This window comes from Carassius carassius, chromosome 18 (genome assembly GCF_963082965.1).
Source record: "Carassius carassius chromosome 18, fCarCar2.1, whole genome shotgun sequence".
In the NCBI taxonomy this organism is placed as follows: domain Eukaryota; kingdom Metazoa; phylum Chordata; class Actinopteri; order Cypriniformes; family Cyprinidae; genus Carassius; species Carassius carassius.
In genome coordinates, this window is record NC_081772.1 from 24,760,840 (window position 1) to 24,882,587 (window position 121,748).

The window sequence follows — 121,748 nt, forward strand, 5'->3', positions numbered from 1 at the left end:
TAGTTCAAATATATTGTTTTATATTTAACCTTAATTTCTTATTTGATTACATTATTCACAATGCTTCATGGGATGAGCAGTTCATGCCCTCAGAAAACGTTTGTAACCATATTTCAAAGATGTTTTCTTCAAATCCTAGTTTGTAATGATTCATATCATAGCTGGTTGGTTTAGTTTAAGGCATTGATTTCTTTATTGGAGAACTTTATGAAATCTTTATGGAGAAATGAATGGGAAGAATACTTGAAGGAAAAAGCAGTGTGGCCACTGTTGCGCTCTGTAGAGCTGCTTTGAGAGAGACTGCTTTTGAAAAACTCTGGAAGCTTATTTCTGCAACGGAATACAAATAAATATTAGGTAATTGTGACTTTTTATCATAGAACTTGTGACTTTTTTCACAATTGCGAGTTTATATCTCACGATTCTGACTTTATTAGAATTGCGAGATTACAATCTCACAATTCTGACTTTATTAGAATTGCGAGATTACAATCTAACAATTCTGACTTTATTAGAATTGCGAGATTACAATCTCACAATTCTGACTTTATTAGAATTGCGAGATTACAATCTAACAATTCTGACTTTATTAGAATTGCGAGATTACAATCTAACAATTCTGACTTTATTAGAATTGCGAGATTACAATCTCACAATTCTGACTTTATTAGAATTGCGAGATTACAATCTAACAATTCTGACTTTATTAGAATTGCGAGATTACAATCTAACAATTCTGACTTTATTAGAATTGCGAGATTACAATCTCACAATTCTGACTTTATTAGAATTGCAAGTTTATATCTCACAATCATGACTTTTCTTAGAATTGCATGTTTACATCTCACAATTATGACTCTTTTTCTAGAATTGTGAATCGTAAACTTGCAGTTGCGAGTTGCTTAATTAATCTCACAATTAAGATTTTTCTTTCCTCAAAATTCTGAGTTTACATCTTGCATTTGTTTTTTTCCTCTCATTTTAAACACCTAACCTGACCAAATGCACATGCTGAGAAAAAAAGTAAGAATTGTAAGATCCAATTTAAAATATAAACTCGCAATTAAAAAAAAAGGAGAAAAAAAAGACCAATTTGTGAGATATAATCTCGCAGTTGCAGTTCAGAATTGTGAGAAAAAAAATGCAGTTAACATTTTTGTAATTTTATTCAGTGGTGGAAATAAGCTTCCATAAAAAAATAGCTTGGTTGAGTAATAATAGAGCTCGAAGACTAGCTTTGGTCCTCGCTTTGTATTCCGGAAATTGTTTGGGGTGGATGCCTCCATTACATTTTAGAAACGTCCAGCAGAGGCTGTTATAAGTGTGTAAAGTACCGAATGGCTTGTGGTCCAGTTCAGCAGGACGGCATTAGAAACAGCTCACACTGAACTCAGCTTCACCAAACCCCGCACAGAGTCTTCATGGAGCGAGTCCTGGCTGGCAGGGTTGAAGAGCTGCGCCGGGTGAACGTGGTGACCCAGGTGGGTAGCACAGGGCAGGGCTGCGGGCGGAGAGGGCGTCTCCTCCGGACTGATGAAATGTTGATGGTGTAGGTGATGGTGACAGTGGATCTCAGAGTCTCGCAGGGCCATCAGCTCTCCTCCGCAGCTGAGGCCAGGGATAGAAGAGGGCAGCGAGGCCTGAGAGGGGCCCAGAGTGGAGCACGGCCCACCCAGAGAGGTCTTGGCCTGAAGGGGCGCACCTCCGCCCAGAATGATGGGCTGACTGTGGAGCAGCGGGTTGGTGGCAGCCTGCAAAACGAATTTGGTGCTCTGAATGCACTGGTCTTGAGCACACTGGGAGGAAGGATGAAGGACAGAGAGAAAAGGGAAAGCCGAGAGGAAGTCAGACCAAACAAAGAATAAAATGTTACAGAAAAACACGTCACAGGGCTCCAAACTGCTGATGACTGATGACCAGCATATGTTGTGTTTTAGATGCTGGTGTGGTTTTGTTCATGGTGACGTCTTGAGTTATTTAAATAAGCAAAAATATCATACTGTTTGAATGGACATCTATATACAAATGGCAGCTAGATTTGTAAATTTTGTAACAAATTTGTCATTTATTTGTTGTTTTGGAGCCCTGGGTCAGATAAGACCAGTCTCTGGTGGTTATAAGGACAAAACGATTATTATTAGAAGATTAAAAAGTTTAGAGAGTGTAAGGAAAGACAGAGAAAGAAGTTAGAAGTGAATCATATCTGGGTGAATACCACCAAACCTGTGAAGAACGTGTTGAGGACATATTTCACTTCAAAAGAAAAAGAAAAAGCCTATTTTTGGACCATTAAGATGAAGGGAAAAATATATATTGTAATTTATGAACAACACACCTATGCTGAGAAAATGTTTTATTAATATAAAATTACTAATTTATAGAATTATATAAATTCATTAATTCTCATGAAACTATGAAACACACACACACACACACAGGTCCATAACACAGACTTTATTTTTATTCTTGATATTCTTCATGTATGTATTTGTTCATTTTTTTAAGGCGAAATGTGACCTGGGCTCTTTTGTGTTAGATTCACCCATCTAATCTGATTCATAGAAATATTACTTTAAGAACTGTCACAAAGATTTACGCTACAAAAATTCATTTTAAAACCTAATTGAAAGCATACATAATGCATTAATCTCTTAAAAGCATCTGGATCCCTTAAGGGATTGAATAATTGGCATCAGAACCAGCGGCTGATGTGTTTGGCTTTAGCTGATGAAACTGAATCCAGACTCATGAGAGCTGATGGGTTCACACAGTCCACATCGTCTCCCAATCAGTCGATGTATGTCTGACGGATGAGAGAATTACACCACTGATCACGTCTGTGCCAACAACACAGCTCATCTACAGCAATTAGTGCATTTTGTCATCATGTCATGACAATTTGAGTGAAAATGTTTGCGCTGAAAATGTTAGAAATTAGAAAAAGTGTTCGAAAACCATTAGAAATTCTAATTCAAACCATTCAAAATGGGGGGGGCAGTAATTATAATTTTTTTTTAACAATTAATATTTTTATTCAGCAAGGATGCATTAAATTGATCAAAAGCAAAAAATTATATAATGCAAATAAATGCTGATCATTTGAACTTTCTGTGTGCCAAAGAATCCTGGGTTCACAGTTTACACAAAAAATAAATAAACAAAGAAATATAAACATCAAATAATATAAACACTATATAAACAAAATAAAAATAAATAAAATAAATAAATAACCAGCACAACTGTTTTCAACATTAAAAAGAAGAAATAATCTTACGCAATGATTCTTAAGCATTAAATCAGCATAACAGAATCATTTCTGAAGGATAATTTGAAACTGGAATAGGTTTCTGGAGTAATGGCTGCTGAAAATTCAGTTTTAAATTAGATTTGAAAATATATTAAAATAGAAAATTATTTTAAATCACAATATTACAGCTTTAATGTATTTTTGATCAAATAAATGCAGCCTTGGGGTATGGAAGCCTGTTTCCGTCACTAAATAATAAATTAAAGTAATTGTGATTTTTTCATCTCACAAATTCTGACTTTTTTTCCCTCTGAATTGTGTAATATACACGCGCAGTTGCGAGTTATAAAGTCAGAATCGAAAGATATAAAAGTCACAATTCTTAATTTTTTTCTTGTTTTTTTTATCTTTATAACTCGCAATTGTGAGAAAAAAGTCAGAATTGTGAGATAAAAAGTCGCAATTACCTTATATTATTTTTTATTAAGTGGCGGAAATGGGCTTCCATATTGGGAAGAATAAGAGACTTTCAAAAACAAACAAACAAACAAAAATCGGCTTTAAAAAGAAGACTTTAAAATAAGGTTCATTAGTTAACATAAGTTAACTACATTAGTTAACATCAACTAAGAATGAACAATACTTTATTAATTTATTAATCTTAGTTAATGTTAATTTCAACATTTACTAATGCATTATTAAAATCAAAAGTTGTTACTATGCATTGTGAATTAACATGAGCTAACTGTTAATAAGCTAACTAATGGAACCTTACTGCAAAAAATCTTACCAACCCCCAAACATTTGAATGATAGTGTACTTTTTTAATTAGTTGAAAAAGGAATATGTACTGTTTGTCAACAACCGCACTCAGTCTAGGAATTTTGTGCAAAACTTTGAACTCCAGATTTTCACTGTGGTCTCAGATTTCTGGACTCCACTATATATTTCAAATCACTGTTCACAGCTTTGCTGGAACCTCGAAGTGGTTTGAACATAAATGGCATAACAGACTGGACACACATACACACAGAGGTCAGAGGTCGGCGTCTTACCATGTGACTCTGGACTTGATTGGAGGGGCAGGCACCGGTGCCGTTTGTCTGGGCCACAGGCTGCGGGGTGTCTGGTTGGACAAAACCTCTTCTGTCAATCAAGCTGCAAAGAGAAAGGAAGTGGATAATAGATTCTGACTGTGAATCAGGGAACGTGGGTGAGGGAGGAGGAGAGAAGAGGATCTGAGCATGTGTGTGTGTGCACGCGCAAGCAGTCCTCCTCCAACTCAACATGCCCACACAAAGAGCAGATGGCAGCCAGTGATGCTGTGCCCACTTCTGCTTTGTGTTCCAGGCTCCATGAGAAACTCATTAATGGGGTGCAGAACTCTTGTGTGGGTGTGTAAGCAGGTTTTGACGTCAGCCATCCTCCTCATGCACCATCTGAAGCAATTCAGGAACATTCCCCGGTTATCTAAGATAATCCCGGAGTGAGAATGCTAATTGGTTTTTGCCTCGTATATTGAAATGAATGAGTGAGAAACTTGCTGAGGTCACCAATCTTTTCACAAGATCAGCATGGATTCCTTGTCCGATAACGTGCCTGGATAATGATTTTCTGAGAATGCTGATCAATATCTTATTTGAAATGGACTGCAATTACGTTCTCTGACAGAGATATGAATGTAAAGGACAAAGCTTTGTTAAAGGAATTTTTGCGGTAGCTTAAGAATACTTTTCTTGATGCATATAATAACTTACTAGAACTAATAATAGCAGAAGTGATTTGCTTAATTTAAGTAATAAAGTTTAACATATTATATATTTCTGCTAGAGACATGAAAGGCACAGTTCACCAAAAAAAAAAACAACAACAAAAAGAATCTTTCATTATTTACTCACCCTCATGTCGATCCCAATTTTTTGTTTGTTTGTTTTTATGACACCTAAGAGATTTCTCTCCATTGAAAATCATTGTTCCCACTTAAAACATACATTTCTGTCTGATTAGCCAATGATTACTTTCATGCCACAGTCGATTACTAATATTTGGACAATATTAAAATTATAAAAATATTATTACATTTTAAATTCAAATTAATTTATACATCACAACATTTGCTAAAGGTGTGACCATTTATTAACTTAATATATTGAATATAAAATGTGACATATTACCCATCCTAAGCCAAATTACTTTTGCGGTGTTATTTATTTCCAAGATTGTAATTGGGCATCACAGATGTGGAAACATGCTACATAATTAGTTAACCGAAATATAACACTCTTTAAAAAAAAAGTGTCTTTTTTTAAGGTAGTAAGCAATATACAGTATATAGTGTGCAGTATGCTGTATTCCAGACATTGAACATAAAGACAAAACTAGCAGGAGTTTCTGCATTCACCTGGGTGGTAGCGGTCCACACAGTGCAGCGCAGCAGTTGGTGATGAAGTTTCCGTAGCTGTAAGGGTTGTAGTTGCCTTTGCCTCGTTTGGATGACCATGAACCTTTGATCTGAAACAGTGATGTGACCGTTAAGAACTACAGTAGCTGAGAGGGACAAGCTGCCAACATCAGATGCTCAGAGACGACAGGCTGCCTTAAGAAACCCAGCGATGAACCAGGGTGAAGATGGAGAAGAGTTTTAGCTTGATCATATTTTGCTTCCTGCTTGCGTTATGATGAGAGATACCTCCAAACACATTGATCTTTTGAAGTGCTCATTAATTGTGTTCCTGTAACGCTTGCCAGACTTTCTAAGTGTCTCTTTTGATCTTGGTTCACAAATGTTAAAATGTAGGAAAAGGGTCCAAATTGAACCTGCAGTCGGATGATGGTCTTTCTTTTCTTAATGGGCGTGAACATATATTTTTGTTCCTTCGAAAATGGAATTACAAATCTGTTTATTTCTTGCATATTTATGATAAACAGCAAAAATTATTTTAGATGCTGAACTGATATCCCATCTCCGTCATTCTAAAAACATCTTTCTAAAAACTGTTTCACAGACATTTAAAAGTTTACGGGGTCGGTAAGATGATCGATTTATTTATTGTGATGTATTTTTCTTTTCTCACACAAACTACTTTATTGGTCAAAAGTGGCTAAATTGTATTTCAAATAAATGCCGTTCTTGTGAATTAATAATACTTAAAAACAAATTATCCTGACAATTTCCAATAGAACGACCATTTTAAACTGAGAACCATAAGAAATGCTTCACATTCTGAAGCATCATAGTAATGGCTGCTCATAATTTAAATTTGCCATCAAAGGAATATTTTATATATATATATATATATATTGCACCCCCAAACTTTTGAACGATAGTGTGTAAGATGTAGTTCAGGAGAAAAAATAATTAACACTTTAGTTTAGGGACCAATTGTCACTGTTACTAGCATATTTGCTGTTTACTAGTAATTACAAAGCACATATTAATGCCTTATTCTAGATCACTTAATCCTACCCCATATACCTAAACTTAACAACTACCTTACTAACTATTAATGAGCAACAAATTAGAAGTTTATTGAAGCCAAATGCATAGTTAATAATGAGAATTGGTCCTTTAAATAAAGTTAGATCTAAAACCATCCATTCTACACAACTGCACACCTAAATAGAGAAACATGTTCTTCTCATGTTCTCTGAAAGCATGTGATGTGAACTGCTTGCATCACTTACACTGCGTCTAAGGTTATCTGACTTGCAGATTGAAGGGTGTTAATCATGATGTCCTAATGATTAATGTAACATACAGTCCTGGGTGTGTTATTATAAAACACTGACTATTATCACAGCAGCATCCTGATTAGTTCATGAATATTGAGATAAAGCATTAAAAGTGAAAGAGGGGTACTCACATCTTCATTGGTGGTCTGATTGGAGCTGATCAGGTAGGTATGGAAGCCTGACAGTCCCACAATGGACCAGATGGAGAAAAAGCACACCACCACTTCCAGAACAGTACAACCGTCAAGGCAAATAGAAATCTATACATGTATTACTTCATCCACTTATTATAAAAGCTGACTGGATCAAGCACACTAGAAATACTGGGTCTGTACAGCGTCATTCCACCGCTGCAATACAGACACCTGAATCGCATCTTTAAAATGCTGAAAGTATACTTGACTACACCGCACTTCTGGATATGTGCCCGGCGGAGCTCTTTTCTTTGTCATTTGATGAATCACTGCTGCCATGTTCAATAGAAAATGCACACAAAACATTTTATAGACAAAATTCCATTAAGTACCTGTTTTCTACAAGCAAAAATAAACCGTACTGATTTTTTTCAATAAGGTGCATCTATGAAGAGCTTAATTTACACCGCCGTTCAAAAGTTTGCGGTCAATACGATTAACGTTTTTGAAAGAAGTCTCTTATGCTCACAGTACGGTAAATAATAATACAGTAAAAAACTGTACATTTATATATTTTAAAGAAGTATCTTATGCTCAACAATGCTGGATTTATTTGATCAGTTATATTGTGAATTACTACAAATTAAAACATTGTTTAAATGTTATTTCTATGATGGCAAAACTGAATTTTCAGCATCATTACTCCAGTCTTCAAAAATCATTTCAATGGTCATTTGGTGCTTAAGAAACATTTCTTTAATGAAGGAGCAGTGAATAAATTAAACTGTCATTTATTAAATCCAGCACACAGGGTAAATCCACACTTAGAAGGGAAGTAAGACACACGTACACAGCTGGTAGACCCGACAAAGGAGGAACGCACAGACTGGAACTAAATACATGTATTAACAAGGCAATTGGGAGGAAGACAGGTGAACAGAATGACAAAGAAGACAGGAAAAGGAACAACCAAATAAGGGCACATGAGGGAGGGATCACAGGGAGCACATGGGGAGCAAAATACAACAAAGACGGTCCAATCCTGACAGTGTCGCTTAATTTTTGTGGCAACTGTGATCAGATGGTTGTTGTTGTTTTTTTTTCAGGATTTTTGATGAATAGAAAGTTCAAAAGGACCTGCATTAATTTAAAACATAAATATTTTGTAGCATATAATATATATATTACTGTGACTTTTGATCAATTTCATTTTAGTTTTAACAACAAGAAAAACAACTTATTGACCACAAACTTTTGAACTGTATTGCTTTATATGACACAACGCACTTGTTTTTAAAAATAAATAAATATTGAATTGAATTGATTAGCAAAAGATATATTCTTCAAGAATAAAATGTAATGTTTATGCTTAAAACAAGAAAGAAAAAAAAAACATTATATAAATATATTTATATCTGAATTATATTGAATATGTTAATGTTATGTAATACTGCCTCACAACTAAAGTAGGCTTGTTTAAAGGGTATTAAGATATATTCTAAATTACTAAAAACAATTAGCAGTTTGTACCCTGCAAAGCTGGTTTTTGCTGGCACTAGCATGCATTGACTTGCTTGCTTATGTGATTAAGTCTATCATGAAGCAATAAATGATGCATGACAAGCTAATAATTGACCGTGAGAAGGATGCAGGTCTCACTAATGAACAAGACAACGAGACGTCCCTTTGCTAATACAAATCACTCTTCGGCATATCAGTGCAGTCAGACAGAAGATCTTTTCTCACTTATTTCATTCTCAAGCCAAACTCAGAAATGCAAAGGATTGACACAGACTGTATTTAACAACATATTTCTTTCAATTGAAAAGAGAGGGGTACAGACGCATAGCAATGAAGATGTACAGAAAGTAAGTGTGGGCTGCTTCTCTGCATTTGTTTTCCCGAGGTGTGAAAACCAGAAATAGACTCCTATTGCACCGCCTCTTCCCACACACACTTTAGTGAAAGGATATCTAGCAGGGCTGTCTTTGAGAGCACTAAGAAAGCCAGTCCTGTTGGATCCTGCAGGAAAAGAACTGGTTATGTAACAAAGGAAAGCGGACACAGGGACATTAAACACAGGCAGCATATTGAGCAAAGAATCACTGGAATAAGAAATTAACCAGCTACTGTCTTACAGATCCTAGAGTTCCTAGAAAATCCTAGAGTTTTAGGGAATACCAAGATGCCACATTAGCAGCTATCATTAATTAAGAAAACGTATGAGCATACCTTGTCTCCTTTTTTAAAAAAAAAAGTGTATTATTATGGAAATAATATACTGTATAAAATAATATTCTTGAGTGAACTGAATTGCATGTTATTTAAAATTAAGTTCTATAATTAAAATATACTTTTCATATCATATATGCAAATAGATGAAGTACTTTTTTTTTTTTTTACTCAAATTGGACTTTACATCTTTATTTGTAATTTCTCATTTGCCCATGTCTTACACTTAAAGGGTTAGTTCACCCAAAAATGAAAATTGTGTCATTAACGACTTTATCCAGCATTGTCTTCTCTTCCGGGTCTGTTGTGAGTGCGTTCACGGCGTGCTGACGTGTTTTCTGGTGCAGCCAATAACAAAGAAAACACGTCACTGAACGCGCTCACAACAGACCCGGAAGAGAAGACAATGCTGAATAAAGTCGTAGTTTTTGCTATTTTTGGACCAAAATGTATTTTCGCTGCTTTAACAAATTCTAACTGACCCTCTGATGTCACATGAACTACTTTGATGATGTTTTTCTTACCTTTCTGGACATGGACAGTAGACCGTACACACAGCTGAAATGGAGGGACTGAGAGCTCTCGGACTAAATCTAAAATATCTTAAACTGTGTTCCGAAGATAAACGGAGGTCTCACGGGTTTGAAACAACATGAGGGTGAGTCATTAATGACAGAATTTGTATTTTTGGGTGAACTATCCCTTTAAAGTATACCGTTAAATGTACTTACAAGCATTTATGGCAAATTAAATAAACTTGTATGTTTAAATGTGTTTGTAATTACACATTTGTGATGATACAGTTGCAGTTTAGTGTATTTAAAATGTTATGGTTTATTTAAAATCTTAAATTAATATTTAATATTAAATTATATTAATATTAAATACTAAAATTATAGTTTTAAATGTGCTTTAGTATGTTAGTCAACAATCAAAATAAGTTAAATATAATTAAAAAAATGTCACTGTCATGAAAATGTACTTCAGGTACACTTAAGTGTAATTTTATTTTATTAATAATATAATTATCCACAAGTAGTTTTTTATATATATATATATATATATATATATATATATATATATACACTTTTTGATTTGATGTACTCTACAATAAATGCAACTAGACACAAAATTATTATTATTTTTTTTTTTTTTTACAAGGGATGTTATTTGCTTGTGATGGTGTAGGTTTAATTCTTGAATGTGTTATTTTGCTTTAAAATGTGCAAATAACAACCCTTAACATAAACTGTCACACAAAACGCACATTAAATCTGTACATCATATCAGGATGCTTACAATGCATTCGCCGAGCATTCGCATTGCCCTTGTGAGTAATTCTGCTTCTATCAACTGAAGATGCACTACTAATGCATTTCAAATATGAAAAAACAAATGAACACGCAGAGAATTTAATAGTACGGAAATAAAAGGCCACTTAAGTGTACGAGTACACTTTAATTACTGTTTCTTAACACACCTAAATACACTTTGTAATGATGTCTTAAATTCTTTAAATATAAAATCCTATTATTTATATAAATATACTTAATTTGATGTGTTGACTAACATACTAAGCGCGTGTAAAGCACTTGATTATAAATTTAACTGTTATTCAGATTATATAGTCAATGTACTAAACAGTAACTATTATTATTATAAGAAATATGTAATTACAAATCTATTTTAATACATGACATACACATCTGAACAGAAATTACATTAAAGTTTATTTTAGTTTACATGGTTGTTAGTACATTCGGCAGTGCACTTGAACCATACTTCAAAAACAATATAATTATGAAATTACATATGATAAAAGATGATTTACTTAATGTACTCTGGATAATACACATTATACATGACAATACTATGTTTGTTTTTTTCACTGAACTAAGTTGGAGTACCACGCTATATGGACATGAATTAATTAATATTTATAAGCACATGGCAATTTTTCAGTATGCACCGTGATATTACAATGTGACACCATCACTGTCCCATGATGCACCAATCCCTAAGCGACTGTCCTGACACTCTCAATACATTCACCTTCTGGACTGCTTCAAAAGTCAGCCACTGCGTTTAATGCTAATGGATTCCAGAGGGCATCTGAGGAGAGATTTGTGGGTAAATAAAGCCGCACTGAGTGTGCGCTGCCCAATAAACATCTTACAGGAGCCATTTGTCACTACAGCGACCCCAGAGTGCCCCTGGCCTCAGGGCCTGATTGATCAGTTCAGTGCAGTACAGCGCTGAGCTCAGGCTTACAGCCTCTCTATCCCTTTGCCCAGGGAGGAAACTGCTTTGTCAGCGGCCTCATGGTTTCCTCCTGCCAGTCAACAGCCCAGAGGAGGAGCTGATCGATGAGGGATCTAACCCATACATTACAGTGATGGAGGCATTTCGGAGCAAATACTCACCAGAAAGTTTCATAAGAGAAACGATTTGAGGTAAGAAACAGTGTTGGGGAAAGTTACTTGCGTTACTTAGTTATATTTATATAGTTTATACATATATATAAACATTTCTATTTTGGGCAAAAGTAAAAGCCCTTCACACCAAAAGTGAAATGAACAAGCCTCGGGCTGATGGAAATGTAAATTCATGTCTGTACAGTAGAGACAGGCAGCTCATATTTTAGATTGCATGAAGAATAGAACATGTACACTCTTCAGCAATAAGTTATGTTTATCTAAAATAATTTTTGTTGGTTAGTATGGTTCAACTGGCTCCTCAAAGGTCAACAGTAAAGACATTGGTTAATAAAACAGGATTAAAGACTTAAAGTGTTATTTAACATTCAATTATTGCAGCTTTGCGTCATATTTTGAGTTGCATTTTACAGTTTTTATTCATTTTTAGGAATACTATATCTTAACAACTACCTTACTAACTATTAATAAGCAGCAAATTAGGAATTTGAGTGAAAAGTCAAAAATTAATAGTGAGAAGGTGTTCCCTATTCTAAAGTGTTACCAAATCTTCTACATGCGACTATAATGCATGAAGATATTAAGATATTATGAACACTAAAATAATGATTTAGCTGCTTTGAAACAAAGTGTATGAAAAGACCTATACAAATAAATTTGACTTGACTTCAGGAATTGCATCGGAAAGGAACTGTACAACTCTATTTCCATTCCAATCCTGAAAATCCCAAACTAGCAATCCCTGGTTTAGGAAAAAGCGGTTTTGAGTTGTTTTGCCGAACACCATTAAATAAGACAAGGTGCGATAAGATCTGTCATGTGTTTTGGGACTGAAGGGAGAAGTTATGTAAGAAAGTAGGCGGTCAGCGCTCTTACTCAGTATTACGTGCGTGATGACGAAGGCGAAGATGAAGATGGTGAGGAGGGAGAGTGAGAGGATGAACAGGTAGAAGAAGCGATAGTTCCTCCTCCCCACGCAGTTGCCCACCCACGGACAGTGATGATCAAATCTCTCTGAGGACACACGCACAGCCAGGAAAATCATGTGTTAGCTCTTCTTTGCATGATGCTGGCTATTATATAAAGATATTTGCAGACAGATACAGTATACACAGATGCTTACCCACGCAGTTGTCACAAAGGCTGCAGTGTGAGGCCCGCGGCGGTCTGAAGATCTTGCAGGTGAAACAGTATTTTAGCTTGACTGTTTGACCATTAATGACCACCTCTCTGGTTCGGGGTGGTGGTCTGTAGCCTGGGCCGCTCGGGCCGTTGGCTGTATCTGTGAAACCAGAACAGACCGATTGCAGAAAATAAAAAGAGGAAATCTCTTCCACTTGGATGTCAGTACGATGTTGTTTACTAAAAAAATACTTCAGTTTGTAAAAACAAAAATGACATTTATAATAAAGCAATTATAATGGAAGAATATTGGGCTTCCATTAAATAAAATGTATGCATGTAGCAGAAGCTTTTATCCAAAGCGACTTACATTGCATTCAGGCTAACAATTTTCTCCTAACATGTGTTCCCTGGGATTCGAACCCTCAACCTTGCGCTTGCTAACTCAATGCTCTACCACTTGAGCTACAGGAACACTGATAATCACCATTAATATTGAGAGAGGAGTTAATGTAATAGGGTAAATGTAAATATGTGTACTGCTTACGAGAGCCTGTGTACATCATGTTCTGTGGCTGTACTTTCAAAGCACCAAGTATTTTAAAGTTTATCCATTGGTCATTTTGTCTTGACCTATAGACATTCATTATAGACGCATAACTGTATATTACTGTTTTTATTAAATGAAGGACAGATCACATTTATTATCTGTGGCAATCAGCAGTATGTCACTGATACTGAACCGGGAAAAATTATAAAAACAAATAATATTATGAATTATTTTTTTTTTTTTACATATTACACAAATCAGCCTCCATAATTGGTAATCAATTAATTAACGTGAAACTTTTTCAAGCGGTGCTGTTGTTGGCTGGCACAGTAACAGAAATAAGCTGTAAAGTTCTTGTTTTTTTTTTGCACCAGCAAATCTGTAAATGAAACTATGGTGCCATGTGCTTTTTAAAACCATTTCCCAATTTGACTAGAAACACCAGTTGAGCATCACTCCAGCTGGAGAGACTTCTTCGATCAGGCAGAAAGACTAATATTATGGTGCTTTTATCATCATTCTGGAGCTTGTCAGACATTCTTCAAAACTTCCCTTTTGTGTTCCGCAGAAAAAAGTCACATGGGTTTTAAACTATTGCTTTAATGAGCTCACATCTTATGTGACCCTCACCATGCTATGCATTTTCTGAGCAGCACACAGCACCGCCGGGCCTCACAGCAGTGTTTACTTGTTACTGTATTATTCATATGAACAGAAGGGACACATAACTCCAAATCCCAAACTGACAAACCTGAGCTAAAGTGCACTTCCATGGCTCATTTCAATTTCTCACCACTGGAGTCCACTAAATTCTGTTTTAATGACAGACCAGCAACTCATTACAGCAGTGACCCTATTCAATTATAACCAGCAAATCCATATGCAAGCGAATTAAATCAACCTGCGCTCTGTGGAAAATGTCCACTAATTTGTTGTGTTATGGCATAAAATGGCTTGGCGTGCAGTGATTTCATCGTTAAATTCTCTATGAAGTAAGAAATTGCTGTTAAATCTTCCAGTGCGGTCATACTGTCCCTTTAATAATACCCGAACCATCCTATGAACATCCAATATCTCGTGACTGATTAAACTATCAGACTGAATAACATGAACAAATACTCTGAGAGACCGTGAATCTTTGCTAGGGATGAATATTTCAGCAGATTTTATATTACTCTGGTCTGACAGCAAACCTGAGAGAGATCGTGCATTATTCATATCAAATGAGAAGAGAGACCAAATGTTCTCCGTCTCCTTTTACTCGGAGAGTTCTCTGTGGTGACCTGCACAGACCTGCAGCTGGAGCCGGAAAACTCAGCTCAATGTGAAAAGAACAGAACGTGGAAAGACAGACAGGAAGTGCGATCATCTTGGCATTTCCTCCCACCTATCTGCCTCTCGATGTCGGCCGCTTCCTCTGGTGTGGCTCTGGGCAGGACGCCCGGGTCGCTGAAGCTCGCCCGGAGCAGCATTCCCATCACAAAGATGAACAGCACTCCTCCGATGGCCGGAATGGCAGGGGTCAGGTTTGATGCCAGGAACGGGCAGCTGGAAAAGAGGGAGTGGAAAAACTGGCTGTGAAGGTCATGTGGTGCTGCTAGTAAAAACCACCAGCAGGAAATACATGAGATATGAGGGAACCACGACAAACATGATGCCCATGACCATGCAAAACCATGTTTATTAATGCTCCCGTCTTTGGGCTTTAGTAAAAAGCATTTACAGTCAATCTGGTATGCAATAAGATTATAACTGTGTTATTACAATGTAATAAATACGTAAAGTTGTGATACACTTATGCAGTTTATTAAAACAGCTGAGACTCATATTTGCTAAAATGTAATCTTGTCTTACAGAATATTTTCTGAAAATTCACAAAGAAAATTGAAGCATAAATTATGAATTTATAAGGCTGTTAGTGCAAACACCGTTATAAGCCGATACTGATCATCTAAAAATGGTCAAATATGGGCTGATTCATTATATTGGGCCATATATATATATATATATATATATATATATATATCAGTTTAGCACTAATTAAAACCTTATTCTATTAAGCAAATGCATGCTTCAGCTAGAAATGTTTCCTCTGTACAATTATTTTAATAGTTGTGTGAGATGTTGTGGACAAGAACATCTGCTGGCTAAGTAATTGCAAAAATAAGTAGCGAGTAACAGGGTCAGAAATTGGGTGAGGCAAAATGAATAATGAATAAAAATACCCCCCTTATTCAAGATAATGTCATTCATTAACCATGTGTAAAAAGGTTATGGTTAGTTACTTGTAATGCATAATTTACTGTTACTTCTATAGTAAGTACATGTAACGTGTAACAACAACCCATCTGTTATATAATAAACAACAGACAATACATTAGGGCTGCACAATTAATCAAATTTCTAATCGTGATTACAATTACGGATGCCACAATTACATAATCATTCAAAGGCGCAATTACAAACAACAAAAAAAAAACATTAAAATAATAATAAAAAAGCTCCATTTACATTATTCTGAATACTTAAGATGTGTGTGCATGTGTGTGTGTTTTATTTCTACAAGTTACATAGTTATATAGCTGTTCAAAACATTATTCCATGTAACAATTGTAATAATGGTAATTAATAATTGAAATTACAATTTCAAGGGAATAATCAACAATTGTGATTTTTGTCAATCATGCAGCTCATTGACATTTATGCATTTAGCAGACACTTTTATCCAAAGTCTCAAGTCAGCTTGGTATCAAACAGAGGAGTGATCAAATAAGAGAGCGTGTGAATCAACAATGAATGAGCTATATATGATAATAAACTAAATCTAATGGTCTGTGGTACAAATGTGAGCAAATGGTCTGTGGTACAAGGCCCAAAATCTGCCTGCCATAATATCTAATGGCATTCAGACTCCAAGACATAAACATTTAAAAATGGGCTGCACTGCAATCTGATGGCTGCTAAATTGGCGAAGCACTGAACTGAATTAGCCAGAATGGTCAGATGCTATCGTCTACAACATGTTAAAATAGCAATCCCCTGAGGGACCTTATAAGAATGCTATATTGTGCTTACCACTGCTTCTAAGGTCACTGTCAGCATAACAGCTCATAAGACTCCTTGTGAAGTGGTCTCCAAGGAACAGTTTTGAGGTTGTTATGGCGGACTGAGAGGTTACAGGGTCACTACACAAGGACAAATGTCTAAAGACTACAGAAACAGAGCTGCTGAATGTGGAGCTGTCAAGAAACTCAAAACTGATTTATCTAGTCAGTATAGAAAAGAATCATGTTATAGGTTGAACTGAGTAAATACAGTTGGATAAAACTAAATCTGTGTCCATCTCCAGGCTGCAAAATGTGATTATTTGAAAGAGGGTGATTCTTTTCTACACCCATTGTTGGTCATTCTATTGTTTGCCCTCTCTCTCTCTCTCTATGTTTGTATTTTCATTTGCCTGTTTATAAAAATGTCTCTTTAAAGGAATATTCATGTTCAATATGGACAAAGGACAGTATTTGTGACATTGATTACAACTTCAATTACTATTTACAATGGAACAAACCATTTCACCGCATGGGATAAAGAAAAAAAAAAGACATTATTTCAGAAGTTAAACCATAAGACTGAAATATTATGCAGATATTGTTCAAAAGTTTGGAGGTTTTTTTATGTTTCTGAATAGAAGTATTTTATGCTTATTTATTTGCTAAAAATATAGTCAAAAGAGTAATACTGTGACATATTATTGTAATATAAAATAACCATTTTATATTTGAAAATGTTATGTATTCCTGTGATCAGAGCTACATTTCCAGCATCATTACTACAGTCCTTAATTTCACAGGATCCTTCAGAAATCATTCTGATACTGATTTGAGGTCCAAGATTATTATCAATTGTATTAAGGTTAAAAGCTGCTTCATATTTTGTGGAACCCATGACACTTTTTTTAAGGATTCTTGGATGAATAGAAAGCTAAAAGAACAGCATTTATTTGAATGATAAAATGTTCTAACATTATAAATGTCTTATAAACTGTCACTTTTGATTAATTGAATGCATCCTTGCTGAATAGAAGTATTAATATCCTTTCAAAAAAATATTTTTAACTGTAGTGCATGCTTGGTTTTATAGTAGGCTACTAGATAAAATTGCTTTCTAGTTATATATAACATTTTCAAATTAATGACCATGCTAAGCTGGTCAACATGATAATTTTATGATGCATTTTATCATGCAAGGATGCCAGAAAGAGACATGATGCAAGTATCTGCAAACTCCACATTCTGCTTTTATTCCTGCCTATGATCCACAAGCTGAATGCATTCAGAAGGGTGTTTTGCATTCAATCTAACCATTACTGTTTGCGTCAAATGATGTATGAGAAAACATTTTGTGCTGAACTACGCAACAAACCAACTGCCTTTCACCAGCACAGCTAATGTGTTTCTGTCTGTGGTTTCAGCCATTTGTGTTTAATGGATCACAAGACCTCTGTAATGACTTTATAATCACTTCCAACAGCGTGACAAGACTAACTCTATAGCCAAGAACATACAACTGTGGGCCGGGTCCTCGTGCTGTTTCCAGGAGACACAGGCTGTTCCAAAAGCACACAAAGATCGGGAAAGGGAAACCGTCGCCATGGAAACAGTCTATGTTTTGGAAGTTGTGGTGTGGAATGTAAGGGGGTCGGTGATGGGGGATGGGACGCTGGGAAACATCCTCGGGATCACACGGAGAGTTTCTTTAACAACCACCAGCGGCTTACAGCCAAACATGCTTCAAGTAATCCAGAGCATTTCAGCGGTGTACCACCTGATATGTGTTTTTAACTGTGACCCCCAAAAAAAGCTCTCTTGTCTGGAGATCTTCGGAAATGTCAGGAATCCAAATGATATACGTCAGCAGCTTCAGACACTGGGTTATTTAAACTTCACCTGACCTACAAACACAAGGGGTTCCTTACAGCTGCAGTGAGTTACGTGGACTGAAGTAATTCAATTTCAGCAGATTTAGCACTTGTAAATGTCCTTCAGTGTTAGTGAGAGGGTCTAAATCACTGCGTTGGCACTTCAGCATCAAAGACCACATTCAGCTGCTGCTTAAATAAAGGTATAAATACAGCACAGAACGTGACAAGACATGATCAAGAGTAATGGGGAACATACAAGACGAGGGACCAACACAGACCTGTCAAAGCTAGTCTCCGAGATCAAATTTGCATGTACTTTTATGAATGTAAAAGAGACTTGGCTTAACGAAAATGTTTCTACTGCATTAATTCAGGTGCCTGGTTTTAATGTTTTTAGAAAGGATCGAGAAGGTTCCAAGGGTGGTGGAGTAATGATATATATAAAGGATAGTATTCAGTGTAACGATATCAAGTGGGTGAATTGTGAGGAATTGGAATGTATTGGTTTGAACATTGTCTTATCTCCACAAATGTCGTTTACTCTCATTGTAATCTATCGTTCCCCCCTCTTCTAATTGCAGTTTCTATGAAAATTTTGATACTTTACTGAAAGAATGTAATTTCAACAAGGAGGTAATAATTATGGGTGATTTTAACATTAATTGGGAAGATAAATCTACCAGGAAAAATCTTAAGCAGATTACTGACAGTTCTGATCTTAAACAATTAATTAGTGGACCTACACGAATAACTAATTCTTCTAAAAGTCAAATGATCTGATATTTACTAATAGACCTGAGCGAATTCTGAAATCTTTTAATATGTTAACTGGTCTGTCTGACCATAATATGATTCTGGTAACTAGGAAATTAACTAAGAAGAGGTTTAGCCCATTTGTTAAAAAATGTGAATTCTTTGGGATACCAAAGTATAAACAAGAAAATTTTAAAGGTGCTATTCAGCAGATAGAATGGGGTAATCTATTATTGGGTATTGATTGTGAGGAAGATAGTGAGATTTTTACAAAAAGATTAGGAAATATTATTACTGATTATACCTGTAAATTTAATCATAGAAAGAAAAAGAATATGGTCCCGTGGATAAATGTAGATATTCTGAATGTGATGAAAGACAGGGATCATGCTTTGAAAACCTCACTTAAAACTAAATTGAGTAGTGATAGATATCGATTTACTATGTTGAGGAACTCTGTGGTAAAGAAATTTAAAAAAGCTAAAGCCGATTTCTTTCTCACTATGATAGAAAAAGCAAGAGGCAATCCTAGAATTATTTGGAATCAGTTAAAAAAAAATAACAGGCCAACAAAATAAAGATAAGAAAATTTTAGAACTTAAAGTACAAGGAAAATTAGTAAATAATACAGCTGAAATGGTAGAGATTTTTAATTATCATTTTGTTGATTCCGTGGAAACTATTACTCGTTGTTTTCCGCCTGCGTATACTAATGTCTGTCCAGTTACAACAGTGGAGCCTGTTTTTACAATAAGGTCTGTTAGTGACTCTGATGTTATGAGAACAATTAGATCTCTTAAGTCATCTAGAGCAAAAGATAAATATGGTATGGATGCTATTATGCTCAAAGAATCTAGTTGGACTCTAATTAAACCTATCAGTAAAGTTATTAATCTTTCAATTTCACAGGGAAAATTCCCAAGTGTTTGGAAGTCAGCAATTGTTGTTCCAATATTCAAAAGTGGAGACCCCCTTTCTATTGATAATTATAGGCCAATTAGTATATTACCCACCGTTTCTAAAATTATGGAGAAACTAGTTGCAGAACAGATTAGCAGTTATTTGAGTAGTAGTTCATTTTCAATGCAGTTCGGTTTTAGAGCAAAATATTCCACGGAAACCGCAAATTGTTTTTTTATTGAAAATATTAAAACTCTATTAGACAAAGGTGGTGTAGTTGGAGCAGTGTTCCTTGATTTAAAGAAAGCCTTTGACACCGTTAATCATAGAATCCTTATGTCTAAGTTAGCTTGTTTTAATTTCTCATCACATACACTTAATTGGATAGAGTCATATCTATCAGATAGATCTCAATGTGTTAGACTACACAATCACCTATCTAATGATTTAGGTATATCAACTGGTGTTCCGCAAGGATCTATCTTGGGTCCAATGCTTTTTGCTATGTATATAAATGATTTTCATCTTTCATGTCCTGGCACTAATATACAAATGTATGCAGACGATACAGTGATTTATATACATGGTAATAGTCTGACACAAGTTGCAAATGAACTTACGAATTCTATGGTTAATGTGTCGGCATGGCTAAAAGAGAATTGCTTGCAACTAAATGTGTCCAAAACAGTGTGTATGTTTTTCTCTAAGTCTAACAGTATTATTAAAGAGCCGGATGTTTATGTGTCAGGGGTGAGGCTGCAGGTAGTGCCACAATATAAATATCTGGGAATACTGATTGATTCTAAACTTACATTTAAAGCTCACGTAAAAAAGGTTTGCAAGCAGGTTAAGTTTAATCTCTATAATTTTAAAATTACTAGAGATAACATGTCATTAGAAGCAGCTAAGATGTTTATGTACTCTATGGTTCTCTCTCACATGACTTTCTGTTTAACCACTTGGTCTCAGGCGAGTTCAGTGACTTTAAAACCATTGGAGTCCTTATACAAACGTAAACTCAAGGTCCTTGATAAGAAATCGGTATATTCTCATCATTGTCCAATACTGGAAAAATATAATTTATTGAGTTGGGAAAACACGATTAAGTATGCAAATGTATGCTTGATGTATAAAATTATTTATGGTTTATCTTCTCCCCCTCTTGGTCAGCTAGTTCGTATTAGAACAACTGATTATCGCTCTACAAGAGGTGCATTAAGACAAGACTGTATCATACCACTTAGACGAAGTAAATTTAGTCAATCTGCTTTTTCTGTTAAAGCTGCAAAAGAATGGAACACTATTCCAACAACTATAAGAGATCTAGACACTTATGCTTTATTTAGGGCTCAATTGAAGAATTGGTTAATCAGTACTCAGATCTGTCATCACTAGAATCTTATATCTGCGTATTAGATATAATATTGCTTAAAATATTATTACATCCTCTTATTGTTTGTATTTTGTTGCATTGTTTTTAATTGATCTTAAATTGTTTAAATAGATTTTTTATTGTATTGTGTAATTATTAAAATTTCTATTATGTATTCTTAATCATATTTTGTTTAGGTTGACTTGTAACATCTTGTCCAGGGACTACGGATGAAAAATAGCCCTTGGCTAATTCTGGTACATTTACAGGAATGTTTTTATTAATGTACAATGTCCCTGTCAAACTAAATAAATAAATAAATAAATAAATAAAATTGTAGGACTACACATTTTTGGACCTTTTCATTAGTAATCAGAACAATCACTTCAAACTCAACTGTAGTTCACGGTGATGCTATCAATTTGTAATATTGGTATTGAATGATTCCTGTATTCACATATCATGGCATTAACCAATTACTCTGAGGTCCTTTAAAGAATGGGTATTTTCTTATGGAACACTCTTAAGTTTTTTTTTTTATTATTATTAGTCTGAAGAACTCTTTGTCCAATGGAATCCATGCTTCAAGGCCAATGTTTAAGGTTCCTTACGGAACCACTGACGCCAATGAACTGTTTCTTTTTTCGAGTGTACATAAAAAACAAACCTAACCAACGTTCTGGTATGTCTGGGGTACAGAGGAGATATTTAGTTCTCCAATAGGTCAATGTAGGCTACTTACTCAAAGGCAAAGAAGAGGCCACTGGTCACCAAAATGAGAACCACTGTGAGATAGAAAACCCCGGTCTGCTTTGCCATCATGATCCGTCCGTTGCAGTAAAACTTATTTCGTCCAGGAAAAACCTGCCATTTCCTTTTGATCTTCTTCTTTTTGGTGTGTGGCGTGTCCATGGGTGAGGAGTTGTGTGTGCAGATCTGATTGTACTGGCACTCTCGGATGGGCTCCTCGACCCCGAGATGCATGTTGCCTGTCATCTACCAGCCAGCAAGAAAACAACTTTAAAGCAACCCAAGGGAATCAGAATTCAAATGTCCTCAAGGAACAAACGAGACGTTGCTGGATCTTGGAGAAACATCTCTGATCTGATGGAGGAAGCATTACACAACCCAGTCAAAGAAAAGCGTGGAACTGTAGCCAAGGAGTCATTTTCTTATCTCCATGTTTTATTGAAATCTTCAAATTACATTAAAAATGCTAATAGTTGCATACGAAACGAGGGGAAAGGAATGAGATCCGCTGTTTGGCTTACATGTTTGTTTGGATAACTCCTTGATTGCGGATGTATCCTCTACAAACCAGGACGCGCTCCAGGACGCAGACGCATGTGGACATCATGCCCACAATCTCGCTTTGTCTGCTGGGCGTCTGAAAGCATGGAACTCCGTTAACGCGGTTCAGAAGCGCTGTGTTGAAACCAAACCCACTCCAAACATGTGGATTATAACGTTAAAAACGTCCTTCCGACGTCCCCTTAAACCCGTTCACTAGAGGGTCTTTACAGCACGATCGGCGGCTTTAAATGTAGCTCTGACGCCGCACGCAGAGTATTACAAGAGCGAACAGAGAGAGAGGAGGTGTCTGATCATCTATATCGATGAAGATGATGATGATGAAGGAGAGGATCGCTGTGTGCAGGATGTGGATGGAGTAGATCACCGAGTGAACTGCATGAGCTCACAGCACACGATGACGTCTCAAACCACAGCGAGCTCTCTATGTAGACAGCAATGCTGGGTGTGCTCAAAACAGAACAAACTGAGCTGCCTGCACAGCTCTCTTAAAACCTAGTCATCATTTCGGTTATGTGCCTCAAAACCACGTGAGCATCTCAAAAGACACATTCTTTTCGGAGGCATGCATTTTTCAAAACTGAGTGAACCGCTTTGTTTGTTTGTCTCAAGACAGAGTGAACAAGTCGACTAAATAGACAGCAATAAGCACTTTTTTGTGCTTATGTTATAGCATCAATAAAAACACATGCTAACTATCTAGAAAAATACTTAACATATACAAATAACAGTAAAATCTAACAACATGAACATTCAAAACTCTCAGTCTGTGATGATGATATCCTGAATGCTGTCTAGATAGGGTTCACTCCGCTTTAACACACAGCCGGACTGATCGACGGAATCTCAGTCCTCCTCTTACTTACCGACACATGCCTAGTTCCATATCATTTCGCATTATTATGAGTTTAAAGAGGTTTTATCATGACGAAAAACATAGTACATATAGAAACTGAACTGTACCATCCGCACAACTTGTTACTCTAACATTATTTGAATTTAATGGGGATTTTATTCTTGTAATCGAGTCTCAATTATAGAGACAAGTTGGTGTCCATCCAATCCACTATTTCTTTCTGTGATATGAAAGGTTCCGCCTGCCGGTGTTTCCAGCGGGCGTCTGTGTGAGTCGGACCCGCTCAAGATGTCAGTGGAGCAGACGAGCGCGAGCGACACCGAGGACAAATCTCACCTGATTAAAGGTTTGATGTATTTCGATAGAATATGCGGTAGGACTTTAGGGAAGTCGTGGCCTAATGGTTAGAGAGTCGGACTCCCAATCGAAAGGTTGTGAGTTCGAGTCCCGGGCCGGCAGGAATTGTGGGTGGGGGGAGTGCATGTACAGTTCTCTCTCCACCTTCAATACCACGACTTAGGTGCCCTTGAGCAAGGCATCGAACCCCCAACTGCTCCCCGGGCGCCGCAGCATAAATGGCTGCCCACTGCTCCGGGTGTGTGCTCACAGTGTGTGTGTGTGTGTGTGTGTCCACTGCTCTGTGTGTGTGCATTTCGGATGGGTTAAATGCAGAGCACAAATTCTGAGTATGGGTCACCGTACTTGGCTGAATGTCACTTCACTTTCACTTTTTCACTAATGGCTATGAATCTGCACGACTTTTATGAATTATTCGTCGACATCACTCCTTAGGTTAACTGACCTTATTAATCGCACTTTAAATCAGAAACATGGATCTAAATGTTAAACGTCATATGGCGTATGACATTCACAATAAAGTCCACATTCGCTTCATTCTACAAAAGTGCATTATCAGCATTTATTTCATAAATAAGTTATTAAAATGGTATATTATGGCAAAGTCTAACCCATGAGTTAAATTCTAGGTAACAATGTCAGTGTTTTTTTTCTTCTCAACTGTTTAGTTAATTTGTTGATGTTATTAGTATCAAATACATTTACCACCCAATTTAACAGATGTCTTGTTTTTTCCCCATTCATTTTTCTATTGGGATAGTGATACAATGAATTACGGTATATAAATCCCAATGCTTCATGGGAAGTGCCCTTTTTTTTTAAAAAGGGGTCATATGATGCGATTTAAAATTTTCCTTTCTCTTTGGAGTGTTACAAGCTCTTGGTGCATCTGTAAAGTTGCAAAGACTAACGTCTCAAATCCAAAGATATAAGACTCTGCCACACCCCCCTAAAATGGCTCGTTCAAACACACCCCCACATCTCTACATCACTATGTGGAAATATTTGTGTAATGCTGCCCAAATGTTCACACAACCTCAGTAAGTCAGTAGTCAGCTGTGTTATCCGTCCGTGGCTTGTGTACTGAAACACATACGAGCTTCATCACTGTGTCTGTCACACCACTCTGTCCCTCTTTCGGCTTGAACTGATGGTAAAACTAAGGACATTGTTAACTGTCTCTACATTTATTTTGAAAGATGAATCTTGCGATTATGGAAAGGGGAGTTACATTTCCGACGAGTGCTTGCAGTGTTCGGCCAATCACAATGCACTGGGTCAGCTGGCCAATCAGAGCAGGCTGCACTTGTCAGAAGGAGGGAGATTTGTAGAAAAAGACACATTTGAGAGAGGCGGGGCATAGAGGACCTACAATAATGTACAGTATTTGAAAAATAATGTGTTTTTTTTTTTAACATTAAAGCATGTCAACATATTCTATTATTATTTTTAAAAAGCATCATATGACGCCTTTAAATCGAGTTTCCCCCAAAATCAGTATTGTATCTATGTTTTCTCCCTATTTTTTCCAAACCGTTACAAACGCAGTCTCCTTTTTTTTTTTTTTTTATACGCGATATATCTGCTCAACCAACCAGTAACAACCAATCACAGCGTACCATTCCCCGTATTCTAGACTGTAATGGCTGCACTTTGAATACACCCAGCATCCTAGTTTTCCTCGTCTACTTTGTACTTTATGATCAACAAATAAGAGCTGCATGATAAATCGCATGTGATTGTCATGTGCATCTCATCAGTAAAGCCAGTTCTGATTAATAGTACCAGTAAATCTACATCACCTGCTTTCATGTGGAAATGATTCAGATGCATTTAATACAGAACCGCGTACATTAGATGAATCTCATTCCATTATGAATGCGATATTGCGTAGCTTGTCGGTGTTTTTATTAATGCCATTTATGTTTTTGTTAATACAGCACATGGCACTATTCAACTAAATGAATGTAAAATGGCAGAGATTAATGCACTTTTGGAAGTTGAATGTAAGCGAAATGTCATTTTAGATTTTCTAATGTGATGTTGTTCATGTTCTTGTTCATGATTAAATTTTCTTTTATTGCTGCAATTAATTTATAGCATTAACAAGATGACCTGTTGAATTCATTTTGGGAGCGGTGACTGATGAATGTATTTTTAATCCATTACCTGGATATAAGATTAGTATTGACCAAGTTCAGAGGCCATTGTGTGTGGATGTTTATGTATTTTTGGAACAAACTCTTCAGTTGTAGTACATAATTCCTTCTGTTGTTAATCCAGTGGCTCTAAACATTTGTCAGTGATATATTAATGTCCAGACGTTCCTTTAAAATGTTCACCTCGGTGTGTTGTTTATGGTCCTTTTATTCAGGTGGTGTTTTCCTCACTTCTGTGGCCACAGCGGGTATGATCGCAGGGTTCGGTTCCACCCTTGCCATGGCTAAGAAGAAGAGTCCCGACTGGTTTAATAAGGTATCAAGATTTTCTACAGTCCAGTACTAACTCCACTCTCGAAATCAGGGGATTTCCTTTGGGTTTTCCACATAAAAAAGCAAAGAAATCATACCAGAAATAGAATTTCTGTTGTAAAATAGTTTTTTTTAATATTATTATTATTATTTTTTTGTTGTTTGTTTGTTTCAAGAATAATTTGATAGTGTTCCAAAAAAAAGTGTAAATTAAAAAATGGGTAACACTTTACAATAAGGTTCCTTTAGTTAATGTCGTTAATTTTTAACTACCATGATGAACAATGAACTACAGTTATAACAGTATTTATTAATATTTGTTAATGAAACTAGTCGCTCATGTTAATTCACAGTGCTTTAACTAATGTTATATAGCTTAACTTTTGATTTTAATAATGCATTACTAAATGTTGAAATTAACTAAGATTAATAAATGCTGTATTGTTCATGCTTAGGCCATGTTTTCTAATGTCGTAAACTAATGAACCTTATTATAAAGTGTCTTAATTAATAACAATAAAGAAAATTATGTTATCATGTTGTTATTTTTATCAACAGAAAATATTACACTTAACAGTATTCTAAAAAAAGTGACCCTGTCACAGTTAAGTGGAGTAAAAAAATCCTATTATTATTATTGTTATCAGCTAGAATGTTCAAGTCAACGGTTAAATATATCTTGACTGTGACTCGCAATTAATTAGAATAAAAATTCTTCTTATTATTAACAGTAATGGTCAACTCGACATTGTTCTTAAAGTATCAATTAAAAGTGAAACTGTCATTATTAAGTGGCATTCAATGAAACATTTTAATTATTATTATCTGCTATAAAAAGAATCTTATTTCAGAATGTGAGCAAAATATGAGCTGTTTATCTGGTCTCAGTTCATATTGCAATAGCAATATTTGTCAGAAAATATATATTGAAAATGTGGCATTGTAGTCCTCCTCTTACAGAAATAAATCTCTTTCTTGATCTTGGAAGCTGTTTTCTGTTCTGGTATTGATTTAATCAGTAGAGCATGGCTGGCTCATGTCTGCTAACTTCACAGAATTAGACACCTAAATGCTGACATCGAACTTATTTTGAACATAAACTCAGAGATGAACAGTGGCCTCTTTTGTTCTGATATTTTTAGGCCACATCAGTAAACACGCATCTTGCCAAAAATGCTTTTTAAGTGGCTAAATCCAATTTGAGGTCAGTGACGCGGCGGATCATATGTCTTGCTCAGTTCCTTTAATGACAAATCACTTGACTAGACTTGTTATGTCCTCTCAGGGCAGAATCGCTTCGGCACAGTATCAACTTGTCCCAAAGTGACTGTGAAATGCACATGTATGATACCTCAAAATGTGTGGCTTGTTGAAGATTACTTTATAGTTTTCTTTCCCTAAGTGATTAGACTTGCAGATTTTGCCAGGCAGACAGAAAGCTCCCATAAGCTTACACTGATGGAGGGACTCGAGTCATATATATCATACAAATTTAAAGGCACAGTTAACCCAAAAATGAAAATTGTCATCATTTACTCACTCATGTTGTTCCAAACCTGTATTAGTTGCTTTCTTATGTTGAACATAAAAGAAGATATGGTGGCCATTGACTTCTATAGTAAGAAAATAAATACTATGAAAGTCAATGGGAACCACCAACTGTTTGATTACCAGCAGTCTTCAGAAGATCTTCTTTTATGTTCAACATAAGAAAGCAACTAAGCAAAGGTTTGGAAGAACATGAGGTTGAGTAAATGATGATATTTTTCATTTTTGGGTGAACTATCCCTTTAAGAGTGGACAGAGTAGCATCATATTATTGGGGCGGCAGTTTTGCATAGGCAAGTAGTACTCAAAATTATTATTTTATTTTCAGAAAATGTAAAAAAAGAAAAAAGAGGCAAATTCACTATATAGGCCTCCTATATAATCTCAATACAAAATGTATAAATAATTTATTTAAATGATTATATCAGTATCTTTGGCGGTCAAGTTTTCATTATTACTGTTTCTAGAGCATGTTCCTCGATGGCTGCTACAGTGTAAGCTTTAATAACAGCAAATCTAATACGTAGAGCACTAAAAACACTAAATCAGATTAAACCAGTTAATGTCATTAGCGGTGGCTGCATCTGTTTGAGACTTGTACACAAACTACTTAGTGGCTACAGTCAACATGAAATCGAAACGGTCCCCATTTACTTTCTTATTAAACTATGTTTCTGATCTTATTTTGTGTAATTCATAAATACATTACTTTAAAAAACTTTCAGTAGTTTGATTCTCTTTAAATTAGTTTGTGTCTGGTATTTATAAGTAATAGTTTATAATGTTTTTTTTGTTCTGTTCTGAATAGTTGCATTTAAATGATTTGTTGTAGAGCTTAAATTTTGTATTTGTAAAAACCTGTATTTTACATCATTTCTGAAGAATTAAATGCATACCTGTATATGATACTTGTACACCAACGCAACTGTATTTTTTCCTCTATGAGCAATGATTGAATGAATATTTTGGAGGAAGAATATTATGATTTTAATTGCGTTTGAGGCTTTTTACTCTTGAAATCTGTGAAAAAATGGGGTTCAATGAGGCTCAGTCCTTTAATTCAAGACTAAATCAAAATGGACCCCATTTACTTTTTAACACTTTTGAATGCTGCTTTGGTTTTGTGAAAATGTAATCGGTGTGTTACTGCAAAGAAAGAAAAACGAAATGTTTGCGGAATCTTTTTCCAAAACAAAGCCGTGTTCTTCCTTTATAATGACTTCCTGTTCGGATGTTGTTATGAATCAATTAATTCTCAATTTCCTTGATCTAATTAAAGCCTGATAGATCAAATCAAGGTCCTTCCTCATGTTCCTCACTCGACCCAAAGTAGTATTTAGTATTATACATTTGTAGCTTATATAAGTCTAAGCATACTGAACCAAATTTTTTAGCACAATATTTGCAGTAAATGACCGTTTCTTTCTCTTGATGTGCTCAGGGTGTGATAGGAACTGCTGCGGTGCCAGAAAGCGGTGCGTCATTAGCGTTGCGAGCGTTGGGATGGGGTTCCCTGTACGCCTGGTGTGGAGTTGGTCTCCTGAGCTTCACCATTTGGAAGGCTCTAGGCGTCCACAGCGTGCGTACCTGCTTAAAGTGATGCTTTTAGATGCCATGTGCCCACTTTCACCTACTTCTACAATTCTTTGATATAAATCATTTCTCTATTGCAGCTGAAGGAATTTCGTCAGAAAATGCAGTCCATTTTCCCCTCCGTGCCCAAAAATGAAGAGGATTCCGCTCCATTTGATTGGAATTCCATCTTTAAGTCAAAATGAGAAACTATTATCAAGAATGCACAGCCTAAACTGACTGCTTGGAAGTATTATTAATCGGATGGTCAGCCTGGTCAGGTGTGAGGCAACCAGTCGGTTCAATCAGCCAATTTTAGATCCAGTATCAAGTTTGAGTTCACAGCACTGGAAAATGCCTCGATGAAGGCCTGGACAATTCAATGTGGTTCTTTGTCTCAATTTCTTGTGCCACACTGGATTTTTCACAGCCCGAGCCACAAGACTTGGACTCTTGAACTTGCAGTCACAAGTGTGGAAGTTTTATGTTTGTATGTACTGTACTATTTTCGCATTTTTGTGGGGGCCTAGCAAATAATATAACTGCCCTTTGGCTGGTGGTGTTTATACATTAAATATCAAACTAAAGCAGCCACTGTGTCACAAAAGTAGCATCATGTGATGACAAGGTCTAATAAAAGCATCTTGTAATGCTCTGCGCAAGTTGTTTTTAAGCCGTCTCTGAAAAGCAGTTAAAAAAAAAGATAAGCTACAGAACGACACTCAGAGTGAGTGTGACAGGACAAAACATACCCATCAACTTTAACTGCCAGGGAACTCAGTTTTTTGCTTTTTAAATATTACAGTATTGAGGATATACATGGTTAGGTTTTTTTTCTGGGCACTTTGACGTGAAAAAATTAACAACACTGAAAAACAACGTTCACAGTGCTCAACCAAATTTCATGTACATTTACTTTTAACATGTGGAACATGTATAAAGACTTTATACTGAATAAACAATGGTCATCAAATCATATAGAGCAAAAAGAGCTTACATAAAGAGTACATATTTTGTCATTTTGGGGTAACTTTCACATTGAATTACATTTATTCCATCAGACGTCTTTCAGTTAGCCTGTAATTTCCAAAATCTAAGGCCATTAGAGGGAGCCACTGCTATCTCTGTCACACATATAGGAAGGTCTTTGGGGGGCATTCACACAGGACAAATTATTGCACTAAAAACAGCTGGACGCAACGGAAAAGGTGCATTTATGCGTTCCCGTTTACAGTTGCTAATATACATGCTCGATCCACTGAAGATGCTTTTTTAGCACCCAAATTCATCTGAATGGTCCATTGTTGTAAAACCGACAATTTTTCTGCTGTGCAGCATTTCAAAATATGCATTTCAACTTCAATGGCGTCTTGAAAGACACCAAGAACAAGCAAGGTGCATCACAAACCACCAAAGATGTCTGTTGGGCATGTGCACATATGACCAACAGTTAAATAAAAATAGAAAAGATCAAATGCAAGAACCCGTCCTGTGTGAACAGCCCATTACATGTTTCAAGACTCTCCTCACCTGAAAACAATGACTTTATAATAATTTGCAAAATGTCAATAGCATGTAGCATAAACTACTCACTTTGTATAATACCACATCTCTTGGAGGGGGGGGGGGGGGGGGGAGTGAAAAGGGGCCCATTTAATGTACAGTTCCTATATACAAATCGACCCATGGATATAGAATAGAGAAGAGGGGTAACCGAAGCACTTTTGAGTTCGCCGTCAGAGAGAGGGACCCTCTGTGGCTGCACTAATATGGAAGCAAGTCAGTTTAGAACCAACACTCGCTTGACCCTCAGATACTGGTGTGGTGAAACAGTGCAATACTGGTGGTCAGATCAGAACATTGCCTGTGGTCATTCACATTTCATCATCTCCCCTCTGAGCAAGCTAAATCTATTGCACAATGCTTTTTTTCAGAGCTGTATACATGTAAAATCTTTTTTTTCCTTTTTTTTTTGGTTTTTGTTCTTTTATCGCAACACATTGCAAGAGAAATTCTATCTACAACATGTCTCACAATTTAAATAAATCTGCATTCCCCGAATAAACAGAGTCCCACAGGAAAACAAATGCATCAAAACAATTAAGAACATTCTGAGAGCAAAATACTCTAAAAACTAACGGTATCAGATGCCAACTTTGGTTAAAACAAATGAAAGAAAATACACATGAAACAAGACGAAACAAATAAAAAAAAAAGAATAGAAAACAAAAACAAAGACCAAGTATTAAATATCTGTATTAAAATCATTTAAAAATCCAAAATGAAAACTGGGAAATGGGACAGAGGATCTATATATATTCTCTATATATTCATTTGTATGTAAAAACGATTTTTGTTTGTGTTCTGTTCCTTAAATAAAAATATAACACCGACAGTTCTGTGTGATCTCTGTGGCTCAGCTCAGCCGTACTGTATGTTCCCATGATAGCACTCTAGGCTCCCGCTCTTTTGTTGCTGTCACGAGCGGCCGAGCTTAAACAGTACCTCACAAAGGACGGCCGCCACACCAGAGTTCAGCACGGAGGACAGCGAGATATCAAGAAGCCTGCTCTCATAGAGCACAAACTCAGGCCTGTTCTCCTCCACTTGGGCCATGGCCAGCAGGGCTTTGGCGGCCCGGCACATCATGTTGATGCTAGGCGGCTCAGGATGGGTGGAGTGTCCCATGTGCAAGAGACTATGAGGGCTCTGCTGATACTGTGCCATGGCAACACTGTCCTCTAGGAAATTTATCAAGGCTCCCACACTGCCCTTCTGCAGGGCAATGGCTCGGGCAGCTGTTGGATCACCCTGTGCAAGATTGGAGAGAACGGCTACGGCCATCTCGCGGCACACCTGACTCTTTCGTTCACCAACATGCCTCACTAATGTGGAAAAGAGGAAATCCTGTCTGCTAAAAGGAGGCGTGGCCAGCAGAAGGTCAACATTAGAGTCTTGGATACTCAGTTTACACAGACACTCCAGCACCAGCCTCTGTGGTGTGAGCGAGGAGAAGCCATTTGCCGTGCAAAAGGGGTCCTGGGCCTCAGCCGAAGGGCACACCATCCAGTGGAGAAGCCCATCCAGAATTGGAAGGCAGATACTTTCCGGATAGATAGACAGGTCTAGCTGTCCTGAAATGTTGGCAAGTGTGACCAAGGTGTTCTCACGCAAGGCACCAAGGCAGTCCCACCACCATTCGTCCTTGCTGCAAGCCAGTCCTCGCTCTTCCTCTCGCTGGTAGGTAGGTGGCATCCTTTTTCTTTTAGGATGCTCATGGTGCAGAAGCACAAGTTTCCCAAGAATGAGCACCAAGCCTGGGTGCCGAGCCAATTCGCTGTCATTGCCCGGGACAAAAGAGAGTCCACGAATGATATTGGACACACAGATGCAGCGCTTGGCCAACTCATCCTGCCAGCCCTCGGCAATCGAAAGGGGTGCTTCATCCCGGCATCGGGGCTCATCTTCCAGCAAAGTAATGCTGCTCTGTTTCTCTCTGTTGCGGAAGGAGAATGTCTGAGTTTCACCCTCTGATAGGGACCCTTGACGAGAACTTAGCATGTCATCCAAAGTTGCTGGCAAGTTTACCTCTGAGGGCCCTGGAATTTCTCTTTTCAGTTCCTCTTCCCTCCCATTCTCCTCTTCAACTGCTTCTTTTCCAGGAGCCTGTACACCTTCCTGATTCTCTGAAGGCTTCTGTTCTTCTTCCCTATGTCTCTCGAAATGGGTCTGGATGTGGATAGTAGAGTCCCCTCCGCCTGCTTTCCAATGCAGAAGCCCGCTGGTGAACTCCCCCGCCAGGCCTAGCAGTTCTGATCGATCCTCCACACAATCAGCCACAGCCTCTCTCTCCTCAACTTTCACTGGGAGTCTGTCATACTTACTGGCTTGCTTGGGTCTAGGCTCCACTGGAGTACATGGTTCTTTACCAGTGTTTTTTTCGTCTGCCTTACCTTCTGCAGAGTCTTCCATTTTCTCCATATTAAGTACCGCTTGTAAGCTGCTGGGCTGAGGTTTCTCAGGCTCCACATCTAATCTCTCCACCTGTTCTGTATTGGATTGGCTTTTTAGGTCTTGATTGCAAGGTTTCTCTTTTTCTGTGGGTTCCGAACATGGACCAAGAAGAGTTTTCTGACCCTCTGTTCCGACTTCATATTCCTCAAGGATCCCGAAGATCTCTATTAAGCACCTTCTGAAATATTCAACAATGAGCTCCAAGAAACCGGGCATCTAGACAAGGAAAAGACACAAAACCCAATACATTCATTATCAAAGTATATACACCAATCATTTCTCAGAAACTGCTATAAAAATACGACCACAAAATTTCAAAAGCACGTAAGACATTTGCAATCATTTCCTGCCCTCTGAACCCAAGCTTTACAACCCATTTGTGCCTGGTACACACTTACCTGAGATAGGCCAAAGGAAGACACTGTGTTGTCATCATATAGCAAGATGTTTATTGTGTCTAGCGCCCATGTGCTCTCAGCAAGCAAACCAGACTTCAGGGACATCATTACACGCCAAGCCTCTGGTGTGCCTTAAGATTCAAGAGCACGGTTAAAACCTTGTCATAACCATATCATTTAGAAGTTGTTTATCACTGGAAGAGAGCTTCTTACCGATTTCTTTGGATGTTAACCTTCGGCGGGGTTTAAGCTGAGGCTGTGTTCCCTCCACGGAGTCTAATGGGTAAGTGACCTCCCGATGGATTGCTGGGAAGCCTTGCCCAGGAAGACCACCACTTTGAGAGCTTGGGCCACCTGGCTTTTGCATCTGCTTCATAGAGGCCATCATATGAGCCTTATTGGGTGACATAGCACCACCCACAGACCGAGGGAACGGTGCAGGGCTTGGGACTCGAGAGATATGGTTTGGCATGGCTGGAGGAGATTGATAGGAAGAAGGTGGTTGCCGGCTTGCCATGGGGGGCATGGAGCTGGAGGACGAAGAGTGTGGTGGGGGGTAGGGGGATTGACGCTGACCAGGCCACTGACTGTCCTGACTGGCCCTGACTTCTGGATCATCTCCACGGCTCATGGAGGGGTAGGGGGGCCCATGGCCCTGCCGGCCGGGATAATGGTAACTCATGTCATGTCTGGTGTGCCACATGTTCCCCTGAGGCCCACTGCTGGAGTTGGAGGTTGGGGGTGGTCTACCACTCATCATGCTGTGCTGAGGAGGTCCCTGCCCAACTGGCTGCATGCGATCACGTCCATATGGATAGGAGAAGGGGCTTTGCATGGGCCTACGCTCTGGGTAACCATATTGGCTATACATGTCAGGCTGCTGGCCACCGTACTGCATACCATAGGCTTCACTCTCATGGCGCTTAGCAGGAGGGCCGTACATCCCTTCCCCAGGCCGCTTATAACCCTGCAAAAGTAAATAACGTTAAAATAGTGCAGTAATCACAAATATTTACCAAAATGAAATGGTGGAATGTCATCGCAAACACAAAGAGAGATGAAATTTGATCACATTTGATGTCTGACCTGCTGTTGGGCATACATCCCATGTGCACCATATGGCATACTGTGAGGGTACTGCTGCCCATAGCCGTCATGTCCATGTCTACAGCAAAACAGAAAATATTATACTATAGCTCTACACACTAAATACATTCTCATAGTCAACAGCAGTCATATCTTACCTCTGATGAGAGGCGTATCTACTGCCTGAGAACATGCTGGGATCACTGTTGGAAAGCACCATGTTGTTCTGATTTCCAGGGGGGCCAATTCCCCCCTCTGGACCCATGACATGCTCTTGCCTGTGAAAATATACATAAAATAATGGTTGACATGCTGATTTTCATTTCTGCACTGCTTTTATCCAGTGAATAAACTGACTTTAAGATATTCTGGCTTACCTCCTCTCAAAACCAGGGTTGTAGGAGTACTGGGGTCGTGGGCCCATACCCATGCCTGAGGGCGGTCCACGTGGATACATCTCCTGAATGCCGCTGCTTGGCATCTGCCCTGGCATAAAGGGCTCAGAGCAACCTGAAAACAAATTAACACTTTAAACTGCAAGAAAAATTAAAAAATTGTGAAAACCATGAAAAAGTATTCACAACCCACAACATATTTGCAGTGTCAGAATATTCTTTGAAGATGACATTAAAATGTAGGTCATAACTTTTATCCACTGGGTATTTTTTAGATTGTGAAAAGAGGTTCAAAATGGACCCTTTATCCCAGTTTGTAAAAAATGGTAAAAGAAAAAGGACTGAAATGAATCATAATTAATTATCATAACATGTATTAGTATTTTTAAGATTAAAAAGTAAACTAGGCCATTATTTCATGCTGGTTTTAACCTGCAAAACAGTAGATGGCAGCAGTGTCCAATAAAATAATGAAATACATCTCTTAAAAAAGGAAGACACATGGAGGCAGCAGTGAGCAGACAGATGAAATGTGAAACCAGCCCCATAAGCGGTAATTGTAATAGCAACACACCTTTCCTAGCAGCTCCATAGGGATCCTTACTGGTGTCAAACTGCATTCTAGTGCTGGCATCTCCACTGCCTCCTGCATGCATGGGGCCTCGCTTTTGAAAGGCTGGGTCACTGCTTTCAGAGAACGGATCTTGAACACTAACACCACTGTTTCTAAAGACATGGTATAAAACAAGGACAACGAATCAATACATAGACACACATACATGAATAATAGACATTCAAATATAATGCACCAATTTAGCTCACCTGCCAGTTGGCTGAGGGGTCACTTGTCCGTGGGGTGTGGTAGCTGGTGTTGGCGGCTTTAGGTCTCCTGGCATCTCTGTCATAGTGCTGCTGCCTGTAGATTGAGGAGTCTGCGGCCCTTGAAGAGAGCCTGAGTTTGCTGTTGGACAGAGCAGAAACAAAGTACATTATATGAAGGAATTATTACATGCATAAAAATGCGAGTGAAAAAAGAAAAAAAAATAGCATTTCGATGCTTTCTTAAATTTGCAATGCAATAAATTCATATAATTTCTTTTTTCATTTAATTTATTGAATAATGAAATTGAAATATTTCTTAACTGCTTAGCAATTCCTGAATCAAAACTGATTCCTGTCACAAGTGAAACAATGAACTGCATATTGCCACAATTGAAATAATATTAAAGCCTCATTAAAACATATAAAACGGCTTGTGTAATATTTTAAAATACCCCCTTTTTTAAAAAAGAAATAATATTCTGATTCCACTTAAATGGTATTTTATAAATCTACGAGCAGATGACAATGTCCTAATCACTTCTTCCAAGCTCAAGGGAAAGAAACCAAAATCATACAATCCCCAGATTGCATTTCCATAATCCAATAACTAGTTATTAATTTCCATAGAAATGCAATGGCATAAAAGGACACCATCCTAATAACGTCTGAAATTTCTACGGCTCAGTTGATGCAGAGTAATAAAACCAATTTGCATTTTCCTCCGCAGCTCAGAGCAGTAAAAGGTACTTCAAAAGATTTCAGCGTGGAGAACAAAAAGAATCGGGGCAGAATTAAAAAACGAGGGAATGAAAGAGTGTCTGCTTTACATGGCCTTGATCTGCTTCCAGCCACACAATTGTCTTTCAGCACTGAAAGTAAACAAGACGCGGTGCTGTGCTGTAACACATACAGTCTGTGTGACCGCCAATGACCTTACGCATATTCTGAGAGTCGGAGAGGGCGGTAGAGAGAGAGGGAGAGAAGGGGGGGGGGGGAGTGCTGGCTCACTGGTCTGCATTGAGCGAGGGGTCAGGCTGAGGTCACGTTTGTTTTTATCCCACACTTCTCCCCCATTAATCTTCTCGGAGGGAATTCCTCCCCTGCTGTTTGACAGCTCTCTCTCCCTTTTCCTGTGACATCATCAGTCATTACCCTTAGGAAGAGGGGGGACGGGAATCCTTAAGCCAGCAACTTGACAGCTCTCTTTCTCACCCCTTCCCCCGTCCGTCTCGGCTTGACTCAATCACCCGTCAGATATTTATAGCTCAGAATTCATTCTAAGGCAGGCCAGAGCCACATGCGAGTGATGCGATTAAATAAAAGAATTGCATGAAAATGTTATACTCCAGAACATCACTATTACATTTCATAGAAATTTTGCCCAGGCAGATTTTGCCACCTTGCTGCTGTGTGGTTGCTGTGGTGTTTGTTTGATTATAATAAGCTTGCATGCCATAGTGATGTTCATTAATATATTTTTGGTGCTCTGTGTTTATTTTATTAAACTTTGCCAGATATATAGAAAGATTTTTATTAAAGCAATTAACCAACTAAAACTGTGCTTTTAAGGGGCTTTTAGCTCTGCTCCGTGTCCTGTCTAAAAACACCAATTAGCTACTTTAAAATCACTGTAAACCATGAATCCTTGGGCTTTATTAGCCCATGAAGCCTAGTTAACAGTGATTTAATGGATATACTCCTCCTTTTCGAAGTCTAAAGGCCTGTTCACACCAAGAACGAAAAACTATAAAGATAACTATGTTAGCGTCCACCACCAGCGTATCGTCATACTACATACAACATGCACGCTCGTCTGCCGCTTGAAATTCTCGAGCTCGTAAAGTGATTCCAACAATAATTTATCTGTGCCTTTGTCGTTACAGATGTGCTGTGGACTCTTTTTTCTTTAATATTGAGAACGATTTTTAGAACTATATCTTTGTTGTTCTCTTTATTGTTAGCATCCTTGGTGTGAACAGGCCTTAACAGTTATTTATTTTCGCTCCATAGCAATACTGTAAAGTTGTTCACCAGGTGAAGGTGGCTGGATCTTGGCCTGCTGCGGCTGCTTCTTGCTCTCTGCCACAGTGAACACATCAGGTGGGGGCTCCTCTCCGCGCTCCACCTTGCACTCATAGGCGAACAGGTATTGGATGTACTGCTTCTTGAGGGAACTGGCAGAGCTGCTGGATGTCCCCACATTCAGGTGGGTGGACAGCTCTCTCCATTTCTTGTTCTTATTTACCTGTTCGAGGAGAGATTTTCAATCAAAACCATTCAAGATGCAATCAACTCATAAGCAGTTCCGCCATCTAACCCTGTGATTCATGTGCCACCAGCAGTTTGACATAACTAGGCGCTATTTGCATCTTAAAATAAATTCACCCATAATTGTTTTTTGCTTAAACATAGCTCTTTCCTATGTAAATGAGGCTCATTATAGAATGCGCAGGATTCACAAACATCATCAATGTTAGCCAGACATAATAAGCATTGCGCTATTACCGCCCACACAATGCTGGTGGTAAACGAAAGGGTGCTAAAACAATGCAGAGAGCACGTGCAAAAAAAACGAAACAAAACCCCATCAGCAGGTGCAATGCATTCTCGGTGAATCCCCCCGCTCTGGTTCTTTGATGTCTGTGATTGATGGTTGAGGCAGATATGAGGACGGATATGAGAGGTTTCGCCGTTCTTTAACATGCATTTCAAAGCTCTGCTCCTTCAAAACCCCAGCACGATCCCATAGCAGTACTCTCACAGAACCCAAAAGAGCCTTTCCGGACTTCACCCACCATAGCCAAGCCTCCGATTTCTCGAACACAGAGGTAGAGGCGGCACAGATCCAGCGGCTTCTTGCCCACTGAAGGCAGGTTTAGGACAGGCGTGCCCCTCTCCTCCATGAAGGCGATGTAGCGATCCACCCATGCCCTCCTCTCCGGCTCACAGCCCAAGTCATACAGCCGTGTGATCTTCTCGTTTGTCATGTTCCCCGAGCTGTGTTTCTAGAGCGGATGAGTACAGAAGAGAGTAAAAAGCTTTTATCTTTTAAATAAAAAAATACTAGCTGCACTGTACTTGAAATTCTTACGATGAGCAGTTTTAAAATAGCTTCCCTGACACTGGATATTGCTGAAAAGAAACTGGGGACAGGAGAACAAATCTTCTGGTGGCCACTTGAGAGTCACAGTGAGAAAGTCTCATTACATCCTATCTGAGGTCTAAACAGCTCACACCATCAAACAGGAGACTTAAATAACCACAGAAGAAGAAATAAAGAGAAGATGGCAAAGGTGCGAGAGGCACTTACAGGGCTGCTGGGGTTCTTTGGCCAGGCGGGGCTGCTAATGCTATCGCTGTCGTCCCCCTGATAAGAGGACAGACTAGCTGGGCTGGGGGACAGAGGGGACGGGGTGGGAGGCTGGGACACACACTGAGAGCCGTAGTTGTCCTGTGATGGAGAAAACATAGGGAAACCCACATACACCTTTAATGGAGGGACAGATTTCAGATCACTTTTACTCCTTGTCCACCGAAATGATGAGCCAGAGAGTTTTCCCAGACCAGAAACTTTTTCATACACACACAATAAATTCAGAAGAAATAGGAAAAATATGAAGCTTGCTGGACAGGACGTAAAGATCAATGTTTGAAGGCACTTCTGTTTGTTCTGATGTTTTCTACATGCTTTATTACAAATCTGCTCTGCTCCAGAATGATGCCATGAGGTAAAAAAAAAAGTATAGAGATTATTGTGAACCAGGATGAGAACAGAGGGAATTCTTTAAGAATTATTTAAGGTGACAGAACTACTTCCCTCTAATCAGTAAGGGGACAAAACAAAACATCACGATGAATTACAGATGAAATAAAAAACCCTAAAAAAATGACATCCAGAAGCGAGAATGGATAGATGAGTTCAGAGAGAACGCTCTGCTGGTGCGCCATATTTCAACCAATCAAATGAAAGCTGAACTTAATGACACAATGAAGTTCTGATGAAAGTAAGGGCAATGGCTTGGAAAGAACGAGTTATACAGAAGAAAATTGTGAAATAAGGTCTTCCAGAGCTTACAAGAGTTCTCACTGGGACACATGAGAGAATTATATTCCTCTGTTTACTGAATAACACATTGAAATGGAACACTATTCGAGTACTTTCAGCACTCAATTTGGGGAGTATAAATAACAAAATGAGCAAACAGAAGAACTACAAGCAGTAGGGTGTAAATCTTTCCTCTCACAACAATTTGATTAAGATTCTTCACAAAATGATCATGAAATCTGAAATTGGGTCACAATCTGATTCTATGTCAATTTAGAAAAAAAAAGTCAATGGTTTTCATTTTCTGCTAGTTCTCCATCAAACATGTATGTGCTTGCAAATTGGAGATCTAAGTTTGGTGGATTTTTGGTAATCTGCATTATTATAGTTATTAGAGTATAACCAGACTACATTTACATTTAATCACACCACTCCTTGTTAGGGCACAATGTCCGACCAAAATAGATATTTTTTCACCTTTAATGAGTTGTTGTTATTAACTTATAAAGTGTGATTCAACTTTATAAGTAATTGATAAAACAAAGGTCAGTGGTAACATGTAGTCTGCAACAGAGAAGGTTTAGGAGAGTTCTCTGTTAGCATCTTCTGAACATGTTCAGTGAGTCAAAGGGAGAAGGCTCTGTTCATACCTTTGGTTTAGGAGGCTCTGTGGTGGGTGTGCTGCCCTCCTCCTTGTGCTCAGCTCTCAGTTTGGGATCGGTGGGCATCATGCTGTCGCCTGAGCCTGTCATGGGCCCTACAGGAGATTCAGACACTGAGACTGCATCTATTCTGTAACAGCACGTCTTAACTTGGTGCAATGCTAATTCCCAGCTTCAAATAATGTCTAAAAATAAAGTATTTTGTGAAACAGAATTACTGATGTACACTACAGCTCAACTTTTAGAGTATGTTTTTTTTTTAAAGAAATTAATACTTAGCAAGTTACTCAGCATGAATGCATAAAACTGACAAAAAGTGTCAAAGACATTTATAATGCTTTATCATATTTATATTTCAAAGAAACGTTGTTCTTTTACATTTTTCTAACCACCAAAGAATCCTGAAAAAAAATATGTTTTTTGACAGCCAATGCCGATATCTTGGAAAGCAGGGAGGCCGATAGCTGATATGATTTTTTTTATTATTATTATTATTATTAATATTTAAGAAATTTGAAATCATTTGAAAATGGACTAAAAAATAAATGTATAAAATAAACATACTTTAGATGACGGTTTTTTCACAAATAAATAAATATTTAATAAAAATATAATAAAAAGGAAGTAAACACTAGTCAACAGCTGGATTCGACTACGTTTGCAAGGTTTGTGAAATTAAATGTCTATTAGTCATTCAAAGATTTGTTTAAATTATATAAATGTGTATTTGCTTAATGCTGACGGCAAATGAGAAAGTATTATAATGTTTGCCTTTCTATTACTAATAGGCCTAATATAAAAGCAATCGTTATAATACTTTCTGTATACATTCATTCCTTTGTTTAACCGTTCTATCTGATTATTAGACATATTTCCATCCGTATTAGAAAGAACTGTTAACGACGAACAAGAGAGAGTGTTTGAGCATTGTGTGCGCTCAAGCGTTGCTGCTTTTAGTGCCGTCAAAATAAAAGTCCCGCCTCGAACACATCAGCTAAGCAGAAAAACATATCGGCCAATGCCGATATTTAAAAAAAAATGCAGAATGTCGGCCTTGGCGATATATATCGGTCGACCCCTAAAATATATTAAAATAGTTATTTGAAATTGTGATAATTTTTGACAATATCAATGTTCTTACTATATTTTTAATCAAATAAATGTCTTATGCTTAGTGAGAATCAAGAAACAAGAACATCAAAAAATTCTTACTGACACCAATCTATTGAGCTGTAAAATGATTACACATCTTCAAATTCTTCATTCATGAATGAATTCATGAATATGCTAAACACACACCTGTGTGCATTGTGTTGTAGGACGGTCCTTGAGGGGTCATTCTGGCTGCACTGTTGCTCGGTGGAGAGTTGAAGGGGCCTCCAGGACCCATCCCGAGCATGTGGGACCCACCCTGATACCCGCCTGGCCTATGGACAACAGTACACAAACATCAGGACACAAACAAAGCTGAAGAGGCTGCTTAATATGTGAAGAGTACATTGGTAAGTTGTTAGTACACTTATTCTCTTCTTTATTTTCTTCCAGCTGGCAAGCAACAAATATGCAAGGATAGCAGATAGGGGTTAAGACATTCACGATTAATACACAAAGGAAAAATAAGTAATTCCTGTGTGGTCTATATGCCATGTTTCACTTATATAAGACGTTTAGTGTTAAATAAGAAACAATCCATGTCTTCACGTATGACATTTTCTCTGACGGTTATCTGCGGATCACACATGAACTCTAACTAGCTAAAAACTAATGTTTTTGCACACACTGTCAAACACGAGAGCTGCTGTTTCAAAATCAGTTTGATTATATCTTAAAGGACAAGCACACACAAAAATCAGTCCATGTTGCTCCAAACTCATATGCTAATATATTTTTCATGGAAGATGCAAGCTAATTTTTTAAACATCTTCAAACAGCTCTTTTCTGCTATCTATGTCTTATGACGTTTTCATGCGATTCCTTCATGTGAAAACAGACTAAAATTTGAGTCATTATTCAATGAAAATATACAGCTCTCAAATCCTTTTCTCCATTTCTCTACATACGTGAGAGCCAATGCTGTTTTGGCAGATATGACGTCAAACCTATGACATTGTAAATGTGCCAATTTTAGATTTTAGATCAACAGAGGCCAGCTGTTCAGTTTATATGCATGGTTAAAAATGCTTTGACATGGAAATTAGTGCACAAGTCATATGGTACTTTATGGTGTTTTTTGTCCATTTTGGAATGGGACAGGGTTTTTTTAAATGGAAAAGTGCTGTGTAAAAATTCTTCAAAAATTCCCCTTTTGTTATCCATAGAAGAAGAAAAAAAACAGGATACAGGTTTAGAAAGCCATGAATTGTGAATTTCTATTTTATGATTAACTATTGCTTTAAACTTGCAGTTTTCCTCTTTCACTTTCACTCAGTTCTCCAACCTACTGACCGTTCTCTCCAGAGGATGCTTCCCCTATCTGTGTAAAAACTAGGATTGATTTTCTTAAATGCTCAGAGTACAACACAGCCATGGTGGAGGAGAAAGGAGAGGTGAATGCAGAGCGCTTGGCTTGTGTCGTTTCTAGCGGATGCGAGCAGGCTCAAGCAGACTAAAGCCATCCAGCCAGGGGTGAACCATCTTGAACCTACCCATACAGCTCAGCGTGAGGCTGCCCCAGGCCTTGCCCAGAACTGTAGTGAGGGTGATGGGGGTGAGGGATAGGGAAGGAGGCTGGCCGTCCCCGAGGCCCAGACAGGCCAGGGTATACAGGGGACCTGCCAAAGGGAGGCCTGGTGCAGGGGGAAGAGCATTAGAGTCTCCTTGGTGCCTGTTCACTTTCAACAGAAATGACAACTCAAAGGTGTACTAAGTAATTCCATTTTTGGCCCTGTCCAAAACGCCGCCTTTAGCAGTATTTGGGGACTTATTGCCAAAATAGACTGTCAATTAGTAGTCAACAACTGAGGCATAGGCAAAATGACGTACTGAATATGCATAAAAGTTACAAAGGGGGACCATTCTGAATCATGATGCTTCAGGAAGGTATGGTGAACATGACAACTTAATAATAATAATGTGTAACAAAAAATTTCCAAACCTGTAAGTGATTCTTTCTTGTATGAATCACCATTAACCTCCATAGTCTATTTTTTCATCCTATGGAAATCAGTGGGGACCAATAACTGTTTGGTTTCCCACATTCTTCAAAATATCTTCTTTTATGTTCAACAGAAGAAAGAAACTCATACGGGTTTGGAACAACTTCAAATAATTACATTATTTCCATTTTGGGGTGAACTAGTGATACAAAATCAGTCCATACAGTCCATTGCTGTTCTCTCTCCACTCTTGCCTCACATGAGAACATGTTCCCCTCATTGAAACTCCAGGAAAACAAAAAAAGAGGAATCAATACTACCAACCTCCAATGAAAAGGAGGGGAATGCCATTAAAAATAAATAATAATGAATACAAACGCAAAACTGACATATTAAGTTTGATTACGCTTGTATTTAATGTGTCATGGTTATGGTTTTTAATATCTATTGCTTGCTTGTTTTTATTAAAACATTTGTTTTTGAATAAATAATGAATCATTTCTGTTTGCTTATCCGTTCATCAGTTTAACCAAGCTACAGTGTTTTTGTCAAAAAATAAACTACAGGATCTAAGCAACAGCTGGCATTATTTTAATTCAATTAACTGTGACCGTGAGCTTACATAATTGGTTATTAAAAAAAAAAGCTCCTGATATAAACTAAAACAGAACCTGAATCGGTATTAAGTGACAAGAAATCAGTATTGGCCGTAACAATCTAAATGGGGAACCCCAAATTATATTGATTGTATTTGTCCAGGTTTAAAAAACTTTATTTGGTGCAACTTAAAAATAGTTTTTTTTTTTCATTACTGACCAGATTTCCCCAAATGGAATTTATTGACTCTTAAGTTTAATTTTTTAGGATAGTTCACACAAAAAAATAAACCTGTATGATTGTTTCTTCTGTGGAACATAAAATAAGATATATTGAGAACTGTCTCAGTGATTGTGATTTCAATGGTAGTCAATGGTAACCAAAACACCTTCATTTGTGTTTCAAAGGAGAAAGAAAACCATATTAATATGGAACAACTTGAGGGCAATTATATAATGACAAAATGTAAATTTTTGGTTAATCTATCCCTTTAACTATTTACGCAACCTAGACCAAATATGACATCTTGTTCTAGTTTAGCAGGAGGGCTCTGATTTACCTGGGCTGTCCAGAGGGGACTGGGTTCTGCTGGGCAGATGTAGGGCCACTCTCGTGGGGCTTGCGACTGATGTTGGCAGGAGGTGGACCCATTCCTGGGCCAGCAGACTGAGGCATGTTGGGAGATGTTGGAGCCACACTGCTGGAGCCTGCTGTGTACTGCCGGCCACCAACTGCATGCCCTGGTCCTCGAGCCGTGGTCATAGAGCCACAGGGTTGCCCTGGACCCTGCCCGTGCATTGGACTGCTGGCATTCATGCCAAGACTGTTGCCCATGCCTGGGCCAGGGCCACTGTAGTTGGCACCTGGTGCTCCGCCATAGTTAGGAGGGCGTGGGTAGTTACCTAAAAATAAAGAAGACTAATGTAAAAGCCCTAATACAGTGCAACTCAAGAAACATTTCGCTGTCCACACGAAAACGCAAGGGCGGCATTTTCAGATTTATCCACTCTGGGACCCAGTTTAAAAAAATATCTGTTTCACTCTCCCAAAACACCAGATCTGTGTGGACGAAACATCTATATGATGCAAAATTTATGCACATACAGCTAAACGCCTCTCCGTGTGGATGGGGCCTTAGAGTTTGAGTCCCTTAATGAATGACCATGATTGTATTGGATTGTATTTTTTGATGCACTGGATGGTGCAAAATGAGAACATGGTTGGCAGTCACAATTTTACTGTCAAAATTGCTTAAATATGCTTGAAATGCTTGAATGCTTGAAAATGATCAGTGAGCCATATGGAGTTTTATGTTGACACTCTTGGGAGGTTCATAAAGCAAGTCACAATGTAAAGGCTACACATAAAATTATCTAATTTTGTATTCCACAGAAGAACATAATACACGTTTGAAACAACATGAGGTTGCATAAATAGTGAGTGTTCATTTTAGGAAAAAAATAAATAGGGTCCATTTCGATCTAATGTTGACTTTTGAAGGCAAGTCTAAATTCTGCATACAGTACATCATTATATTCTTTCACCGTTCCTTCTCAGGCAGTCAAATGATCAGATCTTTGTTGGTGAGCACTGGAAGGCAGTGAAGTCTGGACACATTTCAGCCAAATTGACATTCTTCAAAACTAGTGGGACCAAAGCCCCAGCAAGCCATTAGAGAGTTCACTGTTAATGAAGTATGTCTCCTCATGACATGTTTCAAGAGCAACAGTCTGAGGACGTTCAGCCTGACACCCACTGGACGCCAAGTTTCTGTTGTCAATTTTCTCAGGGGACGAGACATCATGTTCACCACGTGAAGTTCAGTCTAATATGCTGATGTGCATAATGGGCATAAATTTAATCGTACCCAGATTGCTGCTTGGCAAGAAGACTTTGCCAAGCAGCATTTCAGTCACAATTAGAACTGGGATTTCCACTCCTCAAGCTGTCGAAACGTTGAACTCTCTGGCTCATTCGGGTTTTCAAGAGTTCCCCGTGGAAATCAGAGAGTCTTGGCATGTTTTCCTCTTTCCCAGTGTAAAAAAAGGACTAAAAATGTATTTCCAAAATCACATGAAGCAGGTTGGAGGATGCTGGCTTTTTGCCCCCATTCTGTAGTTAACACTGAATCGAGACCCTTAACAAGCTCCTTCACGGTGGGGAGGACAGGCACTCCAGCCTGCAAGGATGTAGACATGGACCTGGAGCAATGCCAATTACACAGAAATGCCATACTGCTGTCAGACACTGTGGTGACTTTTCCTCCAGCCCTGTTAATCCCGACATTCCCTCAGGTGAAAAATAGGGAAAGGTGCCATGAATGTGAAGGATGCAGCCGGCTGCCCTTCTGACAGTGCTGTGAGCGAGGCATAGAGGGGTTGGGACATGGGAACACAATCTGATGCCTGCTGTGAATTATAAAGATGTGTATCTCACCTTGTTTCAGTGACCCCCATGTTTCTGTAATTCAGCTATACAAAATGTCAAAGCTTGTTCTGACACAACAGGACTCAAAGGTTTCCCACTTTCCCTGCCTTCAACTCAATTCATATCAACATCTAGCCTAATCTTCGAGTCTGTTTAAAGGGAATATATCATGGAAAAGGGAATTTTCCTTGCTCGTTTGAAACTCTGCAGATCAAATACACGTTAAATGCATCTTAAACCTTAAATTCGTATGCTAAAATAAATGGATTTGTAGTAACTTTGCAAATTTCATAAAAAAGATCAAACTGAAATATCACACTGACAAAAGTATTCAGATCATTTGCTAAGTAAATGTAGGTTATGTACATACTATATCTCTGGATTATCGTTGAGATGTTTTTGCACATTTTGATTTCACCTGAAGCAATGTTCAATATATACAAATCTCTATAGGCTTGGACACACCAACCCGACTTCAAAGAACTAGTGATGACAAAAGCCGGCTCACGTAAACTGCGCCTGCGTTCTGAGCATTAACTTCCTATATTAGCAGCTATATATTTCAAAAGAAGAAAACGAAACAAAGATATATGAAATATACGCAGATATACGAAACGTAAACAAAGCAGCGTTTATTTACCATTTTGAATATCAGTTATGCTGATAACTTTCTTAATTTTAAGCAGCTCACGTTGTTATGAAAATATTTGTGCATTTGAATACTCATGTAAGAAATCGTAACATTAGAACAGCCTTCTGTCTGTGCCGGCTTGAGTTGGCTTGAATTCTCGTGCTCTGACTCCCATAATTCTTAAATGGAAGAATTTTGGAACTCTTCTTAGAGCTTGTTATCCAACCAAAGGGGAGAAGGGTCTTGGTGACCAAGCTCCAGAGATCCTGTGTGGACCGGATGACCACAGATGGGTCGAGGGTTCACCCTCTAACAGGACACTGACACTAACCACACAGACGAAACAAGAAGGATTAGGAACGACTGTGTGAATGCCCTTGAGTGGCCCAGCAAGAGCAAGACTTTAACCAAATCGAACATCTCTCAAGCAACCTGAAAAAGGCCGTACATTGATAGTCTCCATCCAAACTGAAAGAGCTTGAGAGGATCTTTAGTGAAGAATGACAAAAAAAAACCATACCCAGGTGGGCAAAGCTTGTCGCCTCATAACCAAAAAGACTTGAGGTTGTAAACGCTTCAAAAAGTACTTCAAATAAGAACTGTGTATGCAATGTGATATTCTCAGTTTTTTCTTTGTAATAATTTTGCAAAGTTATCACAAAAAGGCATTTCTTTGTCATCATTTGGGGTTTGGAGTTGTAGATTGATGTGGAAAAAAATGTAAAATAAATACTTTCTGAATGCACTGCATAACGGTCAATGTTTATGCCAGCTGATTTTTCAGCAGAATTTCAGTCATAATCCTCATTTACATAGTTGATGGAGAATCAGATCTCAGCAGGGGAGCCTTATCAGCTGCATTGACTCAACTCCCTGCTGAGTTAATGGCCTTGCTGACTTGAAATCAACTTCAGTCTCGTTCAAAATTAACGTTCATCTGGTGGTACGATCATTTAACCGTGGCAGTGACCAATGAGCTTCTGAAGAAGCAACAAGCCATTGTCCTGCTTAAAACTTAAAAACTCTTATACCTCTGCCATATGTGACAGACCTCCAGTAGAAAAAAACATCAAAAACAGTCGGCAGTTGAGACAACTCTCCTTCTGATCAAAATAGTTGTTTTGGGTTAGCTAGTGAGACATTTTCACATTGTCTACATGTCAACGTATACTCAACTGTGGATGAGCGTGGACAAACGAGTTCAACACATGTGCAGTAGTGGATTCTTTCTGACTCAACATTGATGTCACACCGCACCCGTGGACACACCTGATGACGGAAATTACATCATGCAGACAGTGTGGACCGTTGTGGAACACAAAATAGTCTATGCACAAACTTGACATATTTCACATACTTTTGAAAATCCAGCGTTTATTTGATCATGATAAGCACTTATCATCACAGTTGTAAACACAACGGATTTTTTCTTCCATGTGGGGGTTTGGCATCACGGCATCTTTGTTTCCAGGCGGAATGTTAAAGACGCGTCACCCTGAAATCCTGTATAATTCAACCAATCCGATGACGACTTCAAAACTCCTGAAGTGTTTCCAATTTTGTGTGCCATACGCATCAGAAGTTCAGCCAACGGTCTGTGGGTGTGACGTCTTAAGCTGAGACTAACTTTGGGCTTAATGTGCAGTCCCAGTGCTGAAACTCTACTTGCATCCAGCACCACTCTACTGACGAATGCAGTGTGAACCCTGTTACCTGCTACCAAAATGAATCCATGTAAAGCAAGATGTATGAGACAAGTGCATGAGTCAGTGAGAGTGGAAAATTGTCACAAAAAAAAAAAAACTTAATTATGATGCTACATTTTATGTTGTTCCAAACTATGAATTGACTGTGGCATCTATTCATGGATCCTATCAATCTGTGTAAAGAATGTAGCTCAGTCAGTGTCAGTCATTTGAATGCAAGTACAGGACAACAGGGACTATCAATCAGGCAGAGTGGAGGCCATGACATTATAAAGGCACGCTTTGCAGCTATTCATTTATTACACCAGCACGCCATAACATTCATGATGAATTGCTGCTGAGCCCTGTTAATGGGGTCTCTTTCACAGATGCACACAGCTGAAACAACAACAGTCAGACACTAAGTATTAATGCACCAAAAAATATCAACTCTGTAAAAATGTACTTTACTTACGTGAAATGGTTTTTGCATGTTTAATCAGTCGCAACACACCATGCATGAATGTTAAAGTGATGACAAAAATGAGTTGAGAGGTATAGCACAAGGCAAATATTTTGTCTGTTTCTCACCAAACGCTATCGTATGAATTCAGAAGACTTGCAATATAGTGTAAACAAATCCCTGAATTGACGTATGGACCACTACTTTAATGATGCTTTTTGTGCTTTTTATGAGCATGACAGCCCCTTGTCACTAAAGAGCAGAAAGTGTAACATTCTTATAAGGTCTTTTTGTGTTTCACAGCAGAAAAGGCCCATTCACACCAAGAACAAGAACTAAATATACCAATATAATTATCATTAAACTACAACAATAATATAGGCATCCACACCAACAGACTATAACTTTCTGTTTATTATAAGTGTGCGTGTAGTTCAGTTGTCTGTCGCTTTAAATGCTCAAGCTTTTTAAAGTTGGGTGGATTCTCATTGGCTGTTTTGAATCATTCTTCAGTTGGAACCGATTACAACAATATGGTTCCTCTGTGTTGTTATAGTTGTGTCAACATCTCATAGAATTAGAATGATTTTAAAAACTTTATTGCTATCGTTATAGTTATCATCCGCAGTGTGAATGGGCCTTAAGTCAGAATGGTTTGGAACAACTCAAGAGTGAGTGAGGGGTCTATAGTTCTGCAGTGTTTTGTTATAACTATTTGGAGCGAGCATAAAAAAAGAAAATCCTTCCATGTTACCTGAAGGACCATACTGGCCACTCTGGGGCCCATAAGAAGGGCCAAGCTGATAGGAGCCCACACTATGGTGCATAGGGCCAGTGGGACAGGAGTGTGGAGACATAGAAGGTCCTGGCTGCTGGCCTCCAAACTGGGGACCAGGTACATTGCGCTGCATGTTAGGTGCAAATCCTAAGAAGTAAAACAGTAAAAAGACATTAACAATAACAAAAGGTAATGGTTAAAATAACTGGTTAAATCATCTGTCACTTCATAACATGTTTTGTCACAAAACTTGTTTGACCACTGAAATTTCTCAGCTGATGTTAATTTATTTAATTTAGTCAGAAAAGGAAAAATGTGGGAAAAAGAAATGGAGGATCAAATATCAAACATTAAAAATCAGAAAACATTTTATTTTTATTAAAAACAAACTAAGAGATATCTTTTGAAATTTTTCTTACAAGTCATCACACTGGCTACATAACAACCACAAAAAAAATCTTTAAAGGGGTATTCATAACCCATTTTATTTCTGTTATTTGTTATATTTCCAAGTGAAACAGAATAATGAGCAAGTAAAACTGTTGAAAGAGAACTGGGTTATTACAAGTGGGCTTTCTGTACAAAACTGAAGCCAGACCTGAATATAAGTTTGCAATGGATTGTTAAGGACAACTGCCCACCTGAAACTCTGCCAGCACTTTTTGGACCAGGAGGCTAAAATCTTTATTTGTTATCATTGCTGTAATCTAACATTTAATGCACACATTCAGTGGGTTTCAGAGGCGAAACCAACCTACAATTACATTTTGATAGAGGATTAGGTACAGTGCTAAATTGTGCACAATATGTAAATAAGGTCAGCTTTACTGTCATGTTGACCTTCTGGAGTAGGTAAAGCTAATTGTGATCACACTTGCACTGGGAAAAAGAACTGACAACTGCAAAATGTTTAAAAAGTTTTTGTTTACTCATAGAAAACGGTTTTGCAGCATTACACTGTTAAGTGGATCATCCATGGAGGAAGAAAGAATCCATAACTTACATTGATACACATCATATAATTGAGTTAATTCATCTGAACCGATTCATCTGCTAGAAAACGAACTCAAGCTGATGCACATTACATGGGACAGATGAAAAATACAGCTGTCAGGTGTTCACTAAAACTCTCCTTTTCCTGATGGCTGTAAACAGAGGAAGGAGATCAGCTCACCTCTGTCCTGAGACATGGGCGACTGACTGTGAGTGGAATGGGTGCCGACGTCTGTAACGTTCCCTGGGGTCTGAGGGGCCATCTGTGTACCTGTGTGGGGGGAAAAAAACCAACGTGTGCACAAACCCACATTATTTCCCTAATCAGTATTTTTGTTTACCAGTAAAATATCTAAATATTGAAAAGTACAATTTTATGAAGATGCTAAAAGATGTTTTCAGATTGTTTCAAAAAATAAAATAAAATGTGTAAGATTTACTGCATGTCAAAAATTTTCTTAACATCTTTATCTTGTTTTAAGGACGTTTAGATATTTTACTGGGAAGCAAGACAAAAATACTGATAAGGAAAAATATGTTTCCAATGCACATGCACAAAACTACAAACATAGTTAATGGTCTAATATGAGAGCTACTTTTCATGATAAATATCAGATAGTCTAGAGGCCGGAATATCTAACCACACGTCCCATGGGAGATGTTTAAGGCTCATCGTTTCTCTCCCAAGAGCAACTTTGTGTGCTCGTATGTACAGACCGTGTATATTTGTAAAAGCGCTGTTATTCATTCTCTAGTGATGGCACACAGATCACATGTCACTGCATGCAGCTAATGGCCCTCGGTGCTCCCAGTAGGGATGAGGAAGTTTTGTGTGCAGCAGGGTAAACGCTCTCCTGTGGACCTTGTTAGTGACATTCCGAAACGGAAAGGAAAAAACAGCAGTTTCAGCTCCACCAAGCCCTCTGCAGCCCGCCTATCAAAGAAGCCCGGCTAACAATGAAGCACACAGCAGGACAGTAATTGTGTCAAAGTGACTCCAAACTGCTAACAGACTTTCAAAACTATTTTAATGATGGAGTGACTTTTTTAAAGTCTGCTTGAATCCTGCCGCTGACCCACTGCTGTCTGAAGCTCAAACACCTCGGCCTCCGACTGCTCCACGGTGGCACGGTTAAATGACACACATGTGAAGGCTGTAGCTAATGGGTACATCAAAGTTAGCATAACAATAATATTTTTTTCCCAAAATATCCACAACAGAGGGCTAAGAATATGTGCCTAGTTGGCGAGAAATTCAGTCTGTATCTAAAGCGATTCCAGCAGCTAATTTTCAGCAGATTTAACCGAAGAAATGTCAGCAAACCCAAACATGCACAATGGGCATTGGCAGAAAATGCAGAAATAAAAATAAAATAAAAACTATTGATTAATAAATGTAAAATTATTTGGTCATACAAATGAAAAAAAAAATGCTGTTGCTTCTATGTGGACAAGTGGAAATTTGGAGTTCTAAAATTAATTTTCATTCATTTGAATAAAAATACATTTTTAATATTACTGAAAATTCAGTTTTCTATTTCAGAATAATCAGTAACACTTCAGTAACCAATTCTCACTATTATCTAGTTGCTTATTAGGATGCATATTTCTAGCATATTGGCTATTTATTTGTGTGTATATATATATATATATATATTATATTATATCATATTAATGCCTTATTCTGCATGACCATATTTTAGATCCTTTAATCCACCCCATACCTAAACAACTACCTTACTAATTATTAATAATAAAAAAAATTAGTCTGTTTAGAGAGAATTCTTAGTTTAGTTAATAGTGAATATGTGTTCCCTATTCCAAAGTGTTAACGAAAAATCTTATACAATTCTAACATTATTGCACAAATAATATTTCAAATGATTAAAATAAATTAAAACAGAGCATGAAACAGCAGATACACATTTTATTTCCCCCTGAAATATTTATGAAAAAAGAAATCAAAAAAATGATATCTCACACAGAATCTTTTACCTGGCCCACTGGCAGGTGATATGGGCCCAGAACGTGATTGGCTGGAGCCCACAGGTGATCCGACCGGCGAGGGCGAGGGCCCGCTGCGCATGCTGGGGACTCGGGGCGAGGCGTGGGGTGAGAAGGGTGACTGAGCAGGGTTACTCTGCTCGCCCTGGCTACTGGTGGAACCCGAAGCACTGACGGCCGAACTTAGACCCGCCTCTGTTCCTGTGGGGAGGTCATCTATAGAGCCAGATAGATCCTGATGTTCACAAAACACAAGAAACGGGAGTTGATGATTGTACCATTATCATATCAAGATTCCAAAAGAACCAAAAACCACAGCAGGCTTTATGTAAGAATGTATTTTGGAAGTACTGTAGGTGAAATAAAGTGAATCGTGTTAATGGACTTGATGCAATGTGTAATTTGGGAGAAAGCAAACAAATGTCAAAATGACAACAGTTTTGAAGCAGCAAGCCTGTCAGTCTGAACATAGTGCACTAATACTAAATTGTATCCTTTCTAAAATTAGAACCATTGTGAATCTAAATCCTTTAAATAAACCTCTTAGAGGGCCTGTCTAAGTTTTTTACCCCGCAGTTGATCTTGGATGCAGCCAAAAACACAGTTATGCCAACGGCTCTGAGTTCATGTCTGCAAATAATCGTAATCAACCGTGCAACTGAAATTAGTTTCCGATTGCTGAGGTGATAACAACTCCTGGACTGGATTGCAGCAAAAGGATCTAGAGTGGTAGAGTGGTTGTTTGACAAGCTTTCGATGAGCTGCCGGGTGTCGAATCTCAATGATCGCTTACTGTCTTTCCCCATGGTCTCAAATACAACATTGAGAATACAAGCCATCAGAAGTTCCCCTAAATTTTCTGGAACTAATAATAAGCACCATGCCAAATAAGGAGGAAATAAAACAGATTTCCTTTGCCGTGTAGTACATCAAGCCAAGTGGTGCTGCAAAACTATGAAAAAAACTTTCCAATGAGGCCTTACATTCCACAACACATGAGCCAGTGGTTCCAGCTCGAGCGCAATGAATGATTGTGATGGAAACTCCGATGGTCTTCAGAAGAGATAAATTTCACATTGCAGGCTTAATGGTGATGACCTAGTTGAGGATGAAGAGGAACATATGCTCAGCTTTATGCAGTACCACATATCGGTCTCGATGACGGAGTGTCGTGAAGACTGTTGGTCAACTACTTCCAGCGGTAACTTTCTCCACTGGAAAGTCTCGGCTTTTCCAGTTGCGCTAGACAGCTTGTTAATGTTATCATGGATTCTTTTTCCAGATGACTCAAAAAAGGGGATGGTCACAATTCACATTTCATAAGAAGTTCATGGTATGGGGACAGAGAGAGCCAACATCTTCAATCGCTCTTAATTTCAATACTTTTTAAAAGATAGTTCACCTAAATATCAAAACTTCTCGTCCACCACCAGGAGATGTTCATCGTGACCAGGGGCTGTTGAGCTCCAACAACAGATCATCAGTAGTACGTACTAGAGGGCTGAATTGGGTTTGGGCTCCCACGGGACCCGCGGGACCCGCGGGACTGAACGTAAATCTTGCGGGAGCGGGAGGTTTTACCTTTGCTGCGGGTGGAAGTGGGCGGTCAGAGATCATTTCGTTGGAGATCCCCGCGGAACGATGGTGTGTAATATAAATGGAGTCAACACAAGAAATTGAGAAGAAAATTAAAGCTGCTGTTTACTAGACAAAAGCAAAGCAAGGCAAGTCAGACATCTGGAAACAATTCTCATTTGTCACTGAAAAAAATGGGAAACAGATTTCCTGTCCTCTCAAAATTCGCATGTTTTATTTTGAGCATCCCCGCATCTAATGGCCGGTCAGAGAAGGCAATTAGTGTGTATGGGCGGATCTTGGAAGAAAGACGCACAAGTCTGGTACGGCAGTCAGTCAGCAGTATACTTTTCCTTCATAGTAATATAGAGTAAGCAAAGCAATAAGGCCCAGTGACCATGTTCATCTGTTTGTTGAGTAGTCTATGTCTACTCAACAAATGTCTAGTCTATGATATATATATATATATATATATATATATATATATATATATATATATATATATATATATATATATAATTTATTTTCTTTTTTGCCATAGCCTTTTAACAAGCTATTGTGAATGTGAAATCTGTGAGATTTTTTTTAAAGCATTCTATTTTGTTTTATTTATTTCATTTTGTATTTATTTTGTTAAAATTCTCTATCTACCGTATTTTAAAAGTTTTCTGTGTTTATTTATTTAAAGGTACAGGTTGTAGGACCTGCCACTAGAGGATGCACTACCAAAACAATAACAATAGCGTGGTTTGATGACACGAAGGAGGAGCGTGGAATGATGGGATTTGTTGTCTTCTAACACAATAATTGGGCATACATAGCAAACGCGAGTTCAACGATTTGCGCAAATAGATTACATACAAAATCAATGCAAAGACGCAATCAGACTATGGATCAGATGTGTCCTCGCATGGGTCTAGGAGACGCGATGCCCCACGTTTGGCGTGTATGCCCCATAATACTAATCTTGTTGATCGTTATAATAGCATACGTTTTCTGTAAAGATACGAATCAAAACAACTCACCTGTCGAATAAAACACAAGCGAGATCGGAAAAATGTGCAAGAAGAAGTAAATAAGGAACTGCTTGAAGCAAGCTAACGTTTGCTGGACGCTAGACACTACTTCCGCATTGGTCCACGACACTGTTATCATGTGGTTTCTACGTCAGTAAAGGCGGTAACAAAGGGTAACTAACGTCACTGACAGGCGACTGCACTGCCCCCTGTCACTGTTTAGAATGTGAATTTTCTCATGATTTACAAGTAGCTGAAAACATTACAGATATTGTTAGTAATCAGCTGGACAAAATATATAACACTATTATATCTAGTCTAGTGTTTTTTTGATATTTTACTGCAAATATCTTACAAATTGTACCTTTAATGGTAGAGTTATTTCTTAGTCAATCATTTGGTGTAGGTGCGGATGTGGAACACACAGGTTGCCGGAGCGGGGCGGGCCTGGTCATACATTCAGCGGGAGCGGGCGGGTGCAGGTTTAAGAAAACATTCCCGCGCAGGGCTCTAGTACGTACAACTTAACTATATTCCAAATCATCTTAAGTAGAGATGCACCGGTTGACTGGCCATTAATCAGAACTGGACAGTTTTTTTCGCCAAACACACAACTGGCATCTGGCTGGTTTTTAGATTTATTTTGGCAAATCTATATTCAGGAAGCAGCTCACTGTTGCTGGACATACTGAATATAAAATGTAAATACTGAACTGGGGGTAGGGGGTTAAGTGAATGAATCACTGAATGGAACTGTCTGTCTTCAGATTTCGGATTTCAGATTTCAAATTTTCAATGGCATTTTCTTTTCTTCTTATCTGTTGGCACTGATAGCCTTGTGGGCAGCACATTGACATGTAGCGCCATTGTGCTTCAGTTATCTTGACTTTGACTCCCAGCCCGTGGACCTTCCCTGATTGTGTTTGCTTCCTGTCAACTTACTATCCTATCAAAATATAAAGGCCAAAAGTATATATATATTTTTTTTATACTTATCGCCATATAAAGCCTATTAAAGAAGTAGGAAGTAAGAAACACTGTATCGCTGCTGTTCTATAAGCGCCATCTACTGTCTTTCAGCCCGTCTGTTGTTTTTATTTTGTGCAGGGGTTTTATGTGTCATTTCACAAAGCTAAAGTCAGACCATTCTGTTTTTGCTTTAAATCTTGAAATTATGCAATCTAATTCAAATAAAAAACAACTGCTCATGCTATATGTACGTAGCATCTTTGTTTGGATTGAGATTGAAATGAAGTGAATGCCTCTAATTTTAGATAGTTACCAGTAGCAGGTCCTGACTGTAAATTTAGGTGAGGCAGATTGTGGGTTGTAGTGCTAGTTTATAATAAACTCAAGAAAGCTTAGAGTCTTTATAGTCTAACACATGCGCACACACTTTTGGCAGAGATCTAATGTCCTTGCGTTATTCAGTCTGTGGGCGGCACACTAATGTTGACTGACAGGCACAAAGTACACACACACGCACACACACACACAGAATGCTATAGAATTATTGCCTTAATATTGTCTCCGAATGTTGATTAAGAATGTTACAAGTTGTGGAATTTAAGAGAGGAAACGAATATCATGTCTCATCTTAAAACAAAAATAAAACAAACACAACAGAACTACGTTAAGGCTTTTTATGTAAGCACATTTAAACTACAGGATTAAGACTTTGATTCATTTAAAACACTACTCCACATTGGAAAAACAGAATAAAAATGTCAGCTACTTACTGACCTGATGTAGACACATATAGCTGATGCTGACTGATATCTTCTTTGTCTGTAACGTGAACATAAGCGGTCTCAAAACTGTCCTAATGGCTCTCAATTATAGCGTGCTGCAGTTCCGATTTTCACCACAGGTTTACATTGTAAAATTTGTGGGGCGCTGTTGAGTTCGGGAGGACACCGGCACGACTGCCACACTAGTATCATTTTACGTGCATGTCGAAGCTTGCGATTAATTTTAATACATCCTATGCACTTTATGACTTAAAATTGTCAAAGAAATCTGAAAAAAATATTTGTTGCAGAATGCTGAACACATTTACAGTTGACTATTAATTTTTGTTTACATGAAGGTCTATGTTTTGGGTGTATATTTTGCCCTTACAGTTGAGCCGTGCCTGATGGCTACATATATTTTTTGTTTAAGGCCAGTTTGCCTGTTACAGAGCAAATAAACAACAAACTAATTTGCTTAAAGAAAAAAAAAATCTGCTTACTGGCATTGGAATCAGCCAATTTGCTTACAAAATCCGGAATAGGCAATGAAAAATCACTAATCTCAATCAATATGGACCAAAATAGTAGTTGTCTTTTACACCACTCTCAAATCTGAATATGAACATCATGACTGGTTATAAACCACTAAAGAAGACACTGACATCACTGATGTTAAACCTGGTGTGGTTTTGATGTGATATATTTGATTGTAAGTTGCCGTCAATGAGATTTGTTTTTTGAAAAATGACTTGAACTCCTGTCTTTCCCTCTAACAAATGCTAACAAATGCTAACAAATGGCTTCAGAAGTCATAGTGACCCCTTTTATTTTATGCATTTTTTATTTATTGAGCTTTGTGGGAAAAGAGCTGGCACAACTTTAAACAGAAGAAAAAATGGAGTAATTTGGGTTTTGAAAGACAAGTAAATGATGCCAGATTTTCTGGGTGATCTCAAATTGTAGGATAAGTATCTTCTGTTGTTTTAATTTTGGTGATATGATGTATTCATATCCGCAAGCTTTTCTCACAAAACTCCTAGTGGTAGAAGTCAAACCACTTCAACCTTGTACAAATTAGTCAAGGCTGGAGCTTGCTTGATTTATGTCCATAATTAGTTATATTCGTTAAGTCTCTGGCTTCTTTAATTGATGAATGCAATTATTCAGGCTCATTGGCCATTCAAAGTTCCTCTCTTTCCATCTCTCACCCTCCAAATCTCAGCAGAGGAGAGAAGACAGAGAACAAAAAATGTATGCAGCGTCTCTCTCTTCTGATTGGTGAGATTGAGTAATGCAGCCCACCCAGAGCTCATCTTTCATCATTTCACACGACAGCCCCCGCATGAGCCAATTAAAACATGGAGGAATTATGAGAGCCATCTGAAGCCTGGAGAATTCAAAACCTGGATTTAAAGTCTCTGTCCCAAAAATAAATTATAATAACTTGAAATTGCATTTAAAAATACTATATTACATATTTTAAAAATAATTAGGATAATACCTGGAATTTCTGAATCAAAATATCCTAACAGACAGATCTTCTATAGACTTATCTAGACATAACAAAAGCTTGTCAGATCATATGGTGGACTGAAACATGAAAATGATTGGTTGGTAACACCTTTTAGGCAGGACACAGTGTCAATTAAGGTAAGATTTATAAGGGAATTAATGGGAAGAATTTATTTTGTTTTATACCAAAAAAAAGTCACAGAAATCAACCATGATGTTTGTGTTCTGATGATGCTGAAAACCCCAGAAGAAGAAATCCAAAAAATGGATGCTAGGGCACTTAAGGGCTTTTGTGCTCTAGCCAGTCATAAGAACAGACAATAGATAGTTGCACATCAGCGAGGGAGAGGGGCTGCAAGGCAATACGAGCACACAACACACACACACATAATGCGCTGACGGAGGAATTCTCTTCCCCTGTTGTGATGCTTGACAATCTGAAAAGAGGCTGACATATTGGGTTTGACGAGAGCGTTCCCCAGACACAGAGAGCGTGCTGGAGCCGGGAGTGGAGGTGGATTAAGCAACCGCAAGAGAGATGGAGGAAAAAATATGTATCTTTCTGACAGGGGAAGGCAAGAATAATAAGTCTTCATACTAAAAATCACTGTGACACAGATAGGCTCTACTTCTGATGGTGTATAAAGGTCTATATTTCACACACCTGGTGAGCTGGTTGATGAACTCTGTAGTTACTATGTGCTTGGAAAATAGAACGACTAAGTGACGCATAACTAAGCGTGAATGGCAAAGACTTTACCAACTGTGGGTGTGATCACACCAACAGAGCAAAACAGCAGGATTCAGGAAATACAAATGTCATTCAAAATCTCCATAATGAAATTGATTTTTACTGATAAAGTTTAAACCTTTCAAAACAGACCTTTCAAAAACCTTTCACGTTTCTGAACAACATGCTCACCAACCTGCTATCTATCTATCTATCTATCTATCTATCTATATATATATATATATATATATATATACATACATACACACAGTTGTGCTCAGAAATTTACATACCCCTTGAAGAATATGCAAAATGTTCATAATTTTCACAAAATAAGAGAAATAAGAAGGATCATGAAAATTGCATGTTATTTTTTTATATAGTACTGTCTTGAATAAGCCATTTCACATAATGGATGTTTACCACAAGACAAAATAATAAAAAATGACAAAATAAGGACAATTTACCCTGATCATCCAATTAAAAAAAGTTTACACCCTCCAGCTCCTAATGCATCGTGTTTCCTTCTTGACCATCAGTAAATGTTTTCACCTTTTGTAATTTGCAATTGTCCTCAGTTTGAAAAGATGGATCTCTAAAAATCATACAGTCAATGTTGGAGAGGGTTCAGATATGCAGAAGATGCTGGAAAACCAGAGAATGTGCAGGAGCTGGAGGATTTTTCTGAAGAACAGCAGGCAGTTAAGGACAAACTCAGAAATGAGCAAACAAGAAAATCATGAACAACACAAAACATAAAAACAGTCATGGATCATCCAGGAAATGACACAGAGCATTAAGATTCAAGGGTGTGTAATCTTTTGAACTGGGTCATTTTTATAAGTTCCGTTAACATCTTGTATTGTGGAGAAGAAATAAACATTCGTTATGTGAAATAGCTTATTCAAGACAGTATTAAATAAAAATAATAACATGTAATGTTCATGATACCTTTTATTTTGTTAAAATAATGAACATTTTGCATTTTCTGCAAGGGGTATGTAAACTTATGTGTATAAGTGTATATTAACTATATATATATATATATATATATATATATATATATATATGTGGCGAGTGGGGCGGGGCCGAGGGACATGGGAGCGAGGCCGGTGGAGTGATTGGAGATGAGCTACACCTGTTCGACCCACCGGTCTCGAGGCCCACGGAGGAGATGGAAGGATATAAAACAGGAGCGACGACAGTGAAGGACGAGAGAGGACCAGGCCTGGGCTTTTAGTTGTGTTTTGGTTTTTATTTGCGCGCACCAGTCGTCCGTGAGGGGCTGGTGCGCTGTTTTGTGTTTATTTTGCTTTATTAAAATGTTGTTTGATTGTCTGCCGGTTAATTCATATATATAAATATATTTATATATAATTCAATCTTGTGAACTGTTAGCATTGTTACTCCAGAATTGTCACAAGATCCTTCTGAAATCATTCTAATATGCTGATTTTGTGCTCTAGTAACATGTCTTATTATTATAATTATTATTATTATTAACAGTACTGAAAACTGTTGTGCTGCTTAAATATTTTTGCAAACTGTCAAACATTCTTTGAAGAATAGAAAGTTCAAAAGAACAGCATATATTTGAACCACGTAAACAGGAATTGTGGGGTCCTGAATAAAAACGTATTAAATTATATATCTTAAGTTAATGCTAAGCTAGTACTAATTGCTAATTGGCTAACAATATACTAGCCTATAGGCTGAACAGTTAGCCCCAAAAAAAACAAAAGCTAACAAAGAAACAAATTTAAATTTATATGTAACAATTAAAAAAATAATAATAGTCAAAATAACAGTTTGGTAACACTTTAGTATAGGGACCAATTCTCACTATTACCTAGTAGCTTATTAGCATGACTATTATTAAAGTCCTTTTAAGACATGTCCTGTCACTCGACAGCCATCTTTGAAACATCTCTCAGGCATGCAAGTGCAAGTCCTATCTCTTCGAATGGGGAAACATCAAATTAGCTTACGGTTAAATTTCACATTTGAAATCACCAAAGAAATCTGACAACAACTGTGTCATAAATGTTATTACTTTTGCTCAAATAGCATTATAAAAAGCTTATTTTTAAGGCTGCGCATGTGCAGTCCTGAGCGCACATCTCAAAGTGCTGACTGTTTCTATAAAAACAGGGACTTCTAACGACAGCTACAGTAGCATTCAAACTTTACCTATTATCAATTGGCTCTTTCATTGATGCAGGGCTTTCTGCGATCGAACAGCCATGTTCAGTGTTGCATTTTTCCCCATTCAAAACTATATGAGTGAGATGTATCATATTGGCTGTTTATCAGTACTTATAAAGCACATATTCTGCATGATCCTATTCTACATCCCTAATCCTAACCAATGCCTTAATTTAACAACTACCTTTATTAATAAGCAGCAAATTAGGAGTTTATTGAGGCAAAAGTTATAGTTAATGGTTTGCTAATGGTGAGAACTGGACTTTAAAATAAAGTGTAACCAACTATTTTGTAGAACTTATAATCAGCCCTGAAAATAGTATCCATTAACAGTTCTTTCAGCCAATACAATTGATCTGGGAGATGACTTGATAATAGGTCAAAGCTAACGGTAGCATTGCTTGTCATTTTCAAGCAATGGAACATGTATATTGTCTGCAGTCATGGATATAAAGTAACAAGCATGCAAAGTGAAAATCATTAGTTATGCTTTATGGTAGAAGCACTTGATTCATTCTCTCATAATGTAAGTGCACTCGGTCTTCCTTTGTTTCAAATGCAATTTTGTAATGGTGTGATTAATATTGGAGCTGGTTGGTTGGGTTCAAGTTTAGAATGCTTTATTGATTGTTTAGAAATCCTTATGGAGAAAATCATTGAGAAAAATACTCCCAGAACCGAGGCCTCGGAAAAGCGTGCGGTCACTGTTGAACTTAATTTGTTGTTTACTTTAAAAACCCTCTTTAAACAAATCATTGCAGCAAAATCAAACATTTGACATGTTTAATGAGACAATAACAAAGGCACTGGCTAAACACTGCATGACTCAACATTCTGGACCAGATCTACTTTATGACATAATAGGGATGTGCAATACGACATAATCTATCAACAAAGAAATAGACCAATTGCCTAACTGACTTCAAGAAGCCCTGAGTAATTATGCTGGATTTGGGCTCAGATGACCAGATTACACAAGGTTTTTCTTTTTTTTTTTTTTTTTATAAAAATACGGTTTAACTACTTTTTAATTGAAAATGGTCAAATCATGGTGGGATTCTCAAGAAACAAAAGACAGGATTCAATAGCCATAGATTTCTGAAATCTTGAAAGGGGCGTTGCAATTTAAAAATGCAAATTTTCCCAAGAGGGTTTAACTGTGCAAACTGTCTCACATCTAAAACACAGCATGCTGGTGGCACGCTAATTAAAACACAACTGCTAAAAACTATATATATATATATATATATATATATATATATATAAAAACTAGTCAAACTTGCTAAGCTATTTGGTTGTTGGATGATTAGTCATTGAGACACATCCCTATGGAAAACATCCATAGAACAGTAAAGAAAGAGACAGATCATTACAGCAAGTGTGTGTGCATCCGTGTGTGTGTTAAGAGGGAGAAATGAATGAAGCTGTCTCTCTTCTAAGACACACAGATAAAAACGAAACAACAAAAAAGGACGGACAACAAAAGATTACTTTATCCGCACTGCGTGATAATGAGAAAAGCTCTGTGTGTCTGTACGAGAGTTGTGTGAGAGAGGATGTCAGGTCTCCCGTCACCTCATCATATCTCATCTTGTCAGTGGTAACATCAAAGAGCTGTCTGATAGAGCATGTAAAATTGCTACCATCACATATACACCCACGTCACTGTGTGCAGCTCCCATTCACAGCCCATTAAACACTGAAGTGTGACAGTGGCTTTCTGTTGTGGCTGATGTCAGTGCTTCAGTTGACAGCAGTGATAGGAGACGTCTATGGCTGATCAGACTCGCTCAGCAGGTGGCCTGTCAAAGTCATCCCAGCCATCATTTCTCACCCAGAACATCTGAGAGCTCCACTCTCACATGCAGGGCTTCAACCTGCACACTGAGATCTGTGCTAAAGGAAATGGGCTTTAAACACACAGCACCCCATGTGAGGAGGACCATAGGAACACAATTTTATAGCAAATTTATTTTTCCTCTACTAGTGGCACAAAATGGAATTGCAATTGCACTTGTTTGAGCAGCCCTGCTGGGCTGGGCATAACAACAGGCTGTCAAGACTATCTGTACTAGTTGTTTAGACACCAGCGTTTATGAAAATCAGCCATATAGGTTTAAAATGAATGAAGACTTCCATTAGCCCCATTCACACATTTTAGGTGCAGTTTCAACTGAAATGGATACTGCGGTGCAAATGTAAAATGTTGGAGAGAGTTGTTTCTCCAGCCACCACCTCCTCAGACTCAACACTCATGCGGGTTGCCAGATTGAGGACACACAAAACGAATGAATGCAACTGACAATGAAAGACGATGAGCCATACACTGTAAGTTGATGAGTTAATTCATGCATGTTTTCATGTGCTTTTGGTCATACTGTTTTTTGGATGGATGGTGAGTGTGAAAGTGCTAAAAACAACCATACAAGGTATCTATCTATATTGCTGGAGTTGGAATACGCCTATTTTTTTTTTTGGGGGGGGGGGGTAACTGCATTTCCTCTTAAATTAACAAAAAAAAAAAAGTTAATCAATCCCACCCTCGACAGTCAGAGGTGGCATCATGCCAGCTGCGGGCGTCGTCTGCTGTCTGGTAACAATTGCCGGGAGTCTAGTGATGGAAGACACTGCTGATGAACTACATCCTGGGGTGCACATGTTCCATTCTTCACCAAAATTAAAGGTGGAAGTACCATCTGTCTTCCAAATATGTTTTGTCTTGAAGCCACATAACGACCATTTTTCTAGGTTTGTTTTCCAAAGACTCAAGAGCTCTAATAGGCAGAGTATACTTAATTTTCCATGTTCCACTCTACCTCTCGAATGGTTGAGCATACAAGCCATTCAATGTATACTGTACAGATCATAAGCACATATAATAGTGGACATTTGGATGTTTTTGAGCACTCAAATCATTCACAAATGCACACACAAAAAACAGTCTACAGGTGGACAGATGATGAATATTGCAACATTCAGATGGTCCTCTCGAGCCTGAGTGGAACGGAAAGTATAATTTCAGCTTTAATACAGGATAAAAAAAAATAAATAAATAAAAAAAAAACCAGTTACAATGTTTTACATTTTGGAATTTATATTTATTCAGATTTTTTTCCCCTCTTTTTATAATTTTTTTTTTTTTTTATTGGCATAGCATACATTTACGGTGTTACCGTGCTGATATCTAATGAAAAAATCCTAATTGAAAGGGTTAATATTCCTGAAAAAAAAGAGTAGTCTGGCATAATTTCTTTTTTCTAATATTTTCCCAGTTTGTTAAAATATGATAAATATAACATATATAATTATTGTCTACCAAATCAAAGACATGTAGTGCAACCAACAAATTTGTTACAACAATTGTGCATGAAAATTAGCATTGAAACAACCATGAAGACCATGATGTTTTAAGATCATAAATTATATTAAAACATCAGCTAATTTGTCAGCGGCGACAGCCTCCATTGCGCATTGGGCGTCCCGAGTTCGAGTCCCAGCTCAAGGACCTTTCCCATTACCGTCCCCCACTCTCTCTCTCCTACTTCACTTACTGTCCTATAAAAAAAAATCATCAGATAATTACATATTTTTATGACCTTTTTTTTAATCATATGGATATGTTTTAAATGTTTTATACATGGTTACATCCGGGTACTATGCTGAGAGGGGCCCACTAAGGAGCTAGAAGGCAGTGGTTCCTAACTCTGTCCCTGAAACCCTCAATGCACATTTACAGTTTCTCCTTTGTCTGACACACCCATTTCAGGTCTTGGAATTTCTACTATCGAGCTGATGACCTGAATAAGGATCGTCTGATTAAAAAGCCATACAACATGTACACTGTTGGCGGCGCTTCAGGAACAGGTTTGGGAACCACTGCTTCATGGTAGACCCTACTCATGGGGCTCAGGGGAGAAGGGGCCAACGCAAACCAATTTTGGGATTTGCGAATTTTAGCAACAGTACTATATCATAGTCATCTGAAGCACATGCATATTCCTGAGAGGCTACATTTTATTCTGCCCCGGAGCAACACAGAAATAAGCGGATGAAAGAAAACAGAGATGGAGGCAAGCACACTTCACCGCAACTGCATGACGCACTCCAGCTCGGCTGCTTTGAGACTCAATACTGCAACGAAAGGGGGCTTCTGTGTGCAGCACACTAACATTCAAGAGCGTCCCCTCTTGTGATCCTCAAATCCGATCTTTGTTAAAAGCAGACATTTATCTTTCATTTCCTGTCAAAAGTCAAGAGGTCCGGAGAGTAAAGCTGGCTGAACGACTTCCTAGTCAAGGTCTTGACTTGAGAGTTTGGGGTTCAAGCGACCGGACAAGGAACGATGGCCCGTTGGTTTTATATCTCCCCAGACAGTCTGCAGAAGGTCACAGCTGGAGCATGTTTCCACTGCCATTTTAGCTTTAGTAGCGTTTTCTTTGACAGAGAGTCATCCATCAACGGCAGACCACAATTCCCTTATCATCAATTAACAAAACAAGTTTGAATCCCAAATTAAAAAAAGAATTGGATCCACTGAACCAATTAGCAATTTAATATGGGCAATGAGAGCGCCCGAAGGCATGAAACAGCTTTCAGATTATCTGTCCTTATTGACAAGCTGTAATGGGACAGCTCGTCATTTATGTGGAAACATAGGAATGGGTCAACGAATAGTCTATTAGTAAAGCTTACTAGTTTTTGTCTTACATTTTAAGCTTGATATTTAAGTGGTAGTGCGAGAGCGCTACAGCCATACATGTTCATATTTAACAATTGTCACATCTCATGTTGTTTATTTGACACCAGACGTGTTCAAAATCTGCATTCTGTTCCATTTTATTTTTCTCCACCTAGCTAGCCTTAAATGCAAAGCTTGCTAATAAATGTGTGCAATTGGGGTTGAACCCAGCCTTATATCACGGGGTGAGAATTACTTAAGACGAATCGGTTCAAACAATCCACTGACTAGTTGATTTTGTAACTACCTTGTTTTGCACTTCCCTAACGAATGAAAATGAAAGGACAGGTAAAAGATTTCGACGACAACATAAAAGGACTTGGTGTTTCGCAAGCAGTGACTAATGTATGCGTCCATCGAGCGGGTAAGACACAGTAGACAACGGCAAGGCTGTGCTTGATTTGATGAGCTGTTGATGAGAGCAGCCTGGATCCCTGTAGAGGCTTCAGAGAGAAAACGAGCACGAGACACACACACACAGCCGAGTTAGGCCTCGATCTATCCTTCACTTCCTCCCCGAAGAGCAACTTCAGCCAATGGCGTCGCAGATTCCCATCCCCCCTTACATCCCCTGCCAACGGCTCAACCTATCAGAGCGCTCTCTCGTCTGCCTCATCAGCACGGCCCTGGCGCCTCTCTCCCCTCCCTCAGTTTCCATCCCCTACGTGCTCGTTCTAATTATGGAGAACAAGTTGTGGAGCACGGAGAGAGGGAGTGGAATCAAAGGAGCACGGGAAGACAGAGTGGAGTGAACGAGAGGAGCGTCGGAATGGTGGGGGAGAGGGCCGCATTGACAGGATACAGATCAGCCTGCAGGGCTCGGGGATAAACAACGATTCTTTCAAGCTCTCAGTAAATTAGAGCGCTGCAGAACGGCGGTGAGAGTGAGTCGGCCGAGTCTGTCTCACTGCAGCTGTGTTATTGCGGGAAAGACACAATCCTCCCCTTACAGGCAGATTGTGACAAGAGGACAGGCAAAAACGAATGAAGGGGTAGACAGCAGGACTAAAATGAGAGGGGGTAAAGCAAGAGGGGATAGAAAGAGAGCTGCTTTTTTGAGTGGAAATGATCAAACCAAGCAGAGATCAGTGATACAGCAGAAGCCTTTGTGAATCCCCAAAGCCTAGCTGCCTACGTAGGCAGAATTTTAAGGCATCAGTCAGGCCCCCAATACAAAGTCTGTTCCAAAAAGTGGATATTTCTTTTGGAAAAATCAAAGACAGCTTCACGTGTATCCTTTGTGAAGAACTCAATCAAAGAATGTACTGCGTCAAGCTCAGTTTAAAACAACAAACTGTCCAGGATGGCAGACAAAGCGAGAAAAAGGTTTATTATACATAATGTGTTGTTTTTAGCTTAATCAAACCCTGTTGGAAAAAAAAACAGCTTTAAAGTCTGCGTGAACCTGAAGTTACTACTGACTTTATTTCAATATGGTGACGTAGGGGTGGGCGATATAAACTAAAATTCATATCACAATATTTTACACTGTCCAGGCTATATCGATATTATATTGCGATAAGACCTGATGTCATCAATGTTGTAAACATTTGTGCTGCTTAATATTTTTGAGTAAACTATTTTTTCACGATTGTCTTAGTTATGAATATTTGAAATTGTTCTTCATGTCAGGGCGCTGGAGTCCGTCAGAAATAGAACAGGTCATCAGTTTATGGTCATGGATTTGTCATGTCACGTTGCACCGCATCCACAGCAGAGAACATCACTCGGTTCTATCAAAATTAATATTTTGTGTTCAATTATTTACTTATCAAGCAAGTGGCTGCATGATGAGCGGGAAAATTATGCACGGTGGTCTTTATCACCCTGCTGAGGTTTATTTTGCAAAATAATATGCTTACTCTACACTATACCTCAGCCTACACTAGCGCCCCCCAGTTTGGGAACCACTGGAGAAGGCGATTTGTGCTCTATTCATTTGGTCTGTTAGGATGCTCTTAAGTGTTTGATTACTAATGCCTGTGTAGGAAGGTGTTGCACACAAGAGGACAAAAATGTTCAGCCTTGACTCTTTATCGTAATTTGTGTTCAAATTTGCAAAGCGCACCAAACTGAACAAAACTATATAAATGCACAATTTGAATTCATGAATATATAACACTATCCACGGTATAGAAAAATCCATATCATGGAACAACATAAAACCATTTATCACTTTCATACCGATTTAGCACCCACCCCTATGGTGACCTATTACCAACCGAAACTGAATATTGAAAAGAGGGCGGGGTTTTATTTTTAAGCTCCTCCTCTCATCCCTCACTCGCAGAAAACTAGCGTTTGCAGGGGCGTGGTTAAGCATATTCTGTCCAAGCCATCAAACTGACATCATCAGAAAAGGAATGCCATTCAAGAGTGGAAGCAAATGATCAGATTTTGATTATAGATTACCAAAACAATCTTTTTTTTCAGACACTTGTCAGCTGGTGAGTTTAGAAGAATAAACCCATCTTATACCATCCCATTCGTGTGAGAAACACAATCTCAATGACACAAGTTCCTGTCCATGTAAAATGTACCATAACTGTCACCTATGAGCTTAGATTGGATGCTGCCATAGAAGACAGCTCACCAGGTTTTAGAACAAACCTTTTCCTTTTTTTTCTTCAACCCAGATTCAGTCGTGCTCTGCCTCCCTCTTATTTATGGTTCTGAATATTCAGCTTCTGAAAGCTGTGCTGAGCTCTCATCTGTCTTTCCAGCTTTTTCTCATTAACCGCTCTAAGGTCTCCACTCCGACTCTCAAATAAACATTAGTTGGCTAGACTGGTTGCAATTCAAGGAGGCACATCACTGGTCTTAAAAAAGCTCACGAATAAAGGAAAAGAGAGATGAAAACACACCCAGAGTGTACACTGTTTCTGTTTATTCTGCTTAGATTCAAAGAAATGAGGAGAAAAGGTGGATTGAGGCCAAGAATTAGGTCTTCCATCATATATCAACCTGGAATCTTTTTTGCTTTCTGGGACTTGTCTATAATCTGTGATTCTGATTGGCTGACATACGTTCTAAGGTGTTAATTTTCTACATCTGCACACCAATTAAGTATTCCATAAACACATAGGAGTCACATTATTTCATTGCTGACCTCTTCTGATCAAGCCATCCAAGACAGATGTTAGCACCAGGAGTAAAAAGGACTATGCGGATACTTAAATGTTAAGGAGATGAGTTTACTACGCAAAACGTCCACTGGAGCCATTCTTTGAGACAAAAAACTGTATTTCTGTGGTAGAAATAAAAAGAAGCCCGCAAGCATTTTATAGGATGATAAATTATTAAGGTCCTGTGAGGAACATGACAACAACAAGGATCCTTAAAAAAAAAAGCAGTTATTTTTTTTATTTTATATTTTTTTACAATCCTGGGCATTTACTGCTGGTGGTGGACCATTTTCTTCACATGCGCAATCACAGCAAGGCAGCGGGATAAAAGCCATCAGCTGAACAAGTAGGGCTGGGTGAAAAACATCAATATCTCAATATTGATAGATTATTATTTTTATGGAACGATCTCAATTCTTAAATCGATAAGTGTAGCCTTTTTTGAGTTAATGGACGGAACAATGAAGGACACTTCCCATCCAATAAATCGCAATAAGCATTGTGCTTTGTTGCTTTTAATATGAAACAAAGTCTCAGGTTTCAATTTATGTCCATTGTATTGCAGTATTCAAATAATAAATGCCATTTTGGCGCTGTTTAATGTGGAGTGACAGATTGCTGTATCGCCTCAGTTCAACAGATGCTGCAGCGCGAGGCGCACATGAACCGCTCATCTCCTCCACATTAAAACCAGTTTCAGGACATAATAATCATGACTAAACATCCAAAGGTAAGTCAAAAGATAGAGTACAACTTTATAATCTGAATCCTTTCCCATGTAATCGCTCAATCAGTGTTTCAGCCGTGCAAATATGTCAATATAAAGTCTTGTAAATGTAACGTCACATTTATCTCAGAAACAAACATATTCGGTGACCATAAACTCATTAGTCAGATAGAAAAATAAACTGTTGAGAGGGGTATTTTGCTAAATATATGCACCATATAACATATTCATTATAATTTTTATTGTTCTTACGTTTAATTTATATTTGAATAAATCCATTAAAAAAAAAGATGAGAGCCACCATTTAATTTTTTATATAAAAAAACGAATTGAAGTTGAAATATTATTATGCAATTGTAACATTATTATTTTAAAAACTTCATTGTGTAATTTGAACAGTATTAACTGTTTTAACCTTCAATATTATAGTAATGTAGTACTCATTTATATTTTACAGCATTAGTTGTAATAATAAAAGGTGAACGTGAATAGTAGTCATTTTATTTTGCAATAACGATATATTGTACATTATTGTATATTGTATATTATTATTTTTTAAATAATAAAAATAAAAGTTTAGATGTCCAATGGTATCAGTACAAATCTAAGGGTGTATTCACACCAGGAAAGTCCGCTAGTTCACTTGCTTTGGTCCGGACCAAATACAAAGTTGATTTTTTCACTGCTTTTTTGCAAGTGAACCAAATATTGTAAACAAAACTACAGATGTGCTAAGTTCATCCATTCATGATACTCTAATTACGTCTGCACATGTGACCTTAGCATCATAGCAAAAGATCCGCACCAAAGTTGCAAACGTTACTGAGTTAACCTCAGTAATGCACCTGGTCAACCCTCTCCATTGCGAGTAAATAACTCACATATATGACTAAATCTTCACTCTGGGTGACGCCAGTGTGTGTGAGAGAGGCTTATTGCAAGTTTAGCATAGATATATTTTCACTCACTAAACACTAATGCGCAAAGAGCAATCTCATTGGTTGGCGCATATCTATGATCATCCATTTCAGCAAATCAGTTCGAGCGAGTGCTGACAACGTGATTAATATTCATGAGCCCAGCAGCTCATCAATCCTAGTGCATTGTATATTGTTAGTATAGTAGCAGAATTAGTAGTAGTACTATCTTTTAAGAATAATTACTATTATTTATTACTAACCTTTTCCCTTTTTTTTTTTTACAGAAACCTGAATGACCAACAAAACACCAGTCCTAAGGTTTAGGGTAAAATAGTGTATGTAAAATAGTAATACTAAACTAAAACATTTTCTTGCCAATGGCGATTATATTGCCAAGGTGTGTGTAGAGGTTTGTGAGTGATTTTAGCCTTTAATCTAACAGATTTTCGATTCAAAAGTCAAAAGCCACCCGACTCGTCTGTGACCTTCAGTACACCAGCTGTGATGGTGAACACAGGAGCAAACCTGTGATCCCTTGATTCTATAAGCTAGAGAAGAGCATCATCTATCATCCTTGAGAGCTTTTTCTAAACCCAACTCCTCCAACAGAAAAGGCAAAAAAGTAGGAAGAGTTGACTAGGAGAGACCAAAAGGAGTCTAATTACGTCTGCAAGGTCCAGCACATGTTTATTTGATTCGTCTTTTAAAGGAAGTGCTTGATTAAATAAATAGAGGCCAGGAAGCGCATTTCAAATTCTCTTTAATGGAAGATGATGAAAAAGCCCACGGCTCGAGGCAGAGTGCGCAAAACCCACCACGAGAGAAACGCAGGCCATCAATCTCGCTCTCGCTCATACGCATTTCACCTCTTAATGTTTTCCCCAACTGCAGTGCACTGAAGATCTGAACGCAAGCAGAGAGAAACTCTGAAAGCGTCAGGTAAAAAGGGATAAACTGTACAGAGATTCCCGCCAGCCCATAATACCCAAGGCACGTAAAAGAGGGTTAAAAAAATAAAGCAGAACACCAAAGCAATATTTGTTCTGAAAGATGACACAGGGGGAGACATGAATAAAATGTATGTGTGAGTGTGTGAGACAAAGCCATTTACGATTACAGCAACACAAAGGCTGCCAAAGAAACAGCGTTTTACCCTTCACAGAGGTGAGCGTTGAGCAAACTGCAGGTGACAGAAGCTTTGATACGCAGAAAAACAGCACTGAGGTTGTTCCTATAACCTCCCTCTCTCCAACACAAAAGATAAGCCAGCTGTGATGAACTCTTACAGATGTGTAATCCTTTTCGGCAGCTGACACACTTCATCATGCTAACAGAGAGGCTATGTGTTCATCAGTGTTTCCAATCCTTTCAAATAAAATCAGTAGGGCTGGGATAAACTATTATTTTTTTTAACGATTAATCTAGCGATTATTTTTTCAATGCATCGCCAAAATAAAAAAAAGATCAATGCAGAAAAACCCCTGGATTGGTTATATAACGTTGGACAGAATGTTGATCCGGCCATCGCGTATATTCAGGGCACATAAGGTAAATGTTTTGCAAACGTTTTTTAGACAAATAAAAACAGGTCGACTAATCGATGCGCATATTTTGCGTCTACGTATTTTTTGCGTCTACTTCATCGATGACCACGACGCGTTGTCCCAGCCCTAAAAATCAGTTTTGACCAATCCTTTTTTAACCAATATTCATATATCAACAGTATTCACAGGTAAAGTTGTAAATTCTACTTCTTGTTACAAGTATGGAAGAACCATCACTTCTAACACAAAAGACTGCTTTTTAAGTTATCTTCCTGATGTATCCAAATTCCTTAGCATATCCAAAACCTCAGAACAACTTGATGATGTAACAGAAACTATGGACTCTCTCTTTTCTAGCACTTTAAATAAAGTTGCTCCTTTACGCTTAAGGAAGGTTAAGGAAAACAGTTTGACACCATGGTATAATGAGCATACTCGCACCCTAAAGAGAGCAGCCCGAGAAATGGAGCGCAGCTGGAGGAAAACAAAACTAGAGGTATTTCGTATTGCTTGGTGGGAAAGTAACATATCCTACAGAAAAGCATTAAAAACTGCTAGATCGGATTACTTTTCTTCTCTTTTAGAAGAAAACAAACATAACCCCAGGTATTTATTCAATACAGTGGCTAAATTAACGAAAAATAAAGCCTCAACAAGTGTTGACATTTCCCAACACCACAGCAGTAATGACTTTATGAACTACTTTACTTCTAAAATCGATACTATTAGAGATAAAATTGCAACCATTCAGCCATCAGCTACAGTATCACATCAGACAGTGCACTATAGACCCCCTGAGGAACAGTTCCACTCATTCTCTACTATAGGAGAGGAAGAATTGTATAAACTTGTTAAATCATCTAAACCAACAACATGTATGTTAGACCCTATACCATCTAAGCTCCTGAAAGAGGTGCTTCCAGAAGTCATAGATCCTCTTCTGACTATTATTAATTCCTCATTGTCATTAGGACATGTCCCCAAAACCTTCAAACTGGCTGTTATTAAGCCTCTCATCAAAAAACCACAACTTGACCCCAAAGAACTAGTTAATTATAGACCAATCTCGAATCTCCCTTTTCTGTCCAAGATACTAGAAAAGTTGGTATCCACACAATTATATTCCTTCTTAGAGAAAAATGGTATATGTGAGGATTTCCAGTCAGGATTTAGACCGTATCATAGTACTGAGACTGCTCTTCTTAGAGTTACAAATTATCTGCTCTTATCATCTGATCGTGGGTGTATCTCTCTATTAGTTTTATTGGATCTTAGTGCTGCGTTTGACACAATTGACCACAACATTCTTTTGCATAGACTTGAATACTTTGTTGGCATCAGTGGAAGTGCATTAGCATGGTTTAAATCGTACTTATATGACCGCCATCAGTTCGTAGCAGTGAATGAAGGTGTATCCTATCGATCACAAGTGCAGTATGGAGTACCTCAAGGCTCAGTACTAGGGCCGCTACTCTTCACGCTTTATATGTTACCCTTGGGAGATATCATCAGGAAACATGGTGTTAGCTTTCACTGTTATGCTGATGATACTCAGCTCTATAGTTCTTCGCAGCCCGGTGAAACACACCAATTTGAAAAACTAATGGATTGCATAGTCGATATAAAAAACTGGATGACGAGTAATTTCTTACTGCTAAATTCTGAAAAAACAGAGGTGTTAATTATAGGACCTAAAAACTCTGCTTGTAATAACCTAGAACACTGTCTAAGACTTGATGGTTGCTCTGTCAATTCTTCATCATCAGTTAGGAACCTAGGTGTGCTACTTGATCGCAATCTTTCCTTAGAAAGCCACGTTTCTAGCATTTGTAAAACTGCATTTTTCCATCTCAAAAATATATCTAAATTACGGCCTATGCTCTCAATGTCAAATCCAGAAATGTTAATCCATGCATTTATGACCTCAAGGTTAGATTATTGTAATGCTTTATTGGGTGGTTGTTCTGCACGCTTAGTAAACAAACTACAGCTAGTCCAAAATGCAGCAGCAAGAGTTCTTACTAGAACCCGGAAGTATGACCATATTAGCCCGGTCCTGTCAACACTGCACTGGCTCCCTATCAAGCATCGCATAGATTTTAAAATATTGCTTATTACTTATAAAGCCCTGAATGGTTTAGCACCTCAGTATTTGAATGAGCTCCTTTTACATTATAATCCTCTACGTAAATTTTATGCATTGTTTGGATAATTGCTTGACCTTTTTTTAATTTAGCAGATGGTTTTATCCAAAGAAGTGAACATCAAAAGCAACTGGTTGTTTTTAAGTAACATTCCAGCAACTTCACAGAATAATAATGCCGCAATAACATCTTATATTATATTATATTATATAATATATATTATATTATAAAAAATATAAATGTATTAAATTATTCAAATTAAAATATAATGATCCTTTAAATACTGTGTCTAAAAGCAGGAAACAATAGCATAAAACTGCTTCTAATTTTAAACTTCAGACCAGCAATGAATTGTTGATTACCGTATTTTTCGGACTATAAGTCGCACCTGAGTATAAGTCGCATCAGTCCAAAAATACGTCATGATGAGGAAAAAAACATATATAAGTCGCACTGGACTAGAAGTCACATTTATTTAGAACCAAGAGAAAACATTACCGTCTACAGCCACGAGAGGGCGCTATATGTCTTCAGTGTAGTACTGAGCAGCATAGAGCGCCCTCTCGTGGCTGGAGAAGGTAATGTTTTCTCTTGGTTCATTTCTCTTCGTTCATGTCAAATTAATTTTGATAAATAAGTCGCACCTGATTATAAGTCGCAGGATCAGCCAAACTATGAAAAAAACTGCGACTTATAGTCCGGAAAATACGGTAACTGCCTTCTGCAGAATACAAAACATATTTTGAAAAATGTAAGTTACCAACCAGTTTTATAATCATTGACTTTGTATGGACAAAAAACTCTACATTTCTCAACTCAAAATATCTTCTTTTATGTTCCATATTAAACAAAAGAAAGTCATGAGTGCAAGTAAATGAAGACAAAATTTTCATTTCTGGGTTGAACCTGATTATGCACTAAAGATTACGCAAATCAATTAAGTAGATTTGATCATAAATTCCTTCTGCAATATTTCTCATCTATTTTTGCAAGTTTACTTGAACTCCTGAAGCTGTTTGTTTAACAACTTCAAACACTGCAGTCTTAATTTGTGTCTTTTTGTTTTCTTTGTTCATTATTAATTCAATGCTTGAAAGAAAAACATAATTGACTAATATTTCATTAACTCTTAAAATGACAAAGTGAGATGCTTGCTATTAATAAATGCTTTGAATGTAGAAAACTGTGCTATGCTTTCAATTTATGGATAATCTCTTCTTCCACTCTCAGAACTGATCAGACACAGTGTCAAGGATGTTAAATCAATCTGGCAGGACAGGATGTGAAGTAAATGGTTAACAAGACACCTTTGATGACCGAAAGTGTGAAGAAGACTGAGAAGTTGCCATAAATCCAGACACAAAACACCACTGAGAAGAAAAATGACAGCTCACAGACAAATCTGAAAGGTCGAACCATCAAGAGCTTCTACTGGCTCAGAAGCACCCAAACAAGGTCAGCTCATCAGCAGGGGTCTGCGCTGCCATACAAATCAACAAAGCGGATGAAGTTCACCATCAGGAGGATCTTTTGCAGGGTCTTCATAAACCACAAATGCATGAAAATAGAAAACAAAGGAGGAAACCGCAGCTACATCATGTACAAATGATTCAGGAGTTTCTGGACATGTTTACCCCAGCAGCAGTGCCGCAATGCGATAGTGCCATCACAATTAATATCATCAAAGACAGGACTCTCACAGCCATTCACGACTCGTGTGACGTTGCACAATGAGTGGAAGGGTAAAGACTGACAGAAGACTGTGTATAAATTCTGCACGATATCCTGCATTGTTTGACAGTTAGTTCTGTTTCTCGATTTGAGCTGTTCTTATGAGTTCTCATATTTAGTACAACAGACTTTTCACTGTCTGTATTGCTCCACCTGTCTGTGTTTGCAGTATTCTAGACAGGCTTTCAGCCTCAAGTTAGTTGTTAGTGCAAGCAATATTGATATTCAAGTGAGTCATTGAATCTTTCACTCAACCAGTTTGTTCAAACTGATTTAAGGACAAAATAAGTGACTGCCTTTATTGTTGTTTCACTGAATTATTCGCTCAACAAATTCATTCAAAAATACTGTTTCATTCAGGAACACATCTGCATTATCTTACTGTTCATTGATACTATAAACACAATATCACAAAAAAACTAAAAATGTGTTGTTTAATTTGATGGGCGCTTTAACATGCATGCTGCACAAACTACACCGTACAATGACATGTGAGACGTTTTTACATTTCTGGATGTGGCACACATTTTCAAGGCTGTTTCCCCATTTCAAAGGGTACTTTATAAGAGAGGCTAAAAGCTCCAGATCTCCAAGGGCAAATGTAGCCACATTGAAGGCCACTTCAACTTACAATATCATACCTTTTAAAATGTTTACTTAAAAAAAAATTCAAAGACCTTCTGCAGTCAGGAAGCATGACAACGGATTATGTCGTGCAACGCTCACACTGTTTTTGGTGCCAGCAAGGTGGATTACTTTATGCTTACATAAATAAAGAGACAAATTGCCAAATGTGCTTAAAAACACGTCAGATTTCATGGGGATTCCACAATTAGGAGCACGACCAGGTGTAGAAGACCAAAGGGCAAATTTCCTCCAGCATCTGACACATGGAGCTCTAAAATGTTCTCCAAAACACGTGCATGTAATTTTTTTTCTTATTGCCATCACACTGTTTAGCAAACATTTGTTTAACAGTTTGCCATTTTCCAAACAAAGCAGAGGTGGACTTCTTTTGTAAATTGAGGTTGTGAAGGATACAAGTACAGCCTAGACTGAAAAATATATTCTCTGTGGTCTTGGGTCACATCTAATTTCCAACTCATGTTTTCTAAAGCTTTTTCCACTATATTTTTTTATTTTTTATTTCATTTGTGTAGTTCAGGCTACATGAACATCTGTGTTTCTTTGTCCTTTTCTTCCATTGATCTGGTGTAGTAATTTACTGTGTGAGAAACACTGAGATAATTATCCAAACGCACACACAGAGCAGACTGGCCGTTCATTCTGCTGTTATTCTCTTTGTCCTTGGCTGAGAGTTCACTGGGCCATTGTGTCAGACACATCTAAAAATAGGTCTGCTGGCATGATACCAGCAGCTGCCTGGGGCTTTTAAACAACATTACCTCAGTCGTCAAACCCCTGCGGGAAACCCATCATGACAGCACCAGAGACTGCAGTTCCACTTGTTTAAATACCCATGCAGCATCATCTGACTCTCTGCTCACTGGAAACATAAGAGCTTTATGAGGGCAGCAGGGCTGAATGACTAGTTTTAGGAAATGGATGGTAACTGGAATTCCTTTAGCAATCTGGAAACCCTTATAAATCATTTGATCCTTGAGAATATTTTGATGGATCAGTGAAGAAAGACAACATCACACTGTAAGGCAGGGGTCACCGACTGACGTTCTGAAGCCTTTTGACATTAGGGCTGTGTATTGCCAAGAAACTGGCGATGCGATACGTATCACGATTAGGGCTGGGCGATATATTGAATATTAGCGATAATATCGGAATAATTTTGACAACGATGTGCATACCTCGTTTGTGCAGACGACAGGAACTGGCACGGCATCTTTCTTCAGAAAAAGATGATCTGCAAAACCGTATTGCACTAGTCCCCAATCCAAACAAAACTTTACGGTATGAAATGTTACTTGCAAACATTTTTTCCGTGTGTTTTGTAGGACACCGAAACGAAAACAACACTTTTGTGTTGTTGCACTAAACAAAGGCACAAACACGATACATGTTTCTTAAACACAACAACAAGTGACACGACTGCTGTTTTCCAATACATAAATACTGGGATAGCTCAAACAAATCACGGCGCAGTTATTGGATTAGACGAGTCCTTTGTCATGTATAATGTTACATTGCTCATGAATAATGGGAGCTCAACCACGCAGCCAATGAGCTCTCAAATGACTCGGGTTTACATCACATGCCTTGAACGTAACTTTTTAAACTGGATAAACTAAATGGTCCCAAAAAGCGCAAAAATGACCAGTTTCCACTTTCTAACATATTTTGTGACAGCTATTACTGTTTTAAGCAATGTGCAACATGTATATATCTGTTAACATCAAACGTTATGAAGCGAAGAGAATACTTTTTGTATGCAATGAAAACAAAAATAATGACTTTATTCAACAATTTGTCTCCTCTGTGTCTCTCCACATCACTGTTATATTATATATCCATTATGTATCACTGTTATATATCACCATATTGCATTCGCAGCCAATGAGCTTGCTGCTTTACATTTAAATGGCTGATTAGAGTTCCTGTAAAACCCTCCATCTTCCCCAGTGCCACCTGTATTGATCTGCTATGGGTTATTATTAGGTATGTTACTTGTGCAGCAGCAGTATGGCTTAAATTATCACAGCACCGTATCGGCGTATGTGGTGGCAGTAGCAATAATCGACAACAACCTCAATAACCAACAGCAGCAGTAATTCAGCAGCTTAGCAGATCTATTCCGCCAAGACCAATACACTGTCATATCGATTACCATACGGTTTCTAAAATCTCAGACCAATTTTGGACTGTAATGTCTCACCGGAAGGCTGGACGGGCGGTCCTGCTGAGTAAGACCCATGTCATCGTGGTTTGATTTTCCAGACTGGCCCCTGCTGACATATCCCTCCTGCAGAGTCTCCTATGGAGAAAAGAGAGAAAAACTGATGAGAAAATGAATAAATTCATGCAGCCACTGAAGGGCTCACACCGCCCGGATAGTAGTGTCATGGTACTGTACATTAGCAGTCCTTGATCCACACAGAATAAGGTATTTAGACAGTTGCAGACAGCATGATGACACCAGCCCATAATTTAGTTTCAACCACAAACTGTGATTCACGCAAGAAGAATAGCTGTTCACGCAGAAATGCTGAGGCATGTCTCATGGCTGAAACGCAGACTGTGCACTGATATAAAATTAAGCAATCTGAAAATTTGAAAAAATATAGGAAAAACAGTAATATTGTGAAATATTATTACAATTTAAAACAACTACTTCTATTTTAAGAAATGTTTTAACTTCAGGCAGTCATTACTCCAGTTGTCAGTGTCACATGATCCTTAAGAAATCATTCTAGTAAACTGACTTGGTGCTCAAGAAACATTATTGTGGCGAGTGGGGCGGGGCCGAGGGACGTGGGAACAAGGAGTGAGGCCGGCAATGATTGGGCAAATCAGTGACACCTGCGACCCACTGCCAGTCTCGAGTCCCACGCAGGAGATGGAAGGATATAAAACTGGAGCGACGACAGTGAAGGACGAGAGAGGACCAGGCCTGGGCTTTTAGTTGTGTTTTGGTTTATATTTTTGCGCATCAGTCGTCCGTGAGGGGCTGGTGCGCTGTTTTGTGTTTGTTTTGTAATTAAAGTTTCATTTTGATTGTCAAAAAATATATATATAAACCAAAACACAACTAAAAGCCCAGGCCTGGTCCTCTCTCGTCCTTCACTGTCGTCGCTCCAGTTTTATATCCTTCCATCTCCTGCGTGGGACTCGAGACTGGCAGTGGGTCGCAGGTGTCACTGATTTGCCCAATCATTGCCGGCCTCACTCCTTGTTCCCACGTCCCTCGGCCCCGCCCCACTCGCCACAATTATCAATGTTAAAAACGATTTACTTAATATGCTGCATTGTGGAAACGATTATACATTTTATTTTCTTGATTAATATAAAGTTCAATGAACAGCATTTATTTTAAACTGACATTTTTTGGTAACATTATAAATGTCTTTCTGAGGGCTTTCCTCTAGATGTTTTTTTTATTTCATTTGTGGAGTTCAGGCTACACTGACATCTCTGTTTATTTGTACTTTTCTTCCACCGACAGTTGTAGTACTTTACTGTGTTTCACTGTTAATTTAGATCAATTTATTGCATTCTTGTTGAATAAAAGTATTTTTTTTTTATTGTACTTTTGAATGGTAGTGTATCATGTTTCTACAAAACTGTTGTTAATATTGATAATAAGAGCTTTGCTATCACAGGAATACATTACATCTTACATTACAACTGTGTGTGTGTGTGTGTGTGTGTGTGTGTGTGTGTATTAAAAGACTTCTTTTAAAAACAAAGGCAGTTTTTGACCCTTTTAAAGCCTACAGCAGTCTGGCCCCAATATCCCAATAACATTGTGGGTATCAAGCCAAAAGAAAATTAATTACAGAATCTTTTCTGTAATAGTGGATACTTGACTTCCCCAGCAAACACACTTCAGAAAAGAAAGTGGGCTAGGAAAAAAGGGGTTGAAAGTGTGCCAACTAAGGTCGCCCTGCCCCCAATTCACTCCCTGCTCATTCAACAGTGGGGAAAAAAAAAGGGAGGGAGGGAGGGCATTCCCGAGCCAGACGGAGCCATATGTGTGTGTGTGTGTGTGTGTTGACTCTGGGTCACGGCCAGGCCACACACACAGACGGCTGTCGGGCCATTACATCACCGCTCAGGCATGTGCTGATTCAGAACCGTAACAGCTGCTCCGCTGCGATAACAGACAGCGAGACCTCCGAGATTCACAGCGTCACAGGAAAACTATGTGATATCTCCTGTGTGACACATGCCTTTCCTCATAAATACTCCAAATTCACTTTCACTAGGCCGTTTATAGTGCCATCACAACAACAAAGGTTTGATTAAACAAAAATAAATTATTTTGCTAAATAAAACACGTATGCATAAATTGTTAAAAATAAGATACAAGGGGCCGTACAAGCCATAATTCATTCTGGCACTCTCACACACATGTAACCTTTTCACGATGATAATATTTATTTATTCATTTATTTAATTATGTACGTATGTGAAAGGAGAATGTAAGTGTGTGAGAGTGCCAAATTATGAATTCTGGCTTGTAAAGCCCCTCATAAAAAGACCTATATCACGTTTACAAAATATAGAGTGACATTTTATTTCATGCAGACTTTATTTCTATTTCTTTATTTCCTGCACTTGCATATAATAAAATAACATATAAATAAAATACAATTTTAACTCAAGGTTGTGTTATAATGTGAAAATAATCACTCTTGTGTGCTCTTCCTAAAAATATCCTTTCAGTTATGACAATATTCATAATTAACTAAAAATGAGAAGATGAAGAGTAAAAAATAATGTTTATTAGTGTTTTCTCTTTTGTGTTTCTCTCTCTCTCTCTCTATTTCTGTTTACGGATGTTTGATAGGCTTACAGAATAAAAACATAAAAAACATCAATGGAGTAGCTCCGACTGCCTTATTGCGTTTATTTTTTCATATAATTCAAGTTTTCTCTAAACCGAGGGTCTGTGTTGAACGAGACGTGTTTACACATGGTGTGTCTAGATGAAAACGTCGCTTTAAGAAGACAAATGCATCGGAGACTCATAAAACATCAAATCCATCTCTTTATGGTTTTTGGAGTCCCTTGTGGCTCCACGGTTTCAGCACAATGATTAACGGATCGTTCTTTGAGCTACAGATAAAATGAATAACCTCCCTTCAGTGTGATTAATGCTCTATTGTAACGGCTTGTCTGAAATTGCATCATCTCTGTGCAGTTTCGATGCTTAGCCGTCGCATGAGGGACATATCGTCTTTTTAAAGACAACATGAAACCAAAATTGACAGTATTTACTTTGTTAAGAAACGTCCCTGCTCCCTGGTCTTATTGTGTCTGATTCATCAGTGTATGTTACTGTAAAGAAAAAAAAAGGTCATTTTCATCAACTGTCATTAAAACATAATGGCTTTCTCTCTCCCAGAAATGACTCTTTTTATGCTGATTGCCACCAAGGTCATGTGGGAAGAGAACAATAAAATTACTCCGTAATATCATAGCCAGCTAACAGTGATCAATTCAAATCCCAAACTGGTCTACCAGTAATTGTGAACACGGTTTTCATTTTGTCTTAACCTCACATGCGAAAACAAAATCTCGCCTGGAAACCTGAATTCATAAATGGTTAGCCAGCACATGTACTAATTGGTGTTTAGATCAGGTTTGTGTTGAAGGACCGCCAACAAAGCATTATTCACATGATAAAATACAATATTCATTCTCTTAAATTGTCAACAAGTCTAAATATCAACATTGTCACATATGTCTGAAGTATTGAAGTTAATCAGGTTAAACTAGAGCTTTTTAATGCAACTCTGTCAATATTTCATTCCGACCATTACTCCCGGTCAGAGACTTCTGTAAATATTTAGTTGATATGTACAGTTTAATGGTGCGACACAAAAAAACTTAGTAGTGTGTAAGTTCCAACTTAATGTGCCTTTATGTCAAAATAAAACTAAGTTGTATGCACAGCTGGTGCAACCGGCCCCAGATGTCTACAAGTGCACTGCAGCAAAAAGTTTGCTCAACTTCTGGCTACAAGATGGAGCGCTACTTCTGCAAACCTTTGCGTTTTTCCTGCATGCCCTTGCAACACCCCAATAAAATCAATGGACTGGCAGAAATCCCTGGCATAAACTCCAGGATGGAAGCATCCTAGTACTGCCCCCTATTACCAAAGACGACTGTGACAGTTCTCTCCCACTGTTTTTAAATGTATGCAACTAAAAGTGAATTTAAATTAAATTAATTTAAATTAATTTCGAATTTAAATAAAATGAATTTAGCTTGGTTTGGGTCCGTTTTGTGATGGAAGACTTGAGAATTTCAATTGCCAAATTGAGAATTTGTATTTGCCAGAATTTGCCAGTTTTTTTTAATTAAATTACACTTTGATATTATAAAATGATTAATAAAATATCTGTTTGGAAAGCAGTTATAGAGTTGGTTCATTTGCTAGCTGGCAGAATAGCTTTGGATGTTTATAATTCATTATATGGTCTCTACTCTCGTTTACCATTCATCGTATTTTGTCAAGCCCAGTTCTGCTTTCTTTTGCATTAAAAATTTCAACGAGCAACGGTAAATGTGACCACAGCTTAAAAAGAATGTGCTTTCCCATCATCAGTGGATAACAGCTTGTGAAATTAGTATGCAAATTGCAAATTCAAAGTTCTGCCTGAAGAAAAAGCCCTGAAAATATAGCGAGTCCAAAAGTCTGGGACCACTAGGGAAAAAGCTTCTGTATTGCATGCTTTTCCAATTGAATACAAATTTCCCCATTACAAATTATGTTTTCAGTGTAACGATTTGAGTAAAATGTTAAATTCAAAATATGAATGTCTTTTCCCTTTATGCTTCAATGACATCAGCATGAACATCCTCAGTTCACATGATCAGTGTCACAAATCTTCTCATTTGATTAGCATAGAATAATATTTATTTCTTCAAGTTAAGTAACTTTTTTTTTTCGTTAAAATGAAAATTCTAAAAGTTTCTCAGTGTTCTCTCAGACATTTAGAACCCACTGTAACTCCCACTTGCTGCAGTGTTTCTCCTCCCCACTATCACTCCTGAAGCAACGGCACAGAGGAAGAAAATGAAACCGTTTTTCTCAATCAGCCTCAGTGTCATATAAGACAAAATGAAAATAATGCCTTTAAGGTCCAGGGAATCAACAGAGAGTATGATAGCAATATGAGGCGCATGGCAGTGCTGTCCTCACTGATATTACACACACACCCCTGAGACATCTGCTCAAGGCCTGTTTCTTATTACTGCTTTCTCCAAACTATTTGAGTGTGTGCAGCAGCCTTTTAAGAACAAGCCGTATGCAACAGAAAAAAAGACCAGAGAAAAGCTGTGTTTCTCTAGATCTTCAACCATGTGCGATAGTAAAAGGGGCGGAGCTAATTGCTGTATTTTGCAGACTTGAGGAAATTTTAAATGCACTTCATTTTTTTATTACTACTTTAAAAATCTCATTCTTGCCGCAATGCTGAAAAATTGCATCCTCATTTTACATTACAAAAACTTATTTACATATATATTTATATATAGTAGTAAGGGTTGTACTGCCCTTATGTTAGTATTCATTTAAAAAAAAGAAGAAAAAAAAAGTGGAAGTTTTTTTTTTTTTTTTTTTACATTACAGTAAAGAGAATTTGGGGCTGAAAATAAATTGCCATGAAAATAATGCCAAAATGCAAACCAGATTAATTGTCCTAAAAGATTCAACTTTCTTTATGCAAAAATCTCTCTCTCTCTCTCTTTAGTTTTAGTTTTTACATTAATATAAAAAAAATGCTCTAAACAAATACAAGATATAATGTTTTTGTTATGTAAAATAATTTGTTATGTAAAATAATTTGTTTATCATATATCATTTTAAGACATGAGCAGACTTGTACTCAAATAATTAACATTACTTATGGAAGTAAAATAATGACTTATGTCTTTGAAACAAAAAAGCATGCTGAATAGCACTATCTGAAAAAATAATGCATTGAATTAACAGTTCTTGCATTTTAATGCCTTGTATTTCCAGGGCTTGCATTGTTAGGTCCTGAAATGTAGTATAGTTGTTCGTTTAAGCTGTGAATATTTCAATTAAAAATATTTCACACACTTTTTCATAATAAAAAAATCAATAATTCATATTCACGTTCCAGAATTCACTTCCAAAATATTAAATCGGTTAAAAAATACGATGTATAATATTCAACAGGCAAATTTCGGTCCATTTTATTTCACTTTCCAAATTCGCTTCCACAAATTCAGTGGTTAAAATTCGGCAGATAATTCGCCCTTTCACATCCGGGAGCTGCAGGAATAGCAGTAGAGCACAGAGGCATGATCTCTATCTACTGTCAGTCGCTCACCAGCAGGTGGTGCAAGCGGCTGTTAAATAAGGCCAAAGCAACAGGTGGATTAAGTAATACAGTTACAAAAACTGATCTGCAGAAATTAAGCAAGCGCTAAGTAGAAGTTTTGATTATCGGGGCATTTGGAAAAGCTGATTGTGCGTATGTTTATTTCAACCTCTTTTCTGTTACCAAGTAAGCAGCATTCGAAGGAGATTATTATGGTGTTTTACCCAACGCTGAATTACAGAACTAACATTACATCTAAGGAAGACATATATTGCTTTCGGTTGTTTAGTTTGCCTAACTTTGTGTCATGGCTTGTGAGTCGCTGTGCTGTAGGCTAATACTGGAGATCCCCTCACGTCACATTCCAGGATTCCCCAATGACGAGTAATGCTTCTCAGTCAAATAATACTGTGATATAAGACCTCAGATCTCAGAATACATTTTATTGATGATTATGCAAACTATATAGACAGTTAAGCAGATGTAAAATATGAACGAACGCTCAAGGTTTCACGCGGTTTCCCTCAGAAATCTGTTAAAGAAAAGAAAACACGTGGCTCAGCGCACTAACAGTGACAGCGATTTAAAGACAAACTCACATCTTACTGATGATGCAAACTATATACAGACAGATGTGGATATGAACGCAAGTTACGGAACAAGAAAAAGTGCATGTTATATATATAAACTAATTTAATTTATTTAAAAAATAATTAATTAATGAATAAGGGGCAATTCACATATCGCGCCTAATAACGCGTGGAAAAGGCTATGTGCGCCGCTTTCTCCTTTTTTCCAAAGTGCTCGGGCAGAAGGGCTCCTGAGGCTAAGCAACAATGACGCGTTCTCTCCATGAAGACGCGGAAATTTCAGCAAAGGATAAATGGATTTGCAGCACAAAAAAATCGCTTTCAGTAGCTCTGCTACTAAATTTATTTCAAAATGGCAATCCATTCAAAGGAGATTATAATGGTGTTTTACCCAACACTGAATTACAGAACTAACATTACATCTAAGGAAGACACATATTGCTTTCGGTTGTTTGCCTAACTTTGTGTCATGGCTTGTGCGTCGCTGTGCTGTAATACTGGGGATCCCCTCACGTCACACTCCAGGATTCCCCAATGACGAGTAACGCTTCTCAGTCAATTAATACTGTGATATAAGACCTCAGATCTCAGAATAGATTTTATTGAGGATTATGCAAACTATATACAGGCAAGCAAATGGGATCAAAAAGAATCCAATGCGCTGCATTTTCTTTATAATTGATTTCCATTACCACTGGTCTATAAAGTCGACAGTCACACAAAGATATCAAGACCATGATTAGTTTTAACAATATGCAACCAATTTATATTAACATAAAAAAAATGAGTTAAAAACAATCTAGGTATATTCTGAAAATGTAAACTGAAGAAATTATTGACGTGCTACCGCACCCAAGGGACCGTCTGACAACTCCACTGACTGGGTTAAAAGGTCCGATGTGTTTTAATTAAAATTCTAAATAACACAGTCAAATTCTTAATCTTGTATTTCTCATAGTGATTTTCTACAGGTGAGATTTTGCCAATACCTCCCTTCATATATTTACAGTATACAATTATTTACATATTAAAGATCCCTGGAAAGGGTTTTCATGTTCCAACAGTTGTAGTACATTGCTAGATACAAGACTGACTAACTAGGGATGGGCGTTTTCCACAAATATCACAATCGACTATTTGAGCTCACAAAAAAAAGAATATTCGTTTATTTAAATTAAGTTTAATGAGTCAGACATTTTTCAGCAACATTTGTTTTCGTCATTTTGAACAAGCTTACACACAATAAGCTTGAACATTACACATCGTGTTTTGTAGCTGAAAACCTTTAACAATGCGTGCAAACAAATAAAAGTACAGATTAAAAGCAAAAAAATAATAATAAGTGAACAAAGAAAAAACGAAAAGCAGCCTGCAGCAATTAGGCTATTGTACACTTAACTTTTAAACTGTCAGCAAATCTTTTTTTCTTTTTTTCTATTCTTTCAAATGTTCTTGTTAAGAAATACGGGCATGTAAACATGATTGGGGGAAAGTCGGCTCCTTAGTCTGTTAACAATAAGGCCAGCCGCGGAGAAAACGTGCTCTGACGGCACAGACGTTGACGGGACTCACAAATAACGCTGTGCTAAGCGAATAAGTTTTGTGAAACGCTTCGTGTTTTCGTTTACCACTGAATGGGATCCTCATCTGGTGGAATACATGGAATACATGGCTCCAGCAAGAACTGTACCCACTCGTCTCGGCTGGACTCTCTGTAATCATCGCTGAAGTACTGGCTCAGCCTTTTCCAGCCTTTTCCTACGAGTTGTTATTGCATCCTCTTTATCGTTGGTGACGGCGGCTGCATCCGCACCACTTGCATCAAGGAAAATGTTCTGATAATGTTCAAATAAAGTTTTTTTTTTCTTACTTCTCTCATGTTTTCATCGAGAAACCTGAGATGTTTGTGCCGAGGGTCTAGGGCAGACGCGAGAAGAGGAGTTTCCACTGTATTCTCCAAGTTAGCGGTGTTTATTCGTTGCATGAGAGATGCTGCAACAATGTTCTTGAATTCGGTCACTTTCTGTGATTCTCCACGGCATATTTGAAGTACTGTAGAAGACCGCAGTTCTTAGGGGGCGTTCACTTATCGCGTCTTTTGCATGCTCAAGTTCGTTATTTCCAATGTAGGCGCGCGGTATGCGCGCTCATAATGGAAGCGACGCGGTCGCGATGCGCACGCGGTGCGACGCGGTCCCGTTTTTTCCAGGCGCGTCCGAACAGCATCGAGTTAAAAACATCTCAACTTTCAGAATGCCGCAAGCGCACCGCGGGTCATGTGACAAGAACTAAACATTCAGCTTCATCCTTTCCCGTAACAACGTTGAAAGCTCAGCCAAGATGAAGGAACTGCTGAACATAGCTGCTTACTTGGTAACCGCAAAGAGGTTGAAATAAACATACGCACAATCAGCTTTTCCACATGCCCCGATAATCAAAACTTCTACTTAGCGCTTGCTTAATTTCTGCAGATCAGTTTTTGTAACTGTATTACTTAATCCACCTGTTGCTTTGGCCTTATTTAACAGCCGCTTGCACCACCTGCTGGTGAGCGACTGACAGTAGATAGAGATCATGCCTCTGTGCTCTACTGCTATTCCTGCAGCTCCCGGATGTGAAAGGGCGAATTATCTGCCGAATTTTAACCACTGAATTTGTGGAAGCGAATTTGGAAAGTGAAATAAAACGGACCGAAATTTGCCTGTTGAATATTATACATCGTATTTTTAACCGATTTAATATTTTGGAAGTGAATTCTGGTACGTGAATATGAATTATTGATTTTTTAATTATGAAAAGGTGTGTGAAATATTTTTAATTGAAATATTCACATCTTAAATTAACAACTATATAAAATTTCAGGACCTAACAATGCAAGCCCTGGAAATTCAAGGCATTAAAATGCAAGAACTGTTAATTCAATGCATTATTTTTCAGTTAGTGCTATTCAGCATGCTTTTTTGTTTCAAAGACATAAGTCATTATTTTGCTTCCATAATTACTCATTTAATGAACACTTACAATCGCTATTTGGCAGAATTCCGTTCAAATAGTCAACAGCAGCCATTAGTTTGGTAAAATTGAGCATCAGAATGGACACATTTGTTATAAAGGGAGAAAAACGAAATGTGGAAAATGCCAGCGAAGAAACACTTACAAACAAGAGTAGTCTCAGCAGTGAAAGAAGGAGAGTGCTGGACTTTCGGCATTAACTTTCAGTTTGCCCCGCCACTCACCCGTCTTTTTCCCCCTTCTTCCAAAAATGCTTATAGCCTTCTACTGTTTCAGCTATATTAAAATAGTTCAGTTTTGTATGTAATGGCAAAATTATAATATTTCGTTGAATTTTTTTATGAGGTTAATTTAGAAAAACGTTTGGAGCATTTTTTGGCCGTTAAATATATTTTTAAGTTTTTGTTTAAGTAACGACCAAGCGGCCAGCAGCAGACAGTGAGCTAATCATAGCCTATGTTTGATCATTTTAGCCTTCTCAAATCATCACAACTTATCTAAAATAAAATCTATAAGTATAAACGTTTAACCTAGATAAATGTGCGCTATATCCAATATTTTGTGCGGAGAACTAAAGCACACTTTGCGGGACATAGAGGTGCCAGCGCGATCACTTGCATTTTTTTCAGTGGAATACACCATAATTTTTGCTCATAAGAGTAATACATCATTCGTAACTGTAAAGGGTCTATTAAGGGTCTTTTATTTGTGTGCACTCACAATATCAACAAAACGTTGTGCTTTTATAAAATAAAGAAAACAAACACGATGCGCTTTCTGCCGTCTCGTCTTGAAAAGGAGCGCTTCACAAAAATGATAAACATGATAAACATATCTATATAAAGCTTTAAATTACTCCTTAACAAAATAAAACATCAAAAACTCTGTCATTATAATCAAAATCCGTGAAGATGTACTTCTCTCTAAAGGTGCGTCTAATGAGGAGATGAGTCAGGATTGACAACTTCATCATTGTGACACCAACTCAGAAAATACCAGTTTATTAGTAAATAATTCAAATATATCCTTACTATTTCCCCCTCACACATTCATGGTAATTACTTTTGCAGGAGCATTGCGGCAAGCTTTAGCTTATTGCGTGCATTTGAATGCAGAACTGTTCCGCTGCGCTGACAGCACATCGATATTTGATTTTAATTTGGATCAACATAGGCTACATTTGTGAACGCACATTTTGTGCAATGTCACGCCTCAAGTCACACTTCTGTGCATCCGTACAGACTGCAACTTACAATTGCAACTTCATTGTGCTGTTACTCCTTTCAAGACAAATTTCAAAAAATTGGTCAGCTCCCGGCAGCATCAGGTGTTTTATTGATGGTGAGAATTTATTATTATTTTTTTACGAATGTAATCGATTAGATATCATAATATTTAGACTATAATAGGCTATTATAAATCTGGTTGGTTTGTATCGGTGACATAATATGTAAATTATATGCGTGCAGCCCGTGAGACTTGCACTTGGATCATAGTGCGGCCCAATGAAAAAAATGTTGAGAACCACTGATATAGATATATAGAATATTGTTGCTGCACACATTACTCAAAGGCTGACATCTCATTGGTCAGAGAGTATTTTTGCAAGTTTTTTCATCACAGTGTGAACTTAATTAAAAAAAATATTTACGGAAATCCTTTTGAGGGTCTTCAGATGAAGACAAGGACTCTTTAGTTGCCTTTAGTATTCATTTAGCAGCTAAACGCTTACCTGTTGTGTTGGAGCGCGCTGCTGGATGTAGGGGGGTTGAGAGGGGGCCGCAGACTGCTGTTGTGGAGGACTGAAATATGGGGGCTGATCCTGTTGACAGTAGCTGCCCATTCCCTGTGGCCCGTACTGAGCCGGCATCTGCTGAGACAAAAACATGAGACTTAGCACACACTCACGGACAAACATTCTCAAAAGCTTCACGTGGCATGTCATGGCAGGGAGGACGATTATTTTAAATGGTGATCTGCCCTGGAACATTAACTGACTACTTTACAATGCTAATCCCATCTCAAACTTCTCTGTCTGGGGCGTGACGTCTCCAGTCAGGAATAAAAGCTTCTGCCAACGACTCCAAAATTACCCAATTCAATATAGTGCTGAATGTCTAAACTGTTTTTTTTTCTGAGTAACCATCATTTTGACAAGAAAGCTATTGTAGACAATTAAAATTAAAGTGTTTAACACTTAAAAAAAAAAGAAAATCAAATACAGTATAATTCTAGTTTAAAATAAATCAAAGCATCTGAAGGACTTTCATGATCACACCTGGGATGATGCAGAAACTGATGTGACAATAACAGAAATCAATCAACACACAAGTTTAGGAGATGCTATTAAAAACACCTAAATACTCATTATTTGAGACACTGAAAAACAATATCATCTGCACATATGTAAATGACAAAGGTAGCGACGCGTTTCACTTTATAGTGGTGCTTGATCAGCTTTTTTCGAAAGCTAATTCAATTATTTTCACAGTTTCCAGTCTCTTGAGTTCCTGGTTCTATGAAGCCCCTCCCTCAGAAATATGCAATGGGCTCTGATTGGTTAGCGGGCTCAGTTTGTTTGTGATTCGCTAACTGCCTAGTGCATGTAGTTGGAAAACGTCACACCCCCTTACCATTACGGGAAGTTGATTATTCCAGAGGGCGGGATTTATGTAAACATCAGGGTTAGTGATGTCACAAACCCAGGAAGAGGCTCGTTGTAGTCACTACTAGCAGTTTTTTTTTTTTGTAGTTCTTAAAAAATATCTCCCTTTACATTGAACTCTGAGAGTTGTAACTTTGCAGACGCTGTTTATGCTCTAACAGCAACATTAAACACTAACTAATGTTCAAAAGGTGAAATCATAATCAACCACCCCTTTAAGACCAGCAGTGCATATATTTATTTGTTTATAAATCCCAAAATTAAAGCTGGATAGTTTAATGTTTGAAAATTAAGAAATTAAAATGTGAATACTAGTATTCTTATTTTACAGTGATACTACAAATTAAAATTTAACCATTCAATTAAATAGGTTATTCTTTTTTAATTTCACAATAATGGTATTATTGCATTTTATTTAATAATGATGACAATAAAAAAATCCATTATTTTATAGTCAGTCTGAACTGGTCAAAAACAGTGGAAATGTGCTGAGAGTCCCTCCTGAACACAGTCATATTTAGCGCTCCAAACTGGACTGACAACTGTATTCTGCTGCTGTGTGGACATATCCAGTGAGGGATGATGGGAGACATCTGAACACCGAGGGTCCCCGTGGGTGTGTTAGTTCTTTAGTAATCCACAACTGTTGCCCCTCCTTTGTTTCACGACAAGCTGTTATTGTAACGCTCTTATGTAAGAGCTTTTCAAGGCAACAGCTGCCATTGGCACGCTGTCCTCCCATCTGAGCCCCCCGTTACCCACTCCCTTCATCCGTTGTAATTCTCATTTGTCATTCATACCAAACAGAAAACAAATCCACGAGCCATGATGGTGTGTTTTTCCCGCTCATCTCTCTAATACATGCAGAAGTATGTCAGCGACGGTACGTGCACATACACTCACGAGGCTCAGATGGGAATTGTATTGAGATCTGTGTTCTCTGAGCTTCTTTAATGAGGAAACGTAAGTCAAGCAAGGACAAACCCTAATCTACACTGCAAAAATAATTTCCTCAATCAGTTTTCCATTCGAAATTAGTCCCGGCTTGAGGTCCTTTCCCGATCCTGTTCCCCTTTCTCTTTTCCTATTGCTCCCTCTCTCTATCTCCACTGTCAGTTGACAAAAAAAGAAAAATTATATATATATATATATATATATATATATATATATATATATATATATACATACATACACACACACACACACATATTATATAGATTTACATCACCTATGATGATAGATAGATAGATATAACAAAAAGGGATTTAACAGGAGAGTGCACAATTGCTCCAAAATCCCACAAACAGATTGTGGTCCAATCACAAACAGCACATTTAATCCATTTCTCTGCCATGTACTGTGCTTGTCAGAAACGTGGACAGCGGAGCAGGTGAGTGGCGGTCAGATGGTCAGCGGCAATGCCTCGAGGGGGTTGATGTCTTCTGCTGAATGTGTTGTGATAGGACCTGTCCTCTTACAGAAGCTTCAAAACACCTGTCAGGACCTGCAGCCCCCAGCTACGCACCTGATCCGCATCCACCCGAGCTCGCACACGCTCATTAAACACACCTGACGCCATCAAAGAGCAAGCACAGAGGTAAAATGAAGGGGCAAATTTGTTTGAAGCCGCTTATGGAGAAGAATTCACATTTCAATGTGCATTCAGTAGTTTTGTGCTCTTTTAAAAAAGCTTTACGATGTAAGGAATAAAAAGTTATTTTTTTGTACACTCACATGAAATAAATACAGTACTCATAACCGTTTATAAAAAGTGTTTTGATTATGTCTGGTGCTGGTCGCCCCCCAATGCATTTGGCCTTCTTGCTTATTGGCTGTCAACTCTGTAGATACACTAATAGTGTAGTGTTGTATGTTTATGCGAAGAGCGAACATTAGATAATGGACATACAGACTTACTGTTGTCCTTCATCGGTGGAAACAACAAAAGAATCTGTACCTTTATGGCTGAAGATGAAGAAAAGGTCTGAAGCCAGACAAAAAAGGACAAAAAATAAAATAGCTTAAACATTGTTGAGGCATTCACAAGGTAAAAAAATCTGATGATGGAGAAAATCCTGACTAGCGGTGCCCAAGTGGCCTATTATTGTAAGGGAATTAATGATTGTCCCTAGCTGGCAGTGCAGCGTTTATCAACATTGTGGAATCTGCACTAGCAGCGATGCTAATGCTAGCTACTGAATGCACGTTTAAGACACGTTTAACACAATATACCTGCAAACTCTGATAAAAAAAAAATATATTCTAAAAACTTCTTGCGATCAGCAGTTTAAATAGTTTTGGGAAATTCAAATATCAGAATAGAACTACATGTAGCAACGTTCTTTTTAAGCAACACTGTCCATGGTAATTTATGCATTTAGCAGACGCTTTTATCCAAAGCAACTTACATTGCATTCAGTTTAACAATTTTCTCCTAACATGTGTTCCCTGGGATTCGAACCCTCAACCTTGCGCTTGCTAACTCAATGCTCTACCACTTGAGCTACAGGAACACTATGGTAACATACTAAACTGTAAAATGGCTAATGTTTAAAACGACTTTACAGTTCAAATACTACAGTTTTTGACAAAGTTGAAAAGGTTTTGTAAAATGCTGACTCACATTTCAGCTTAATAAATGATACATGTAGGGATATGCGAACTATCCCTTTAATGTTAATAAAACAACAAAACAGAGAAAAATCACTCACTGCTCTTGACTGAAGAACTTTAATACAGTTGCTTTAATAAGAATCAATGTATTACTTATACAGTGAAGGTGTATATAGTGTTTTATTTTTATATTTGTTCATTCAATTTCATGTATGCTACTGCTAAAAACACCTACTTTACCTGAAAAATTAAGCACTGTTTGTTTTGTTTGTATTTTATTTGAATTGTAATGTGCATTTTTGTTATTTTTTTTTATAACAAAGATAAGATAATGAGAACATAGATTTTTATCATCGCCCACATTGGCCTTCTTTTATATTTAATATTTTGTTACCTTTTCAGGATTTTTTTTTTTAAATAGGGAAATTTGTTTGGCTGTACTGCTCAGACAACTTGCTAAGTAGTTTAACTAAAATGACAAAGAATCATGATAAAAAGTATATTATATATAGGCTATAATTGTTTTTTTCTTGAAAATGCTAAATCAGTCTGACAATATGTGGAAAGCGCAGAATTAAGTTCTTTGGATTTCAATGGCAGAATGGTGAATTTTCCTGGAAATCGATACAATTTTTCTTTATATTTAACATTGTGTCTTCATCTTCCTCTGGGTTTCAAGCTTTGTCTTTTTCTATTTTTGTGTAAAAATGTTATGTGACCAACAGAAATAACACAGCAGGATTCCCTTGGTATCAGACCAGATGAAACCTCCAATTTCAGGTAGGCTTGTAAAAAAAAAAGAAAAAGAAATCCTCTGGTCATCTAAGGTCATTACATAGTCCCTCTCGGTCAAGAACGGCAACATCTAACAGCTGCACAAATGCACCGCACACCCCTTCGGTTAGAGATTACCCCAAAACTCTCTCCTGTAATGATCTCATTATGTGCTGGCCGCATTCGGTGATGTCTTTCTTGATTAGTGCCTCTCCTACATTCATCCGTGCCAGGAGGAGATTGCTGATTCTGATCTTTCGTTCTAAAAGGGTCACGTCCGTACCCAGGGGCAATCACAGGAGGAAACTGTCCTGCTGAACTGGAGTCAGTGTAGCTGACCAAAGAGCAGTGTAATGGATCTGGAGGTAATGAAAAGAAAGTGGCTGATAGCCGAAATAGCAGTTTGTGTTTCTAAGCTCCAAAACACACTTGAGTTTGTGAACCCAAGCACCTCCAGCCACGCAGACTCGATTTCACGCGTCGCTGTTTTCCAAAATGTGTCAGAACAAGGAGGTCTACAATAGCTGGAGAAGTCTTTCTGTTAGCTTTCTCATTGATCTCAATGACAGCTGCTCAGCTAGCGCAGTACTTAAACTGCTGACATTTTAACAACTAGCTACGTATATCATGTTTTCATTTAAAAAATATTAACAAGCATATGTGATCAAATTTGCGTAGAAAAACCTCCTGTCCTTACAAAAATTCCAGATGTGTGGATTCTTTTGAAATGACTGCACAAACTCACACACACAAACAATGGTAAACTGATTCAAATCGTTTGCAAGTCATTCTGACCGAATTATTAAAAGAATCACTTCTAAAGAGCCATTTGTTCATGAAGCGGACTACGCAACAAATATATGTGGTCTTTGATTTACTTTGAGGTTCCTAACCTTTTTATCTCAGTACATTTGCATCAGACTGCAATCTTAAAAATGAATTCTTTTGGCATCTCATTATAGATCCAAACTTTCACATCTGAGATTACGTGAAGTACATTTCTAGCCAAAGCCTTCACAATTCATCAACGAAGCTACACTCAGCCCAATATACCGTGTTAATATAAAGGGATTCTCCATATTGATTTTGCACTAGTATAACACTTTTTCTTTTGAATCACGTATTGCTTTGTATTGTGTTTCATGGTTGAAGGAAAATGTACAGGTAGTTTTCTGCTAGGACATCATGCAATAACAGTGTAAGTTACATTACAGACAGCATTAAACCGCATTCGCAGTGAATTTAACTTAACACGTTAGAAAGTGTTTGGTAACAGTACTACTGCTTTGATTTTCTTTTATCCCACCCATGCGGCAAAAAAAGTCATTTCAGAGGCAGTGGCACTGAACTTAACTCCGTCCAGCTTTCGAGTCTCATTTTAGTAGGGCAGGCTGTACCCCGAACAGGACGGCCCAGCCCAAGCAGACTGCCTGCCAAGCTCTTCTGACAGACAGGCGACGCATTAGACTGTCAACATCTCTGGTACACTGGGAGTAGTGTCGCTCCATGCTGACAGGCACAACAGAGTCATTCCTTCTGCACTGCACTCTGTGCTTCCCCTCGGGCTGTCACTGTTCAGACCGCCGGCCTGTGGGACACTTCAGTTTCCTGTGGACTCAACAGCAGGAAGAGCATGCTGCTATATCTGTTTGAGAGCTATGAGTCAGTGTTGCTAATTCTGATAGTCTAATGTAGCTGTGCTTAAAAAGTAGATATCATAGCAGGATAGTCCCCCATGTGGCAGCCAGCTGGGGTGGGTAAAAACACTGGCATGATAAGTAAGTATTTTTTCGGCAGATTTTTCCGGAAGTGCACCTGTGTGCACAGACTACATTGTAATCGTTCGCTATCATGTCAGTTGTGTGGAAGTATTTCGAAATCTTTGCTCAGGACACGGGCAACCGTTCAGCACTGGAAGTGCAGCAGAGCTACACGTCTGAGGCACAGATAGCAGGAAGGAAGCGAACAGCCTACTGCACAAAATAAGAGTCCCTTTCCTGCGCTCACTGAAGCTGCGCGAGTGTATCTGTACCTGTCCGCGCCCTGCATAAGCGGACAGGTACAGGTTTTTTTGTAAAGTAGAACTTGCATACATGTTTGAAAAGCCAGAAGTAAACGTCAGTTCTGTATAGGATGATTATTTTTATTTTACCTTAAAATTTCATCGACTTAATTTGATTTAAAAATCACCTGCTGTAGCGCACTGAAGTGTTTCATTCATCCAATTAAAACAATTTTTTTTTTTTTACTTGAGCAAATAGTTATTTATTTTTCATTGGCTTCAAGTAAAAAAATTATAGATGTGAATCATTACCCTATTTTTTTATTTTTATTTTTTTTTATTGGATGAATGAAACACTTTGCATCTTTAATTTATTCGCACCAACATTATTTGATTTTAACATTTTGGAATAATGTATTTTTATAGCATACATTTATTTAGTCTCACTGGTAAAGACATTTTTTCTCATTTAAAACCAAATTTAAAAACTAAAACAAATACTGAATGCTGATTAAGAAACCTCTTATTGAATGTGTGTTGATTGTGTTGTTTGGACTGTAGAACTATGCAGTCGTTGCCTTTAATTTCACATGGTTCCAGTTAATCTTTTCATTTAAGGCCAGTTCTATGTAGTTTCAACCCAATTCAAAAACAAAAGCTAAAGGCTGATTTCTGTACCATCTATGTTTGTTTTGAATGTAGTCTACTTACTGTGCAGATACTAACTTTAATTTCAGATGGTTATGGTTATTGTTTTCAATAGCCAAAAGCCAGTTTGGCCTATTAAATACCAAATAAACATCTTGTTTATGCATGCTTTCCTTATTTTATGTTTGTTGCTTAAAAAAATCGGAAATTGGTATCGGAATTGGCCAGTTTGCTTGTAAAAAATCGGTTTTGGAATTGGCCATGAAAAATCACGATCGTGCATCCCTAGTAAGAAGTACGTACTTTCATTAGACAAGCAACATAACTAGGTCCACGCAAGCATCTTCTGTGCCGATTGTGAGGAAAATGCATGGAATTCTGCAAAATGGATTTAAAAGTGTGGAGTAGGGATGTAAGGATCAACTGCAAGCCGGTTGAAAATAAATTCAAATATGCGAATATTCTAATTGGTTGAGATGCTAAATAAATTGCGATTCAATTAGGGGAAGGAGTTTATATGAATATATGTCTGAGGGGAACTGTAGAAATGTTTAGATGGTATTTTTATTTTCATCTTGCCTCTTTATAATGCATATTAAAGTTCATAAGTGCAGTGCTGCTTTGTTTACAGCGGAAACCAAGTAAACGCTTTAAACGCCACCTGCTGGCAGAGAGTGAATCTGCGTCTCATTCAGCTCATCTGCTGTTTCTGTTTCATGCAGATATTTTTTATGTATACTTTCACAAAAACTGAAGTCAAAACATTGTTTTTTTTTCTCGAAATTATACAATCTAGCCTAACTGAGATGAAAAACTGCTCGTTTTGCATATATGCAGCATCTTTGTTTGGATCATGATTAAAATGAAGTGGTTGCCTCTTATTTTAAATGGAAAGACCCCAGACAAAACCTTATTTTGTTTTTTTGAAGAGATTAGTTTTATTTCTGTTACGTATTAATTTGATTTGCTTGTTTTAAAATGTCAGTTTAGTTTTGTTATTTACAATTACATTATATTTAAATTGTGTTATTAAGCAGACGCTTTTATCCAAAGCGACTTACAAATGAGGACAATAGAAGCAATCAAAACCAACTAAAGAGCAATAACAAGCAAGTGCTAAATTAGTATTATTATTGTTATATTTCAATTTCACAAAGAAACGTTCAGCATTTCATCCAAGCAATAATAAAAGGACACATTTAAAATCATGAAATTAAAATTGTGAATCGAATCGTGAGGTGAGTGAATTGTTACATTCCTAGTGTTGAGATGTGTTAAATGGAGTATAACTGGGAGTATAACATTTTTCGGTATCAGATAGCAAATTCAGATTTGTTTAAAGCTCCCATGATATCAAAACATACTATGAAAGCTGACAACTCATTTTTTGTCCAATCAAATGCTGTATAGAATAGAGTACACTTTTTATTTAACAGCCCTTGATCCAAAAGTATTTTCCCTTTAATTTTTCTAATTGGGATTTGTCTTTGTTAAAGAGTTATAAGGCATGACCTAAACATAACATCACAACCTTAGCAACTTTGATTTGAAGCAAAATCTTTGAAAATTAGTATAAGGTGCAAGGTTGTAATTAAACAGTTAAAAATTGTGCAATACAATACAATCCCATGAAGCACTGCAAATTGAATTAAAAAAGGACATACAAATATAAAACTTTAGGATGTTTATTGTATTTAGAAGTAAAAAATGTTTACGTCTAGCTTTTAGTTTTTTTTAATGCAAACAAATGTAAGTATTTTGAGAGTATTTTGTATTTTTTTATTTAATTGTTTTGAGAGCAATGGGAAACTGACTATCACGTCATTCACAGTAAGCAGACACGAAACCGTGGCATGATTTGCTTGTTTTGGTTCTCTGAATTTCTGACTGGTGAAGATATTTTTGAAAATGATGGGTTTTTCACCAGGAATTAACATTAACACGTTTACTAAAAAATGGGTTGCAGTAATGAAAATTGATGGCTTCAACAAAAGCATATTCCATCAATTAAACACCTGCAGCTCATAGGTCTGTCTTTAAAGGTTTATAAGTTGTAGTTTAAAATCAATTCCCTTATGTAGAAAATGTATGTAATTGATACTCCCTTAACCTAGCTGTTGCCATCTATAAGAATATCCCTCCTACTAATACTGCCTCTGACTACAATAGCAAATCATAGTCTCAAGATTATGATGTAAACTGAAGTCGAATGTGATGTTAACTAATGTCGCCCCCAACTTCCTGTTTCAATAGAAAATCTATCAATACAGGACTAAAAATTTCACCCATCGAGCAATTTCATGCGATCTTTTATAACCAAACATCCAATGGGCACATCATAAGTCTAGATGTTTTTGAATTATGTGAAATCTGTGGCACACCCTGGTTATAAGTAATTTACTGTGCATTAGACTCTTTCACATAATTTGCGTCAACATTTCCCAATGCATGGAGCTCTACGGACTGAAATTCGTCAATCAAATGACATTATGAGGGTGGTGCCTGGCCAAAAACCAAAAATATGCCACTTTCCTGATAGCTAGCAACCATGTAAAATCACTTTTCCATGATGGTATCTGCAAAGCTTTTCACATGGAAATCAAAGCTCCATGTGACACAGACACCGAAAATCATTAGTTCTACCTGTTGCTGAGGGTACTGCATCCCTCCCATGCCCACTTGACCACGCCCCTGCATTCCCATTGGGTATCGATGAGGAGCAGGTGATCCATATGGCTGTCCTGGATAAGTTCCACCTGCCTGGGAGTAGGGACTGTTGCCCATCCCATACATCTGAGAACGCTTCATGGCCATAGGGTCCATAGGTGCCACCTGTAGAGAGGAGTATCAGCTCATTAAAATAAAGAACACCAATAGCATTGATTTCCAACGTACGGTAGTCTGCGTGAACACATTTATATGACTATTATGCCTGAGCAGACTGGAATACAAATAGCAATCATAAGGTTGAGTGGTTCAGTAAATAGAGAGATTGAGGGCAACGTGCCATCGACTGATATTTGGGGGAGGGGGGGGGGGGGGGGGGGTCAGGTTTTCTCTCAAGTGTCTCATCTTCGCCAGAAAGACTGAGAACCATCCAAGCTAATCTTCTCATGTCACTGCCAAATTCAGGTCAATTGAAGCAGCACTTACAGAAAATGTGACCAATTTGAGAAAGCCTGGGAGGCCACTATAAATGAACATTTTAAACGTCAGCAGTCATGCCAGAGTGCTCTGCAGTCACACACACACTTTCTCTGATTAGACAACTATATTGTCAAATATGAGTTGCTGTAGTTTAGAGTTTGTGTACCATTAAGGTATTCCTGAAGAATCTGTAGTGGAACACTGTTGGAAGTTTCCAGGTTTCCAGAGAAGTTGAAGCCATCAATGACGAGTCTACTGTTTTATAATCATACAGATGCCATTTCCACCTCTAATTTATTCCTAACACTCCTCGTTAATGCACCATGGTCAGGTCCGTCATTAAAATCACCAATTAGGTACGTGAGGTCATGCTATGCAGTGAAAATAGTAACAGCTAAATGACTTTGTTGGCATAATGTGCAGCAGAGTGACTGTATTCACAAAATAGTGGTTCACAGTATTACTGTTGTTACTGTATTTTTGATCAAATAAATGCAGCTTTAGTGGGCATAAAATACTTCTTTCAAAAACATAAAAAAATACTACCATCCTTAAACCTTTACAAGGTAGTGTAAATTATAAATATTATGGAGCCGTACGTAAAATGAATCAAAGATAGTAAATAGACAAAATCTGATTTTGGAAATAGTTACATTACATTACATTTGGGCATTTAGCAGACACTTTTATCCAAAGCAACTTACAGTGCATTAAAGATAAAAAATAAAAAATAAAAAAATGAACCAGTATGCGTGTTCCCTGGGAATTGAACCCATGACCTTTTGCGCTGCTAATGCAATGCTATACCACTGAGACACGGGAACACATAAAATAAAAAAATTACACAAAGGTGAGTTTGGTGAATTTTTCATCAATCACATTTTGCGTGGAGCCAGAGTGGCAGAACAACACACACTTGGAGGCCTGGGGAAATGGGCTTCATGCTGAAGATAAGCCATTAACAACTCAAGTTAATGCCCTTTCTCTAAAAATGCAAATGAGCATAAATGTCAACATCATCTTCGTGTGTGTCTAAAGAATTGAAATTTGTCACACATAATACAGACTCATTGACGTAATTCAAACCAGTCTGTAATTTTATTCCAACAATAATTCTTCAGCGAAGGCATCTCTAAATGTTTATTTAGTCAATATGTGGGTTTCCATTTTTTACAATTTCTGGAGCAACATATTTATAATTATTATGTTGTTATAATATTGTTTAATTTAACACAGATAGAAGGGGGTTGTAACAATTTCATTCAAATTCCTTTAAAAATGATCTAACAATTCTAATCAGTGGCAAAAAAAATAAAATGATATCTAATAAAAACCAAAAGCGTGTAAGCTTGGATTATTGTGGCTGCATTTCTTGAGTTTATGTGGTTAGGGCACTGAGCTTTTTTTTCCACGAATTAATTGTAGGCAGACAGCCAAATGTATTTTAACATTATTAACAGACTTCATAAATAATTAATCTGCTAAGGTAGATCCAAGATGCTCTCAAAGCATCGTACAATATTTGTCAAGATTGAATGGAAGATATGGGGGCTATCAGGTGTCTTGGCATCTCTTCCAGTCATGTTGCCTGTGGGCAGGCCTTGGGATCACCCTGGGCAATCCAGCACAAATCATATTCATGTGCAACTATGAAAGCATGGCTAATCTGCATGTGTAAAGGTCAGAACTGCTCATCTATACAGAGAAAGGCCAGAATCAAAAAAGCATCTGATTGCATAGATGCTGAACTTGAAAACTGTAAGCAGGTAGCTTTTGCTTCATACTTATAGCTATATGAGGGGGAAAAAAAGTTATATTTTACCACTGGTTTTTGTCTACCAATGCAGATTTAGAACTCAAAATAGATAACTGAGCACATACTGGTTATAAACAACAAATTGTGTCAAATTATGTTACACCAAATTGTAACGTTATCAGCGTTTGTTGTTTAACAAAGACAAAACCTACAGCATTTAGGTGGATGAATATTAATATATGCTAAACTATTCCAATAGATTCATCAGCTTTGCCCCTGGACCTGCATAAAAACATATTAAGCAGCAAAGTCAATTTATCATTAAAATCATACTTGAAAAACTGTAAATATGAAATCCAAGATTGTATCTTAAATCCAAGTATGTTGCCTATCTAGACCATTTTTTCAACATTATAGTCTTAAACTGACCAACCAAGAGCTGCCAAGCAAGAGAGGATTTATTTCTGGTATTATATTCTTGAAACCCAGTGGGCTTCCAACCTACAAAAATCAGTTTTGTGTATTACAGTGTCAAAACCTAAAGCACAGCCTACCTAGACAGCATTTTGGGTCATTACAGTCTCAATTTCTCAAAACCTAGTACGCTTCCTAGGTTTTGGGATCCAGCTTTCGTCGCCATCTCACCCTACAGTTTATTTATATTTTATTATGTTGTGCTTACCACAACCAGTACGGAACAATATTTTAAGATATACCTGGTAACGTTAAATGTGAAAACATTAATTACGGCATAATGAAGCCAGACGGGCGCAATGGCGCTAGCAATGCTAATCAGCAGCGCTGGTAACGTTACTGAAACAGACTAGCTCTCGCCCTTTCAGAGTCAGACAGACAGTGCTCACTGGTGACCGATCACTCAAAACGAAACCGACATTTTATTTAGGAAGTAGAATTAAAGCGCATAATCGCTTTGTTTCAATTGATCTCGTGGACGACATTATTACAAGCAGCTAATTTTATTTAGCAGCAGCGCAATGCTAGAATGTTCCATAATTTGATTGGCAGCGAACGAGCGCTTTTATCGAAACAACGGCCGGTGATTTATTCAATAGCATGACAATGGCTTCTTGGTAATAATGCTGTATTATTATACGGGCTATACGAATATGAGCAGCTCAACCTATCAGCTCGGGCATCTCTTAAAACAGAAATGAGAGTCTCAGTCAGCGCACTGAGCGCAGGCTAACTCTCATGCTAACACCGTTAGCACAGTCACCTTGGGCAGAACTTGACATTTTCTTCTGCCTGTCAATCCACACACAAGACCAAACCCCGCAATAACCTCAACTACGATAGAAGAGAAAACAAACTCAACAGGCTATCTGCCCATTCATACAGATCATTTGCTTTCAATATAACGTTATATATAAAAGCTGGACGCTGTAAGCTAGTATTACGAGTAGCATCAGGCCACAGTTAGACCTGCATGCGAAACTTAACACACGTTTAAACGTTCACCTGAGCTCTGCTGTTCCCGTTATTCCCGGGGCTCATGGCCGGGTGGTTTCTTTGTTGTGCTCCCCAGCCGTGCCCTGCAGCGGGGCTGTACGGGGAGCTCAGGTCTTTGCCCAGACCCAGACCGGTCTGCTGCTGCTGCTGTGGGGTGCTGTAGTCCTGATAACCGCTGCCATACCCGCGCATCATCGGACTCGGAGAGGTCAGGAGCTGGTTTAGGGTGGGTGTAGCTCCAGAGGGGTGCTGTTGGTTTTGTCCAGAAAACCTCTGAAAGCCCCCAACATTGGCACCGGGAACAGGGGTAGTAGAGGCCATAACAGCCTTGCCATGACTAGCAGCGGCAGTAGGCGAGTTGGTACCTGGGCCCATCATGTTCCCCTGCCGCGACGGGCTCATCATTCCGTATCCAGCGCCACCGTACCCCGGCCGGTAGTTGGGATAGTGGTTGTACGGATTATTATGGTACCCTTCGTGGGAGTTTTGCACTTGATCCATGCTCTGTGCTTGATGCATTAAAGCCGTCCTAGGGCTTTGTTGTCCGCCATGTTGATCAAAGCAAGGCCCTCCTCTTCCATTCCCGTAATAATGATTAAACTCAGAAACGGAGCTGTTCCCGCTTTGGGACGCGCTGCCGCCGCCGCTGCTGATGCTGTTGTTGTTGTTGTTGTTGCTCGTTGGTCCAAAGTGTGAGTGCTCGTACCTGCTGCCCATCCGATCCACCCCGGTTTTGGACGAGCGATCCTCCTCGTCGCTTGTGTTCAGCAAACGCGGATGGCGATCGAGCTGCGTCTCCAGAGCGTTTTCTTTCCCTCCATGCTGCTGTCGATTCCCCGGGTCTCCGCGCACGGGTGTCGGGTTGATGTTGTTGTTGTGGTGGTAGACGGCTCGCTGCTGGTGCTGCTGATGGAGTGATGCTTGCGACTGTTGCTGTGGAGGTGTGCGATGATGAGGCGAAGGAGGGGGATCTCCGCTAACAACATTTTTCACTTGATGATTCGCGAGCAGACCCGTTTCCATACTCGAAGACGCGGTTAAATGAGCAGAAAAGGCTGTGTGCGTTGATTCTCAGCGTCCGAGGTTTCGTAGAGACTACAGACGCATGCTGATGGCCATCTACATTATTCATCGAGGCAGCGCTGTACCCCTGCACAGCCCCGCAACACAGCGGTTCCTCCTCATTCTCACCATTAGATTTTGGATGGAGCCCTTGCCCCCGCTGTCCTGTCAGGGGATGGATGTGTGCTGCATGGGCACGAGCTGTGAAAACAATTACTGAGGCGTTGAAACGGAGAGAGAGAGAGAAAAATGCTAACATATGCGTTTAACTGGTGGTGTTTCGAGGGGAGCAGAGGCATTAATATGTTCTCACATGTTCAAAAGTTTATTTTTAATACCAAACTTCCAATTCCCAGAGCCAAGTGTGAACGTGTAGAATTGTGCATAAGACCCCTAGCACAGCCCCTTTGCTCCAGCATGGCATTATCAGGCGTCTCTTCCAGCTCTCCACTGCTCTGCGCTCAGTCTGCTGGAAGAGCCGGACCGGATGTCTCGGAATTTGGGGATTTCTGTATTTACAGTTTTTATTCATCTCATTTTGAACAGTTGATGGATTAAACTAGTGACCTGCAATCTAGTGAAGCTGCATCTGACGTGGTTTATTTTCCACAAAGAGGTGCATTTAGTTTTTAATGATGAAGAGGGGCGTCAAATGCATGAACAAATACAGAAATAATGTCAAGGAATAATGTTGTAAATATGGATACATAAACATTATGAATGCAAATATTAAATATAAAAAATATAACATTTTAAAACATCTGCACAAAAAAAAATTTCAAGTGTCATCTGGGTGAGACCTTTTCTAACAGGTTGCTCTACCTTATTAACTCTTAAGGATGCATGGAAGTAACTTAAAGGTACATATTAGTACAAATGGTAAATTTTTGCACCTTTTGAAAAGGTAAAAGGTACTGCCCCATTGACAGCGTGCTGTTGTAATAATTGCAATTTAAAAGTAAATGCTAGCTGCACAGAGTTTTAACTGCATGTTTGTATGCATTTATTAGACTGCCTAAGGAATTGAACTCATTAGTTGGGGGTTGCCAGCGCATTCTGGGATGTAGGAACATATATGCAGGAACTTCATTCTTGCCTTATGATCTAGAACAAATACAAGTAAGTTTCAGAGTTAAAGTACATGATGACTATACTTACTTAAAAATACTCCCAAAATGTGTTATGATAAAAAAAAAATGGATGCTTCATTTTGATCTTACGCCATTACTATTCTTTCTCCCAATTGCTGACCAATATGGACAGGATATTATAGGGTTACATGCAGGATACATGCATTCAAAACCAACACATCTTACACAAACATTGACTGCCCTTCTACATCTGTATACACTCAGAAAGGTAGCATTTTTCAGATTTCTACAACATTAAATCAACAATCGGCTACCCTACTCTTCTAATATCATCAATTCCATGCCGGATTTTCTCAGTGGTCTCAATCCATTTCTCTGCAGCCCAACACATCACACAGATATGGACTGAATCACAGGATATATCATTCAGTGCTCACACACACACACACACACACACACACACACAAATATTATATTGTGCTTTCACTATATTAAACAGTTGTTTACAACATTTTATTGCATTTTAAATGGCACCGGCATCTAATTTCATGCAGTAACCAATTCTGTGACATGCAGATTTTGTGCCTCACCATCGATAATACATACTGGAGGCTTGTCTCTCAAGCAACAAATTGTTGGCATATTGCTTAAACTGCTGTATCTCTAAAACGACACCTTCTAATGGGGTGATATGTGTATGGTGGAGAGGTAGGCCTGCTCTGGGGATGAGCAGGATGTGAAAGGACCTCCCCCAGCAGCAGCGGCAGCAGCTCAAGCACCGAAACTGGGTCAGACACAAAAAAATAAAACCCACTCAGGCAGTCAGGCTTAGCTCCAGAGTGATGCTGTGACACTGCAAGCATTTGCTCCACAATAGAAAAGCAACACCTTCTAATACAAAGGTAGAAAACGACAGAAAGTCTTACGCTTTCAAGGCCAAGCAAACGATGGACTGAATTATTCAGAACGGACTGGAAATGCCCATGCCTTAGCAATTCGTTTTACTATTGCTATTTATGATACATTTGTGGATTATGTATGCAAACAGACTCGGCGGGTTTCAAAATGAGATCGTGTCATGGCAGCTTAAATTAAAAAGGGGGGTTTAAAAGACTTCAATTTCAGTTATATTATCAGTTTGGCTGCATATATGTTTTTACTTAAAATGACGATATATTTCATAAATGGAATTGTGATACATGTACAGGCTGAACTGACTTGAGCTGAATAATGACTCTAAATCTAAACAAGACAAAAAAGCACATATGCAATAGTATTTCAGTTAGTACAACGGTGTGTTTTGAAGCCCTGCCATGGCTTTTTGCAAGGAACAGATATAATTCTTCCAAAATGTTACCCTCCGCAGTAGCTCTGAAATATGGTTGGGGTGATTCAGTAACATTTGGTCACATGATTAACAAAAACCACCGACGCCTCAAACTTAATGCAACTACAATTGCAAAAACACGTTTCTCATGACATATCTGACACTGAGTCATATCTCTTGCTCCAAATTAAAACACTTCACTGTGAAAACATTTTAGTGATGAAATTGCCCATCTTTTGCTGCTAATCATCTAGTATATTTATTTTTAATTGATTATGCAGACTATATGACTATTATATACTTAATGCATTAGACTGTGCATTGCATTGAACGCAAAACCTGCACATTGTCCTGTAAGCTCTTCGTGAGCCTATTTAAATTCAATACAGATTGATTTATTTGCTGTATTATAGATATTTTAGTTCAGCTTCTCAAAACTTTGGTGTCAGCCGTTTGTTTGGCTACTCTGAAACTAGCTTTGTGTAACAAGATACAGGCTTCAGGAATCTAGCTTTATATATTTAGTTTGATAGCCAACATGAGATATATGCTTTCATGGAAGAAAGCAGTGAACATTCCTCCTTACTCTTCATCTTTTGTGTTCCATGGTAGACAGTCGTAGAGGTTTAAAATAACAAAGAGGTTGATGCGTTTAGTGTATTGTTTTGTGATGTTTCCTCTCTTGATTTGTATCGTGCTGAACTTCCTGTTCACTTCAACCCCAGGAGCGTCCCATCATGGCTTCATTTCAACCAGCAGCACAAGATGGCAACCGTCCTTTATTAAAGACTGTGTCTTGAGCTCAAGCTGGCACTGGCCCAAACTGCATTTAGAACAAGGCACGGTGTCGCTGATTGCATTTTTCCTAATTAAGCCTCGTCTGACCTTGGCAGAGGCAAATCATTAGATTCTCATTTTAATAATCACACCGCAGCGGTTCTATTCCACTGGGTCTCTGACGGCACTGGAGCAGTCTTTAAGCTCTTCTTAATTTTCTTGTAGCTTTATAGCGAGTAAGTAATTGTGTCGGTGGATACGATGACATAAATGACTCTCTAATTTAAGCCTTCTGTGTATGTTTGAAGAACACTATTGCTTTGACTATTAAAGCTACTTGTGTTTTCATAATCGTTTGATGTAAGTGCATATTTTGGCCAACTTTATGGTCTATTTTGGCTGTTTTGTTCAGCTGCAGCAGAGGACGGCGTAATGATAACACTATCACTGAATTACCTGATCAGTATTAATTACTTAAGTAATAACTTGGTCTTATGCTAATGAATGGTTGCCTAGTAGCCTGTTTTACACATTTAAGCCACTATTTAAGGCATGGATCTGTTTTAATCTTAATTGAAACTGTTCTCAGATAGTGTGGAAATTCATACAAAAGAAACATGTTTTTTTTTTCCCGTTGCAAGTATGAAGAGTAATATTGAAGAGATATTTGTGAGGTTAAATATGGAATGCTTGACCTTGATGTCCTCTACATGCTTGTACTTTTATATATTCAAATTGTGTGCGTATATATATATATATATATACCTTTCTGAAAAAAACAGACCAAAACATTGGTGTATTATACAGGTGTATGTTTGTCCACACTGAGAAAAGCCTTGTTTACATTCATGGTGTGAATCTGTCAATGTTCTTAATATCGCAAATCATTTGCAAATAATGCAGAGTTTAATGATAATTCAAGAGAACTTCTAGGGAAACTGACATAAAATAGTGGGGCTAAAAATATAATATTTTTACTAACTAAAATGCATTACTAAATTTGAGATGTAGAGTGCTGACAAACTTGATGTTTGCAGGCAACAGCTGTTTAAAAAATATAAATAATAAGCATTAACTAAAGAGAGTGTACAAAAAGTGTTTAAAAAGAGCAAGAACCGATCAGCCTACACCTTTTTTGGTCATTATGTATCTTTCTTAATTTATCATGAAAAACTGTGCATGAAAAACAAAATCAAATCAGTTGTCGTTGTCATTGTTGTCTAAATGATATATATTTTTAGTGACATGAATTTATTTAGAAATGTATTCTTCTATCATGGTTTATGTGCAGTTTATTCTTATTGAATAATAAAATGTATCCATCTGAAGTGAGCTACATCTTTAATACACATTTTAGAAATGTTATTAGTGTCTTTATGTTTCCATTCAACATTTTTATGCGATATCAAAATGTGCATAAAATACATCACTAGATCTTTACTGAATAATCTGTAGTTGTTCATTTCAAAGACAAACACTATATTGAACGACGGCTTTAAATTCATTCAGCAATCATAAAACATGACACAGATGAACTAATTTGCATCTTGAGTCATCTTGATTTCAGGATCCTCTTAAATGTTATGCAAATAGACTTTGAACAGCCATAGAAAAAGATAAATTAATATACACTGTTCACTTTACTCTGAAATCACTTTTGTATATAACATTTGTTGTTTACTCAAATTTAGTCAACATTAACTCAATAGTTTTGTAAAATATTTTTTTTTTTTGTATTATGTATTTCTGTAATATTTTGCATAATATTTCACACTATGTTCTCTGAAATTGGACTGTAATTCCTATGGTCTCTCTTGATTAAGCTCAGTTGGCGATTTGTGATCACGTAAGGGATGAGTTGAAGTTTGTAAGAAGAGCATTGAAGAAAGCTATGGGCTAGGGCTGAAATGTCTGCTCACTCTTTTCCATTTGTTTTATTTAAATCACAATGCAAATCTAAATCAAAATAATGATAATAATAACAAGTCAATAAAATAAGAGATGTTTTTGATAGACCTTTGCTGTCTGGTTATCTCATGTCAAATGTGTATGACTTTCTTCTGTGGAAATTATGTGATTAATTATTATTATTTTTCATGTGGATTAGTAAATGATCGATGTGTCTATGGTGGTGTTTGCTCTGTGTAAGGCAGACCTGGTCTCAATGCAAACTATTAAGCAGTACTGCCCTCTGCTGAGAGCACACTAACTGTACATTGTGCTTAAATAAGATCTGGTTGCATGCATTTCTTTTAAATCAATAGCCCATATTGACACATTAGTAAAATATCTGATATTTGTCTAATATTTCTATCTCAGTCGTGGTGTAAGGGTTACAAAATGCTTTCATTTCCCACTCAACTTCTAATCTATTATGTAAACATACATGAAAATATAATTCATTTGTAAAATGAAGTGAATACATCACTTTTATGATAACCACAATCCTAATTTTAAAGAGGAAAAGCCTCTTTAAAGGGAAGCAATTCTTATTGAGTGGTTTGGCATAATTTTCATTATTATTTTCTTGAACTATTGAAAGGGTTCTGTTTAAATCTATCTATATGTATATGATCAGATAAAACTTTTGATTTTTTTTTTCAAACACACACTAAACAAGGAGGATTGTAAAGTTGTCTTTACAGACAATCGAAAATATTATGAATACTGATTATTTTGTAATATCTGCTTATTATATGGCTACATACCAAACAGATAAATGGACATGAAATATTATTTTGATTTAAAATTAATTTAAATTTGATATACAAGCAACCAGTAGAGCTAGGAAATTGGTTGCCTTGACAACAATATGTTAAGTGGCCATTGTATTTAACTGCAGAATGACTGAGAACATAATGGCTGTTCACAGATTTCTGTACTTTTAGCTCTTTTATCCATATGAACTTTGACTTCTTGATATTTTGATATTAAAGCTGAAGTAGGTAACTTTTGTAAAAATGTATTTGTGAAACCTGTCATTATGCCCTGACAGTAGAATATGACACAGATAATATGTGAAAAAATCAAGCTCCTCTGGCTCCTCCCAGTGGTCCTATTGCCATTTGCAGAAATTCATCCGCTCCCGGTAAGAAACAACCAATCAGAGCTGAGGTCCGTAACTTTTTTTGTGTTCAAGATTTACAAAATGTATATAATAAGCGAGTACACCATGAATCCATTTTCCAAACCGTGTTTTTAGCCTGTCCTGAATCACTAGGGTACATCTATAATACGTGTTTATTTTCGGACTATTTTAGATTGCTTCGGGGGTACCGCGGCGGAGTAACCCGGTACCTTTGTGATTCTTCATAGAAATAAACAGAGAGAAGTAGCTCCGACTACAATGTTCTTCCGCAAGACGCAAGCAGTTCTGTTTATTAACCGCTAGAGCATCAAAAGTTACCGACTGCAGCTTTAACATCTTTAACTCTCTTTTTTAGTATTCTCAGGTTAGGTACAGTCTGACATAAATTAGGAACATTTCATAAATACGTACAATTAGGACAATGGTGTGCTAAGGCTCTTTTTAGAGTTTTTAGAATCAATAGAATGAAAAAAAGGCAAAACCAAATAAAACTGACAAAAACAGATAAAATGTAAAATACAACTATAGTTTCAGTCCAAAGTGTAATCAGCCGTGTATCTCTCTCAGCAATCATATAATCAGTTTTTTTCTTACATAACTTAACATAGTTTAATACATATTCAGGTAAATGTATGAAGTAAAACAAAACAATCATTAATAATTTGGCTAAACAAGTTGCCTGCTAAAAAGCTAAATAAAGAAATAAAAGTAGACATAATTCATTGATTAATTGCATAATTATCACATTTATCAACAAACTGTTACTTCGTGCATCAAAAATATGAAAGGATTTTAGTAGAATGATTTCAATAAAATCAAAGTTGTGAACAAACGGGTTCTGAGGTGAAAAGAAAAATCTAGGGAACCAGAAAAAGAAGTGTGAGAAGATTTTAGATTAAACTTTTGATTAAATTTATAACCTATATTGCATGCATCATAAACAATTTGTATTATTATTATTATTATTTATTTTATTTATTTATTTATTTATTTTTACTTCAGAATGCTGTAGAAATTGGGCGCACAGTTTAACGTGGTTGAAAAACATCAGAATCCGAATTGTATCTTGATCAAATATAACAACAAAGGTACATTTACAATAAAAAGCGTTTACTGTACATCCTTGTAAAACTGGTAATTACAATTATATCACATGCTGCGCCTGCATGCATTCCAGAAAGCAGTATTTAGCAAAGTTTTAGATGATTTAGATGAAAAAATTTAGATGATGGTATTATTTCTTACACTTTACTGTTCAAATTGCGTGTATGTCCTCCAGGCCTGCGGGGGGCGCTAATACGGCTCCAATGGGTTCAATGACGCAGAAGCGCTGAGAAGAGGCTAAAGAAGACGCGCAGGAGATGGCCGCTTCCATGTCGTGAATGTGAGGACTGACAAAGATTACTATTTTATCCAACTGCTGAACTCGTCGAAATCATATTCGAGTCATATACCATACCGGTAAGATTACTGAGCAGTTACATTTATTTTATAAAATGCAGAATAAGTAATTAATCGGATCTTTCATTAGCGGATTTGAAAGCGCTTTACTCCCACTGTCAAAATGAATCGAGGGATAAAAGATCAAACTGCTCTTTTCGCATAAACATCACATTTACTGGATAAACAACTACGTATAATACATAATATTATACTCGCTCTGAGATATCGGATAGATGTAATATTCAGTGTGGTCTGTAGCTGATGAGCTTACGAAACAAATGATTCACATAGACTTTAAATAGAACTTTAAATATTGTAGCACTCACGAGATCAACGGTCTCGAATATGATCTTATTAACTGTGATTTACCTGACATTAACAATGGTACAGTTAGTTATCAGACGGTCATTCGGATTTCATGAAACCCGTCAAGAGCATGTCTGTCCATAGAAATGGTGTTGTGCAATTTTTTCGTGTTGTTTAGAATTTAATTGTATAAAATAAAATCCTTTTGTAGTAATTCTCTGGCAAAAAAAGCGTGCTATGTGTTTTTTGTTATAATTCTTGTTTTTATTACTCTATGAAATTAATACTGTTCTGAGTCGGAAAATACTTTAAAGTAAAATATATATATATATATCGTTAGTGAATCCAATAAGATTATAATGCTCCACTACATCCGTAAGATCCTAAACAGAATCTTTATTGAGAATTATGTGAATTGAAACAAAATTATTTTAATGTTCAGCAGCTTTACTGAAATTACAATTTGGTTGTGGTGTTCTTATCTGTCAAAAAAAAAATGTTACAATGAGGGGAAAAAAAAAAGCTTTTTGCAAATGCTAAACATGTACTAGACATGTTTTCATGAGATTTTTTTTTTTTTTTTTTCACTCAGCCTTATACCATGGTATGGCATTTTCTACAATCTCCTTCACATAATATTGTCTGAAATGTTCACTGATAACAGGGTCAAAAAAAAAAAAAGTGAGTTCAGTGTTGACTCAGTTCAATGCTATAACATTATCAATGTTGCAAAATTCATGAATTATTAAATGTAAAACCGCTTTAATGAAGACAGTAGTGTCCGCATCCAGCTTAATTGAGTTCAATGTCAGTACAGTCCAGTTGATAATAATGTTTTCTGAAGAGTAGCATGTGTGAAGTTAACAGGTAATTAACTAACTGATATCCTCAGGCTTTTGCTGTACAGACCTGCTCAACTATTGCTGTCCAACGGCGGACTGATAGTCCAGTTTGGCTTCAGCGGTCACTAAATGAAGGACGGCAGGGAGAACTCTAACACCGCTGCTGGAAGTTTTGCCACAAATCTGGACCACACAAAGCCATGCTGGTACTGGGACAAGAAGGATCTGGCCCACACCCCGTCCCAGTCCGATGGCATGGATCCAGCTATAGAGGCCCGGTACAGACGGGAGGGAGCCCGCTTCATTTTTGACGTCGGAACACGTCTGGGACTGTATCCTTTTAATACTGCCATTTCTGCCATTTAATTACTTGCCATGAGTGAGTGAATGAGTGAGTGAAGTGACATTCAGCCAAGTATGGTGACCCATACTCGGAATTTGTGCTCTGCGTTTAACCCATCCAAAGTGCACACACACAGAGCAGTGAACACACACACACTGTGAGCACACACCCGGAGCAGTGGGCAGCCATTTATGCTGCGGCGCCCGGGGAGCAGTTGGGGGTTCGATGCCTTGCTCAAGGGCACCTAAGTCGTGGTATTGAAGGTGGAGAGAGAACTGTACATGCACCCCCCCACCCACAATTCCTGCCGGCCCGGGACTCGAACTCACAACCTTTCGATTGGGAGTCCGACTCTCTAACCATTAGGCCACGACTTCCCCTATATATGTGTAGTTTCAGTTCGGTGTAGGAATGATTTATAAATATTGAAAGGATTTTGATCTTCTCCTTAACCAATTTGTAAGACATTATGACACTCTGGCAACTGGAATAACATACTTTCATCGTTTTTACATGTTTCATTCTTTCAAACCGTTTCCCAGATATGTAAGTGCAGCATGCTCTTAAAAACTCAGATTTCATTTATAGCTTTTTCTTTTCGTCCTACCATATAATGCTCAATGGCCTACAGTGTTTATAGGCTCAATTGTAAATTTGATGGCCTTCATGGAAAATATTTTTATTATATTGCTGTCAAACGATTAATTGCGATTAATCGCATCTAAAATATAAATTTGTGTTTACATAATATATGATACATACATAATTATGCATATAAAAATACAAACACATGCATGTGTATATATATAATAAACTTAGTACACATACATATAGTATGTAAACACAACTTTTATTTTGAATGCGATTAATCGTGATTAATCGTTTGACAGCGCTAGTTTTTGAATGATGAGAAAGCATTTCTTTTGTGGCAGAAGGGGAAAAATTCCCTTTTGCAAAATAGGGACTGATTAAACACAGTGTCTATGAAAATGTTTCCTGCATTAGCATGCAGCTCACTGTAAATTTAATCACATGAATTAATTTACATTTGTTTCTACAGGTGACTGGGGCTTGTTGTCTTTTCTTGGCTGGTAAAGTGGAAGAAACCCCCAAGAAGTGTAAAGACATCATTAAAACGACTCGCAGTCTGCTCAATGACGTGCAGTTTGCGCAGTTTGGAGATGATCCGAAGGTTTGCAACCCATTCACCACACAAACTCTCTCTCTTGTGACGATCCTGCTGATAAATGTTACTGTGTTTCATTGAATCTCTCCACAGGAAGAGGTCATGGTCCTGGAAAGAATTTTACTTCAGACAATCAAGTTTGATTTACAAGTTGAGCACCCCTACCAGTTTCTGCTGCGCTATGCCAAACAGCTCAAAGGTATTACTAGGTTAAAGACAGAGTTTTAAGTTTCATTTTGAATTGAAGAAATGTCCAATTAAGTTGATTTCTTTCAAAATGTTACTCTGTGATGTTTAATTTTACAGGTGACAAGAACAAAGTTCAGAAGCTTGTGCAGATGGCATGGACCTTTGTCAATGATAGGTTTGATTGAATTGTTTTTTTATTAATGATTACCAACAATGATACTTTATTATTATTACTATTATTTTTTTGTATATATAAAATATATATAATTGCTATTGCCAGGCATCCATAAAATTGTTACTATAGTAAACTAAACTCATAAAAAATGTTTCAATTAAAAATAAACATTAACTGAAATAAAATAAAATGGTTAAAAAAAAAATTCAGCTTATTTTTTTCAGCTAATTGAGATAATTTTCGTTTAGTTTAACTTGATGTACTAAAATATTTAGTTAACCTTGACCATAAAGACATTTATCAGAATTTAAACTAAAATTGAAAGTAAAACAGAAAGTGTGATTTATATATATATATATATATATATATAAATAACTGTAATAGTATCTCTGATATTAAATATAACACTGATGTGTCTGTCTGTCTGTGAAACTGTTGGCTAAAATGATAAAATAAAATGTAAAAATGATAAAATTAAAATTATTAAACTCAATTAAGAGCCATTGTGATTTTATTCCTCATGATGGCTCAATCGATGCAAGAAATACTCCTCATAAGTCATGAAGCTTTATAGACTATTAATGGTAAATATATTTGTATGCATTCTACTCGCATCAGTTGCGTCGTTGAGGGACAACAGTGATGGACCAATTATTAATCTCATTTAAAACGAGTTAATTTTGGACATATTACTTCAGTGTTATGTTTGTGTGTGCATTTCCAGCCTCTGCACAATGCTGTCCCTTCAGTGGGAGCCCGAGATCATAGCCGTGGCAGTCATGTACCTCGCCGGCCGGCTGTGTAAGTTTGACATTCAGGAGTGGACCTCTAAGCAGTCGTCTCGCCGCTGGTGGGAACAGTTTGTGCAGGATGTCCCGGTGGAGCTGCTGGAGGGTAAGAGACCTACACCTCTTCATCAAAAGAATGGGAACATTAACATTGTGTCGTGATACACTGCTCTCTTCCAGCATTCATCATCTCTTCCCTTGTCTCGTGCTCTTCAGACATCTGCCACCAGATTCTGGATTTGTACTCTCAGGGCAAGCAGCCGATACCCCAGCAGCCTCAGATACTGGAGAAAGAGAAACCACCGCCGCCTCCTGCTGCTCAGCCGGGCCAGTCGGGGGGGCAGAACCCACCTGCTCAACCTCCCACCAAAAAAAACTCCCCCCAGGCCAGCCCACCCGCCAAGATCAAACGACAACATGTAAGTAAAGCATTCACACTCACCTGTGACCCAAATTTATTCAAGTCACCTTTGTTTTGTTTTTATTTGACAGGGAATTTGGCTATTAAAACTGAATCCATTTTTTAAAGTTGGAATCACATCAAAGGCATAGTTTACCCAAAAATGAAATTTCTGAAAAATTCTGTCATCATTTATGCATGATTATATTGTTCTAAATCTTCAGAAAACAAACCAAAACACGTCTTTTATTTTTACGGACAAAACAAACTCTTTTCTAAAAAAGAAGCTTATTTTTAATTTTAACTTTTTAATTTTTGGATGAAATATTCCTTTATTTTGTGGCTTTTAAAGAACCGTATAGCTGTGCAATCGAACGATCTCAGAACTCATGGTAGATCTTTATTTTGTTCTGTAGGTCTCTCCTAAAGACGAACCTAAAGCTCCAACAGGTAAATCACTCATAACAATGAATCCTGATTGTGAGATTATGATTTTCCTGTTGTATTAAGTGCGAATATCTCTCTGTCTCTGAAACAGAGCAGGTTGGGTCTAAGATACCACGCCTGGAGAGTCCTATGCCCCCTCTTCCTGTGTCCCAACCCCCAGGTGAGGCTTTCTGTGTTTTAAAATAGGCAGCAAAATAAATCTTATAAAATCTTATCAACCCTAAACTTTTGAGCAGTAGTGTATATACACGAAATGCAATGATGCCTGCTAATAAAAACTATACTAAAGTGACTACATCAAGTAAACTGTAAGTAATTGATGCTATAACAATGTCTGTGCACACACAGATCGCAAGGCTCCATCTGTGATCCCAGCTCCTCCTGCTGAAGCAGAACCGGCCGCATCAGCTGACATGGATCCAGCACAGGGCCCGGCTCCTCCCCTGCCCCACGGGGCCCCGCCCCCTCTACCTCACCGCCCCCCACCCCCTCCTCCCTCCAGCTATATCATGGGAATGTCCACGTCCAGTTCGTACATGTCCGGCGAGGGATTTCAGAGTCTGCAGTCCATGATGAAGACTGAAGCGCCCTCTTACGCGCCCATGCCCCCTTCATTTGGGCACCCGTACCACCCGCACGTCTATTCACATGCAAACCCCCCGCCTCCAGGCCCTCCGCCCCCAAGCTCTTACCCTCCTCCCAATCTGCCTCCGCCCACCCCATCTTACCCCCCTCCAGGCTACAACCCCAGCTACCCCCCTCCGCCGCCGCGTATGCCTCCAGGGCACACTGTGCCCCCTCCTGTAATGGGCTTACCGCCCGCTGGGTACCCACCTCCACCCGGCCAACCTCAGGTGCCCCTGCCGCCCCACGGCATGCCACCTGTGGCAGGATTGAACAGAGGGGCGTGGATGAGATGAGAGGTGATTAAATCAGTCCTTCACATCTTGGTTTAGGCCCATGATACATGTGCCTGTCTACAATATACAGTCTGTATCAGCTTTCTATGTGTTCTGATGCAGGATTCACAGGAAGGTACAGACATTCCAGCCGCCTGGGTTTAAAGGGATATTTCACCCCAAAATGAAAAACTATAAAAAACTGAAAAAAATATATTCACTGTTCCTTATGCTGTTCTAAACCTGTATGCAAAAACGCATCTAAAAAAACTGACCATACGACTTGTGATCTATGACTTGGTCCATATTATGTTTCTGAAGTCGTATAATAGAGATGTTTTTAGCTTTTTACAAAGCTTTTTTATGATATGGTTTCAGATCTCAAGCAGTAGGTGTTAGTTCTTTTTCTTTTTCTGGTTATGAATTGTTTTTGTTTGAAAAGATCTGACATGATGTGAAGCTTCATAAAATAAAAATAAAAATCACAGGTTTTGGAATAGCATGAGGGTTTTCTGTTTGGGGAAACTGTCCCTTTAAGTTCATTCACATCACCACTTCCATTCCAAACCCATTTCTGTGAATTAATAATGCTTCCTTGGTTGTACATATGATTTATTCTGTATTATCTTTAGAGAACCTTATTTCAGTTTTATGTATAACCTTTGGCATTGCTTTTTAGTTGGTGTGTTGCAGAATTCATATTACTTTCTTCACAACAATAGGGGAAAATATCCCACAAATCATCCTTAGCATCCTTTTATTCAGATGCATTTCTGGCATCTTTGACTGACCTGAGATCAATTCTGTTGATTGATTGGACATGTGAGTTCCACAGTTTCCCATATATGTGCCTTAGATTGGTTAGTATTTAATCAGAGAAGGACTAGCTATGCTCAATAACCTTGTGTTTGCCTGTTGCTGTTTTTAGGCAGATAATAAAAGTCTTTTCCCCCTTGTGCATTTCCTGAATTCTTGTTTATATTGCATCACTGTCATGCTATCAATCATCAGAGAAAATTGTTGAAAAAATTTGCAACAAGTTAGTTATTTTCTTTTGTCTTTAAAGCCGCTTTAAAACAATCTGTATAAAGTGCTATATAAATAAATGTGACGACATAAAGTAATAGTTTGTTTATTGACAAAATCGTCTAGTTCACTTCGTACAACTTTTTTCTTTACATCTTTACCATAAAATGTCTCCTGCAAACATGCTTGCATTTATTAACACTGAAGACAGGAAAAATCTCAGAGGTTTTACACAATAAACAACACTGGGTGTAGGTGCATAGGGTCCAAATAAACCCCCATGCACAAAAGAGGCAGCACATGCCAAATCAAATCATCCTAAAACAATCATGGCTTTGTGTTCAGACCGCTTCCGATCTGTACAGGATCTGCTTGCAACTGCTTTCATAAACAACTACAACTTCTGTTTGTAACAGGTGGGTCGAAACTCATTGCCAGTCAATCAAATACACTCTTACTTATTAGAGAAAACACCTCTGAATTATTCATGTTAAAACTCTTTCTTTATCCTTTACCCATTTACAATTACATCATTTTGGCTACGTTCGGAATAGCATACTAACATACTATTATTAAACTGCAGTATACAACATATTTCACAATATTGTATGGCAGTGTGCTTGACCCTCCATTGTCAGTATAAAGATTTAACTGAATTAGCTGCAATTTATTTTAATATGAAATATTTATTGACTTTTTCAAAATATCTTTTAGTAATATTTAGCATATATTGCACAATAATCAGTATGCTAGTTTTGCATTCTGAACAAAGCCACAGTATTTCATTTATAAGCATGCCTGAGTCCGAACTCAGCAGTTTATTTGACAAAATAGCTGGAAAAACACTCATACTTACATTAAACTATTGCTGACATGCATTTAAATTAGATGAACGTCACTTGCTATATCCAGATCTTGATCACTATTTCAGATTAATGTTTAATAATAGTTCCTTGCTGAATGGCTGGCCCTGAAGACTTTTGAGGGAAAATGTATGGAATTGAAACATAGCATTTGTTAAATGTCCTGAAAGTGCTACACTCTTTTTGCTTACTGAAAGCATGATTAAATTTGCCAAAATATATAATGAATGAACAAGCAAGTGGTGGGAAATATGCATAACGTTTTGAAGAATCGCAGGCTTTCAAATGGATTTCATGAAGGCTTGTGATTATTTTTCATCCAAAACAAATGGCAAAAGCTGACAGTGACAGAGAATCCCCCTGCAACAACTCTGAAAATGCTCATAAAACTGCTTGACAGGCGCAGTTTTCTTTCATGGACTGAAGTATTAAGTTGGGGTACGGCTTGTTAATGGACTTGTCCACTTTTTGAGACACAAAGCTGCTTTAATTGAAACTTGCCTTCATGTAGATGATTGCTTGTG

At 37.8% G+C, this 121,748-nt stretch overlaps 4 protein-coding genes across 12 annotated transcripts; 2 read left to right on the forward strand and 2 right to left on the reverse strand.

The window, feature by feature from the left end:
• Positions 1 to 1,147: 1,147 nt before the first annotated feature.
• Positions 1,148 to 22,713, reverse strand: LOC132092732 (palmitoyltransferase ZDHHC14). Of its 5 annotated transcripts, none has more exons than XM_059499093.1 (9): positions 22,138 to 22,713; positions 14,840 to 15,000; positions 12,904 to 13,062; positions 12,657 to 12,794; positions 9,087 to 9,135; positions 7,111 to 7,213; positions 5,649 to 5,758; positions 4,303 to 4,405; positions 1,148 to 1,751 (listed from the first exon to the last, which is right to left on the reverse strand). In XM_059499093.1, the coding sequence occupies exons 1-9, from the start codon at positions 22,389 to 22,391 to the stop codon at positions 1,380 to 1,382; spliced, it is 1,449 nt and encodes a 482-aa protein (XP_059355076.1). In that variant the 5' UTR covers positions 22,392 to 22,713; the 3' UTR covers positions 1,148 to 1,379. The 5 variants fall into 5 exon arrangements, with proteins under 5 accessions (XP_059355076.1, XP_059355075.1, XP_059355078.1 ...); XM_059499092.1 differs by having other exon boundaries at positions 1,148 to 1,796; XM_059499095.1 differs by lacking the exon at positions 1,148 to 1,751 and adding an exon at positions 2,405 to 2,803.
• A 1,050-nt stretch (positions 22,714 to 23,763) lies between these two features.
• tmem242 (transmembrane protein 242) lies at positions 23,764 to 29,919 on the forward strand. The gene is made up of 4 exons (XM_059499097.1): positions 23,764 to 23,908; positions 26,294 to 26,394; positions 29,380 to 29,517; positions 29,612 to 29,919. The coding sequence occupies exons 1-4, from the start codon at positions 23,851 to 23,853 to the stop codon at positions 29,714 to 29,716; spliced, it is 402 nt and encodes a 133-aa protein (XP_059355080.1). The 5' UTR covers positions 23,764 to 23,850; the 3' UTR covers positions 29,717 to 29,919.
• A 482-nt stretch (positions 29,920 to 30,401) lies between these two features.
• On the reverse strand, positions 30,402 to 106,407 carry LOC132092735 (AT-rich interactive domain-containing protein 1B-like). 4 transcript variants are annotated; one of them, XM_059499099.1, is made up of 22 exons: positions 104,982 to 106,407; positions 101,243 to 101,431; positions 91,630 to 91,767; positions 80,154 to 80,252; positions 53,597 to 53,840; positions 51,783 to 51,872; positions 50,585 to 50,755; positions 45,184 to 45,526; positions 43,578 to 43,718; positions 42,232 to 42,359; positions 40,921 to 41,027; positions 39,536 to 39,676; positions 39,021 to 39,230; positions 38,257 to 38,470; positions 36,226 to 36,364; positions 35,978 to 36,129; positions 35,386 to 35,518; positions 35,167 to 35,286; positions 35,009 to 35,087; positions 34,136 to 34,889; positions 33,923 to 34,053; positions 30,402 to 33,740 (listed from the first exon to the last, which is right to left on the reverse strand). In XM_059499099.1, exons 1-22 carry the CDS (start codon positions 105,993 to 105,995, stop codon positions 31,989 to 31,991), a joined length of 6,489 nt encoding a protein of 2,162 aa, XP_059355082.1. In that variant the 5' UTR covers positions 105,996 to 106,407; the 3' UTR covers positions 30,402 to 31,988. The 4 variants fall into 4 exon arrangements, with proteins under 4 accessions (XP_059355082.1, XP_059355081.1, XP_059355084.1 ...); XM_059499098.1 differs by having other exon boundaries at positions 91,630 to 91,770; XM_059499101.1 differs by lacking the exon at positions 43,578 to 43,718 and having other exon boundaries at positions 104,982 to 106,406.
• Positions 106,408 to 113,629: 7,222 nt separating this feature from the next.
• LOC132092736 (cyclin-K) lies at positions 113,630 to 119,592 on the forward strand. Of its 2 annotated transcripts, XM_059499102.1 has the most exons (11): positions 113,630 to 113,778; positions 114,959 to 115,240; positions 115,716 to 115,797; positions 116,312 to 116,443; positions 116,531 to 116,636; positions 116,744 to 116,801; positions 117,526 to 117,695; positions 117,806 to 118,008; positions 118,406 to 118,439; positions 118,528 to 118,596; positions 118,785 to 119,592. In XM_059499102.1, the coding sequence occupies exons 2-11, from the start codon at positions 115,038 to 115,040 to the stop codon at positions 119,354 to 119,356; spliced, it is 1,629 nt and encodes a 542-aa protein (XP_059355085.1). In that variant the 5' UTR covers positions 113,630 to 113,778; positions 114,959 to 115,037; the 3' UTR covers positions 119,357 to 119,592. The 2 variants fall into 2 exon arrangements, with proteins under 2 accessions (XP_059355085.1, XP_059355086.1); XM_059499103.1 differs by lacking the exon at positions 113,630 to 113,778 and having other exon boundaries at positions 115,203 to 115,287; positions 115,651 to 115,797.
• The last annotated feature ends 2,156 nt before the right edge of the window (positions 119,593 to 121,748 follow it).

Coding starts and splice junctions, on each gene's coding strand:
- LOC132092732 (XM_059499092.1), bottom strand. CDS start 22,391: ATGACAGGCAACATGCATCTCGGGGTCGAGGAGCCCATCCGAGAGTGC. Junction 12,795..12,903: donor CCTTTGTGACAACTGCGTGG/GTAAGCATCTGT, acceptor GTGTGTCCTCAG/AGAGATTTGATCATCACTGT. Junction 1,797..4,302: donor ATCAAGTCCAGAGTCACATG/GTAAGACGCCGA, acceptor CCTTCCTCCCAG/TGTGCTCAAGACCAGTGCAT.
- tmem242 (XM_059499097.1), top strand. CDS start 23,851: ATGTCAGTGGAGCAGACGAGCGCGAGCGACACCGAGGACAAATCTCAC. Junction 26,395..29,379: donor GTCCCGACTGGTTTAATAAG/GTATCAAGATTT, acceptor TGATGTGCTCAG/GGTGTGATAGGAACTGCTGC. Junction 29,518..29,611: donor AGGCTCTAGGCGTCCACAGC/GTGCGTACCTGC, acceptor TCTCTATTGCAG/CTGAAGGAATTTCGTCAGAA.
- LOC132092735 (XM_059499098.1), bottom strand. CDS start 105,995: ATGGAAACGGGTCTGCTCGCGAATCATCAAGTGAAAAATGTTGTTAGC. Junction 41,028..42,231: donor CTACAACACAATGCACACAG/GTGTGTGTTTAG, acceptor AATCTCCTGTAG/GGCCCATGACAGGCTCAGGC. Junction 38,471..39,020: donor AAATCGGAGGCTTGGCTATG/GTGGGTGAAGTC, acceptor CTCCTCGAACAG/GTAAATAAGAACAAGAAATG.
- LOC132092736 (XM_059499102.1), top strand. CDS start 115,038: ATGAAGGACGGCAGGGAGAACTCTAACACCGCTGCTGGAAGTTTTGCC. Junction 116,444..116,530: donor AGTTTGGAGATGATCCGAAG/GTTTGCAACCCA, acceptor ATCTCTCCACAG/GAAGAGGTCATGGTCCTGGA. Junction 118,009..118,405: donor CCAAGATCAAACGACAACAT/GTAAGTAAAGCA, acceptor TTTGTTCTGTAG/GTCTCTCCTAAAGACGAACC.